At 41.0% G+C, this 141,880-nt stretch overlaps 9 protein-coding genes across 13 annotated transcripts in view; 7 read left to right on the forward strand and 2 right to left on the reverse strand.

Annotated features, from left to right (window-relative positions):
- The window catches only part of LOC132455073 (myosin heavy chain, fast skeletal muscle-like), an 11,526-nt gene extending 9,470 nt beyond the window's left edge, over nt 1-2,056 (forward strand). Inside the window, exons 33-41 of the mRNA XM_060048781.1 lie at nt 1-2; nt 96-404; nt 494-697; nt 796-921; nt 1,002-1,172; nt 1,256-1,360; nt 1,449-1,544; nt 1,628-1,759; nt 1,937-2,056. The exon at nt 1-2 is cut by the window's left edge and continues 123 nt beyond it. Coding sequence (XP_059904764.1) covers nt 1-2; nt 96-404; nt 494-697; nt 796-921; nt 1,002-1,172; nt 1,256-1,360; nt 1,449-1,544; nt 1,628-1,759; nt 1,937-1,957 — 1,166 coding nt within the window. The 3' untranslated portion in view covers nt 1,958-2,056. The remainder of the gene's footprint in view (nt 3-95; nt 405-493; nt 698-795; nt 922-1,001; nt 1,173-1,255; nt 1,361-1,448; nt 1,545-1,627; nt 1,760-1,936) is intronic.
- A 12,738-nt stretch (nt 2,057-14,794) lies between these two features.
- On the forward strand, nt 14,795-26,320 carry LOC132455071 (myosin heavy chain, fast skeletal muscle-like). The gene is made up of 41 exons (XM_060048780.1): nt 14,795-14,917; nt 15,828-15,866; nt 15,953-16,171; nt 16,269-16,412; nt 16,503-16,659; nt 16,752-16,779; nt 16,915-17,026; nt 17,477-17,569; nt 17,652-17,715; nt 17,833-17,931; nt 18,070-18,173; nt 18,441-18,579; nt 18,702-18,820; nt 18,907-19,056; nt 19,147-19,317; nt 19,410-19,710; nt 19,854-19,924; nt 20,057-20,144; nt 20,250-20,367; nt 20,487-20,610; nt 20,703-20,839; nt 20,929-21,184; nt 21,277-21,519; nt 21,604-21,780; nt 21,875-22,020; nt 22,110-22,200; nt 22,289-22,678; nt 22,779-22,905; nt 23,080-23,198; nt 23,310-23,506; nt 23,592-23,775; nt 23,875-24,040; nt 24,142-24,266; nt 24,360-24,668; nt 24,758-24,961; nt 25,060-25,185; nt 25,266-25,436; nt 25,520-25,624; nt 25,713-25,808; nt 25,892-26,023; nt 26,201-26,320. Exons 3-41 carry the CDS (start codon nt 15,965-15,967, stop codon nt 26,219-26,221), a joined length of 5,811 nt encoding a protein of 1,936 aa, XP_059904763.1. The 5' UTR covers nt 14,795-14,917; nt 15,828-15,866; nt 15,953-15,964; the 3' UTR covers nt 26,222-26,320.
- Nucleotides 26,321-39,069: 12,749 nt separating this feature from the next.
- Nucleotides 39,070-51,642, forward strand: LOC132455081 (myosin heavy chain, fast skeletal muscle-like). Its single transcript, XM_060048797.1, has 41 exons — nt 39,070-39,196; nt 40,107-40,145; nt 40,232-40,450; nt 40,548-40,691; nt 40,782-40,938; nt 41,031-41,058; nt 41,203-41,314; nt 41,765-41,857; nt 41,940-42,003; nt 42,121-42,219; nt 42,358-42,461; nt 42,729-42,867; nt 42,990-43,108; nt 43,195-43,344; nt 43,435-43,605; nt 43,698-43,998; nt 44,142-44,212; nt 44,345-44,432; nt 44,538-44,655; nt 44,775-44,898; nt 44,991-45,127; nt 45,217-45,472; nt 45,565-45,807; nt 45,892-46,068; nt 46,163-46,308; nt 46,398-46,488; nt 46,577-46,966; nt 47,067-47,193; nt 47,368-47,486; nt 47,598-47,794; nt 47,880-48,063; nt 48,163-48,328; nt 48,430-48,554; nt 48,648-48,956; nt 49,046-49,249; nt 49,348-49,473; nt 49,554-49,724; nt 49,808-49,912; nt 50,009-50,104; nt 50,189-50,320; nt 51,523-51,642. The coding sequence occupies exons 3-41, from the start codon at nt 40,244-40,246 to the stop codon at nt 51,541-51,543; spliced, it is 5,811 nt and encodes a 1,936-aa protein (XP_059904780.1). The 5' UTR covers nt 39,070-39,196; nt 40,107-40,145; nt 40,232-40,243; the 3' UTR covers nt 51,544-51,642.
- On the forward strand, nt 39,103-70,895 carry LOC132455075 (myosin heavy chain, fast skeletal muscle-like). The gene is made up of 41 exons (XM_060048784.1): nt 39,103-39,196; nt 40,107-40,145; nt 60,602-60,820; nt 60,918-61,061; nt 61,152-61,308; nt 61,401-61,428; nt 61,573-61,684; nt 62,133-62,225; nt 62,309-62,372; nt 62,490-62,588; nt 62,727-62,830; nt 63,098-63,236; nt 63,359-63,477; nt 63,564-63,713; nt 63,804-63,974; nt 64,067-64,367; nt 64,511-64,581; nt 64,714-64,801; nt 64,907-65,024; nt 65,144-65,267; nt 65,360-65,496; nt 65,586-65,841; nt 65,927-66,169; nt 66,265-66,441; nt 66,523-66,668; nt 66,759-66,849; nt 66,938-67,327; nt 67,425-67,551; nt 67,706-67,824; nt 67,936-68,132; nt 68,218-68,401; nt 68,501-68,666; nt 68,769-68,893; nt 69,000-69,308; nt 69,409-69,612; nt 69,718-69,843; nt 69,922-70,092; nt 70,179-70,283; nt 70,377-70,472; nt 70,557-70,688; nt 70,788-70,895. The coding sequence occupies exons 3-41, from the start codon at nt 60,614-60,616 to the stop codon at nt 70,806-70,808; spliced, it is 5,811 nt and encodes a 1,936-aa protein (XP_059904767.1). The 5' UTR covers nt 39,103-39,196; nt 40,107-40,145; nt 60,602-60,613; the 3' UTR covers nt 70,809-70,895.
- A 20,816-nt stretch (nt 70,896-91,711) lies between these two features.
- LOC132455066 (myosin heavy chain, fast skeletal muscle-like) lies at nt 91,712-103,767 on the forward strand. Its single transcript, XM_060048775.1, has 40 exons — nt 91,712-91,853; nt 91,966-92,184; nt 92,269-92,412; nt 92,503-92,659; nt 92,751-92,778; nt 92,899-93,010; nt 93,137-93,229; nt 93,313-93,376; nt 93,459-93,557; nt 93,733-93,836; nt 94,211-94,349; nt 94,535-94,653; nt 94,740-94,889; nt 94,986-95,156; nt 96,125-96,428; nt 96,523-96,596; nt 96,684-96,771; nt 96,875-96,992; nt 97,110-97,233; nt 97,313-97,449; nt 97,536-97,791; nt 97,887-98,129; nt 98,226-98,402; nt 98,487-98,632; nt 98,723-98,813; nt 98,901-99,290; nt 99,384-99,510; nt 99,682-99,800; nt 99,928-100,124; nt 100,210-100,393; nt 100,493-100,658; nt 101,477-101,601; nt 101,695-102,003; nt 102,095-102,298; nt 102,400-102,525; nt 102,604-102,774; nt 102,855-102,959; nt 103,056-103,151; nt 103,232-103,363; nt 103,477-103,767. The coding sequence occupies exons 2-40, from the start codon at nt 91,978-91,980 to the stop codon at nt 103,495-103,497; spliced, it is 5,817 nt and encodes a 1,938-aa protein (XP_059904758.1). The 5' UTR covers nt 91,712-91,853; nt 91,966-91,977; the 3' UTR covers nt 103,498-103,767.
- Nucleotides 103,768-106,977: 3,210 nt separating this feature from the next.
- On the forward strand, nt 106,978-117,938 carry LOC132455067 (myosin heavy chain, fast skeletal muscle-like). Its single transcript, XM_060048776.1, has 41 exons — nt 106,978-107,035; nt 107,621-107,658; nt 107,759-107,977; nt 108,062-108,205; nt 108,291-108,447; nt 108,540-108,567; nt 108,688-108,799; nt 108,926-109,018; nt 109,102-109,165; nt 109,248-109,346; nt 109,527-109,630; nt 110,002-110,140; nt 110,299-110,417; nt 110,504-110,653; nt 110,750-110,920; nt 111,009-111,312; nt 111,407-111,480; nt 111,570-111,657; nt 111,761-111,878; nt 111,996-112,119; nt 112,198-112,334; nt 112,421-112,676; nt 112,772-113,014; nt 113,111-113,287; nt 113,373-113,518; nt 113,603-113,693; nt 113,781-114,170; nt 114,276-114,402; nt 114,574-114,692; nt 114,820-115,016; nt 115,102-115,285; nt 115,385-115,550; nt 115,653-115,777; nt 115,872-116,180; nt 116,273-116,476; nt 116,576-116,701; nt 116,779-116,949; nt 117,031-117,135; nt 117,232-117,327; nt 117,411-117,542; nt 117,638-117,938. The coding sequence occupies exons 3-41, from the start codon at nt 107,771-107,773 to the stop codon at nt 117,656-117,658; spliced, it is 5,817 nt and encodes a 1,938-aa protein (XP_059904759.1). The 5' UTR covers nt 106,978-107,035; nt 107,621-107,658; nt 107,759-107,770; the 3' UTR covers nt 117,659-117,938.
- Nucleotides 117,939-122,340: 4,402 nt separating this feature from the next.
- On the forward strand, nt 122,341-133,067 carry LOC132455083 (myosin heavy chain, fast skeletal muscle-like). Its single transcript, XM_060048799.1, has 40 exons — nt 122,341-122,449; nt 122,829-123,043; nt 123,120-123,263; nt 123,371-123,527; nt 123,642-123,669; nt 123,758-123,869; nt 123,948-124,040; nt 124,140-124,203; nt 124,286-124,384; nt 124,590-124,693; nt 124,791-124,929; nt 125,045-125,163; nt 125,361-125,510; nt 125,586-125,756; nt 125,844-126,147; nt 126,356-126,420; nt 126,506-126,593; nt 126,679-126,796; nt 126,885-127,008; nt 127,103-127,243; nt 127,337-127,588; nt 127,694-127,936; nt 128,028-128,204; nt 128,284-128,429; nt 128,543-128,633; nt 128,718-129,107; nt 129,193-129,319; nt 129,638-129,756; nt 129,863-130,059; nt 130,151-130,334; nt 130,431-130,596; nt 130,681-130,805; nt 130,922-131,230; nt 131,342-131,545; nt 131,688-131,813; nt 132,037-132,207; nt 132,289-132,393; nt 132,471-132,566; nt 132,653-132,784; nt 132,876-133,067. Exons 1-40 carry the CDS (start codon nt 122,356-122,358, stop codon nt 132,894-132,896), a joined length of 5,910 nt encoding a protein of 1,969 aa, XP_059904782.1. The 5' UTR covers nt 122,341-122,355; the 3' UTR covers nt 132,897-133,067.
- Nucleotides 133,068-137,628: 4,561 nt separating this feature from the next.
- On the reverse strand, nt 137,629-140,246 carry LOC132456027 (heat shock protein beta-1-like). 3 transcript variants are annotated; one of them, XM_060050178.1, is made up of 5 exons: nt 140,193-140,246; nt 139,527-139,652; nt 138,798-139,234; nt 138,548-138,611; nt 137,629-138,395 (listed from the first exon to the last, which is right to left on the reverse strand). In XM_060050178.1, exons 3-5 carry the CDS (start codon nt 139,164-139,166, stop codon nt 138,307-138,309), a joined length of 522 nt encoding a protein of 173 aa, XP_059906161.1. In that variant the 5' UTR covers nt 139,167-139,234; nt 139,527-139,652; nt 140,193-140,246; the 3' UTR covers nt 137,629-138,306. The 3 variants fall into 3 exon arrangements, with proteins under 3 accessions (XP_059906161.1, XP_059906159.1, XP_059906160.1); XM_060050176.1 differs by having other exon boundaries at nt 138,791-139,234; nt 140,193-140,231; XM_060050177.1 differs by lacking the exons at nt 139,527-139,652; nt 140,193-140,246 and having other exon boundaries at nt 138,791-139,502.
- LOC132456026 (sushi domain-containing protein 2-like) overlaps nt 139,977-141,880 on the reverse strand; it is an 11,559-nt gene continuing 9,655 nt past the window's right edge. For 2 of the 3 annotated variants that reach the window (XM_060050173.1, XM_060050174.1), the window contains 3 exons: nt 141,516-141,695; nt 141,120-141,213; nt 140,482-140,922 (listed from right to left, as the gene is read on the reverse strand). In XM_060050173.1, coding sequence (XP_059906156.1) covers nt 140,883-140,922; nt 141,120-141,213; nt 141,516-141,695 — 314 coding nt within the window. In that variant the 3' untranslated portion in view covers nt 140,482-140,882. Of the gene's footprint in view, nt 140,247-140,481; nt 140,923-141,119; nt 141,214-141,515; nt 141,696-141,880 lie in introns of those variants that run through there. The other variant, XR_009525371.1, reaches the window with a different exon arrangement.

Raw genomic sequence — 141,880 nt, forward strand, 5'->3', positions numbered from 1 at the left:
AGGTGACTACAAAAAAAAAGAAAGAATCTAGTGAAATTGTATTTATTATGAAATAGAATATGTAATGAATATGCCAACATTGGTTTATAATTTAGGGTACTCTGGAGCATGAAGAGTCCAAGATTCTGCGTGTCCAGCTGGAGCTCAACCAGATTAAGGGTGAGGTTGACAGGAAGCTGGCTGAGAAGGATGAGGAGATGGAGCAGATCAAGAGGAACAGCCTGAGGATCACTGACTCCATGCAGAGCACGCTGGACTCTGAGGTCAGGAGCAGGAATGATGCCCTGAGAATCAAGAAGAAGATGGAGGGAGATCTGAATGAGATGGAGATCCAGCTGAGCCATGCCAACCGCCAGGCTGCTGAGGCTCAGAAGCAGCTGAGGAATGTTCAAGGACAACTGAAGGTATGAACTAAACTACTGTACAGGGCATAATATCTGGACATTTGTTTCCTGTTGTGACATCTTCCATGGTGTTTTCATTTTCATTTTAGGATGCCCAATTGCATCTTGATGATGCTGTCAGAGGAGGTGAAGACCTGAAGGAGCAGGCGGCCATGGTGGACCGTAGGAACGGTCTAATGGTGGCTGAAATTGAGGAGCTGAGGGCAGCTCTGGAACAGACAGAGAGAGGCCGCAAAGTGGCTGAGCAAGAGCTGATTGATGCCAGTGAGCGAGTTGGACTTTTGCACTCTCAGGTAAACAAACAAACATATTCTTCCAAGAAATGCTCCCAAGTTCCCTAAAATATTTAGCAAGATTACATGCGTGTCATAAACACTGACATTCATTTTAGAATACAAGTCTTCTGAACACAAAGAAGAAGCTGGAGACTGACCTGGTCCAAGTCCAGGGCGAGGTGGACGACACCGTCCAGGAATCCAGGAATGCTGAAGAGAAGGCCAAGAAGGCCATCACTGATGTAGGTTTTGTATTATTTTCTTATTTCATTGAATTGGACATTGCTTGAACTTCTGATTAATATGTTATATTTTATATTAGGCTGCCATGATGGCTGAGGAGCTAAAGAAGGAGCAGGATACAAGCTCTCACCTGGAGAGGATGAAGAAGAACCTGGAAGTCACAGTGAAAGACCTGCAGCACCGCCTGGATGAGGCTGAGAACCTGGCCATGAAGGGTGGCAAGAAGCAGCTCCAGAAACTGGAGTCCAGAGTAAGATACGGGCACACATGGACGTATTTACAGTTACAGCATAATAAGAGTATATTTATTGAAAATATATTTGATTTCTTAAGGTGCGTGAGCTGGAAACAGAGGTTGAGGGAGAACAGAGACGTGGAGTAGATGCTGTTAAGGGTGTCCGCAAATATGAGAGGAGAGTGAAGGAACTCACCTACCAGGTATGCCAGCTACATTGAAATTAATATATAAATCAAAGAATATCAGAAAAGACTACAGTCTGAGACAGAACCATTTTCATTACTTTAGACTGAAGAGGATAAGAAGAATGGTGCCAGACTCCAGGATCTTGTTGATAAGCTGCAGCTGAAGGTGAAGGCTTACAAGAGGCAGGCTGAGGAAGCGGTAAGTAGAAACAATGTAACAAAATCAGGTTGTTGCATCAATTTTGTACTTCTTATTTAAACAAAACATGAATGTTCCTACAGGAGGAGCAGGCCAACTCTTACCTGTCCAAGTGCAGGAAGGTTCAAAATGAGCTGGAGGAGGCTGAGGAACGTGCTGACATCGCTGAGACTCAGGTCAATAAGCTGAGGTCTAAGAGCCGTGATGGTGGCAAGGTAAGATCATCACTGTATAATGGTCTGTTCAAAAGCTGGGAGATTTACCACTTTGCAACTTGTCCAGGTGTACAAGGCATCTCAAACACACTATAAGCCCATTGACTCAGAAAGAAATTAAATGCAAACAAAAATGTTGGTTGGTTTAATCATTATCTTTTTTTTTACCTTCCCCAGGGAAAGGAGGCAGCTGAATAAGATGTAATGCTTCATTGTACATTTATAAATGCATGTCATAAAATATGACTTCTTGTTTATAGTAAATTATGAGCTGCAATAAAATATTATTACAAAGCATCTTTTTTGTGGGCCGTTTCACTAATTACTTCATTATTTTGACTTACAATTGGCCATTCACCACCATTTCACCAACTTTTTAACTTTAAACTGTCGATAATAATGAATATGAAAACAAAATTGTACAGATAAGCACAATTTTGGAATGGGCACTATGAAATATATTATAACAGAAAATGATCACTGAAATATGATATGTATATTCATCAGTTGTTTAATGAGTCAAAGTTGTGCCATGCAAAAGGTTTACTGTACATTTAAGAGTTGAAGTAACAATTCATACTGGCGAACAAACAACCCCAAAACAATTCCTGAAACTCAATAACCTTACTTTTGTCTTTCTGATTCACACTGGCACAAAAAAAATCCACCCATGTTAAATGGGGCGGGGATCCTTTAATGTGAGAAGAACAGGTCCCGTATCCATAAAGTATCTGCCTTATTATGTTATCCATTAATCAGTTTGACACTTGACGGTACAATCATTCACCATTACCGTATTGGTCCGAATATAAGACGACCCTGATTATAAGACGACCCCCGTTTTTCAACACAAACATCTAGAAAAAAAGATTTGCAGACCACATTTGCAGAACAAAGAACAAGAGCAACATTGTGAATATTTTTAAATAACAGAGAAAATACAGGCCACATATTTAACTAAACTTAACTAAAATTCGCCAGATTTCTCCTCCGATGTCTCTCTATCCCTCACACACGTCCTCTGCCCCGCTGTGTTCGCTCTCGCTGTCATCGCTCCCCAGCTGCTCCGCTTCCAGCGGCTCCTCCCAAAGCGCGTTTTCTCTGACGTATTCAAAAACTCTCCGGTCAACCTCACTGAAACGACCACGGTAGGATTTGCGCTGACTGTTGGCATCTTTGAGACGTTGTTTTGGTGCTCGCCATCCTCTTACGTTACACTCCGTGACCCCGAACTTCTTGGCAGTTGTTACTTGACTCTGCCTTATTGACGACCATTATTTAAAAATTGGCATCATAGCTCCTCCGCTGTTGTTGATTGACCTGACCCACTTTTGAGCCACCTGTCTCTAAATGCCTGTCTTTAAACACCGGTAACGGTCTGGTTGTTAAGGACGCTGGACTACTTCTTCCCGGAACCAATTCCTGGCGCCACCTGCGGCCGCGAATGTGTATTGACATTTAAATGGAGAGGCGAAGAAGAGAAACTGCGCTCTGAATACTAGACCCCGAATATAAGACGACCCGACTTCTTCGGACCTATTTCGAGGGGGAAAAAGGCCGTCTTATATTCGGACCAATACGGGTAATTGATATTAGTTCACTCTGAAGTAAGCATTCACCCAGGGCTAATTAAAAGTTAACTAATTGCTCGTAACCATTCGCTAATGGTGTTCATGATGAATAAGGAATTTACGTAGTGTTTTTCATTGTTGTGAACAATCAAAAGTAGATTTTGCGTACAGTACGTCATTTAACAGGTCAATGTTTTCAATGGCGATCTTCCAAACAAACTGCGACTCGGATTGAGGCACCAATTGTCCTACAAATGTTGTACAACTCGCTGTATTTCTCTACCTCAACTATCGACCGCACCTCGTCAATGATCGCATTGACCATCCAACCATCTCTTTTCCATACCATCCAACCATCTCTTTTCGATACCATCCAACCATCTATTTTCCATACCATCCAACCATCTCTTTTCCATACCAACCAACCATCTCTTTTCCATACCAACCAACCATCTCTTCAACCATACAACTCTTCAACCATCCAAATCAACCAACTCTTCAGCCACAAATGCTTATAATTAAATGATCAATCAGTAGTACCAATAACCACCACTTGACAGGCCACAAACTTCAACGCAATCAAAATAATAATTTAGAGGCCTATACTGACCATAATATCCAATAACAGTAACTAATAACCTGTTATCAGCTATAATGCCTCGACTCAGAACGGTGAGTAGCGTGATATATCCCCAAAAAGCACAGGAGGGATAACTATCAGAGCTGCCCCGTATCAAACTGGAAGTAGAAGTCCCTATCTAGCTACCAACTAGTCTTTGGTGTGCCCTCATGCAATTTGATTGCTAGCAACCCCAGCGTGTTCGAGACACCCAAAAACAAAAAAACAAACACAGCGATAAGCGCTCTACTCCTACACGGGGGTTCACTTAGCTCGTATCTAACCCACTCGCTTCAGTGACGTAAACAAAACAATCCCATGACACTCACTGACCAGCCTAGGATCATAACCGTAACCAGGTCACCAGAAAGGAAGGAAAACTGCCACCAATCCTTCCCACAAGGTCTCCCTTGCTGCAATCCGCAAGCCAAACAAATCCATTAGTTAAATCAGTAGTAATGCAAACAATCAACAGGCCAACTCAATAACCCATATTCAAACAAACAAAAGATCAAAACTACCAATTAACCAAATATACAACCAAGCAAAACAATTAACCAATTACTCAAACACTGAGAGTCTCCCAACAATATCGGTCTCAAACTGTCTATACAGGCTATGGTAAGATATGAAAAAAAAAACATACCAAATCCTATCCCGGACGAGCCCCCAATGTGTTATGACCGCATGGCTCAAGCATGACATAACAAATGGGGAGACACGCAGTGAACATGTTTCTGTATATTTATTCAAAATATAAGCCCCAACAAGGAAATTAAGTGTCAGTGTAGATGGCAGCTTAACTATGTGTTGTGTGTTATGGACTGGTGTAGTGAGAATGTGCAACATAACCAAAATAAAGAAGAAGAGGGTTTGGCAACAGCAGCTGCTGTCACCCAGGCAGCGAGAGAGCGAAAGGCTGGATGTCTTCCTCCTTGTATAGGCCAATCAGGCCAATCAAGCCAATCAGGTGCACCTGCTGCAAAAAGGGAAGAGCCAAACGGCCCAAGTGGGAAAACAGCGCCTCCCTCACCACAGGTCTGCCATGCTGAGAGTTACCAGGGGGACGTAACACCCACTCCACAGTATACCCCGAGGCAAATCAACTATAACGCCAGACGGTCGATGTAAAAGTCTGTGTTGATAGAATAATGTTCGAAATAAAACCAACCTTGCATTGCATTGCATTTTGAGGGACTTGCTGTGTCTCAGCAGCAGTGTTATATTCCTGGTAGCAGGCTACGGCAGCGGCAGACTGATACTTAGGTTAAAGTCTGTTGCTGCTGAGAAAGCAGTCCGTCAAAATCCGATGATTCATGCGATGCGAGGTTAGTTTTATTTCTAACATTATTCTATCAACACAGACAATTTCATCTATAGTCTGGCGTTATAATTGATTTACCTCGGGTGTACTGTGGAGTGGGTAAGACTGTTTTATTTGCAGGCTAGTATAGCCCGTTGCCGTGCGCTGCCTAGCACAAGCGAACTCTGCACCTAGAAGGACTGAATGAAATGTGTTCAACTGTCTCCAATGATGAAGAACAAGGCATGTCATAAAATATGACTTCTTGTTCATTGTAAATCATGAGCTGCAATAAAATATTATTAAAAAGCAGTTTTTTTGTTGGTAGTTTCACTAATTACTATATTATTTTGAGTAACAATGGGCCGTTCAGCACCATTTAACCAACTTTTGAATTTGAATCGAATCAGTCAACATTAATGAAACCCGTATGAAGGAACTCGTACAGAATTGTACAAATATGCACAACTCTGGAATGGGTACTACAAAATATATTAAAACAGAAAATGATCACTTAAATATTATATGTACATTCATTAGTTCTTAAATTAGTCAAATTTGTGCCGTGTACAAGGTTTACATTTAAGAGCTGAGGTAACAATTCGGTAACCTTTCCTTTTACAGTCCTCTAATTACTAGGTATTGACCTGGTTATTATATTGCAAATTATAGATAATATTGTGTAATTACCATTGGTAATGAGAAGATAAATACAGAGGAAATACAGCTGAAGTACTAAGAAAAACCTCCAATATTACCCATCAATTGAACTAAGTACCATGTAGTTGTAACTGTTTTAGATGGGTAATAACTCAGATATAATTGTGTACTTCCTAGGAAAGTAGTTCTTAGAGGAAGTAAACTGGGTGAATTGTTTTACTTGGTAACGTTGCAGAACATATATGGTACAAGTTGCAGTTAACTGCATGGACAATGGAATGGAATTTGTCAAAAACACACGTGTGTGCATAGATCGTTCAATCATTGGACAAGACGGTCGGGGGCGGGGTAACGCGGGGGGCTGCATAAAAAAAAGTAAACAAAGAAAACAAGCTATGGAGATTATGGAGATTCAGCGTGTTGCCCTCGTTGTGCTTATACTGATTGGTTTCATACAGTTACAAACATTTACAGTACTTTTGGAGCATCAGAGGCGCAACGTAGATTTTTATGATGTTATGCTATCCTCGGACCGCTCGAGCGCCTTCTCCCCCATCCATGTACTGAATGTAATAAATGCATCAGAATTTTGTGTTCTCCAACATAGGCTACTTTATATGTTGCCGTCTGCCCAAATATCCAAAACACATTTTGTCTTCTCTTCGCTCCATGTTGAGCCACGACTCATTTTTAACGGGTCTAATAACGTGACGTTGATCTTTGAATTTACCGCAAATCAAACAATATAAATAAGCAGCAATGGGAGCCTGTTGCGTCCAAAAAGGTATATTATTTTTTGAACTGGGTCGGACCGAGCTCGGCCGTTTTCACATCTCAAGCGAACCGCTAGAGGGTTTGTTTGGAAGCGAACCGAGACCACCTCTCCGGCTGGGTCTCCGACCGGTTGTTTGGGCTTCACACAAGCCAAAAAGGTCCGCACCAGCGATTTTTTCTGTTTGGTTCGAACCAAACAAGGCAGGTGTGAATACGCCCTAAGACACATTTATCAATTAAATTCAAATTGGTTCCAAATGGGCCTTGTAGAATGTTGGCGTATTTTGGTGTATCTCTGTGTTCACATTTCTTAGTTTAGGAACAGGCAAGTGCCTCTCCTACTGATACAAGTTGTTATTTCCGCCATTCCGCCATTTGTGATGTCCCAACAAGTACGAACTAACCCGGTCATCTGGGACATAGCCAGGGCAATAAACCTTATCAAGGGAGACACTGCATCTGTTATTTTGTTAGTCACGCTTTCTTTCCTATAATACTCACAAAAAAAATTTGGTTCGAGAAGAGGGATCAACAGACAAGGAGCACATATGGAGACTGCTACTCACTACCTAAACTAAGACTTTTCAACCTACGTCTGTACCAGTGCTGTATCACATCCTCAAATAAACCATCTGTTCGGCCTTCTGATCAAACCTGTCAAGTTGCCCTGATCTCCACTTCAAAAATTACTACTATGACGAAAAACTACTCAGCGCAGAGTCTATACGAACAGTTTAGAAATATGCTGAGAAACTTATTTCTAGGACACGTCGGCAAGCAAAATATTTGATTTAATATTAGAGCATGATCATGGGAAAGTACATGCAGCAAGGGAAACGTTGGCATTATGGGTATTGAATACACAGGTAACAAAGGTGAGTGGGAGTGACCATTGTGGAGAGTTTCTGAACTGGCGGGGAGGCCAAGTTAAAATACAATACAATCAATTGGCTTGGGCTCACGATCAGACTTCAATGAACAGACTTCAACTACAATGGCAATGCATATCAGAATCAGAATCTCTTTATTGTCATTGCACAAAGTGCAACGAAATTGGGGTAGAGGCTCTCAAAATAAGTGCTTTTTAAAAGAAAAACTAAATGAGAAAAAGGGTTATTTTTGAAAAATATATATAGAATGTTAAAGAACTCAAACAAATATATATATTTTAAAATGTCAGCCAATTTTAAAGGTCGGATTCGTATGATAATGCAATAATTCATAATCCTGCATTATTTAGAGAGATAACAGCTCTGGGGTGGAAACTGTTTTCAATCACCTAGAGCCGCAAGATTTGGCCAGTCTCACCCATACACTCGGAATTACATTTTACTGATGCATGTAATAAGTTTGCTTGTAAACATTAGACAAGCCATGAGCAAAAAAGATGATGCAACTAGACCGTTAACAAATACTTAAAAGGCTGATCAAATCACCCCTGTAATCAGATTCCAACACTGCCTTCCTATGCACTTCAGAATTTACCTCAAATTATGTCTGCCTTTAATCAATTATAAGCACTTGGTCAAAGTACATTTCTGAACTGCTCACTGATGAACAACCCCCTGGACAGCTTAGGTCATCAGAGCCTGGCCTTCTAGAACAAGAACACAGAATTGTGCAATACAACATTGTTTAAGTGAACACACCGATTTGTTCAGTGAATGGGGATGATGGCAGGGAACGAAAGCAATGTGTGCTTCTATCTGTTTTTACATGCCAGCCAGATGCATCCCGGACCACATTGGGTCTCCGGGATTGCAGCTCCCTGGACATGGCTTACCTGGGTTGTACAAGAGCTGAGCTCCTTTAGCATTCCAGTGTGTACCTCACACACTGGATTAGACACGCTGGCCATCCAGGGGCCCGTTTCAGAAAGCAGGTTTAGTGAAAACTCTGAGTTAGTTAACCCTGAGATGAGGGAAACTCTGTTTTTTCAGTTTCACAAAGCCAGTTCAGCTTTACTCTGAGTTAGTTACCCTGGCAACATACTCTGTGAACCTAACCTGCTCGCTGGCAGGTTTTCTTCAACTAACCCCGAGTTTCTCCTGCTCTTAAGTTGAAGCCTGCAGACTGAAGGCAGTGGCAGACATGGCGTGTCCTTTTATTGAAGAGCCAGTTGATGTCGAGGCGCAGATACTTGAATGTTTTATCATTCCCTGATGAGTAGCTACCTGTTTGAGCGTTTCCGTTTCTCTGCATCATCAATAATTTATATAAACAATATTCTCAGCCCTCACATCGCTCACATGACACATCGTGGACACGCTCTCAGTTCCGAGCAAATTCTTTGTATTGCACTTCGTTTTTGTTTAACGTCGGTGATGCAGAGCATGTGTCCAAGGCAACTGTCTGTCGGGCTGTCCGAAATGTGACACTTGCACTGAAACGGCTACTATGCACGTTTGTAGTGTTCCCAAGTCACAGACCCACCAGACTTCTCAAAGAAGAGTTCCACAGAATTGCAGGTATCAGTCTAAGCAGTAATTAATTTATGTCATAAAGCTTTGAGACTTGAAGCACTAATCAGTCAATTGATATATTTGAGGGTTTCCAGGTGTGATTGGCTGCATAGATGGCACTCACATTCCTATCATAGCTCCTTCAATAAATGAAGGAGATTATATCCTGACCCCCCTGCTGATGCACGAGATGGAAGAGCTGTTAGAGACATGATATGCTTCAATCATTTCTAATTGACTCTGCCTTTTTTCTGTTGGCTATAATGGAGGTCAAATTTTAAGATAACCAGAAAACACAAATTTGGAGACTTGTATGTATAAAAGGCATTTAGGTGTTGCTTTCATATAGACAATATTAAATACTGGCAGTGTTGGGATTTTTCTTTGTTTAGCAGATTTCCCTAATTACTTAAATATATCTATCACATGTTGAATGCAACCACTAAATGCTGTTTAATGAGGGCAGGCTAAACAACATCACAATTGCTTGTACTTAAATTATACCTTATCTGTTTGAACTACATTTTTATATTTCATTTTTAGTTGCAGCCAAGTCCGTTTGGGACCTGTTGGGTTGCACCTGTGCGCACAAACACACATATGGAATATAATTGTTGAATAAGTGGAACATTCAAGAGAAAACATTTTCTTTTTCTCAAATACTCTGACTCAGTTGTTGATGTAATTAGTCAGCTATTTTTTTCCAAGCGAGCTCCCGCTTTTTGGCTGCTGCCATAGTATTGCTTTTTAGTAAAAAAGATATGCTCGCTTTCTGCATAGGCAGTCATTAAGATTTGCAACTCCGCTGGGGAGAAGTAGGAGGATCGAAGCTTGTTAGTACTTGTTGCCATGGTGAATCATGTTATCTGTGTTCCATTGATGAGGGCTTTTTATATCCTCATGCACGAGCTTCACTCAGAGTTACATTGACTCAGAGTTGATTGAACTAAGCGTTATCACCTGTTCTGAAACGGAAAATTCAGAGTTTTACAGCTCAGAGTTGGTCAACCTAGAGTTAAGGTTTTAACTTAGAGTTTGTTGAACCTCCTTTCTGAAACGGGCCCCCGGTCAGCAGCTAATCACTTTCCCCCATAGTGATGTAGGGTGCGTTCTGAAGAACATGAAGTGAGAGCAAGATCTTCCTCTTTGCATGGCCTATGCATTCACCTCCTATTTGTTGGTGTGAAGCACACACAACACACAACGAAGAGCATGGACTGGTGGAACTGGCACTGCACAGCTGAAGAGTCATTTAAAAACTGCTCGGATATGTTGGCCATGACATATGGCCAGAGGTGTCAAAAGTATTCACATTCATTACTCAAGTAGAAGTATAGATACTAGTGTTTAAAGATACTTCTGTAGAAGTTGAAGTATCAACTCAAGCATTTTACTTAAGTAAAAGTATAAAAGTACTGGTTTCAAAACTACTTAAAGTATTCAAGTAAAAGTAATGCAACGGGGACAAAATGCCATTAAGGACAAAAGCTTAGGCCGTGCCACAGGGGCATATAGAATTACCATCAGCTTTTATGCCAAGTATGCTCACACATACAAGGAATTCGGTCTCTGCATTTATCCCATCCGTGAATTAGTGACACACACACACAGCATTCCTCTATAGCACACTGCCCCACTTCCCCCAATTTTTTTTTTCTAAAGGCCATCTAATGACTATAAAACCATTTCAAACAATTCTTCCCGGCACGGCCAGGGATGTAGAAGGGTTGGCTGGTCTTCTTGGCTACCAACCTCCTCACTGGTGCTTGGTTGGGACATTTCGCTCATCTACGTCTGCTATTTCGTAGCTGGAATGTGGCGCGATTTAAGTCATGTCAGAGAATGTAGACGGGCTCTGTTCCTGCGCAGGTGCCATGGATCGCGTGTAAACCAATAGGGTGTCAGAATGGTATATGTTTCTATTCTCATCCAACCAATCAAATTCACTCTATCCGATGGCGGGAATAATCTGGATAGGTTTTTTTGTTTGTATTTTTTTGAACGCCGGCAGAATAAAAACAAGCTGAAATTAAATAGGAGTAACAAGGCCATTTTTTAAAAATAAGGGGTAGAAAATACAGTTAGTGCGTGAAAATGTAAGAAGTAGAAGTAAAAAGTAGGCTGAAAGATAATTACTCCAGTAAAGTATAGATACCCAAAATTTCTACTTAAGTAAGGTAACAAAGTATTTGTACTTTGTTACTTGACACCTCTGCATATGGCCAAGTGGACCAATGTGTACAATCACCTGGGCTTGAAAGCTTTTAATTCATTCCCCTCATGGTTACAGAGTAAAGTGAAGAACCCAGCCTTGATGTGAAGGGAAGAGGGACTGTCACAACTTTGTGGTTATGCTTCTCATTGGACTTTATCACTGTGATGGACACGATAAAGAGGCAATTACATCAAAAACCACAGCCACAGGTCGATGGAGCAATGCCAGGGACATTGAAGACCTCCTTTAAATCCCTGTAGTACGCTCGATTGCAGTCTGAAGATTTATAGATAATTCAAGAAAATGGTCAACTCATTTTCAAAAGGTTAAGGTGTATCATAATTTCTGTGCGGGGGCTGGCTCTTGCTAACCTATATTAGACTTGCAACAGTATGTGTTTGGAATATCTAAAGATATCACACATATACTTTACTGTGTTGTTGTGAATACCAAATATAAAACAGTTAATCTAAAAAATCAACAAATAATAAAGCTTGGAATTCAATTTTAACACTTTGACGAGAGGCAACCTGAAGAAAATATTTTAAAATGTAATAGTACACCTTAAGAAATATATCTGGTTCCAACAGCAAGATACATAGCATGGTGTCATAAAACGTACTTGATCCCTAGGCATCCCATGAGGGTTGCCAGTTATGGAGGTTAAGATGTCAGCCTGTTCTATTTATAAAACTCTCCATTCATGTATCTTTCTCCATTCATGTACCTTTAGATGAGGTCTAATATACTATACAGATCTCACCGTGTTACAACCACTGCAATATGCAGTGGACTATACTAATGTAGACTTTATAAAGCCTTCATTTGGCAAAACATTTGTTGCATATCTTTTTAATATTTGTTCCCTGAGGGCAGAGTATTGTGTTGTCCAAGAGGCAAGGGGCCTCTAACATGGGATCATTTAATGTCTGATTGACTGTGGACGAGTCCTACGAGTGGTGAGATCAGTTTCCAGACATGTTTATGATCTCGCTACAGCTGCTTAATTTGTTTAGATCAAATTGTGTTTTCAATGAGTCTGAATGTTCTGAGCCATGAGACTAAATCAAAACCCAATTTAATACAAACAAAGTGGGGCGAAAGATTGTCGAATTTATTTAATATTGATAATACATGAATATATTAATAATACCAATAACAATAATTAGACAACACTAGTGTATCCAAAGTCTATCTAAGATGTTACCAAATTTTGATGTAGTCTTTTCCAGACTTTATAGCTAAATTAAATTGGAAATTGTTCTTGCTAAAAATATTGATGATGAGGACTTCTCACAGATGTGAATATTCACAATGGGACTGCACTGTTGTAATAAAATGTTTGTAGGAAATGTGTCCTATGATTTCATAGGACGCATTAAATTGAAACTAAATCGTATGCATATGCATTTGTGAACTGAGTATTTATAATTTTGTTGTTTATTACCTAAATAAAAATGTAAATTATTGACTGAGTTCAACAAGCTGAGAGTTAAGATCTGTGATGGTGGCAAGTTAAGTTTCCAAAACCATTACAATTCTAATAAAAGAAAAAGCTAATGGTTTCAACAAACACCTTTATTTTTTTTCATTCCCCAGGTTAAGGTCCCTGCTGAAGATTCACAAAGTTGTATTTGTCAAATACAGTGTATGTAGTGAAATGTAATGTGTAGTGAAATGTAATGTAGTATGCAGTGAAATGTGATGTGATGGTGATCCCTTATGATCCTGCAAGCTCTGGTCCTACATCTCCTGGTCTACAGGAGGTATAACACAATATCAATTTGAATAAGATGGATATTTTGCCATAGAACATATTAACATACATCAATGTCATAAACAATATATATGTCAATGTTTGTTTTTTTCAGTTTGTCATTTATTTCAAATTTTTAATTATCTTATTTGAATAAAGATGGACTAACCAATTCAAGCTACAAAATACTGTTCCTAAGTGATTAATCTTGTTACCATCCTTTGAAATAACTGGTTGCTGCATGTATATGTATGCATTTAAATTTGCATTTATACACTATAATATACTGTGTAAGTAATGGTACGTAGCCAATTTATAATTTACACTTCACACTTAATAATTCATATTGTTTATACTGTCTGTTTTAATAAAGTTATCTACTCTCTCCCTGTCTGAGCCTGTCTATCATGTCAGGGGCGTTGCGCTCTGCTTTCTATGACATGGAGAAACTAAGGAAATATATTGACTATCAATTAGGCTCAACCGTGCAACATTTATATCAGGGTTCTCCCCAAACCATTTAGCCTAAAGTTGCACTGTGCCACCATACCCCTTCCAGCGCCACTGTGCTACATCCTTTTTTTCCATTTAATTTCTGAGACGGTTTAATTGGTTAAAAAAGGAATATGAATTGAGTCTCTTTAGGATCAGCTCTTGGTCTGAGTCGGACTCGTTTGACGCGGTGCGACACAGCGCACAGTGGCTCGTCTGGTGTGTTACGTCTGCTTTGAGTTCTTTAGTAGAAAGAGAATGCACATCAGATTATCCCAGTTAAATACAATGGCTGTTGGCATTGTATTTAACTGTGGCACGTGAAACAGATGTTCCTGTTAAGAAAGACACCTTTGAATGGGCTAGCCTTCTTCAAATTATCATTGAACTAAAAAGGTGTTTTTTACATTGTGCAAAGGTAATTGTTAATTTATTTGTTTTTGTTTGTTCTACATATACATTTTCACAATAGTAAAGAGTATATCATAGGGATTAGAGAATGCTATTTAAGTGCCACAGGAAAAGCAGGCCTTCTTTGGAGGCTAATGATAGTGGTGGGCCTCCTGTCAACACATGTTTGGAAAGTACAAGCAGTTACTCCATGTTAAAAAGCCACACAAAGCTCTTTATGACATGCAGAATCCTGTTTCTTACATTCTGCCACTAGGTCAATCACTTCCTAAGGTTTACACATAAATACCAGTTACATAATTTTATGAAACTTGCATAACTAAACATAACCACAGTTAGTTAATTGCCAGTCTAGTCTATCGACAAGACTGTAACACAAAGTGATGAGTATTCGAAAATGAAATATATATGCAGCACTACACCCATGTTAATATTGTGTTTCATAAATAGTCTGGTTGGTAGTAAGCACTAGGCATGCCTTAAGTTCTTAAGTTCTAATACTATGCATTTGTTTACATTATTGTATTATTCATACATTTTGAGCTCAAAGTGTAATGTGAATTAAAGATTGTTAAATATTAATTTGTCGAAAACTATCAGTGACATTCTGGATTTGCTTTATCCTCAAAGGTAAAAAATCTGTACACATAAAACTGTGCTGTGCTGTGTGCTATAATTTAAGACAGAATAAGCAATGCATTAGAATTCATACTCATGTACACATGTAAATAGTAAGTACGTCGGTAATAAACCCCATGTGAAATATAAACCAAAGCTATAAGAGGGTTTACCCCTCATGCCCATATTGAGTGTTGGCTTACCCTGCGGGCTAGTATATAAGAGGACCCAGAGGGATGAACAGCTCTCAGGGCAGTTGAGGAAGTAACAGCTAGTGGTAAGTCAGAATGTAGATAAAACTCTCATGCATTAAAACTTGAATGCTCTGTTTGACATTCACTTAATATTTTTGTGTAATTTAGAGATTATTATAATTATGAAAAAAGTATCTTATCACCAATTGAGCAAAAACTCAATAGATGAGGTTGTTTGATAGATCCATTAATTGTATTTGTTTATTTAGTCTGTAAATGTAAAGCTATATGGCATGGCGTACAAGTAAAGGTCCTTTTATATTGAATGTGATTGGTCGTCACGTCTTTTATCACAGCAATAAATAATAACAAATCATTGAGCTGAATGGGACTATACCGTCTCCTATCCCGGAAAAGGGCTTTAAATGTACGAGCACCAGGATCACATTTTCATTCTACGAATCAGATTACCCGATCAGAGTCTGGTAACTTTTTTCATGGTCACCATGGACAATGTACATGTTGTGGGATATGTTATAGGTAGCAGGTTTTAAATTTTTTTCTTATTGGATCCAAAGTGGTAAACTGCATTCATAGACACATAATTATAGCTATCGGTTTTATGTATTGATCATTTATCTCCATAGCAGTCTGCGCTACAAGCAAATGTTTCCTTGCACTACGGCATGTGACTATAGGTTGCTTTCGATAAAATTATTCTTATTTCAATGGGATTATACAGTTATTTAAACATACTCATGAATGTTATAGTCCATTTCCGTTCGAAGAGTTGCCACTAAATCCTACACACTGGACCTTTAAACAAATAAAACCGATTGACCACATGCATTGAATGACCAATGCATGTCATGCAGTGTGATTGTAATTTAAGAAATACGAACCAGCATTTACAATACACTGCACCTTCTGATGATGCTACAAATTTCCTCTGTCATATGAAATTGTGCAAATAACATGTCTTTCGATTTAAAGGCTGACACTTGAAGATTTCTCATTGGTAAGAAGAACAAGGTAAGAGTTATTTGACCAAAGCCATACCGATCTGTATAAAAACCATTTGAGCATATGAGATACATCAAAACATTTTATTTTCACAGTAAGCGGCCACCATGAGTACGGACGCGGAGATGGCCATATATGGCAAGGCTGCGATTTACCTCCGTAAGCCAGAAAAGGAGAGGCTTGAGGCCCAGAGCACGCCCTTTGATGCCAAGAGTGCTGCATATGTGGCTGATGCTAAGGAGCTGTACGTCAAGTGTACCATCATTAAGAAGGAGGCTGGCAAAACCACAGTGAAAGTGTTGGCTACGGAAGAGGTATGCTGCTTGTGATTTATTGCTATGCAGAAAATAGTTTGAAACGTTTAAAGGTAAAAAATGAAACGAAACAAAAGATGGGGTGCCTTTTTTTTAGGAGAGAACAGTCAAGGATGATGATGTCACACCCATGAACCCTCCCAAGTACGACAAAATTGAGGACATGGCCATGATGACCCATCTCAATGAAGCCTCTGTGTTGTATAACCTCAAAGAGCGTTATGCAGCATGGATGATCTACGTAAGATATTTTACCAACTAAATGAAGTAAAATAATATCCAATGATATCCCAGATCATATTAATGATCATGTCTGAACGATTTCCTTCAGACCTACTCTGGGCTGTTCTGTGCCACTGTAAACCCGTACAAGTGGCTCCCAGTGTACGATCAGGAGGTTGTCAATGCCTACAGAGGCAAGAAGCGTATGGAGGCACCACCCCATATCTTCTCTGTCTCTGACAATGCCATCCAGAACATGCTCACTGGTATGTACAAGAAAGTCGGGCAAAAATAAATGTTATGATGTATGGTCAACATTTTTGGATAAATGTAATACTTTGAATGTTTTTTTTTGCAGATCGGCAGAATCAGTCTGTCTTGATCACGTAAGTTTAAACCTGATGGTGTTGAGTTGGATGATTCAACATTACGTTGAATCAAGTAAAATATGACCTCACAAAAATTTCATGAAGAATCAGACAATGGAAAAAAACTCTAAATTACCTCATTTTCATACCCAGTGGAGAATCCGGTGCTGGAAAGACTGTGAACACCAAACGTGTCATCCAGTACTTTGCTACCATCGCAGTGGCTTCTGACAAGAAGAAGGACCAAGCCCCTGGAAAGATTCAGGTATGCTTTAAAAAAAAAATATATATATATATATATATATATATATATTAGGGATGGGCGTGAGGAATCGATTACTCGAGTACAGCTCGTTACAAATGAACTCGGTTGGTGGACAGGCAAACTCGAGTTTGCATAAACACACACAAAGTTTTCTGAAGCAAATGTATACATTTTCTGTGCGGCGCCATTAACGCATGCCGTGGGCACAAAGCAAATGAAATGTATCAAATTCCTGTGTGGCGCGTGCCGTGCCGTGTGCAGGCACGCCAGAATTCAAAAAGTTAAGAGATGGCGGTAAAAGCAAAGCGCAATAAGCGTAATCGATTCCTCACGCCCATCCCTAATATATATACATATATACATTTAAAAAAAAAACATGACAGACATGACACACACAAAGGATGTAGGATGACCTGAGAACTGAGGATCAATACTGGAACTTCATCATAGGGGTCACTGGAGGACCAGATTATTGCAGCCAATCCCCTGCTGGAGGCCTACGGTAATGCCAAGACTGTGAGAAATGACAACTCATCTCGTTTCGTAAGTACAAACTTAGTATGTCAAACAAATTAAATGACATACTTGATCTTTGAAAAAAACCTGAAATGAGGCTTTTCTACAGGGTAAATTCATCAGAATCCATTTCGGTGCAACTGGTAAACTGGCCAGTGCTGACATTGAGACGTGTAAGTATCTTGTATCCAAATAACAACAAATTAACTCTCATTATTGGGGGTCTCATAATGGGTTTTGATCTCTTAATGTGAATCAAAACATAATAATAATATTTTAAAACCATGAAGATCTGCTGGAGAAATCCCGAGTGACATTCCAGCTTCCCGATGAGAGAGGCTATCACATCTTCTTTCAGATGATGACCAACCACAAACCTGAGATTATTGGTAAGATTAGTAGTGAGAAATAAATGTTGCAGTAAGATGTATTGTTATATAGGGTTGCCTTTAACTTATCATTCAGGATTCTGAAGTAGAAAAATAACAATTAGAATCATTAAAGTGACCATTTTCTATTTTCTGCAGAAATGTGCCTCATCACCACCAACCCCTACGACTTCCCCATGTGCAGTCAGGGTCATATCACTGTGGCCAGCATTAATGACAAAGAGGAGCTGGATGCTACTGATGTGAGTCAATGTTTACAACTACCTTAGGTAGGTATTTTAATCTGCAAGGACTAACCGGGACCAGAAAACTATGAGGACTTTAACTCAATGTTACAGCCTGCGGAATCTACTCAGAATGGTTTCAGCCCGATCTCAGTGCGCTCTGCTCTGTCCGCGTACAGCAGAATCAGGAAATCTCTGTACAGTACAAACCAAGGTAGAGTTAATAGAGACTCTTTGAATACTCTTTGAATTTAATTTCATATTATATACTTTATTTTCCTACAGGATGCTATTGATATTTTGGGTTTCAATGGTGAGGAGAAGAATGCCATCTACAAGTTCACGGGTGCTGTGCTTCACCACGGTAACTTGAAGTTCAAGCAGAAGCAGCGTGAGGAGCAGGCTGAGCCTGACGGCACTGAGGGTGAGTTAAAAATGTTTTAAAACAACCACTGAACATTTCCAAAGTCCAGGTTTGCTGTCATTAAATGTATTCACTATCTGTACGAATTTGTCATCATTCTTTCTTTCATATGAAAAATGCAGAGGCCGACAAAATCTCCTACCTGCTTGGTCTCAACTCTGCTGACATGCTCAAGGGTTTGTGCTACCCCAGAGTGAAGGTCGGAAATGAGTTTGTCACTAAGGGACAGACAGTACCTCAGGTATGGAAATACCAAGGAATACCTTTCAAAAAGTAATTGCAATAGTTGTAATTTGTATGTATATCTAATCTTCCACCACGCTCTAGGTATACAACTCAGTGAGTGCCCTGGGCAAGTCTATCTATGAGAGGATGTTCTTGTGGATGGTCATCCGTATCAACCAGATGCTGGACACCAAGCAATCAAGATCATCCTATATTGGGGTGCTGGATATTGCTGGTTTTGAGATCTTTGATGTAAGATTCAATTTCTTATCACAACAATTTCCCTGGCTAAAAGCAGTGTCTACGCGGATGAACGTTCTCTAAACTAATGTTCTCTATCAGTACAACAGTATGGAGCAGCTGTGCATCAACTTCACCAATGAGAAACTGCAACAGTTCTTCAACCACACCATGTTCGTCCTGGAGCAAGAGGAGTACAAGAAGGAGGGCATTATCTGGGAGTTCATTGACTTCGGTATGGACTTGGCTGCCTGCATTGAGCTTATTGAGAAGGTAAACATGACTTATATAACTAAATATCACAATTCTAAGTCTGATTCAAAACTATCTTATCGTAATGTTTCCTAATATGTTTTTCTGCATAGCCAATGGGCATCTTCTCCATTCTTGAAGAAGAGTGCATGTTCCCCAAAGCCTCAGACACTTCCTTCAAGAACAAGCTGTATGAACAGCATCTTGGCAAAAACAAAGCATTTGAGAAGCCCAAGCCGGGGAAGGGCAAGGTTGAAGCTGACTTCGCCATGGTGCACTATGCTGGTACCGTGGGCTACAGCGTCGCGGGCTGGCTGGACAAGAACAAGGATCCCCTGAATGACTCTGTTATTGGACTGTACCAGAAGTCCTCAAACAAACTGATGCCTGTCCTGTACCCCGCTGTAGTGGAAGGTACATATTCATACCATGTCATCATAGTTAAAAACTGTTGACCCATTATATTGTAATACCCATTTATTTTGAAGCCATTTATTGCCTCTATTTTATAAACAAAAACTGGAACATTTTTACTAATTAACAATAATCTAAAACAGAGGTCGGGGGTGCAAAGAAGGGAGGCAAGAAGAAGGGTGGCTCCATGCAGACTGTGTCATCACAATTCAGGGTAAGGTTAAACAAGCAATTACATGTAGAAATACATGTAATTTGATGCCATATTTCATATGTATTCTCTGAATTTGTTCTTTATCAGTTAATTTGTATATATTTCATATTTTATTCTGTGATGTGTCTTTAGGATAACTTGGGCAAACTGATGACCAACCTGAGGAGCACCCATCCTCACTTTGTGCGTTGTCTCATTCCCAATGAAATTAAACTACCAGGTAATATTTCTTCAAATAATCTCTACATTCGAGGTTGATGTTTTAGTAGGATATAGCAAAATGAATGTCATATTTTAAAAGTAAAAAATCTATAACACTTCACAGGAATGATGGAGAACCACCTGGTTATCCACCAGCTGAGATGTAACGGTGTGCTGGAGGGCATCAGAATCTGCAGAAAGGGCTTTCCCAGCAGAATCATCTATGCTGACTTCAAGCAGAGGTATTACCTAATTGACAGAACAATTCTATTGTCACGATAATACAATTCCTTTGCCTACATATTTAAAACTTGTTTATATACACCTTTCTTTTAAACACTTAACATACTCACTCCTATAGATACAAAGTACTGAATGCCAGTGTCATTCCTGATGGACAGTTCATTGACAACAAGAAGGCTTCTGAGAAGCTGCTTGGATCCATTGATGTGCCTCACGACGAGTACAAATTTGGACACACCAAGGTCTGTTTATTGTTGTCAAAAATTAAATATTTACCGGATACTTCCCTGATACTGAAAGATAGTCTCTGACAAGATGTCTTTCTTACATTAAGGTGTTCTTCAAAGCTGGTCTTCTGGGTACTCTTGAGGAGATGCGAGATGAGAAGCTGGCATCTTTGGTCGGAATGATTCAGGCTCTCTCTCGGGGTTACCTCATGAGGAAGGAGTATGTGAAAATGACAGCTACAAGGTATGTTTCAAAAGATTGATACATAAGAAGTTTTGCTATTTTGTCAAATCAAAAATGTTGCATTAAAATGGACTGCCTTTTCGCCACAGGGAAGCTGTTTACACTATTCAGTACAACATCCGCTCATTCATGAATGTCAAAACCTGGCCATGGATGAAGGTGTACTACAAGATCAAGCCTCTTCTGAAGACTGCTGAAACTGAGAAGGAGCTCTCTGCAATGAAGGAGAACTATGAGAAGATGAAGACAGACCTGGCCACTGCGCTGGCCAAGAAGAAGGAACTTGAGGAAAAGATGGTTTCTCTACTGCAGGAGAAGAATGATCTTGCGCTGCAAGTGGCCTCTGTAAGTAAAAATGTTTATCCGTCTCAACATGTACACACAATGAGATACATGTGATATTTGATATGACTGATATGATGACACATTTTAAACAGGAAGGAGATAATCTGAATGATGCTGAAGAGAGGTGTGAGGGACTCATCAAGAGTAAGATCCAGCTGGAGGCTAAACTCAAGGAGACAACCGAGAGACTAGAGGATGAAGAGGAAATGAATGCTGAGTTGACTGCCAAGAAGAGGAAACTGGAGGATGAATGCTCTGAGCTCAAGAAGGACATTGATGACCTGGAGCTTACCTTGGCCAAAGTGGAGAAGGAGAAACATGCCACTGAGAACAAGGTTTGCAAAGATTCTTTGAAAGGAGATTAAATAAAATACAAATAAGCATGTTCCACGCATTACACATAATTTTGTTTTGTTTAGGTGAAGAACCTTACAGAGGAGATGGCCTCTCAGGATGAGAGCGTTGCTAAGCTATCAAAGGAGAAGAAAGCCCTCCAAGAGGCACATCAGCAGACTCTTGATGACCTACAGGCAGAGGAAGACAAAGTGAACACTCTGACCAAGGCCAAGACCAAGCTTGAACAGCAAGTGGATGATGTGAGGTTCCTTTCTAACCCTCCTTTCTGACATTAGAAAAAACATGGTTATTCTTTTGAAATGCAGTCAAATAAAATATAATTTTTAATTGCAGCTTGAAGGTTCTCTGGAACAAGAGAAAAAACTCCGTATGGACCTTGAGAGAGCCAAGCGAAAGCTTGAGGGTGACCTGAAATTGGCTCAGGAATCAATAATGGATCTGGAAAATGACAAACAGCAGTCTGATGAGAAACTCAAAAAGTAATGTGATCGAACAAAAATCGTGCTTTTGATTAGAAAGATTCACAAGAAGTATGTTAATAAGTTATGTGGTATTGTTTCATCATCAGGAAAGACTTTGAGACCAGTCAGCTTCTAAGCAAGATTGAGGATGAGCAGTCCCTGGGTGCTCAGCTTCAAAAGAAGATCAAGGAGCTTCAGGTAAGACAATATATATGACAATCCCACATGAATGTTTCATAAATATTAGTACATTCTTACAAAGTATTATGTGTTCCTTACTTATTAGGCCCGTATTGAAGAGCTGGAGGAGGAAATTGAGGCTGAGCGTGCTGCTCGTGCCAAGGTTGAGAAGCAGAGAGCTGATCTCTCCAGAGAACTTGAAGAGATCAGTGAGAGGCTTGAGGAGGCTGGTGGAGCCACTTCTGCTCAGATTGAGATGAACAAGAAGCGTGAGGCTGAGTTCCAGAAGCTGCGTCGTGACCTTGAGGAGTCCACCCTGCAGCATGAAGCCACTGCTGCTGCTCTGCGTAAGAAGCAGGCTGACAGTGTAGCAGAGCTGGGAGAGCAGATTGATAACCTCCAGCGTGTCAAGCAGAAGCTTGAGAAGGAGAAGAGCGAGTACAAGATGGAGATTGACGACCTCTCAAGCAACATGGAAGCAGTTGCAAAGGCCAAGGTGAATTATCTTTCAAATTAAATATACCATATTATAATTAATACTATATAATCTGTATAAGAAACCACTTGTGCTAACAAGTAAAACGTTGTATCACCAGGGAAATCTGGAGAAGATGTGCCGTACCCTGGAGGACCAGCTGAGTGAAATCAAGGCCAAGAGTGATGAGAACAGTCGCCAGATAAATGACATCAGTGCTCAGAGAGCAAGGCTGTTGACAGAGAATGGTAAGTATTCACAATTACTTAAAGAAAAACCTGCATATTAGAATAGCCCTAATGATAACCATAAATAACCTTAACACTAACCACCAAGAAATGCAACCCAACCTTATTCATATATTTAGGGGGAAAATGTGGTATTGCTATATTTTATAGCTAACAATTTATGTCATCACCTAGGTGAGTTTGGTCGTCAGCTCGAGGAGAAAGAGGGTCTCGTCTCCCAGCTTACCAGAGGCAAGCAGGCCTTTACTCAGCAGATTGAGGAGCTGAAGAGGCTCAATGAGGAGGAAGTCAAGGTAAACCATCATTTTTATTCATTTAATTTCATGATTTCATTATGTCATTGCAGATTTTACATTTCTGTATATTTAGATGTGTGAATTTATTGAGACAATCACCTTTTGCAGGCCAAGAATGCTCTTGCTCATGGTGTGCAATCAGCTCGCCATGACTGTGACCTTCTGAGGGAGCAGTTTGAGGAGGAGCAGGAGGCCAAGGCTGAGCTGCAGCGTGGAATGTCCAAGGCCAACGGTGAGGTGGCTCAGTGGAGGACAAAGTATGAAACTGATGCTATCCAGCGCACTGAGGAGCTAGAGGAGTCCAAGTGAGTCAAATACTTAATATCTTATCTAAAGTACACGTTCTATTTGATGAATGTCCACAAATTAAACCATGTGATACTTTAACAGGAAAAAGCTTGCCCAGCGCCTTCAGGAGGCTGAGGAACAGATTGAGGCAGTGAACTCAAAATGTGCCTCTCTGGAGAAGACCAAACAGAGACTCCAGGGTGAGGTGGAGGATCTCATGATTGATGTGGAGAGGGCCAACGGACTGGCTGCCAACCTTGACAAGAAGCAGAGGAACTTTGACAAGGTGTTTTGTCATTCATTGAGATGGCCGTTTAAATTGTTTTATCCTTTTATTATTCTTCAAGTGATTAACATGTACCGCTTTATTAACAATATTGTGCAGGTTTTGGCTGACTGGAAGCAGAAATATGAGGAGGGCCAGGCAGAGCTTGAAGGAACTCAGAAAGAGGCTCGTTCTCTCAGCACGGAGCTTTTCAAGATGAAGAACTCCTATGAAGAAGCTCTGGATCAGCTGGAGACCCTGAAGCGTGAGAACAAGAACCTCCAACGTGAGTTAAACTGATCATTTTGGCATCAATGATTCCTATATTACTACATATATAACTTTATTGGAATTCATGCAAACAACAATATTTAACCCTCTCAACAGAGGAGATTTCTGACCTGACTGAACAAATTGGTGAGACTGGAAAGAGCATCCATGAGCTGGAGAAATCCAAGAAGCAAGTGGAGACAGAGAAGAGTGAGATCCAGACAGCCCTAGAGGAAGCTGAGGTGACTACAAAAAAAAAGAAAGAATCTAGTGAAATTGTATTTATTATGAAATAGAATATGTAATGAATATGCCAACATTGGTTTATAATTTAGGGTACTCTGGAGCATGAAGAGTCCAAGATTCTGCGTGTCCAGCTGGAGCTCAACCAGATTAAGGGTGAGGTTGACAGGAAGCTGGCTGAGAAGGATGAGGAGATGGAGCAGATCAAGAGGAACAGCCTGAGGATCACTGACTCCATGCAGAGCACGCTGGACTCTGAGGTCAGGAGCAGGAATGATGCCCTGAGAATCAAGAAGAAGATGGAGGGAGATCTGAATGAGATGGAGATCCAGCTGAGCCATGCCAACCGCCAGGCTGCTGAGGCTCAGAAGCAGCTGAGGAATGTTCAAGGACAACTGAAGGTATGAACTAAACTACTGTACAGGGCATAATATCTGGACATTTGTTTCCTGTTGTGACATCTTCCATGGTGTTTTCATTTTCATTTTAGGATGCCCAATTGCATCTTGATGATGCTGTCAGAGGAGGTGAAGACCTGAAGGAGCAGGCGGCCATGGTGGACCGTAGGAACGGTCTAATGGTGGCTGAAATTGAGGAGCTGAGGGCAGCTCTGGAACAGACAGAGAGAGGCCGCAAAGTGGCTGAGCAAGAGCTGATTGATGCCAGTGAGCGAGTTGGACTTTTGCACTCTCAGGTAAACAAACAAACATATTCTTCCAAGAAATGCTCCCAAGTTCCCTAAAATATTTAGCAAGATTACATGCGTGTCATAAACACTGACATTCATTTTAGAATACAAGTCTTCTGAACACAAAGAAGAAGCTGGAGACTGACCTGGTCCAAGTCCAGGGCGAGGTGGACGACACCGTCCAGGAATCCAGGAATGCTGAAGAGAAGGCCAAGAAGGCCATCACTGATGTAGGTTTTGTATTATTTTCTTATTTCATTGAATTGGACATTGCTTGAACTTCTGATTAATATGTTATATTTTATATTAGGCTGCCATGATGGCTGAGGAGCTAAAGAAGGAGCAGGATACAAGCTCTCACCTGGAGAGGATGAAGAAGAACCTGGAAGTCACAGTGAAAGACCTGCAGCACCGCCTGGATGAGGCTGAGAACCTGGCCATGAAGGGTGGCAAGAAGCAGCTCCAGAAACTGGAGTCCAGAGTAAGATACGGGCACACATGGACGTATTTACAGTTACAGCATAATAAGAGTATATTTATTGAAAATATATTTTATTTCTTAAGGTGCGTGAGCTGGAAACAGAGGTTGAGGGAGAACAGAGACGTGGAGTAGATGCTGTTAAGGGTGTCCGCAAATATGAGAGGAGAGTGAAGGAACTCACCTACCAGGTATGCCAGCTACATTGAAATTAATATATAAATCAAAGAATATCAGAAAAGACTACAGTCTGAGACAGAACCATTTTCATTACTTTAGACTGAAGAGGATAAGAAGAATGGTGCCAGACTCCAGGATCTTGTTGATAAGCTGCAGCTGAAGGTGAAGGCTTACAAGAGGCAGGCTGAGGAAGCGGTAAGTAGAAACAATGTAACAAAATCAGGTTGTTGCATCAATTTTGTACTTCTTATTTAAACAAAACATGAATGTTCCTACAGGAGGAGCAGGCCAACTCTTACCTGTCCAAGTGCAGGAAGGTTCAAAATGAGCTGGAGGAGGCTGAGGAACGTGCTGACATCGCTGAGACTCAGGTCAATAAGCTGAGGTCTAAGAGCCGTGATGGTGGCAAGGTAAGATCATCACTGTATAATGGTCTGTTCAAAAGCTGGGAGATTTACCACTTTGCAACTTGTCCAGGTGTACAAGGCATCTCAAACACACTATAAGCCCATTGACTCAGAAAGAAATTAAATGCAAACAAAAATGTTGGTTGGTTTAATCATTATCTTTTTTTTTACCTTCCCCAGGGAAAGGAGGCAGCTGAATAAGATGTAATGCTTCATTGTACATTTATAAATGCATGTCATAAAATATGACTTCTTGTTTATAGTAAATTATGAGCTGCAATAAAATATTATTACAAAGCATCTTTTTTGTGGGCCGTTTCACTAATTACTTCATTATTTTGACTTACAATTGGCCATTCACCACCATTTCACCAACTTTTTAACTTTAAACTGTCGATAATAATGAATATGAAAACAAAATTGTACAGATAAGCACAATTTTGGAATGGGCACTATGAAATATATTATAACAGAAAATGATCACTGAAATATGATATGTATATTCATCAGTTGTTTAATGAGTCAAAGTTGTGCCATGCAAAAGGTTTACTGTACATTTAAGAGTTGAAGTAACAATTCATACTGGCGAACAAACAACCCCAAAACAATTCCTGAAACTCAATAACCTTACTTTTGTCTTTCTGATTCACACTGGCACAAAAAAAATCCACCCATGTTAAATGGGGCGGGGATCCTTTAATGTGAGAAGAACAGGTCCCGTATCCATAAAGTATCTGCCTTATTATGTTATCCATTAATCAGTTTGACACTTGACGGTACAATCATTCACCATTACCGTATTGGTCCGAATATAAGACGACCCTGATTATAAGACGACCCCCGTTTTTCAACACAAACATCTAGAAAAAAAGATTTGCAGACCACATTTGCAGAACAAAGAACAAGAGCAACATTGTGAATATTTTTAAATAACAGAGAAAATACAGGCCACATATTTAACTAAACTTAACTAAAATTCGCCAGATTTCTCCTCCGATGTCTCTCTATCCCTCACACACGTCCTCTGCCCCGCTGTGTTCGCTCTCGCTGTCATCGCTCCCCAGCTGCTCCGCTTCCAGCGGCTCCTCCCAAAGCGCGTTTTCTCTGACGTATTCAAAAACTCTCCGGTCAACCTCACTGAAACGACCACTTTGAGGACCACGGTAGGATTTGCGCTGACTGTTGGCATCTTTGAGACGTTGTTTTGGTGCTCGCCATCTTCTTACGTTACACTCCGTGACCCCGAACTTCTTGGCAGTTGTTACTTGACTCTGCCTTATTGACGACCATTATTTAAAAATTGGCATCATAGCTCCTCCGCTGTTGTTGATTGACCTGACCCACTTTTGAGCCACCTGTCTCTAAATGCCTGTCTTTAAACACCGGTAACGGTCTGGTTGTTAAGGACGCTGGACTACTTCTTCCCGGAACCAATTCCTGGCGCCACCTGCGGCCGCGAATGTGTATTGACATTTAAATGGAGAGGCGAAGAAGAGAAACTGCGCTCTGAATACTAGACCCCGAATATAAGACGACCCGACTTCTTCGGACCTATTTCGAGGGGGAAAAAGGCCGTCTTATATTCGGACCAATACGGGTAATTGATATTAGTTCACTCTGAAGTAAGCATTCACCCAGGGCTAATTAAAAGTTAACTAATTGCTCGTAACCATTCGCTAATGGTGTTCATGATGAATAAGGAATTTACGTAGTGTTTTTCATTGTTGTGAACAATCAAAAGTAGATTTTGCGTACAGTACGTCATTTAACAGGTCAATGTTTTCAATGGCGATCTTCCAAACAAACTGCGACTCGGATTGAGGCACCAATTGTCCTACAAATGTTGTACAACTCGCTGTATTTCTCTACCTCAACTATCGACCGCACCTCGTCAATGATCGCATTGACCATCCAACCATCTCTTTTCCATACCATCCAACCATCTCTTTTCGATACCATCCAACCATCTATTTTCCATACCATCCAACCATCTCTTTTCCATACCAACCAACCATCTCTTTTCCATACCAACCAACCATCTCTTCAACCATACAACTCTTCAACCATCCAAATCAACCAACTCTTCAGCCACAAATGCTTATAATTAAATGATCAATCAGTAGTACCAATAACCACCACTTGACAGGCCACAAACTTCAACGCAATCAAAATAATAATTTAGAGGCCTATACTGACCATAATATCCAATAACAGTAACTAATAACCTGTTATCAGCTATAATGCCTCGACTCAGAACGGTGAGTAGCGTGATATATCCCCAAAAAGCACAGGAGGGATAACTATCAGAGCTGCCCCGTATCAAACTGGAAGTAGAAGTCCCTATCTAGCTACCAACTAGTCTTTGGTGTGCCCTCATGCAATTTGATTGCTAGCAACCCCAGCGTGTTCGAGACACCCAAAAACAAAAAAACAAACACAGCGATAAGCGCTCTACTCCTACACGGGGGTTCACTTAGCTCGTATCTAACCCACTCGCTTCAGTGACGTAAACAAAACAATCCCATGACACTCACTGACCAGCCTAGGATCATAACCGTAACCAGGTCACCAGAAAGGAAGGAAAACTGCCACCAATCCTTCCCACAAGGTCTCCCTTGCTGCAATCCGCAAGCCAAACAAATCCATTAGTTAAATCAGTAGTAATGCAAACAATCAACAGGCCAACTCAATAACCCATATTCAAACAAACAAAAGATCAAAACTACCAATTAACCAAATATACAACCAAGCAAAACAATTAACCAATTACTCAAACACTGAGAGTCTCCCAACAATATCGGTCTCAAACTGTCTATACAGGCTATGGTAAGATATGAAAAAAAAAACATACCAAATCCTATCCCGGACGAGCCCCCAATGTGTTATGACCGCATGGCTCAAGCATGACATAACAAATGGGGAGACACGCAGTGAACATGTTTCTGTATATTTATTCAAAATATAAGCCCCAACAAGGAAATTAAGTGTCAGTGTAGATGGCAGCTTAACTATGTGTTGTGTGTTATGGACTGGTGTAGTGAGAATGTGCAACATAACCAAAATAAAGAAGAAGAGGGTTTGGCAACAGCAGCTGCTGTCACCCAGGCAGCGAGAGAGCGAAAGGCTGGATGTCTTCCTCCTTGTATAGGCCAATCAGGCCAATCAAGCCAATCAGGTGCACCTGCTGCAAAAAGGGAAGAGCCAAACGGCCCAAGTGGGAAAACAGCGCCTCCCTCACCACAGGTCTGCCATGCTGAGAGTTACCAGGGGGACGTAACACCCACTCCACAGTATACCCCGAGGCAAATCAACTATAACGCCAGACGGTCGATGTAAAAGTCTGTGTTGATAGAATAATGTTCGAAATAAAACCAACCTTGCATTGCATTGCATTTTGAGGGACTTGCTGTGTCTCAGCAGCAGTGTTATATTCCTGGTAGCAGGCTACGGCAGCGGCAGACTGATACTTAGGTTAAAGTCTGTTGCTGCTGAGAAAGCAGTCCGTCAAAATCCGATGATTCATGCGATGCGAGGTTAGTTTTATTTCTAACATTATTCTATCAACACAGACAATTTCATCTATAGTCTGGCGTTATAATTGATTTACCTCGGGTGTACTGTGGAGTGGGTAAGACTGTTTTATTTGCAGGCTAGTATAGCCCGTTGCCGTGCGCTGCCTAGCACAAGCGAACTCTGCACCTAGAAGGACTGAATGAAATGTGTTCAACTGTCTCCAATGATGAAGAACAAGGCATGTCATAAAATATGACTTCTTGTTCATTGTAAATCATGAGCTGCAATAAAATATTATTAAAAAGCAGTTTTTTTGTTGGTAGTTTCACTAATTACTATATTATTTTGAGTAACAATGGGCCGTTCAGCACCATTTAACCAACTTTTGAATTTGAATCGAATCAGTCAACATTAATGAAACCCGTATGAAGGAACTCGTACAGAATTGTACAAATATGCACAACTCTGGAATGGGTACTACAAAATATATTAAAACAGAAAATGATCACTTAAATATTATATGTACATTCATTAGTTCTTAAATTAGTCAAATTTGTGCCGTGTACAAGGTTTACATTTAAGAGCTGAGGTAACAATTCGGTAACCTTTCCTTTTACAGTCCTCTAATTACTAGGTATTGACCTGGTTATTATATTGCAAATTATAGATAATATTGTGTAATTACCATTGGTAATGAGAAGATAAATACAGAGGAAATACAGCTGAAGTACTAAGAAAAACCTCCAATATTACCCATCAATTGAACTAAGTACCATGTAGTTGTAACTGTTTTAGATGGGTAATAACTCAGATATAATTGTGTACTTCCTAGGAAAGTAGTTCTTAGAGGAAGTAAACTGGGTGAATTGTTTTACTTGGTAACGTTGCAGAACATATATGGTACAAGTTGCAGTTAACTGCATGGACAATGGAATGGAATTTGTCAAAAACACACGTGTGTGCATAGATCGTTCAATCATTGGACAAGACGGTCGGGGGCGGGGTAACGCGGGGGGCTGCATAAAAAAAAGTAAACAAAGAAAACAAGCTATGGAGATTATGGAGATTCAGCGTGTTGCCCTCGTTGTGCTTATACTGATTGGTTTCATACAGTTACAAACATTTACAGTACTTTTGGAGCATCAGAGGCGCAACGTAGATTTTTATGATGTTATGCTATCCTCGGACCGCTCGAGCGCCTTCTCCCCCATCCATGTACTGAATGTAATAAATGCATCAGAATTTTGTGTTCTCCAACATAGGCTACTTTATATGTTGCCGTCTGCCCAAATATCCAAAACACATTTTGTCTTCTCTTCGCTCCATGTTGAGCCACGACTCATTTTTAACGGGTCTAATAACGTGACGTTGATCTTTGAATTTACCGCAAATCAAACAATATAAATAAGCAGCAATGGGAGCCTGTTGCGTCCAAAAAGGTATATTATTTTTTGAACTGGGTCGGACCGAGCTCGGCCGTTTTCACATCTCAAGCGAACCGCTAGAGGGTTTGTTTGGAAGCGAACCGAGACCACCTCTCCGGCTGGGTCTCCGACCGGTTGTTTGGGCTTCACACAAGCCAAAAAGGTCCGCACCAGCGATTTTTTCTGTTTGGTTCGAACCAAACAAGGCAGGTGTGAATACGCCCTAAGACACATTTATCAATTAAATTCAAATTGGTTCCAAATGGGCCTTGTAGAATGTTGGCGTATTTTGGTGTATCTCTGTGTTCACATTTCTTAGTTTAGGAACAGGCAAGTGCCTCTCCTACTGATACAAGTTGTTATTTCCGCCATTCCGCCATTTGTGATGTCCCAACAAGTACGAACTAACCCGGTCATCTGGGACATAGCCAGGGCAATAAACCTTATCAAGGGAGACACTGCATCTGCTATTTTGTTAGTCACGCTTTCTTTCCAATAATAATCACAAAAAAAATTTGGTTCGAGAAGAGGGATCAACAGACAAGGAGCACATATGGAGACTGCTACTCACTACCTAAACTAAGACTTTTCAACCTACGTCTGTACCAGTGCTGTATCACATCCTCAAATAAACCATCTGTTCGGCCTTCTGATCAAACCTGTCAAGTTGCCCTGATCTCCACTTCAAAAATTACTACTATGACGAAAAAATACTACTTGGCGCAGAGTCTATACGAACAGTTTAGAAATATGCTGAGAAACTTATTTCTAGGACACGTCGGCAAGCAAAATATTTGATTTAATATTAGAGCATGATCATGGGAAAGTACATGCAGCAAGGGAAACGTTGGCATTATGGGTATTGAATACACAGGTAACAAAGGTGAGTGGGAGTGACCATTGTGGAGAGTTTCTGAACTGGCGGGGAGGCCAAGTTAAAATACAATACAATCAATTGGCTTGGGCTCACGATCAGACTTCAATGAACAGACTTCAACTACAATGGCAATGCATATCAGAATCAGAATCTCTTTATTGTCATTGCACAAAGTGCAACGAAATTGGGGTAGAGGCTCTCAAAATAAGTGCTTTTTAAAAGAAAAACTAAATGAGAAAAAGGGTTATTTTTGAAAAATATATATAGAATGTTAAAGAACTCAAACAAATATATATATTTTAAAATGTCAGCCAATTTTAAAGGTCGGATTCGTATGATAATGCAATAATTCATAATCCTGCATTATTTAGAGAGATAACAGCTCTGGGGTGGAAACTGTTTTCAATCACCTAGAGCCGCAAGATTTGGCCAGTCTCACCCATACACTCGGAATTACTTTTTACTGATGCATGTAATAAGTTTGCTTGTAAACATTAGACAAGCCATGAGCAAAAAAGATGATGCAACTAGACCGTTAACAAATACTTAAAAGGCTGATCAAATCACCCCTGTAATCAGATTCCAACACTGCCTTCCTATGCACTTCAGAATTTACCTCAAATTATGTCTGCCTTTAATCAATTATAAGCACTTGGTCAAAGTACATTTCTGAACTGCTCACTGATGAACAACCCCCTGGACAGCTTAGGTCATCAGAGCCTGGCCTTCTAGAACAAGAACACAGAATTGTGCAATACAACATTGTTTAAGTGAACACACCGATTTGTTCAGTGAATGGGGATGATGGCAGGGAACGAAAGCAATGTGTGCTTCTATCTGTTTTTACATGCCAGCCAGATGCATCCCGGACCACATTGGGTCTCCGGGATTGCAGCTCCCTGGACATGGCTTACCTGGGTTGTACAAGAGCTGAGCTCCTTTAGCATTCCAGTGTGTACCTCACACACTGGATTAGACACGCTGGCCATCCAGGGGCCCGTTTCAGAAAGCAGGTTTAGTGAAAACTCTGAGTTAGTTAACCCTGAGATGAGGGAAACTCTGTTTTTTCAGTTTCACAAAGCCAGTTCAGCTTTACTCTGAGTTAGTTACCCTGGCAACATACTCTGTGAACCTAACCTGCTCGCTGGCAGGTTTTCTTCAACTAACCCCGAGTTTCTCCTGCTCTTAAGTTGAAGCCTGCAGACTGAAGGCAGTGGCAGACATGGCGTGTCCTTTTATTGAAGAGCCAGTTGATGTCGAGGCGCAGATACTTGAATGTTTTATCATTCCCTGATGAGTAGCTACCTGTTTGAGCGTTTCCGTTTCTCTGCATCATCAATAATTTATATAAACAATATTCTCAGCCCTCACATCGCTCACATGACACATCGTGGACACGCTCTCAGTTCCGAGCAAATTCTTTGTATTGCACTTCGTTTTTGTTTAACGTCGGTGATGCAGAGCATGTGTCCAAGGCAACTGTCTGTCGGGCTGTCCGAAATGTGACACTTGCACTGAAACGGCTACTATGCACGTTTGTAGTGTTCCCAAGTCACAGACCCACCAGACTTCTCAAAGAAGAGTTCCACAGAATTGCAGGTATCAGTCTAAGCAGTAATTAATTTATGTCATAAAGCTTTGAGACTTGAAGCACTAATCAGTCAATTGATATATTTGAGGGTTTCCAGGTGTGATTGGCTGCATAGATGGCACTCACATTCCTATCATAGCTCCTTCAATAAATGAAGGAGATTATATCCTGACCCCCCTGCTGATGCACGAGATGGAAGAGCTGTTAGAGACATGATATGCTTCAATCATTTCTAATTGACTCTGCCTTTTTTCTGTTGGCTATAATGGAGGTCAAATTTTAAGATAACCAGAAAACACAAATTTGGAGACTTGTATGTATAAAAGGCATTTAGGTGTTGCTTTCATATAGACAATATTAAATACTGGCAGTGTTGGGATTTTTCTTTGTTTAGCAGATTTCCCTAATTACTTAAATATATCTATCACATGTTGAATGCAACCACTAAATGCTGTTTAATGAGGGCAGGCTAAACAACATCACAATTGCTTGTACTTAAATTATACCTTATCTGTTTGAACTACATTTTTATATTTCATTTTTAGTTGCAGCCAAGTCCGTTTGGGACCTGTTGGGTTGCACCTGTGCGCACAAACACACATATGGAATATAATTGTTGAATAAGTGGAACATTCAAGAGAAAACATTTTCTTTTTCTCAAATACTCTGACTCAGTTGTTGATGTAATTAGTCAGCTATTTTTTTCCAAGCGAGCTCCCGCTTTTTGGCTGCTGCCATAGTATTGCTTTTTAGTAAAAAAGATATGCTCGCTTTCTGCATAGGCAGTCATTAAGATTTGCAACTCCGCTGGGGAGAAGTAGGAGGATCGAAGCTTGTTAGTACTTGTTGCCATGGTGAATCATGTTATCTGTGTTCCATTGATGAGGGCTTTTTATATCCTCATGCACGAGCTTCACTCAGAGTTACATTGACTCAGAGTTGATTGAACTAAGCGTTATCACCTGTTCTGAAACGGAAAATTCAGAGTTTTACAGCTCAGAGTTGGTCAACCTAGAGTTAAGGTTTTAACTTAGAGTTTGTTGAACCTCCTTTCTGAAACGGGCCCCCGGTCAGCAGCTAATCACTTTCCCCCATAGTGATGTAGGGTGCGTTCTGAAGAACATGAAGTGAGAGCAAGATCTTCCTCTTTGCATGGCCTATGCATTCACCTCCTATTTGTTGGTGTGAAGCACACACAACACACAACGAAGAGCATGGACTGGTGGAACTGGCACTGCACAGCTGAAGAGTCATTTAAAAACTGCTCGGATATGTTGGCCATGACATATGGCCAGAGGTGTCAAAAGTATTCACATTCATTACTCAAGTAGAAGTATAGATACTAGTGTTTAAAGATACTTCTGTAGAAGTTGAAGTATCAACTCAAGCATTTTACTTAAGTAAAAGTATAAAAGTACTGGTTTCAAAACTACTTAAAGTATTCAAGTAAAAGTAATGCAACGGGGACAAAATGCCATTAAGGACAAAAGCTTAGGCCGTGCCACAGGGGCATATAGAATTACCATCAGCTTTTATGCCAAGTATGCTCACACATACAAGGAATTCGGTCTCTGCATTTATCCCATCCGTGAATTAGTGACACACACACACAGCATTCCTCTATAGCACACTGCCCCACTTCCCCCAATTTTTTTTTTCTAAAGGCCATCTAATGACTATAAAACCATTTCAAACAATTCTTCCCGGCACGGCCAGGGATGTAGAAGGGTTGGCTGGTCTTCTTGGCTACCAACCTCCTCACTGGTGCTTGGTTGGGACATTTCGCTCATCTACGTCTGCTATTTCGTAGCTGGAATGTGGCGCGATTTAAGTCATGTCAGAGAATGTAGACGGGCTCTGTTCCTGCGCAGGTGCCATGGATCGCGTGTAAACCAATAGGGTGTCAGAATGGTATATGTTTCTATTCTCATCCAACCAATCAAATTCACTCTATCCGATGGCGGGAATAATCTGGATAGGTTTTTTTGTTTGTATTTTTTTGAACGCCGGCAGAATAAAAACAAGCTGAAATTAAATAGGAGTAACAAGGCCATTTTTTAAAAATAAGGGGTAGAAAATACAGTTAGTGCGTGAAAATGTAAGAAGTAGAAGTAAAAAGTAGGCTGAAAGATAATTACTCCAGTAAAGTATAGATACCCAAAATTTCTACTTAAGTAAGGTAACAAAGTATTTGTACTTTGTTACTTGACACCTCTGCATATGGCCAAGTGGACCAATGTGTACAATCACCTGGGCTTGAAAGCTTTTAATTCATTCCCCTCATGGTTACAGAGTAAAGTGAAGAACCCAGCCTTGATGTGAAGGGAAGAGGGACTGTCACAACTTTGTGGTTATGCTTCTCATTGGACTTTATCACTGTGATGGACACGATAAAGAGGCAATTACATCAAAAACCACAGCCACAGGTCGATGGAGCAATGCCAGGGACATTGAAGACCTCCTTTAAATCCCTGTAGTACGCTCGATTGCAGTCTGAAGATTTATAGATAATTCAAGAAAATGGTCAACTCATTTTCAAAAGGTTAAGGTGTATCATAATTTCTGTGCGGGGGCTGGCTCTTGCTAACCTATATTAGACTTGCAACAGTATGTGTTTGGAATATCTAAAGATATCACACATATACTTTACTGTGTTGTTGTGAATACCAAATATAAAACAGTTAATCTAAAAAATCAACAAATAATAAAGCTTGGAATTCAATTTTAACACTTTGACGAGAGGCAACCTGAAGAAAATATTTTAAAATGTAATAGTACACCTTAAGAAATATATCTGGTTCCAACAGCAAGATACATAGCATGGTGTCATAAAACGTACTTGATCCCTAGGCATCCCATGAGGGTTGCCAGTTATGGAGGTTAAGATGTCAGCCTGTTCTATTTATAAAACTCTCCATTCATGTATCTTTCTCCATTCATGTACCTTTAGATGAGGTCTAATATACTATACAGATCTCACCGTGTTACAACCACTGCAATATGCAGTGGACTATACTAATGTAGACTTTATAAAGCCTTCATTTGGCAAAACATTTGTTGCATATCTTTTTAATATTTGTTCCCTGAGGGCAGAGTATTGTGTTGTCCAAGAGGCAAGGGGCCTCTAACATGGGATCATTTAATGTCTGATTGACTGTGGACGAGTCCTACGAGTGGTGAGATCAGTTTCCAGACATGTTTATGATCTCGCTACAGCTGCTTAATTTGTTTAGATCAAATTGTGTTTTCAATGAGTCTGAATGTTCTGAGCCATGAGACTAAATCAAAACCCAATTTAATACAAACAAAGTGGGGCGAAAGATTGTCGAATTTATTTAATATTGATAATACATGAATATATTAATAATACCAATAACAATAATTAGACAACACTAGTGTATCCAAAGTCTATCTAAGATGTTACCAAATTTTGATGTAGTCTTTTCCAGACTTTATAGCTAAATTAAATTGGAAATTGTTCTTGCTAAAAATATTGATGATGAGGACTTCTCACAGATGTGAATATTCACAATGGGACTGCACTGTTGTAATAAAATGTTTGTAGGAAATGTGTCCTATGATTTCATAGGACGCATTAAATTGAAACTAAATCGTATGCATATGCATTTGTGAACTGAGTATTTATAATTTTGTTGTTTATTACCTAAATAAAAATGTAAATTATTGACTGAGTTCAACAAGCTGAGAGTTAAGATCTGTGATGGTGGCAAGTTAAGTTTCCAAAACCATTACAATTCTAATAAAAGAAAAAGCTAATGGTTTCAACAAACACCTTTATTTTTTTTCATTCCCCAGGTTAAGGTCCCTGCTGAAGATTCACAAAGTTGTATTTGTCAAATACAGTGTATGTAGTGAAATGTAATGTGTAGTGAAATGTAATGTAGTATGCAGTGAAATGTGATGTGATGGTGATCCCTTATGATCCTGCAAGCTCTGGTCCTACATCTCCTGGTCTACAGGAGGTATAACACAATATCAATTTGAATAAGATGGATATTTTGCCATAGAACATATTAACATACATCAATGTCATAAACAATATATATGTCAATGTTTGTTTTTTTCAGTTTGTCATTTATTTCAAATTTTTAATTATCTTATTTGAATAAAGATGGACTAACCAATTCAAGCTACAAAATACTGTTCCTAAGTGATTAATCTTGTTACCATCCTTTGAAATAACTGGTTGCTGCATGTATATGTATGCATTTAAATTTGCATTTATACACTATAATATACTGTGTAAGTAATGGTACGTAGCCAATTTATAATTTACACTTCACACTTAATAATTCATATTGTTTATACTGTCTGTTTTAATAAAGTTATCTACTCTCTCCCTGTCTGAGCCTGTCTATCATGTCAGGGGCGTTGCGCTCTGCTTTCTATGACATGGAGAAACTAAGGAAATATATTGACTATCAATTAGGCTCAACCGTGCAACATTTATATCAGGGTTCTCCCCAAACCATTTAGCCTAAAGTTGCACTGTGCCACCATACCCCTTCCAGCGCCACTGTGCTACATCCTTTTTTTCCATTTAATTTCTGAGACGGTTTAATTGGTTAAAAAAGGAATATGAATTGAGTCTCTTTAGGATCAGCTCTTGGTCTGAGTCGGACTCGTTTGACGCGGTGCGACACAGCGCACAGTGGCTCGTCTGGTGTGTTACGTCTGCTTTGAGTTCTTTAGTAGAAAGAGAATGCACATCAGATTATCCCAGTTAAATACAATGGCTGTTGGCATTGTATTTAACTGTGGCACGTGAAACAGATGTTCCTGTTAAGAAAGACACCTTTGAATGGGCTAGCCTTCTTCAAATTATCATTGAACTAAAAAGGTGTTTTTTACATTGTGCAAAGGTAATTGTTAATTTATTTGTTTTTGTTTGTTCTACATATACATTTTCACAATAGTAAAGAGTATATCATAGGGATTAGAGAATGCTATTTAAGTGCCACAGGAAAAGCAGGCCTTCTTTGGAGGCTAATGATAGTGGTGGGCCTCCTGTCAACACATGTTTGGAAAGTACAAGCAGTTACTCCATGTTAAAAAGCCACACAAAGCTCTTTATGACATGCAGAATCCTGTTTCTTACATTCTGCCACTAGGTCAATCACTTCCTAAGGTTTACACATAAATACCAGTTACATAATTTTATGAAACTTGCATAACTAAACATAACCACAGTTAGTTAATTGCCAGTCTAGTCTATCGACAAGACTGTAACACAAAGTGATGAGTATTCGAAAATGAAATATATATGCAGCACTACACCCATGTTAATATTGTGTTTCATAAATAGTCTGGTTGGTAGTAAGCACTAGGCATGCCTTAAGTTCTTAAGTTCTAATACTATGCATTTGTTTACATTATTGTATTATTCATACATTTTGAGCTCAAAGTGTAATGTGAATTAAAGATTGTTAAATATTAATTTGTCGAAAACTATCAGTGACATTCTGGATTTGCTTTATCCTCAAAGGTAAAAAATCTGTACACATAAAACTGTGCTGTGCTGTGTGCTATAATTTAAGACAGAATAAGCAATGCATTAGAATTCATACTCATGTACACATGTAAATAGTAAGTACGTCGGTAATAAACCCCATGTGAAATATAAACCAAAGCTATAAGAGGGTTTACCCCTCATGCCCATATTGAGTGTTGGCTTACCCTGCGGGCTAGTATATAAGAGGACCCAGAGGGATGAACAGCTCTCAGGGCAGTTGAGGAAGTAACAGCTAGTGGTAAGTCAGAATGTAGATAAAACTCTCATGCATTAAAACTTGAATGCTCTGTTTGACATTCACTTAATATTTTTGTGTAATTTAGAGATTATTATAATTATGAAAAAAGTATCTTATCACCAATTGAGCAAAAACTCAATAGATGAGGTTGTTTGATAGATCCATTAATTGTATTTGTTTATTTAGTCTGTAAATGTAAAGCTATATGGCATGGCGTACAAGTAAAGGTCCTTTTATATTGAATGTGATTGGTCGTCACGTCTTTTATCACAGCAATAAATAATAACAAATCATTGAGCTGAATGGGACTATACCGTCTCCTATCCCGGAAAAGGGCTTTAAATGTACGAGCACCAGGATCACATTTTCATTCTACGAATCAGATTACCCGATCAGAGTCGGGTAACTTTTTTCATGGTCACCATGGACAATGTACATGTTGTGGGATATGTTATAGGTAGCAGGTTTTAAATTTTTTTCTTATTGGATCCAAAGTGGTAAACTGCATTCATAGACACATAATTATAGCTATCGGTTTTATGTATTGATCATTTATCTCCATAGCAGTCTGCGCTACAAGCAAATGTTTCCTTGCACTACGGCATGTGACTATAGGTTGCTTTCGATAAAATTATTCTTATTTCAATGGGATTATACAGTTATTTAAACATACTCATGAATGTTATAGTCCATTTCCGTTCGAAGAGTTGCCACTAAATCCTACACACTGGACCTTTAAACAAATAAAACCGATTGACCACATGCATTGAATGACCAATGCATGTCATGCAGTGTGATTGTAATTTAAGAAATACGAACCAGCATTTACAATACACTGCACCTTCTGATGATGCTACAAATTTCCTCTGTCATATGAAATTGTGCAAATAACATGTCTTTCGATTTAAAGGCTGACACTTGAAGATTTCTCATTGGTAAGAAGAACAAGGTAAGAGTTATTTGACCAAAGCCATACCGATCTGTATAAAAACCATTTGAGCATATGAGATACATCAAAACATTTTATTTTCACAGTAAGCGGCCACCATGAGTACGGACGCGGAGATGGCCATATATGGCAAGGCTGCGATTTACCTCCGTAAGCCAGAAAAGGAGAGGCTTGAGGCCCAGAGCACGCCCTTTGATGCCAAGAGTGCTGCATATGTGGCTGATGCTAAGGAGCTGTACGTCAAGTGTACCATCATTAAGAAGGAGGCTGGCAAAACCACAGTGAAAGTGTTGGCTACGGAAGAGGTATGCTGCTTGTGATTTATTGCTATGCAGAAAATAGTTTGAAACGTTTAAAGGTAAAAAATGAAACGAAACAAAAGATGGGGTGCCTTTTTTTTAGGAGAGAACAGTCAAGGATGATGATGTCACACCCATGAACCCTCCCAAGTACGACAAAATTGAGGACATGGCCATGATGACCCATCTCAATGAAGCCTCTGTGTTGTATAACCTCAAAGAGCGTTATGCAGCATGGATGATCTACGTAAGATATTTTACCAACTAAATGAAGTAAAATAATATCCAATGATATCCCAGATCATATTAATGATCATGTCTGAACGATTTCCTTCAGACCTACTCTGGGCTGTTCTGTGCCACTGTAAACCCGTACAAGTGGCTCCCAGTGTACGATCAGGAGGTTGTCAATGCCTACAGAGGCAAGAAGCGTATGGAGGCACCACCCCATATCTTCTCTGTCTCTGACAATGCCATCCAGAACATGCTCACTGGTATGTACAAGAAAGTCGGGCAAAAATAAATGTTATGATGTATGGTCAACATTTTTGGATAAATGTAATACTTTGAATGTTTTTTTTTGCAGATCGGCAGAATCAGTCTGTCTTGATCACGTAAGTTTAAACCTGATGGTGTTGAGTTGGATGATTCAACATTACGTTGAATCATCAACATTAAGTAAAATATGACCTCACAAAAATTTCATGAAGAATCAGACAATGGAAAAAAACTCTAAATTACCTCATTTTCATACCCAGTGGAGAATCCGGTGCTGGAAAGACTGTGAACACCAAACGTGTCATCCAGTACTTTGCTACCATCGCAGTGGCTTCTGACAAGAAGAAGGACCAAGCCCCTGGAAAGATTCAGGTATGCTTTAAAAAAAAAAAATATATATATATATATATATATATATATTAGGGATGGGCGTGAGGAATCGATTACTCGAGTACTGCTCGTTACAAATGAACTCGGTTGGTGGACAGGCAAACTCGAGTTTGCATAAACACACACAAAGTTTTCTGAAGCAAATGTATACATTTTCTGTGCGGCGCCATTAACGCATGCCGTGGGCACAAAGCAAATGAAATGTATCAAATTCCTGTGTGGCGCGTGCCGTGCCGTGTGCAGGCACGCCAGAATTCAAAAAGTTAAGAGATGGCGGTAAAAGCAAAGCGCAATAAGCGTAATCGATTCCTCACGCCCATCCCTAATATATATACATATATACATTTAAAAAAAAAACATGACAGACATGACACACACAAAGGATGTAGGATGACCTGAGAACTGAGGATCAATACTGGAACTTCATCATAGGGGTCACTGGAGGACCAGATTATTGCAGCCAATCCCCTGCTGGAGGCCTACGGTAATGCCAAGACTGTGAGAAATGACAACTCATCTCGTTTCGTAAGTACAAACTTAGTATGTCAAACAAATTAAATGACATACTTGATCTTTGAAAAAAAACTGAAATGAGGCTTTTCTACAGGGTAAATTCATCAGAATCCATTTCGGTGCAACTGGTAAACTGGCCAGTGCTGACATTGAGACGTGTAAGTATCTTGTATCCAAATAACAACAAATTAACTCTCATTATTGGGGGTCTCATAATGGGTTTTGATCTCTTAATGTGAATCAAAACATAATAATAATATTTTAAAACCATGAAGATCTGCTGGAGAAATCCCGAGTGACATTCCAGCTTCCCGATGAGAGAGGCTATCACATCTTCTTTCAGATGATGACCAACCACAAACCTGAGATTATTGGTAAGATTAGTAGTGAGAAATAAATGTTGCAGTAAGATGTATTGTTATATAGGGTTGCCTTTAACTTATCATTCAGGATTCTGAAGTAGAAAAATAACAATTAGAATCATTAAAGTGACCAGTTTCTATTTTCTGCAGAAATGTGCCTCATCACCACCAACCCCTACGACTTCCCCATGTGCAGTCAGGGTCATATCACTGTGGCCAGCATTAATGACAAAGAGGAGCTGGATGCTACTGATGTGAGTCAATGTTTACAACTACCTTAGGTAGGTATTTTAATCTGCAAGGACTAACCGGGACCAGAAAACTATGAGGACTTTAACTCAGTGTTACAGCCTGCGGAATCTACTCAGAATGGTTTCAGCCCGATCTCAGTGCGCTCTGCTCTGTCCGCGTACAGCAGAATCAGGAAATCTCTGTACAGTACAAACCAAGGTAGAGTTAATAGAGACTCTTTGAATACTCTTTGAATTTAATTTCATATTATATACTTTATTTTCCTACAGGATGCTATTGATATTTTGGGTTTCAATGGTGAGGAGAAGAATGCCATCTACAAGTTCACGGGTGCTGTGCTTCACCACGGTAACTTGAAGTTCAAGCAGAAGCAGCGTGAGGAGCAGGCTGAGCCTGACGGCACTGAGGGTGAGTTAAAAATGTTTTAAAACAACCACTGAACATTTCCAAAGTCCAGGTTTGCTGTCATTAAATGTATTCACTATCTGTACGAATTTGTCATCATTCTTTCTTTCATATGAAAAATGCAGAGGCCGACAAAATCTCCTACCTGCTTGGTCTCAACTCTGCTGACATGCTCAAGGGTTTGTGCTACCCCAGAGTGAAGGTCGGAAATGAGTTTGTCACTAAGGGACAGACAGTACCTCAGGTATGGAAATACCAAGGAATACCTTTCAAAAAGTAATTGCAATAGTTGTAATTTGTATGTATATCTAATCTTCCACCACGCTCTAGGTATACAACTCAGTGAGTGCCCTGGGCAAGTCTATCTATGAGAGGATGTTCTTGTGGATGGTCATCCGTATCAACCAGATGCTGGACACCAAGCAATCAAGATCATCCTATATTGGGGTGCTGGATATTGCTGGTTTTGAGATCTTTGATGTAAGATTCAATTTCTTATCACAACAATTTCCCTGGCTAAAAGCAGTGTCTACGTGGATGAACGTTCTCTAAACTAATGTTCTCTATCAGTACAACAGTATGGAGCAGCTGTGCATCAACTTCACCAATGAGAAACTGCAACAGTTCTTCAACCACACCATGTTCGTCCTGGAGCAAGAGGAGTACAAGAAGGAGGGCATTATCTGGGAGTTCATTGACTTCGGTATGGACTTGGCTGCCTGCATTGAGCTTATTGAGAAGGTAAACATGACTTATATAACTAAATATCACAATTCTAAGTCTGATTCAAAACTATCTTATCGTAATGTTTCCTAATATGTTTTTCTGCATAGCCAATGGGCATCTTCTCCATTCTTGAAGAAGAGTGCATGTTCCCCAAAGCCTCAGACACTTCCTTCAAGAACAAGCTGTATGAACAGCATCTTGGCAAAAACAAAGCATTTGAGAAGCCCAAGCCGGGGAAGGGCAAGGTTGAAGCTGACTTCGCCATGGTGCACTATGCTGGTACCGTGGGCTACAGCGTCGCGGGCTGGCTGGACAAGAACAAGGATCCCCTGAATGACTCTGTTATTGGACTGTACCAGAAGTCCTCAAACAAACTGATGCCTGTCCTGTACCCCGCTGTAGTGGAAGGTACATATTCATACCATGTCATCATAGTTAAAAACTGTTGACCCATTATATTGTAATACCCATTTATTTTGAAGCCATTTATTGCCTCTATTTTATAAACAAAAACGGGAACATTTTTACTAATTAACAATAATCTAAAACAGAGGTCGGGGGTGCAAAGAAGGGAGGCAAGAAGAAGGGTGGCTCCATGCAGACTGTGTCATCACAATTCAGGGTAAGGTTAAACAAGCAATTACATGTAGAAATACATGTAATTTGATGCCATATTTCATATGTATTCTCTGAATTTGTTCTTTATCAGTTAATTTGTATATATTTCATATTTTATTCTGTGATGTGTCTTTAGGATAACTTGGGCAAACTGATGACCAACCTGAGGAGCACCCATCCTCACTTTGTGCGTTGTCTCATTCCCAATGAAATTAAACTACCAGGTAATATTTCTTCAAATAATCTCTACATTCGAGGTTGATGTTTTAGTAGGATATAGCAAAATGAATGTCATATTTTAAAAGTAAAAAATCTATAACACTTCACAGGAATGATGGAGAACCACCTGGTTATCCACCAGCTGAGATGTAACGGTGTGCTGGAGGGCATCAGAATCTGCAGAAAGGGCTTTCCCAGCAGAATCATCTATGCTGACTTCAAGCAGAGGTATTACCTAATTGACAGAACAATTCTATTGTCACGATAATACAATTCCTTTGCCTACATATTTAAAACTTGTTTATATACACCTTTCTTTTAAACACTTAACATACTCACTCCTATAGATACAAAGTACTGAATGCCAGTGTCATTCCTGATGGACAGTTCATTGACAACAAGAAGGCTTCTGAGAAGCTGCTTGGATCCATTGATGTGCCTCACGACGAGTACAAATTTGGACACACCAAGGTCTGTTTATTGTTGTCAAAAATTAAATATTTACCGGATACTTCCCTGATACTGAAAGATAGTCTCTGACAAGATGTCTTTCTTACATTAAGGTGTTCTTCAAAGCTGGTCTTCTGGGTACTCTTGAGGAGATGCGAGATGAGAAGCTGGCATCTTTGGTCGGAATGATTCAGGCTCTCTCTCGGGGTTACCTCATGAGGAAGGAGTATGTGAAAATGACAGCTACAAGGTATGTTTCAAAAGATTGATACATAAGAAGTTTTGCTATTTTGTCAAATCAAAAATGTTGCATTAAAATGGACTGCCTTTTCGCCACAGGGAAGCTGTTTACACTATTCAGTACAACATCCGCTCATTCATGAATGTCAAAACCTGGCCATGGATGAAGGTGTACTACAAGATCAAGCCTCTTCTGAAGACTGCTGAAACTGAGAAGGAGCTCTCTGCAATGAAGGAGAACTATGAGAAGATGAAGACAGACCTGGCCACTGCGCTGGCCAAGAAGAAGGAACTTGAGGAAAAGATGGTTTCTCTACTGCAGGAGAAGAATGATCTTGCGCTGCAAGTGGCCTCTGTAAGTAAAAATGTTTATCCGTCTCAACATGTACACACAATGAGATACATGTGATATTTGATATGACTGATATGATGACACATTTTAAACAGGAAGGAGATAATCTGAATGATGCTGAAGAGAGGTGTGAGGGACTCATCAAGAGTAAGATCCAGCTGGAGGCTAAACTCAAGGAGACAACCGAGAGACTAGAGGATGAAGAGGAAATGAATGCTGAGTTGACTGCCAAGAAGAGGAAACTGGAGGATGAATGCTCTGAGCTCAAGAAGGACATTGATGACCTGGAGCTTACCTTGGCCAAAGTGGAGAAGGAGAAACATGCCACTGAGAACAAGGTTTGCAAAGATTCTTTGAAAGGAGATTAAATAAAATACAAATAAGCATGTTCCACGCATTACACATAATTTTGTTTTGTTTAGGTGAAGAACCTTACAGAGGAGATGGCCTCTCAGGATGAGAGCGTTGCTAAGCTATCAAAGGAGAAGAAAGCCCTCCAAGAGGCACATCAGCAGACTCTTGATGACCTACAGGCAGAGGAAGACAAAGTGAACACTCTGACCAAGGCCAAGACCAAGCTTGAACAGCAAGTGGATGACGTGAGGTTCCTTTCTAACCCTCCTTTCTGACATTAGAAAAAACATGGTTATTCTTTTGAAATGCAGTCAAATAAAATATAATTTTTAATTGCAGCTTGAAGGTTCTCTGGAACAAGAGAAAAAACTCCGTATGGACCTTGAGAGAGCCAAGCGAAAGCTTGAGGGTGACCTGAAATTGGCTCAGGAATCAATAATGGATCTGGAAAATGACAAACAGCAGTCTGATGAGAAACTCAAAAAGTAATGTGATTGAACAAAAATCGTGCTTTTGATTAGAAAGATTCACAAGAAGTATGTTAATAAGTTATGTGGTATTGTTTCATCATCAGGAAAGACTTTGAGACCAGTCAGCTTCTAAGCAAGATTGAGGATGAGCAGTCCCTGGGTGCTCAGCTTCAAAAGAAGATCAAGGAGCTTCAGGTAAGACAATATATATGACAATCCCACATGAATGTTTCATAAATATTAGTACATTCTTACAAAGTATTATGTGTTCCTTACTTATTAGGCCCGTATTGAAGAGCTGGAGGAGGAAATTGAGGCTGAGCGTGCTGCTCGTGCCAAGGTTGAGAAGCAGAGAGCTGATCTCTCCAGAGAACTTGAAGAGATCAGTGAGAGGCTTGAGGAGGCTGGTGGAGCCACTTCTGCTCAGATTGAGATGAACAAGAAGCGTGAGGCTGAGTTCCAGAAGCTGCGTCGTGACCTTGAGGAGTCCACCCTGCAGCATGAAGCCACTGCTGCTGCTCTGCGTAAGAAGCAGGCTGACAGTGTAGCAGAGCTGGGAGAGCAGATTGATAACCTCCAGCGTGTCAAGCAGAAGCTTGAGAAGGAGAAGAGCGAGTACAAGATGGAGATTGACGACCTCTCAAGCAACATGGAAGCAGTTGCAAAGGCCAAGGTGAATTATCTTTCAAATTAAATATACCATATTATAATTAATACTATATAATCTGTATAAGAAACCACTTGTGCTAACAAGTAAAACGTTGTATCACCAGGGAAATCTGGAGAAGATGTGCCGTACCCTGGAGGACCAGCTGAGTGAAATCAAGGCCAAGAGTGATGAGAACAGTCGCCAGATAAATGACATCAGTGCTCAGAGAGCAAGGCTGTTGACAGAGAATGGTAAGTATTCACAATTACTTAAAGAAAAACCTGCATATTAGAATAGCCCTAATGATAACCATAAATAACCTTAACACTAACCACCAAGAAATGCAACCCAACCTTATTCATATATTTAGGGGGAAAATGTGGTACTGCTATATTTTATAGCTAACAATTTATGTCATCACCTAGGTGAGTTTGGTCGTCAGCTCGAGGAGAAAGAGGGTCTCGTCTCCCAGCTTACCAGAGGCAAGCAGGCCTTTACTCAGCAGATTGAGGAGCTGAAGAGGCTCAATGAGGAGGAAGTCAAGGTAAACCATCATTTTTATTCATTTAATTTCATGATTTCATTATGTCATTGCAGATTTTACATTTCTGTATATTTAGATGTGTGAATTTATTGAGACAATCACCTTTTGCAGGCCAAGAATGCTCTTGCTCATGGTGTGCAATCAGCTCGCCATGACTGTGACCTTCTGAGGGAGCAGTTTGAGGAGGAGCAGGAGGCCAAGGCTGAGCTGCAGCGTGGAATGTCCAAGGCCAACGGTGAGGTGGCTCAGTGGAGGACAAAGTATGAAACTGATGCTATCCAGCGCACTGAGGAGCTAGAGGAGTCCAAGTGAGTCAAATACTTAATATCTTATCTAAAGTACACGTTCTATTTGATGAATGTCCACAAATTAAACCATGTGATACTTTAACAGGAAAAAGCTTGCCCAGCGCCTTCAGGAGGCTGAGGAACAGATTGAGGCAGTGAACTCAAAATGTGCCTCTCTGGAGAAGACCAAACAGAGACTCCAGGGTGAGGTGGAGGATCTCATGATTGATGTGGAGAGGGCCAACGGACTGGCTGCCAACCTTGACAAGAAGCAGAGGAACTTTGACAAGGTGTTTTGTCATTCATTGAGATGGCCGTTTAAATTGTTTTATCCTTTTATTATTCTTCAAGTGATTAACATGTACCGCTTTATTAACAATATTGTGCAGGTTTTGGCTGACTGGAAGCAGAAATATGAGGAGGGCCAGGCAGAGCTTGAAGGAACTCAGAAAGAGGCTCGTTCTCTCAGCACGGAGCTTTTCAAGATGAAGAACTCCTATGAAGAAGCTCTGGATCAGCTGGAGACCCTGAAGCGTGAGAACAAGAACCTCCAACGTGAGTTAAACTGATCATTTTGGCATCAATGATTCCTATATTACTACATATATAACTTTATTGGAATTCATGCAAACAACAATATTTAACCCTCTCAACAGAGGAGATTTCTGACCTGACTGAACAAATTGGTGAGACTGGAAAGAGCATCCATGAGCTGGAGAAATCCAAGAAGCAAGTGGAGACAGAGAAGAGTGAGATCCAGACAGCCCTAGAGGAAGCTGAGGTGACTACAAAAAAAAAGAAAGAATCTAGTGAAATTGTATTTATTATGAAATAGAATATGTAATGAATATGCCAACATTGGTTTATAATTTAGGGTACTCTGGAGCATGAAGAGTCCAAGATTCTGCGTGTCCAGCTGGAGCTCAACCAGATTAAGGGTGAGGTTGACAGGAAGCTGGCTGAGAAGGATGAGGAGATGGAGCAGATCAAGAGGAACAGCCTGAGGATCACTGACTCCATGCAGAGCACGCTGGACTCTGAGGTCAGGAGCAGGAATGATGCCCTGAGAATCAAGAAGAAGATGGAGGGAGATCTGAATGAGATGGAGATCCAGCTGAGCCATGCCAACCGCCAGGCTGCTGAGGCTCAGAAGCAGCTGAGGAATGTTCAAGGACAACTGAAGGTATGAACTAAACTACTGTACAGGGCATAATATCTGGACATTTGTTTCCTGTTGTGACATCTTCCATGGTGTTTTCATTTTCATTTTAGGATGCCCAATTGCATCTTGATGATGCTGTCAGAGGAGGTGAAGACCTGAAGGAGCAGGCGGCCATGGTGGACCGTAGGAACGGTCTAATGGTGGCTGAAATTGAGGAGCTGAGGGCAGCTCTGGAACAGACAGAGAGAGGCCGCAAAGTGGCTGAGCAAGAGCTGATTGATGCCAGTGAGCGAGTTGGACTTTTGCACTCTCAGGTAAACAAACAAACATATTCTTCCAAGAAATGCTCCCAAGTTCCCTAAAATATTTAGCAAGATTACATGCGTGTCATAAACACTGACATTCATTTTAGAATACAAGTCTTCTGAACACAAAGAAGAAGCTGGAGACTGACCTGGTCCAAGTCCAGGGCGAGGTGGACGACACCGTCCAGGAATCCAGGAATGCTGAAGAGAAGGCCAAGAAGGCCATCACTGATGTAGGTTTTGTATTATTTTCTTATTTCATTGAATTGGACATTGCTTGAACTTCTGATTAATATGTTATATTTTATATTAGGCTGCCATGATGGCTGAGGAGCTAAAGAAGGAGCAGGATACAAGCTCTCACCTGGAGAGGATGAAGAAGAACCTGGAAGTCACAGTGAAAGACCTGCAGCACCGCCTGGATGAGGCTGAGAACCTGGCCATGAAGGGTGGCAAGAAGCAGCTCCAGAAACTGGAGTCCAGAGTAAGATACGGGCACACATGGACGTATTTACAGTTACAGCATAATAAGAGTATATTTATTGAAAATATATTTTATTTCTTAAGGTGCGTGAGCTGGAAACAGAGGTTGAGGGTGAACAGAGACGTGGAGTTGATGCTGTTAAGGGTGTCCGCAAATATGAGAGGAGGGTGAAGGAACTCACCTACCAGGTATGGCAGCTTATATTGAAAAAAATATTTAAATCAATGTATATCAGAAAGGATTACAGTCAAGGGTCTGGGGCATAACCATTTGCATTACTTTAGACTGAAGAAGATAAGAAAAATGGTGCCAGACTCCAGGATCTTGTTGATAAGCTGCAGTTGAAGGTGAAGGCTTACAAGAGGCAGGCTGAGGAAGCGGTAAGTAGAAACGATGTCACAAAATCGAGTTTTTGCATCAATTTTGGTACTTCTTATTTAAACAAAATATGAATCTTCCTACAGGAGGAGCAGGCCAACTCTTACCTGTCCAAGTGCAGGAAGGTTCAACATGAGCTGGAGGAGGCTGAGGAACGTGCTGACATCGCTGAGACTCAAGTCAACAAGCTGAGGTCCAAGAGCCGTGATGGTGGCAAGGTAAGTTCATCACTGCATAATGGTGGGTTCACGATGCATCGTACACCAACCCCACAAGTTGCTATTGTGATGCAAATTCTTGGCTTGTAGCACTTACAGCGCAGTAGGGATGTGTCGGTCGCGACTGATTCGTTACAACGAACGAATCCCGAACGTGAACGACAAGAACTGGTTCCCCAAAACAAGAAGAACTGGTTCTTTGATTCTTTTTTTTTAACATAAACCAAACATATGGTCACGTAAATAAAATATACAAACGAACAGAGCTCCGTCTCCCCGCGACTTCCATTGATTGAGTCTACAACTTTCTCAAAGATTCAGCCAATGAGAGGTAGCAATGGTGTTGGAATGGCACCTGGGTAAACCAATGACAAGGCGGTACCGTCGAATATGCGCGCTTTCTCTGTCTGACGTATCTTGGGTCATACCATTCGACTCATATATCCCCCTACATTTTTTAGAAAATAGACTTGACCTCCATCTGTTTATTGGATAAACGCATTTCCCAATCCCAGGAGTCTTTGCTCCATTCTACGTCAATTTAAGAACAAACAAAGAAATTAAACTGCAGTTCGTATTTTTTATTTATGACCATGCAAGTTCTGTAATGCCTGAACAATGAAGAATTAAATGTAAAGTAAAATAAAATTATAAATGTAAAACCATGAATGAAATATAGAGAGTAAGCAAGTAAGTGGTATAAATATTGGTGGGACGTTCGCCATACTAAATAGCAGGCATCTCCAAACGGCGGACTGCGGTCTTAACGGTCCTATCCGGACCCACGACCAATTAAAAAAAAAATATATATATATATATATATATATATTTTTTTTTTTCTTTTTTTTTTTTTTTTAAGATGTAATCTGACGTAACGAACGAATCAAAACGAACGAATCAAATAAACGAATCGTTATAGTGAACTGAACTGAAAGAACTAGTTCCCGGAAAAGAATCATTTTGCCCATCCCTACAGCGCAGCCATCTTTGTTTGTCGAGTCGTACGATTAACCTCACTGAACTCGTTTGACTCAGAATCCGAGATATTACGACCAAAAGGGGAGTGCCTCGGTTAAATGACGCATGAAATCTGGGTATACGATGCATCCCGAACATACCATATGCCCATTGACTGAGAAAGAAATGTAATGCAAACAAAAATGTTGGTTGGTTTAATTATTTTATTTTTTTCTCTTCCACAGGGAAAGGAGGCAGCTGAATAAGATGTAATGCGTCATTGTACAATTAGAAAGGCATGTCATAAAACATGATTTCTTGTTTATAGTAAATAATGAGCTGCAATAAAATATTACAAAGCATCATTTTTCTCGTGGGTAGTTTGACTAATTACTTCAGTATTTTGAGTAACAATGGGCCATTCATCACCATTTTACCAACTTTTGAATTTGAATCTGATAGTCGATAGTAATGACACTGATGAATACAGAATTGTAAAAGTAAGCACAACTCTGGAATGGGTACTGGGAAATATATTATAACAGAAAATTAACGCTGAATTATTATATGTACATTAATTTGTTTTTTAATGATTCAATGTTGTGCCTTGCAGAAGGTTTAGTGTACATTTAAGAGATGAGATAACAATTGATACTGGGGAACATACAATCAAAAAACAATTTCTGAAACTGAATGGGCTGGTGAACCTTCAACCTGAGAACAACAAGTCCTGTATCCATTAAAGATCTGCCTTATTATGTTACAATCACTCATCATTAAGTAATATTAATAAATAAAAGTTAACTAAGGGATAGAAATCATTTACTAATGGTGTTCATGATGAATAAGGAATGAACGTAGTAGTGTTTTTCAATGTTGTGAACAATCAAAAGTATATTCTACATATAGTACATGCCATTTAACAGGCCATGGTTTTCATTGGCAATCTTCCAATCAAACTAGCCCAAAGCTCCAATTACAGCACTAATTGTCCTCCAAATGTTGTCTTTTCTTAAATGTTCTCCTATAAACAATGAGTGATTCAGTGAATCACTCTTCAGAATGTTTCAATACCCCTCCGCTTCACGTTGGGATAGTGCTTCACCCTGCCAGGGTTTATTAAATGATAATGACCGGCTCGCTGTACATTATACCTTACTAAGTGAATTGGCAGGGGGAGACGGTGATAAAGAACGACCATGTGAGGGAGTCAGACTGCCCCTCTAGTCCATGTTCACAGCATCCAAAATGTTTAAGAAATTTAGAAAATGTATCAAATTTTTAATAATAAATTCAATTCAATTTGGTTCCCAATGGGCCTTGACGCTGGACGCATGTCAACCCAAGATTTGGCCAGTCTCACCCATACCCTCTGAATTACTTTCTACTGATTTGAAGTTGGCTTGTAAACATTTTACAAGCCATCACCAAAAAATACGATGCGATAACATAGAAAAAGAAGGCTGATCACATAACCCTTATACTTAAATTCAAACACTGGCTTCCTATGCACTTCAGAATTTACCTCAAATTATGTTGGCTATAAATCATTAACAAACACTGGGCCAAAAACATATCTCTGAATTGCTCGCTGATGATGAACCCCGTAATCAGCTAAGGTCATCAAATCCTGGCCTTCTAACTGTTCATCTTTTACCTATCATGCTGCACATAGGGCCGGATTAAGTCATTTTGAGGCCTGGGGCTATATACCAGGAGGAGGCCACTATATTGCTCGCCTCCAACGCACATGACACTCACACAAACCCTCGGCACGTGCACTGACGCATAAGCGCTTTCAAGTCCACAGAGCCACTCTATGAATATGACCGCACACTACAGTTTAAAGCCAAGGAACAAATGTATGTGCAATGACATACACTGTAGACTATAATAAACCAATAACGTTGTTAGAAACTGCAAGTTTATTCAGCTTCACCTCACCTCCACAAGGGACACCAAGTGGTGATTCAGGGTAATCGATTGCTCCTCCCACTATAAATAGAGGCCTAGTGAGGCCTTCCCCCCTTTGTTCTCACCACAACTGAGTGCGTGAATGTGTCTATTTCATGTAGGCAAGGCCGTCTAGGCTTCGCCTTGTGGGCTTGTCCTGAAAATTCAAACTATGCACCTATCAGCGTGGGCACCGCCCACATTTCCCACGGTATCGTGTATATAGCACGGTGCATACCGTCGCTCATCCTCCCTTTTCTTTCAGCACTTGTGCTTGTCAGCAGATTAGAGAACTACCTAAAAGAAGATGTCTTCAACGGAACAACGGATCTCCCAAGCCGGTGGCAGCGGCCCAGGAGAGGCCGAAACAGCCCTTTTCAGGGCCACCTGAGAGCGCTCCTGGGGCTAGGTCCTTCGCAGGACTCCTTTGCGCCTCCTGTCCCGCCTCCCTGGCACCGGGTGACGGGCATGTGGCGTGTTTTCGGTGCCTCGGCGCCGACCACGCCGCGGCTGCTATGGCGCCCTCCGTCTCCTGTGTCTCATGCCGGGAGCTGTCTGAAGAAGGGATCCTCTCCAGGCACCTCTACTTCTCCCCTGCGGTGGACCTGGCTGACGCCATTGACCTGTTCAGGGCCAGCCCGGACTACCACGATGGCGTCATCGACGCCGACGACGACGCTGTCTCAATAGACGACGTCTTCGACGACTTGCCGTCCGGTGTTTCCCACTCCCGGGTTTCAACCGCCACCGCCGTGGAACGAGAGAGACCGCGCCGGATGGCCGATCTCTTCGGGGAGATCATGGGTGAGGCGGCGGCCATCAAAGGAATTCCAATGCCGGCCCCGCCTCTCGCCCCCATATCGGACGATATGCAGGGCGAGTGCTTTCACACCCCATCGTCTTCCCGACGGGTTACCCAGTGCCCCTTGTTCCCGCCTGTGCAGCACTTTTTTAGTGCTGCCGGTGGGGACCCTTCTACACTGAAGGCCCCGGTGAAGTCCTACACGGATTTCACCAACGTGGAAGGGTGGGCCGATACTCAGGCGAGGGGGATCCCTCGCCTGGAGCCTCCCCTGGCAGCGCTTCTCTGTCCGGGCGCCGGATGGCGCCCTAACGAAAAGCCGCTGCCCCCCGACCGCCTCCAGAAACAGATTGTCGGCCTAACGGACAGGGTGTTCGTTTGTGCCTCTCAATCTGCGGCGGCGGTCAATAACATCGCCATGCTCTCCTCCGCCATGGTCTCCTTGTCGGCTAACCGGGAGGCATACGGCCCGGAGGAAGCCGCAAGATGGCTGGCGGTTTCCCGCTTTTCCAGCGCCATCCTCCAGCTATGCCAGCCGATAGCCGTTTCGGCCGGCCGGCATATGGCGTGGGCAACTATGATTCAGCGAATCATATGGCTCTCCCACACTGCGGTGCCGGAACGGGAGCGGGCCAGCCTGGTCCAGGGGCCACTAGCGCCGGATGGCCTATTTGGTCCCCGGTTCTCCGAGGTTCTCGCGCACCAGCAGTCTGTCCGTGAGAATCGTTCCCGGTTCGCGGCGATTCTCACGGGCTCCTCCCACCAGCAGGCCAGGAGGAAGCGGGGTCCAGGCCGGGCCCAGCGTTCCAGGGGACCGCCTCTGACTCCAGCCCCGGTGCCGCAGCAGCAGCAGCAGCAGCAGCCGCGGCCGCCGCCACCGCGGACGGGTGGAGCAGCGCCACGGACCGGGAAGTTCCGGAAGCTGGCTCCGACTTTTTCCTTCCCTAATAAAGAAATAATTAAAGACCGTTCGCCTGAACGGCAGTACATTGTACCCAAGGAGCGATATTCCTTAGGCCACCTGCGTCCTACGCTTGTGGCACGTCCCTCCATGTTGCCTCTTTCCCCCCCTCAGCCCGGTGGCTGTAGGGTGGCGGTCGGACGGCGTGTTCACATGGCCTCTGGTTCACCTGCTTCTAAGATGCGGCAATCCTTGGAGCCTCGTGGACGTATCAGAGACTCGTTGCACGAGCCCGTGGATGCGGCCGCTTGTACCGGTCCCCTGGTTCCCCACATTAAAGGTGAGGAGACGGGTCCGCGCGCTGTGGCTACAGCCTGCGGACAGCGCATGCGCATAGGTGCGGCGGCCGGACGGCTCGCTCCCTGTTCAGCGGTCACGAGCGCAACGTCTAGACAGCTCGTTGTTTTTACAGCGGCTGGTTCTGGTACGTCTCCTACGCTCGCTGAGCCTCCTCCCTTTCGTGGGAAGCCCCCCTTGGTTCACACGCAGTGTGGAGGCGGTAGGGGCAGAGGAATACGGGTTATACCTGGACGGTCTTCCTCAGCTGTCGGCTCGCCCTCTCTCCAACCGCTATGCGTGTTGGCAAGAGCGGTGCATTCTGCCATCGTGGTTGGACACCACGTTGAGATGGGGCCATCCCATACAGTTCAAGCGTCGTCCCCCACCCTTTATGGGGTTGGTGGAGACCACGCTACGGGACCCGGCTGCGAGCACGGCTCTGGCAGCAGAGGTGGCACGTCTCTTGGTAAAGGGGGCCATCACTGTCGTTCCCCCCCACGAGTCTCACCTAGGTTTTTATTCCCGCTACTTCCTGGTTTCCAAGAAGTCAGGGGAAATGAGACCTATTCTGGATCTTCACGTGTTCAACAGATTCGTTCCCACGAGGAAGTTCAGAATGCTCACGATCGGAGCATTGTTCCGGTGTGTGAGAGAGGGCGATTGGTTCACATTCCTGGATCTCAAGGATGCTTACTTCCACGTCCCTGTTCGGCAAGCGCACAGGAAGTTTCTCCGCTTTGCCTTTATGGGGATGGCGTACGAGTACCAGTGTCTGCCGTTCGGCTATTCCCTGGCTCCGCGCACCTTCTCGAAGTGTGTGGAGACGGCGTTGGAACCGCTCAGGCGTCAGGGAAAGAGGATTCTCTTCTACCTAGACGATCTGCTTATTCTGAGCAACTCAGAAGAGACCGCGAGAAGGGACACCATGTTGGTGATAAACCATCTCTCCTTCCTGGGTTTTGCCATCAACTGGGAGAAGAGCTCCCCGCTCCCCAGCCTGCAGACAGTCTACTTGGGGCTTTGCCTAGACTCAGCCACCATGACTGCGATGCTTTCGCCTCCTCGGCGAGACGCCATCCTGTCGGCGCTCTCCCGTTTTCACGTTCGCAGAAACGTGACCGCACTGTCCACCATGCGCCTGTTGGGGCTGATGGCAGCTGCCCACCCCGTGGTCCCCCTGGGTCTGCTTTTTATGCGCAGACTCCAGCGGTGGTTTGCTCGCCAACGGTTGGACCCCAGGCGACACAAGCTCAGGGTGCTCCTCGTTCCCCGTTCGGTGTCGCCAGACCTGGAATATTGGAAAGGACCCTCCGCCCTTCTCAAGGGTGTTCCCCTGGGCAGGGTGGCGTCCTACGTAGTGGAATTCACGGACGCCCCCTGCTGGGGCATTTGGATCCCATAGTATACTTGGGGCTGCCTATCTCTTTTAGGTCCAGCCCCTAGTTCATGGCCAATTGACTTTGTGGGGGGTTGAGCTAATGCGTCACATGGTACTGATGGCAAGGGGATTTGGTGCTCACCAAAGAAAGTAGGCAATACTGATTTAGATGGAAGGCTAGGATTTGTTTGGGGAGTAGGTATTAATAGCACATCTGCATTGCCCGGGTAAAGCTGGGTTGAGTGTACTCCCAATTGGGATCCATCCATCATAAACTCAGTAGAGGGCTCATCATCGATATCAATTATTTTAGCTTCAGCCAGTTTAGGTTAATGTTGAATGGTGTGGCTCAGTACTCCGTCTCGAAGGACCATTTAGTAGCGAAGAGTAGGTTCCACTGGAGCCACAAACCAACAGGAAACAAGGATTCATTTACTTGACTTTATTTTGGAAGCAAAGTTGTTTTGTCATGATGATTGCCATGATGAATGCCATGGTTCTACACAGAGAAAGAAAGATGAATTATAATATCTCTCTTGGCAAACATAAATATGGCCTTTAAATCAAATTAAATTCTTCGACATTGCAGTACTTTATAACATAATTTAACATGTAAGGATTAGCCATTAAACCATCACAATCATTTCTTAAACAAACAATAATCCAATGAGTAAAGGGGAACTTACATTGAAGGGAATTCAAAAGACAAACGGCAAACGATAGTCATGGTCAAACATATCATGGACATTCCTCCTATCCAGTACATCTTGTAGCCTTGAGTAGAACTCATCCTTGATTCCATCATCTGCGTTCTCAGTTGGTGCGTAGACATGTATGATCATCAATTTGATGGGCCTTGAAAGGAATCTGGCTTGGATGATCCCCTCGCAAATTGCTGTCCATTGTAAAAGGGCTCAAGCTGCTTCTTTGGACATAAGCATACCTACCCAAGCTCTGTGGATATCATCGTCTAGTAAATAAAAATAAATAAAAGTCTTGTTGTACTTTACCGTGGCCTGTCCAATGCATCTCGCTAATACCCATGATAGCTATTCCTCTCTTACCCATTTCCCTCGCCGCCTGATCGAGATTTCCAGCTCTATAAAACGTGCGCAAATTCCAGTTTCCTATCCTCATGGTGTGTTTCGGGTGCACCAATGACCCTATCAGCCCAGGTGCGTCCTTCTGACTTTGCCGCCTATTCATCATCATGCATCTACTTTGAGGTACGGTCATGGTATTCCCTTCATCTAATGAATTAGTTTTTCTTCTGGTTTCAGCATTAAATCTGTGTTTCCAGGAGAGAGTTGTCAGCCCTCAGCCCAACCCCCAACCAGGAGGACCAGGGGATCTCTCTTCGTCTGGCCCCTACCCTTTGACCTGTCCGACATGGGTGACCCTGCCAGAAGTCTAGAGCTGTGTTCAAAATCGTTCCCCATTCACTCACTCACTATTCCCATATAAGTTCATGATATAGTGCACTATATAGGGAACGAACAAACGAGAATTCGGACACTACGCTGAACATTTCTAAACATCATTTGCGTCAGTAAATGCACCGGGTATTTGTGTGACGCAGACAGATGCGCCCACATCATGTAAACAAACCGGGCACTCACGAGGAAAGCTGGGGGTTGTATTGATGTTGATTGTTACATTTCCTTGATCAGGGTTTTTTTTAAATTAATTTTGAATGTTACATTTTCTATGTTAAATTCCAAATAAATTGTTGACATTTCTCAACGAAAGCCGGAGACTCCATCATTAAATGTACTAGTTTTCGCGGTTATTCAGCTTCTTCACCTCCGGAAAAACACCACGCGTTGCATTGTGTTATACGGGAGTAACATGTACGGAACATCGTATGTACACTCTAATTTTGGGTATTTAGTGCTTGAAATTAACCACTAAGAATTCGAACACCACTACAAAATGGCGAGCACCCTATATAGTGCACTATATCCGTGATAGGGAACAATTTCGAACACAGCTTAGGACTCCAGTCGGCTCTAATTGTCATTGGGACTCGCAAACCGCCTCACCACGATAAGGTGGCGACCCCATTCGCATAGCATGAACAAACTCTCCAGATAATCTTCACTCTGAACCAACTCTTGCCATTTTTAAATCTAGACTGAAAACGTTTACGTTCAGCAGTGCTTTGAAATTCATCTTATTTAAGTTATGATACCAACTTTATTACTTTTTTAAGTATTTGAAGTACCATATATGTTTTTATACTGTTTTTCTGTATTCCTTCTCTATTACCGTGTATTTTCAATGTATCTTGTAAATGTATTGATTGGGTGGAGTCAACGTGTGCTCAAGATATTTGCTTCTACTGAATCAGATATCAATGTGATTTTGAACAGCCAGATCAGACGACCAAACTGAATCCAAAGACAAGATAATGAAATAATTCTGGTGTGATGGTTGTTACACTTTGTTTAGCAATATATACAAAAAATTACAATCGAATTTAGAAATATACTGCCTCTGGTCTGAACATGACTTGTTGTACATTGTCTGTATTGTAGTATTTCTTTAGCTTTTTTGTTACAAGCATTTATTTTATTATATCAAACTGCGATTATTGCAGTTCGATGATTGAAAACATCTGATGGTTTCACAGAAAAGTGAGACGTAAAAACAACATGTTCCCTGTATCGTTGGACATTTAATACACATATTTCAATTGTTTGATGAATAGTATATACAAATGAAGATAAACACAATGGTCATTTCTTCCTCAAATACTTTCCGTCTGAATGACAGAATAGTCAAGAAAATATATAGAACTTGGTTAACACCTTGAAAACTACATAAAACTATTGTTCATACCATAACATTTACATTACCGTTCATGTTTGTTTCTGAACACCAGTTAATATGAGTTATTGTTTTTGTGCAGGATTTTTTACATTTGTATGTACATGTACTCAAAAATCATATTTACATGCTGAAACATTACGCCCAAACGAAGAGATCAGGTTTCCCCATTGAAGCATAGTGCTTTGTAAGCAGTAAGCATCCTGTTATGGTCTTAATAGTGGGAACTTGGTATGTCATATTTATAGATTTTTACTTCTACCATAAGGTATGGATTTTTGCTCAGGACTTTTTTACATTTGTATGTACTTAATGATTAATACAAATGTAAAGTTATTTTCAATAATACAATCTATCATGAATCGACACTTGCATCCTCATTTTTACAGCAAACAAAGGCGGTTGACAAAATTAAACGGTTTGAAATCATAAAAAGAGATCAGGTTTCCCACTGAAGCATAGTGCTTTGTAAGCAGTAAGCATCCTGTCATGGTCTTCATAGTGGAAACTTGCTATCATGTCATATTTATAGATGTGTAAACTGCAATACAATAAAATGTAAAATTGTTACTTGTTCTTCATCTCATTTGTTAATTTGCTAATTGTAAATCAGCCAAAAAGCAGAGTACAAAGCATATGCAAATCATATCTATTAGAGGGTTTGAGCCTCATGCCCATATTGAGTGTGGGCCCACCCAGTGTTCTGCTATATAAGAGGACCCCAACAGGGTTAAACAGCTTGCAGGGCAGTTGACGAAGAAACAACTGGTGGTAAGTCAGAGTGACGCTTAAGCTCTCATTCATTCCAAACTTTGATGGATAGTTGGATTTTCATTTGAAACTGTTCGATTAGAGTGGATGCAAAGCAAGCCAAACTATTATAATCGTGTTTCCTATTAATATTTGTTTATGTGTCATTTTTATTTGTATTGAAGTAAGTGCTTGAGTAGTATCAGTTAAAATGCTTAAACATCATGTCTCTCAATTTCAGGGCATAAATCTTTTTTCTCATTGGAAGAAAAAGAAGGTAAGAGTTATTTCATCTCAGCCATACGATCTTTATGAGTGTGAGGAAAATATCATATGCGATACATTAAAACATTTTCTATCTTTGTCTGACAGTAAGCGGCCACCATGAGTACGGACGCGGAGATGGCCTTATATGGCAAGGCTGCGATTTACCTCCGTAAGCCAGAAAAGGAGAGGCTTGAGGCCCAGAGCGCGCCCTTTGATGCCAAGAGTGCTGCATATGTGGCTGATGCTAAGGAGCTGTACGTCAAGTGTACCATCATTAAGAAGGAGGCTGGCAAAACCACAGTGAAAGTGTTGGATACGGAAGAGGTATGCTGCTTGTGATTTATTGCTATGCAGAAAATAGTTTGAAACGTTTAAAGGTAAAAAATGAAACGAAACAAAAGATGGGGTGCCTTTTTTTTAGGAGAGAACAGTCAAGGATGATGATGTCACACCCATGAACCCTCCCAAGTACGACAAAATTGAGGACATGGCCATGATGACCCATCTCAATGAAGCCTCTGTGTTGTATAACCTCAAAGAGCGTTATGCAGCATGGATGATCTACGTAAGATATTTTACCAACTAAATGAAGTAAAATAATATCCAATGATATCCCAGATCATATTAATGATCATGTCTGAACGATTTCCTTCAGACCTACTCTGGGCTGTTCTGTGCCACTGTAAACCCGTACAAGTGGCTCCCAGTGTACGATCAGGAGGTTGTCAATGCCTACAGAGGCAAGAAGCGTATGGAGGCACCACCCCATATCTTCTCTGTCTCTGACAATGCCATCCAGAACATGCTCACTGGTATGTACAAGAAAGTCGGGCAAAAATAAATGTTATGATGTATGGTCAACATTTTTGGATAAATGTAATACTTTGAATGTTTTTTTTTGCAGATCGGCAGAATCAGTCTGTCTTGATCACGTAAGTTTAAACCTGATGGTGTTGAGTTGGATGATTCAACATTACGTTGAATCATCAACATTAAGTAAAATATGACCTCACAAAAATTTCATGAAGAATCAGACAATGGAAAAAAACTCTAAATTACCTCATTTTCATACCCAGTGGAGAATCCGGTGCTGGAAAGACTGTGAACACCAAACGTGTCATCCAGTACTTTGCTACCATCGCAGTGGCTACTGACAAGAAGAAGGACCAAGCACCTGGAAAGATTCAGGTATGCTTTAAAAAAAAATATCTATATATATATATATATATATATTAGGGATGGGCGTGAGGAATCGATTACTCGAGTACTGCTCGTTACAAATGAACTTGGTTGGTGGACAGGCAAACTCGAGTTTGCATAAACACACACAAAGTTTTCTGAAGCAAATGTATACATTTTCTGTGCGGCGCCACTAACGCATGCCGTGGGCACAAAGCAAATGAAATGTATCAAATTCCTGTGTGGCGCGTGCCGTGCCGTGTGCAGGCACGCCAGAATTCAAAAAGTTAAGAGATGGCGGTAAAAGCAAAGCGCAATAAGCGTAATCGATTCCTCACGCCCATCCCTAATATATATACATATATACATTTAAAAAAAAAAACATGACAGACATGACACACACAAAGGATGTAGGATGACCTGAGAACTGAGGATCAATACTGGAACTTCATCATAGGGGTCACTGGAGGACCAGATTATTGCAGCCAATCCCCTGCTGGAGGCCTACGGTAATGCCAAGACTGTGAGAAATGACAACTCATCTCGTTTCGTAAGTACAAACTTAGTATGTCAAACAAATTAAATGACATACTTGATCTTTGGAAAAAAAACTGAAATGAGGCTTTTCTACAGGGTAAATTCATCAGAATCCATTTCGGTGCAACTGGTAAACTGGCCAGTGCTGACATTGAGACGTGTAAGTATCTTGTATCCAAATAACAACAAATTAACTCTCATTATTGGGGGTCTCATAATGGGTTTTGATCTCTTAATGTGAATCAAAACATAATAATAATATTTTAAAACCATGAAGATCTGCTGGAGAAATCCCGAGTGACATTCCAGCTTCCCGATGAGAGAGGCTATCACATCTTCTATCAGATGATGACCAACCACAAACCTGAGATTGTTGGTAAGATTAGTAGTGAGAAATAAATGTTGCAGTAAGATGTATTGTTATATAGGGTTGCCTTTAACTTATCATTCAGGATTCTGAAGTAGAAAAATAACAATTAGAATCATTAAAGTGACCATTTTCTATTTTCTGCAGAAATGTGCCTCATCACCACCAACCCCTACGACTTCCCCATGTGCAGTCAGGGTCATATCACTGTGGCCAGCATTAATGACAAAGAGGAGCTGGATGCTACTGATGTGAGTCAATGTTTACAACTACCTTAGGTAGGTATTTTAATCGGCAGGGACTAACCGGGACCAGAAAACTATGAGGACTTTAACTCAGTGTTACAGCCTGCGGAATCTACTCAGAATGGTTTCAGCCCGATCTCAGTGCGCTCTGCTCTGTCCATGTACAGCAGAATCAGGAAATCTCTGTACAGTACAAACCAAGGTAGAGTTAATAGAGACTCTTTGAATACTCTTTGAATTTAATTTCATATTATATACTTTATTTTCCTACAGGATGCTATTAATATTTTGGGTTTCAATGGTGAGGAGAAGAATGCCATCTGGAAGTTCACTGGTGCTGTGCTTCACCACGGTAACATGAAGTTCAAGCAGAAGCAGCGTGAGGAGCAGGCTGAGCCTGACGGCACTGAGGGTGAGTTAAAAATGTTTTAAAACAACCACTGAACATTTCCAAAGTCCAGGTTTGCTGTCATTAAATGTATTCACTATCTGTACGAATTTGTCATCATTCTTTCTTTCATATGAAAAATGCAGAGGCCGACAAAATCTCCTACCTGCTTGGTCTCAACTCTGCTGACATGCTCAAGGGTTTGTGCTACCCCAGAGTGAAGGTCGGAAATGAGTTTGTCACTAAGGGACAGACAGTACCTCAGGTATGGAAATACCAAGGAATACCTTTCAAAAAGTAATTGCAATAGTTGTAATTTGTATGTATATCTAATCTTCCACCACGCTCTAGGTATACAACTCAGTGAGTGCCCTGGGCAAGTCTATCTATGAGAGGATGTTCTTGTGGATGGTCATCCGTATCAACCAGATGCTGGACACCAAGCAATCAAGATCATCCTATATTGGGGTGCTGGATATTGCTGGTTTTGAGATCTTTGATGTAAGATTCAATTTCTTATCACAACAATTTCCCTGGCTAAAAGCAGTGTCTACGTGGATGAACGTTCTCTAAACTAATGTTCTCTATCAGTACAACAGTATGGAGCAGCTGTGCATCAACTTCACCAATGAGAAACTGCAACAGTTCTTCAACCACACCATGTTCGTCCTGGAGCAAGAGGAGTACAAGAAGGAGGGCATTATCTGGGAGTTCATTGACTTCGGTATGGACTTGGCTGCCTGCATTGAGCTTATTGAGAAGGTAAACATGACTTATATAACTAAATATCACAATTCTAAGTCTGATTCAAAACTATCTTATCGTAATGTTTCCTAATATGTTTTTCTGCATAGCCAATGGGCATCTTCTCCATTCTTGAAGAAGAGTGCATGTTCCCCAAAGCCTCAGACACTTCCTTCAAGAACAAGCTGTATGAACAGCATCTTGGCAAAAACAAAGCATTTGAGAAGCCCAAGCCGGGGAAGGGCAAGGTTGAAGCTGACTTCGCCATGGTGCACTATGCTGGTACCGTGGGCTACAGCGTCGCGGGCTGGCTGGACAAGAACAAGGATCCCCTGAATGACTCTGTTATTGGACTGTACCAGAAGTCCTCAAACAAACTGATGCCTGTCCTGTACCCCGCTGTAGTGGAAGGTACATATTCATACCATGTCATCATAGTTAAAAACTGTTGACCCATTATATTGTAATACCCATTTATTTTGAAGCCATTTATTGCCTCTATTTTATAAACAAAAACGGGAACATTTTTACTAATTAACAATAATCTAAAACAGAGGTTGGGGGTGCAAAGAAGGGAGGCAAGAAGAAGGGTGGCTCCATGCAGACTGTGTCATCACAATTCAGGGTAAGGTTAAACAAGCAATTACATGTAGAAATACATGTAATTTGATGCCATATTTCATATGTATTCTCTGAATTTGTTCTTTATCAGTTAATTTGTATATATTTCATATTTTATTCTGTGATGTGTCTTTAGGATAACTTGGGCAAACTGATGACCAACCTGAGGAGCACCCATCCTCACTTTGTGCGTTGTCTCATTCCCAATGAAATTAAACTACCAGGTAATATTTCTTCAAATAATCTCTACATTCGAGGTTGATGTTTTAGTAGGATATAGCAAAATGAATGTCATATTTTAAAAGTAAAAAATCTATAACACTTCACAGGAATGATGGAGAACCACCTGGTTATCCACCAGCTGAGATGTAACGGTGTGCTGGAGGGCATCAGAATCTGCAGAAAGGGCTTTCCCAGCAGAATCATCTATGCTGACTTCAAGCAGAGGTATTACCTAATTGACAGAACAATTCTATTGTCACGATAATACAATTCCTTTGCCTACATATTTAAAACTTGTTTATATACACCTTTCTTTTAAACACTTAACATACTCACTCCTATAGATACAAAGTACTGAATGCCAGTGTCATTCCTGATGGACAGTTCATTGACAACAAGAAGGCTTCTGAGAAGCTGCTTGGATCCATTGATGTGCCTCACGATGAGTACAAATTTGGACACACCAAGGTCTGTTTATTGTTGTCAAAAATTAAATATTTACCGGATACTTCCCTGATACTGAAAGATAGTCTCTGACAAGATGTCTTTCTTACATTAAGGTGTTCTTCAAAGCTGGTCTTCTGGGTACTCTTGAGGAGATGCGAGATGAGAAGCTGGCATCTTTGGTCGGAATGATTCAGGCTCTCTCTCGTGGTTACCTCATGAGGAAGGAGTATGTGAAAATGACAGCTACAAGGTATGTTTCAAAAGAATGATGCATAAGAAGTTTTGCTATTTTGTGAAATCAAAAATGTTGCATTAAAATGGACTGCCTTTTCGCCACAGGGAAGCTGTTTACACTATTCAGTACAACATCCGCTCATTCATGAATGTCAAAACCTGGCCATGGATGAAGGTGTACTACAAGATCAAGCCTCTTCTGAAGACTGCTGAAACTGAGAAGGAGCTCTCTGCAATGAAGGAGAACTATGAGAAGATGAAGACAGACCTGTCTACTGCCCTGGCCAAGAAGAAGGATCTGGAGGAGAAGATGGTTTCTCTACTGCAGGAGAAGAATGATCTTGCACTGCAAGTGGCCTCTGTAAGTAAATGTATTTATGTACAAACAATTAGATACATGTGATATGACATGTGATATGACTGATATGACAACACATTTTTAACAGGAAGGAGATAATCTGAATGATGCAGAAGAGAGGTGTGAGGGACTCATCAAGAGTAAGATCCAGCTGGAGGCCAGACTCAAGGAGACAACTGAGAGACTGGAGGATGAAGAGGAAATGAATGCTGAGCTGACTGCCAAGAAGAGAAAACTGGAGGATGAATGCTCTGAGCTCAAGAAGGACATCGATGACCTAGAACTCACGCTGGCCAAAGTTGAAAAGGAGAAACATGCCACTGAAAACAAGGTTTGTCAAGATAGTCAGAGCGTGAAATTGTGTAACAAAAAATAAGCTACCACGTTACCAATTTGCAAGTATGACATGTTATTTAATTTGTTTAGGTGAAGAACCTGACTGAGGAGATGGCCTCTCAAGACGAGAGCGTTGCTAAGCTGTCAAAGGAGAAGAAAGCCCTCCAAGAGGCCCACCAGCAAACTCTTGATGACCTGCAGGCAGAGGAAGACAAAGTCAACACTCTAACCAAGGCTAAGACCAAGCTTGAACAGCAAGTGGATGATGTGAGGTTCTATTTTTCATGACATAAGAAAAACATGTAACATTTTCTGAAATGCAAATTAAAATCTATTCTTTCATTGCAGCTTGAAGGGTCTCTGGAGCAAGAGAAAAAGCTCCGTATGGACCTTGAGCGTGCGAAGCGTAAGCTTGAGGGTGACCTGAAATTGGCTCAGGAATCCATAATGGATCTTGAGAACGACAAACAGCAGTCTGATGAGAAAATCAAAAAGTAATGTGATCAAACAAAATCCTCCTTTTTATTAGAAAGATTCATACGAAGAGTATCTTATTGATTAGTTTTGTATTGTTTCAACATCAGGAAGGACTTTGAGACCAGCCAGCTTCTTAGCAAGATTGAGGATGAACAGTCCCTGGGTGCTCAGCTTCAGAAGAAGATCAAGGAGCTTCAAGTAAGATAAATTCCATGACAATCCCACATGAATGTTCCATAATTATCAGTACATTTTCACAAAGTATTATGTGTTCCTTACTTATTAGGCCCGTATTGAAGAGCTGGAGGAGGAAATTGAGGCTGAGCGTGCTGCTCGTGCCAAGGTTGAGAAGCAGAGAGCTGATATCTCCAGAGAACTTGAAGAGATCAGTGAGAGGCTTGAGGAGGCTGGTGGAGCCACTTCTGCTCAGATTGAGATGAACAAGAAGCGTGAGGCTGAGTTCCAGAAGCTGCGTCGTGACCTCGAGGAGTCCACCCTGCAGCATGAAGCCACTGCTGCTGCTCTGCGTAAGAAGCAGGCTGACAGTGTCGCAGAGCTGGGAGAGCAGATTGACAACCTCCAGCGTGTCAAGCAGAAGCTTGAGAAGGAGAAGAGCGAGTACAAGATGGAGATTGACGACCTCTCAAGCAACATGGAAGCAGTTGCTAAGGCCAAGGTGAAATATCTTTCAAATTAAAAATACCATATTATAATTGATACTATATAATCTGTATAAGAAACCACTTGTGCTAACAAGTCAAACGTATGACCAGGGAAATCTGGAGAAGATGTGCCGTACCCTGGAGGACCAGCTGAGTGAAATCAAGGCCAAAAGTGATGAGAACAGTCGCCAGATAAATGACATCAGTACTCAGAGAGCAAGGCTTTTGACAGAGAATGGTTAGTATACACAATTCCCTCAAAAAGACCCTCTGTATTTAAACACCCTCGTTACCATAACGATAAATAAAACAAACACATACCTCCAAAAAATACAACCTCGTCTTATTCAGTTTTAAAGGGAATAAAAGTGACAATTTATGAATTTTCCTAGGTGAGTTTGGTCGTCAGCTTGAGGAGAAAGAGGGTCTCGTCTCCCAGCTTACCAGAGGCAAGCAGGCCTTTACTCAGCAGATTGAGGAGCTGAAGAGGCTAAATGAGGAGGAAGTCAAGGTAAACCATCATTTTTAATCAATTAATTTCATGGTTCCATTATGTCATTGCAGGTTCTACTTTTTTGTATGTTTCAAGGTGTTAATTTAATGAGTCAATCACCTTTTGCAGGCCAAGAATGCTCTTGCTCATGGTGTGCAATCAGCCCGCCATGACTGTGACCTTCTGAGGGAGCAGTTTGAGGAGGAGCAGGAGGCCAAGGCTGAGCTGCAGCGTGGAATGTCCAAGGCCAACGGTGAGGTGGCTCAGTGGAGGAGCAAGTATGAAACTGATGCTATCCAGCGCACTGAGGAGCTGGAGGAGTCCAAGTGGGTCAAATACTTAATATCTTATCTAAAGTACACATTATATTTGATGAATGTCCACACATTAAACCATGTGATACTTAAACAGGAAAAAGCTTGCCCAGCGCCTTCAGGAGGCTGAGGAACAGATTGAGGCTGTTAACTCAAAGTGTGCCTCTCTGGAGAAGACCAAACAAAGACTCCAGGGTGAGGTGGAGGATCTCATGATTGATGTGGAGAGGGCCAATGGACTGGCTGCCAACCTTGACAAGAAGCAGAGGAACTTTGACAAGGTGTGTTGTCATTCATTGAAATGACTGTTTAAATATTTGTATCCTATGATTCATCTTCAAATGCTAAATATTTATCACTTTATTAACAATGTTGTGCAGGTTTTGGCTGACTGGAAGCAGAAATATGAGGAGGGCCAGGCAGAGCTTGAAGGAACTCAGAAAGAGGCTCGTTCTCTCAGCACAGAGCTTTTCAAGATGAAGAACTCCTATGAAGAAGCCCTGGATCAGCTGGAGACCCTGAAGCGTGAAAACAAGAACCTCCAACGTGAGTAAAACTGTTCATTTTTCGAATTTACGTTTTGAAGATGACTACATAATTTGCTTTAATGGGATGTATAACAATATCAATATGTAAACCTCTAAACAGAGGAGATTTCCGACCTGACTGAACAAATTGGTGAGACTGGAAAGAGCATCCATGAGCTGGAGAAATCAAAGAAGCAGGTGGAGACAGAGAAGTGTGAGATCCAGACAGCCCTAGAGGAAGCTGAGGTGATAAGGATTCACAAAAATTTGAAATCATGCAGCTATCCTTTTTAAATTCAGCATTTGAATTTGTCCTTTCAATTAAACATTCAAACATTGTTTTGTCATTTAGGGTACTCTGGAGCATGAGGAATCCAAGATTCTGCGTGTCCAGCTGGAGCTCAACCAGATTAAGGGTGAGGTTGACAGGAAGCTGGCTGAGAAGGATGAAGAGATGGAGCAGATCAAGAGGAACAGCCTGAGGATCACTGACTCCATGCAGAGCACGCTGGACTCTGAGGTCAGGAGCAGGAATGATGCCCTGAGAATCAAGAAGAAGATGGAGGGAGACCTGAATGAGATGGAGATCCAACTGAGTCATGCCAACCGCCAGGCTGCTGAGGCTCAGAAGCAGCTGAGAAATGTCCAGGGACAGCTGAAGGTAAGAAATATAAGTAAATAGAAATGCATGCACATTTAAAATAGAGTTGCTTTTATATTTTGTTGTGGTCTTTTCACATCTATTTTCACGTGAATATTAGGATGCCCAACTGCATCTTGATGATGCTGTCAGAGGAGGTGAGGACCTAAAGGAGCAGGCTGCCATGGTAGACCGTAGGAACGGTCTCATGGTGGCTGAAATTGAGGAGCTGAGGGCAGCTCTGGAACAGACAGAGAGAGGCCGCAAAGTGGCTGAGCAAGAGCTCATTGATGCCAGTGAGCGCGTTGGACTTCTGCACTCTCAGGTAAACAAATATACGTATTCTTCCAAGAAATGCTCCCAAATTTTCAAAAGAAATTACATAAACTACATTATTATTACTGCTTGCAAAAATTGAAATTTATTTCAGAATACAAGTCTTCTGAATACAAAGAAGAAGATTGAGACTGACTTGGTCCAAGTCCAGGGTGAGGTGGACGACACCGTCCAGGAAGCCAGGAATGCTGAAGAGAAGGCCAAGAAGGCCATCACTGATGTAGGTTTGCCATTATTTGTTACTTTATTGATTTGGACGTGTTTGAACTCTTGATTAATAGGCTATATTTAATATTAGGCTGCCATGATGGCTGAGGAGCTGAAGAAAGAGCAGGATACTAGTTCTCACCTGGAGAGGATGAAGAAGAACCTGGAGGTCACGGTGAAAGACCTGCAGCACCGCCTGGATGAGGCTGAGAACCTGGCCATGAAGGGTGGCAAGAAGCAGCTCCAGAAACTGGAGTCCAGAGTAGGATAATGTCACAAAAGGATGTCCATACAGTTCAAATTCATTAAAAGTAAAGTATATTCATTGAATATATTTGATTTCTTAAGGTGCGTGAGCTGGAAACAGAGGTTGAGGGAGAACAGAGACGTGGAGTTGATGCTGTTAAGGGTGTCCGCAAATATGAGAGGAGAGTAAAGGAACTCACCTACCAGGTATGCCACCTTATATTTAAAATAATATTCAAAACCATCAATATCAAAAAGTTTTATACTTAAGTTTTGAGGCACAACAATTTATCACTTTAGACTGAAGAGGATAAGAAGAATGGTGCTAGACTCCAGGATCTTGTCGATAAGCTGCAGATGAAGGTGAAGGCTTACAAGAGGCAGGCTGAGGAAGCGGTAAGTAGAAAATACATAACAAAATCCTGTTATTGCATAAATTTTTGTACTTTTAATATAAACAAAATATGAATGTTCATACAGGAGGAGCAGGCCAATTCTTACCTGTCAAAGTGCAGGAAGGTTCAACATGAGCTGGAGGAGGCTGAGGAACGAGCTGACATTGCTGAGACTCAGGTCAACAAGCTAAGGACTAAGGGCCGTGATGCTGGCAAGGCAAGTTCACCACTATATAAGCCCATTAACTTAGAAAGCAATTCAATGCAAATAAAATTATGGTTGGTTTGATGATTTACTTTTTTTTCTCTTCCCCAGGGAAAGGAAGCAGCTGAATAAATTGTATTGCATCATTGTACATTTTGAAAGACATGTCATCTATGATCAACCCAAATTGTAAGTTCAATAAAATATTATTACAAAGTCTCTTTTTTTGCTGGTTGTTTCAATGATTAATTTATTAATGTGAATAAAAAACGGACCTTCAACACATTTCGATATTTATGACACACAATATATTATTGTGGTGTGCACACACAGACATAATTCCCTAAACCGTTAGCACCATTATTAACCGTGGCTTCTTTAAGAACAGCCCCAGTTGGAAGATATAAAAGGTGATTGTTGAGACACACAGGTGTTGAGACACAAAGTTCACATTGGTGAACTTTGGGGATGATTCGGGAGCCCTCATCACAGCGGACAAGGCAAAGTACTATTCTAGGCTCATCTACTGGCCACGTTCGGACTGACTGAGGAAAAATGCGCCTGACTGAAGTGCATAATGCTCTGCTTCCAGGCATGGCGTTTCACCTGGAATTTTGCCTTGGCGGAAGTAGCTAAACCCCTGATAGGGGCTGATTTCCTGTGGACATATTGATTATTGGTGGATGGCATCCTCTGCCTTTCAGGCATAAAACGCTGCCAAAGCTTTCCAGCATCTAATTGACTCAGTCAACTCCGTCAATTAGATGGGGGATCTCCAATTACCGTTCATCTTTTTCGATAACATCCTCATTTCCAGCGTCTAAAAAGAAGAGCCCCTGTTCCACCTGCGGACCCTTTTCGCCTGCCTCGACCATCATGGTCGAGGCATCTTCAACCACCATCTTGAACCAAGTGAAATGTCCATTTGGATGGTCTTCAATTGATTTCCCTGGGCATCACATCATTAAGGAAGTAGTGGTGCCTTTACTATCCAAGGTGTCTGCTGTGGTTGACTTCCCTAGGCCACAGTCAGGGCGCGCCAGGATCTTTTGGGGACGACCTTTTACTGTCGTTTGGTCCCCGTCAGGGTGCCGTTGGGAGTTTTTTGAGATGCTTGAGTGTTATCTAGGTCATGTCAATGTGGACCTTGTGGGCCCGCTTCCCCCCTCCTGTGGGTTGATCTACCTTTTTACTGTGGTGGTATCGGATGTAGCAGCAGATGTAGCTCGGGCCTTCATCAGGGTTTGGGTTGCCCGTTTTGGCGTGCCATCTGACATCTTATCCGACCGCGGCCCGCAATTCACCTCCACAATCTGGGGTGAGATAGGCCAGAGCCTCAGGATCAGGCTTCACCGCACCACTACCTAAGACCCTCAGGAAAGGAGCGCTTCCACCGCTTGATGGAGCCCGCCCTGAGAGCCAGCCTAAAGGGCAAGGGCTGGTGCGACCGGCACATGTGGGTCATGCTGGAGATCAGGACCATGCCCAAGAAGGATCTTCAATCCTCTGCCATGGAGTTAGTGTACGGCGACTACATCCCCCAATGCCCTTGTTTTGTAAAGTCTCAACTTTCTGCCCACCTGGACACCGCGGGGGCACTTGTGCCCGTGCCCACTGAACACGGCCTGCCCTGATCCATGGTTACCTCCAGGCTACAGAGTATGTATGTGTCAGGCACGTCACTCCCAGGGGACCCCTGCAGCCACGATGATCCTTTCTGGATGGTCGAGCCGGGGGCTAAGGCTTTAATTGTAGCCATTGCTGGTAGGCTGGACCATATCTCTGTGGACCGTCTTTAGCACGCTCATCAGGACCTGGGGAGGCCTATCGTACTGGCCAAGCCTCAACGACATGGTGCTCTCACACCAAAATTGTACCGGGGGCGAAAATTGTACCGCCTACGTAATCCGCGTTCGGAAATTGTCTGGCAACGGACGATTGCGTCGAAAGTTCCCTGGCAACGGACGATTGCGTCGAACGTTGCCTGGCAACAGACGATTGCGTTGAATGATGACGTAGGAAGGTTCATGAACATTCGCGAACATTCACGCTCATTCATTGAGCGTCACAAGACAAAATAACATTAAACAGACAACACTTATTTGACAAATGACATTTATTAGAGTTGCTAACTTTATATTTGTATTGTATTTAATTGTTTAATCACATTTAGCTAGTAAACTGAGTGTATTAACACAAGCTAGCTAGACTATGATACACTTTAAACACTCTATAATGCTAGCTATATTCAATACAATACAAATATAAACTAAAAACAAGTGTTATCTGTATTATGTTAGGCAACATGAGCACAAATGTTGTCTTTGGCAACATGAGCGTGAATGTTTTTTGAAACCTGCCTGGCAACGGACAATCGCGTCGAACGATGAAGCAATGTTTCGAACTCAGATTATGTGGGCGGTACAATTTTCGCCCCCCATACAATTTTGGTGTGACAGTGCCTTGAACTGCAGAAAGGTACTCTTGCCTTCCTGATTTACACTTGTACAGACATTGGCACAAACCACTCCATCTGTGAAATGTATTGGTGATCCATTAATCATTGCTTCTATACAGTCCTGATTTGCAGGCTAGTTTTGGTGTGTTTCTCTGTGAATAACAAGGTACCTCAAAACAAGTCCTGCATCCAAAAGGATCTGTCTTAAAGGTCCCATGACATGAAAATCTCACTTTGGGAGGTTTTCTAACATAAATATGAGTTCCCCTAGCCTGCCTATGGTCCCCCAGTGGCTAAAACTTGCGTTTGGTGTAAAACTAGCACTAGCTGTTCTGCTCGCCTTTGAAAAAACGGAGGCTCAAGCACGCTGATTTGGAATGTCTGTGCTCATGACGCCATCAGGAATCTCAGCTCCTCCCCTTACTCTGCCTGGCCCGCCCAGAGACGTTGGCCCGCCAATGAGACTCGACCGTGCGAGCGCCACATGTGTGTGTGTGAATACACACACTGTAACGCAAGTGTTTCTTGTCGGTTCTTTGACGTGTCTTGTATTTCCACAACGAGACTGTCGTGGGGGTTATCTGAGCCATGGTTGAGAAGGAATTGGGGGAAAGGAACTTTGGTTTGACTCGCTGAAGTACATGAACTGCGACATGCCGCCGGTTGCCGCGAGGCACCATCGCCCGGCAGCGGGCAGCCGGCAGCGGGCAGCCGGCAGCAGGCAGCGCGCGGTTCAGTCGACTTCAGGTTGATGTGAAAGTGGAAGAACCAGAGACGTCGCAGAACCCGACAAAGTCGTTTGTGATTCATAATATCGTCTGGAGGCGCACACAATATGTTATATGATATAGATATCTATGTATTATATGATATTATTTAGATATAGAGCTCCAGGACTGTAACGCAAGTGTTGTACACTTCCTTGTTATTTGGATAACCGTTCTGCTGTTGGTGTGATGGCGCATCACGTCGGACTCTCGTCTCTGGTATTTCTACAACGAGACTCGTATTGGGGGTTATCTCAGCCAAGGTTGAGAATGAATTGGGGGGAAAGAACTTTGGCTTCGACTCCCTCAAGTCAAGAACATGAACCACGACAAGGAGGAGAAAGGGATCTTTGCCGGGCAGGGCTTATGCACCTCCGCCTCCGGCGGTGGTCCCTCAGCGGGGCTCAAGCGGGAGACATTCGCCGCCAACAATCCCTTTCTCCTCCATGTCGTGGTTCATGTTCTTGAGGGAGTCAAAGCCAAAGTTCCTTCCCCCCAATTCATTCTCAACCATGGCTCAGATAACCCCCACGACAGTCTCGTTGTGGAAATACAAGACACGTCAAAGAACCGACAAGAAACACTTGCGTTACAGTGTGTGTATTCACATTGATGTGGACGTTGAAGAACCAGGAACGTCGGAGAACCCAACGCGGTCGTTTGAGATTCATAATATCGGCTCACACAGCTTTTGGCCGTGATAATATATATTATATGATATAGATATCTGTGTAGGCTATATGATAATATTTAGATATAGAGCTCCAGGACTCCCGTGTGTTCTAGAATATTTACAGAACACGGCTAAAGGCTGTGTGCGCCTCGCCATTGCGATACATCCACTGTAAACAGAGCGCATGGTACCGTCCCTGGCTGCAAGCTGCTCAGGGCCACACCCCCACCCTCCTCCTTGACACGCCCACCGAAACAGCGCATTTGGGGGAAGCTCAATGTGCGACTGGCTCGGAGTGGCTGTAACTCTGCACCACGGCTGAATTTCAGGAACGTCTTTGAATACTGTGTTAGTTGCCCACTAATACCTATATTAAAGAATACATAAAATAGCATGTCATGGGACCTTTAACAATTGATACCCGCATCCGCCCGATCATCGGGTGACCAGACGTTCCGATTTTGTGTTGCGTGTTCCACTTCCCGACAAATGAACCAAAAGCCACATAGAAAGAATAAAGCATCCTGCATATTTCAACAATGTCTGTGTGGGCATATGCAGCAGGGATGATCACACAGTGGAATGCTTATGGAAAACCAGCGGACGAGCGCTGGGCATGAGATGTTACAACTAGACGCTACAACTAACAACAGAAATGAGAGAAGAAATCGTACCAAGAAGATCTGGGCTGAACTGATTCGGTCTGCTTGTCTTGATCAGCGATTGGGCGCAAACACTTCAAATGTATTGGCTGAGAGAAAAGAAGGGCGGAGATTATCAGCATACTAGAGAGACGCCATCTTTTTTTACACGGTTTGATGCTCAAAACTGTGTTTTTGAAGGACTCTTGAAGGACTTCATTACGGCGCAATTACTATGGCGTTTTTTACTTCGTATTGAAGGTGATGCGTGACTGATGAGGTTGTTTTCTGGCAGTGTTGGCTAGCCATAGCAACACCTCTACCCAAGCCCCCCACATTGCATTTACATCAGAATGAAACACAACAAACCGCCAATGTGTGTAGGGTCCAGGAGGGTAAATTGGGGTGCTAGCTCAAGCAGGCAATTTACCTCGGGCAGTGTTAACACGCTGACCGTTGCGCGAAAAAGGCGCGTGCAGCTCCTGCTGCGAGCGTGGTTTCTCCTGCATGAAATGAGTGAAGTCGGACTGGAGGTCTCGCCTAGCCAATGATACTCTGAACAGCCTCATGCAAATCTCAATGCATGACCCTCCTCTTGACGAATAGATCTCACTAAATGAAGTCACTAAATGTTGGAATACTGGCAGAAGGTCACGTTCTGTGACTGGTTGTCATCTTGAAGCTTAACAAATCTAGACTGGAAATAAATATATAATTTTATCAACATAATGTGTTGTGTTTTTATTATATTATCAGTAAGTAACAACACAAAATGTAAAAAATATTCTTGGGAAAATAAATTTTTAACTAAAAAGTTAGTTTTAATCCCTGCTCGCCGCCCCTGCGAGTGCAACTGTGTGGATTGATGGCCAGCTCACGACACTATTTGAACAACACCTGTCTGAGAATTCAGAACGGGCTAATGCCACAACTAAGTCTAATGATGTTTTCATTGCTGCTGATATACGGCCATTCTCCATTGTTGAGAACACAGGTTTTAAACATATGATGAAGGTAAACATACTCTAATCTTAAATCAATGCTGAAATATACTGCACATTACTTGAAACCTGAATATTATTGACTGAATGAACTGAATATAATATGTCTTTAGTATGATTACCTTGTATGACTTGATTCAGTAGGCCTATGATTATGCTGTTAAATTAGTGCCAAATATCTGAATGCAATGAAAATGAAGTGTATTTTTATTATTTTCTAAGGTGATTGAGCCCAGGTATGCAGTTCCTTCTCATCCACACCTCAGCTAGAAAGTCATACCAGCTAGGCATAAAGAAAAAAAATCTGCTGTGGTCCACCACCTGTCCAGTGCATCTTCTGTAGCACTCACAACCGATGGGTGGACACATCCAGAGCTACAGAGAGCTACTTAACTGTGACTGCCCATCACATCACCTCTGAGTGGGACATGGTAAACCGTGTTTTACAAACTCACCCCATTTATGACCGGCACTTAAGGAGGCGGTGTTGGAGTGGGACTTGGAGTGGCCAGGAGTAACAATTCCTGTCACAACAGACAATGCTAAAAATAATGTAAAAGCAGTCAGTGAAGCAGGACTGAGCCCCCACATCGGATGTTTTGCACATACAATTAACTTAGCAGCACAGAAAGCAACAGGACTCAGCCAGGTGTCCAGAGTGCTAGGTAGAGTCAGAAAGGTTGTGTCTTTTTTTCATCGTAGCACAACAGCTGCAGAGAAAACCTGATGGGAAGGTAATCTACTTCCTGTCATGATTTCCTCCACAAACGCCCTTGACCCAAGTTTCAAGACCCTCCCTCATGTGGATGATGCCTGTTGTGACACCATCTACAACAGCCTCATCACAGAGATTGTCACCATGGAAGAACAGGTATTGACTTAATTTTCTTGAGCATAAAATGTCCGAAATGCTTCATTTTAAACACTTGCCTACTAATTATTTAATTCATTTTTCAGTAATTTAAGTTTGCAGAAAGATGAGGTCACAGGGACAACAGCAGTCAGTTCATCCTCAGCAAGAGAACACCCAGATCCAGAGGCAGCTTCAGGACAAGGAGGTGAGAAAAAGGCATGCTGTGCACCAGCTGGTAAGGGAAGAGGTTACCTCGTACAAAGCAGTGGACTGCATTTCACTGGCTTCCAATTAAACACTGAATCAACTTCAAAATCGTACTCATCACCTACGAGGCCCTCAACAGCCTAGCCCCCCCCTACCTTGCCGACCTCCTCCATCACCACGCCCCCTCCCGATTCCTCACGTCCAATTCTGCAAACCTGCTACAAGTTCCACGGACTGAGCGACGGACTTGGGGTGATCGGGCCTTCTCAGTTGCTGCCCCCGACCTTTGGAATTCACTCCCCTCCCACATCAAAGTCTCTCCAACCCTCTCTTCTTTCAAATCTGCCCTCAAAACATACCTTTTCACACTAGCCTTCCCCACCTAACTCCCACCTTATTCTTCATGTTTTTTTTATTCCTAGTCTGTTTTACAAAGTTTTGATAGGGCAATATGTAAAGCGTCTTAGAGTACCATATTAAGCACTATATAAATTTCATTTATTATTATTATTATTATTATTATCATATTAAAGCATCCATTAAGTAGCATGCCATGGGAAATTTAATTAATAATAGTCAATGCAGTAATAAGCATAAACAAGATTTTAATCCAGTTAACTATTGCCTAGTAATAGTTTACTAATGGTGTTCAAGATAATTAAGATGTTAATGTATACATTATTTAATAGGGTGTTGCTTTACTCTCACCTCTCAAAATTAATATCTCGTTATTTTTTTACGTTATCTCGATACACGATATATATCTCAATATATTTTGAATCTCCTCTAGAGCACATCATAAATGCTCGATTCAACCATGTCTGGCATAATGTTACGTCAGTAATAATTCTAGTATTCTGTATAAGTCTGCATGTAGATTACATGAAACAACATATTGTTTAAACTCATTAGTGCTTTCTATTGGAACAATTTAGAACTTGCACATAAGAAAAGGAAAGTCACAGCAAGTAAGATTTACCAACACAGCATTTATTCAAACCGTTAACTATTTATTAACGGTTTGAATAATAATTATTATATACGTATACACTGCCAGACGACGGATCCAGTGCTATTCCTTTTCGAAACCAAATCCTCAGTTTCCATCCTTTTTTCTCTCTCTCGCTGTTCTCACGCACCGGTCGGAGGTACACACACCTACAGCAGCGCGCCATCCAGACTACGTCACACACGCAGAGGCAGTGAATGAAGTATTGATTAGACAGAGATTTATTAGATGGGCCTACCTAATAAACCGTTGGAACACACAAGACCGGAAACCATAGCAACACCGGTAAACAAACCCCGAGAAGCCCAATCCCTATGAGCTCCCCACGCTACGGCCATCCGGAGGCGCACAGAGCTTTTGGCCGTGATATTATGTATACAATTATATTACATTATATTCTATTATATATAGAGCTCCGGGAGTCGCAAACGGCAGCAATCACTTCCCCCGAAGTGATTGTTGCCGAATGGCTCAGTTTATGGCGAAATAATATGGCCTAATTCACACAGGGAATAGCGTTTTCTTCTACAACTTCAGAAAACGTACCAGAAAAATTCCCCCGATACGCGTCTACGTTCACTTTGTATGGGATTTTGTCGCCCCGTCGTGTTTGGTGTGAACGCACAACGAGTATGCGGGCGGCGGCAAAAAGAAACAGATTACGTGCCAATTTGTATTCGATGTTCGCGAAAGGGGCATTTTATACATCCCCTGGAGAACATCTCGCGATACATCGCATATATTCGATATATCGCCCAGCCCTACCCGAAACCACCTTTTCATTTCCGATACCGATACCGATACCATAGCTTAGGCTAGCTGCCGATAGCGATTTCTATCCGATACTTTGTTTTACTCTTGAACAAATAATAATAAAAAAGATTATGGAACCACCTTAAAACATCATGCTTAAGAAAAGATTTGAAGAGAGTACAAAAGTTTAAATGGAGTAAACAATGTAAACATGCATACATTTAAAAAAAATGTGAATGGTTGGAAACATATAGTGAAGAGTTAAACAAATAGCCAAATGGTTAAGGTTTGAATACATTTAAAGGTCCCATGACATGAAAATCTCACTTTGTGAGGTTTTCTAACATAAATATGAGTTCCCCTAGCCTGCCTATGGTCCCCCAGTGGCTAAAACTTGCGTTTGGTGTAAAACGAGCACTAGCTGTTCTGCTCGCCTTTGAAAAAACTGAGGCTCAAGCGAGCTGATTTGGAATGTCTGGGCTCATGACGTCATGAGGAATCTCAGCTCCTCCCCTTACTCTGCCTGGCCCGCCCAGAGACGTTGGCCCGCCAATGAGACTCGACCGTGCGAGCGCCACATGTGTGTGTGTGAATACACACACTGTAACGCAAGTGTTTCTTGTCGGTTCTTTGACGTGTCTTGTATTTCCACAACGAGACTGTCGTGGGGGTTATCTGAGCCATGGTTGAGAAGGAATTGGGGGAAAGGAACTTTGGTTTGACTCGCTGAAGTACATGAACTGCGACATGCCGCCGGTTGCCGCGAGGCACCATCGCCCGGCAGCGGGCAGCCGGCAGCAGGCAGCGCGCGGTTCAGTCGACTTCAGGTTGATGTGAAAGTGGAAGAACCAGAGACGTCGCAGAACCCGACAAAGTCGTTTGTGATTCATAATATCGTCTGGAGGCGCACACAATATGTTATATGATATAGATATCTATGTATTATATGATATTATTTAGATATAGAGCTCCAGGACTGTAACGCAAGTGTTGTACACTTCCTTGTTATTTGGATAACCGTTCTGCTGTTGGTGTGATGGCGCATCACGTCGGACTCTCGTCTCTGGTATTTCTACAACGAGACTCGTATTGGGGGTTATCTCAGCCAAGGTTGAGAATGAATTGGGGGGAAAGAACTTTGGCTTCGACTCCCTCAAGTCAAGAACATGAACCACGACAAGGAGGAGAAAGGGATCTTTGCCGGGCAGGGCTTATGCACCTCCGCCTCCGGCGGTGGTCCCTCAGCGGGGCTCAAGCGGGAGACATTCGCCGCCAACAATCCCTTTCTCCTCCATGTCGTGGTTCATGTTCTTGAGGGAGTCAAAGCCAAAGTTCCTTCCCCCCAATTCATTCTCAACCATGGCTCAGATAACCCCCACGACAGTCTCGTTGTGGAAATACAAGACACGTCAAAGAACCGACAAGAAACACTTGCGTTACAGTGTGTGTATTCACATTGATGTGGACGTTGAAGAACCAGGAACGTCGGAGAACCCAACGCGGTCGTTTGAGATTCATAATATCGGCTCACACAGCTTTTGGCCGTGATAATATATATTATATGATATAGATATCTGTGTAGGCTATATGATAATATTTAGATATAGAGCTCCAGGACTCCCGTGTGTTCTAGAATATTTACAGAACACGGCTAAAGGCTGTGTGCGCCTCGCCATTGCGATACATCCACTGTAAACAGAGCGCATGGTACCGTCCCTGGCTGCAAGCTGCTCAGGGCCACACCCCCACCCTCCTCCTTGACACGCCCACCGAAACAGCGCATTTGGGGGAAGCTCAATGTGCGACTGGCTCGGAGTGGCTGTAACTCTGCACCACGGCTGAATTTCAGGAACGTCTTTGAATACTGTGTTAGTTGCCCACTAATACCTATATTAAAGAATACATAAAATAGCATGTCATGGGACCTTTAAGATAATATATAGAATAGCTGAGCTTTTACAGATGATAGTTTGAAATGGTTGAATCAAGTTTGTGCGCTTGAGCGTATGCAATGCATGCGTGTCTGTCATCACTTGTAGTAACCAGGAAGTGTTATTGACGTTATTCTTTCACATCTAGTTAATTGAGACTAATTCACAAAACAATAAGGCTTGTACGGTTGGACTCCTTGTAGTCTCTTTCATTTGGCATATTGTTTGCGTAGATATCATGATGTGAAAAAGATTGTTTACGTTAGCATTTAGCTTCTACCGGGAGTACATCAGATACATGAGAGGCAGCTAGCCTCTAGCCATATAAATGGGAGTCCTCACACACAAACGCCCGATTTATAATAATCATAGATGTGCATGTGCTTAATTACCGGCTAACAGTTGTTATCACGTGACATGCTGCGCGGATCGGATCATATATCTAACTCCGATATCCGATCCAGCGTAATGGGCCGATATCGGACCGATACCGATGCCGTGGATTTGATCGTCACATCCCGAACACCATTATCTTAGTAAACAGCTGTTAGTTCATCATTTGTCAATGCTTGGTCTGTTACCCAGTCTCACAACAAAATGTTGAATAGCTACGTTGGTCCAAAGCATAAAAAATATTAAGTTTTCTATAGGCCTGCATCACGTGACTGTCAAGGTTCTGTATGGAAAAAATAAATGTAATTTAAATGGGTTTTGATAACATTCTAGTTAGAAATGTGCATTTTACTTTCATTATCTTTATTCATGTTTTGGACACTCGGGTTAAGAGAGGGGCGGAACTGTCAACCGACCACCATCTGCTGGTGAGTTGGATCAGGGAATGGGGGAAATTTCCGGATAGACCTGGTAAGCCCAAACGAGTAGTGCGGGTGAATTGGGAACGTCTGGAGGAGACCCCCGTCCTAGGTATCTTCAACTCACATCTCCGGCTGAGTTTTTCTGGCATTCCTGTGGAGGTTGGGGGCATTGAGCCGGAGTGGGCGTGTTCAAAGCCTCCATTGCTGAAGCTGTGGTGGCTAGCTGTGGCCTCAGGGTCTTAGGCTCCTCAAGGGGCGGTAACCCTCGGACACCGTGGAGGACACCGGTGGTCAGGGAAGCTCTACGATTGAAGAAGGAGGCCTTCCAGGATATGATATCCTGGGGGTCTCCTGACTAGGTTGCAGGGTACCGACAGGCTCGAAGGGCTGCAGCTGCTGCCGTGTCGGAGGCCATGGAGGGTGTGGGAGAAGTTCGGAGAGGCCATGGAGAAGGACTTTCGGTCGGCACCAAAGTGTTTCTGGAAGACTATTCGGCACCTCAGGAGGGGGAAACAGGGAACTGTGTACAGTAAGGATGGGACTTTGTTGACCTCAACTGAGGAGGTTGTCGGACGTTGGAAGGAACACTTTGAGGAACTCCTGAATCCGAATAACACGCCCTCTATGTTGGAGGCAGAGCTCGAGGTTGATGGTGTTTCGTCTTCAATTTCCCTGGTGGAGGTCACTGAGGTAGTCAAACATCTCCGCAGTGGCAAAGCCCCAGGGATTGATGAGATCCGGCCAGAAATGCTAAAGGCTCTGGGTGTTGAGGGGCTGTCATGGTTGACACGCCTATTCAACATTGCGTGGGAGTCGGGTACAGTGCCAAAGGAGTGGCAAACCGGGTGGGTGGTTCCCCTGTTCAAAAAGGGGGACCAGAGAGTGTGTGCCAATTACCGGGGTATCACACTTCTCAGCATCCCTGGTCAAGTCTACTCCAAGGTGCTGGAAAGGAGGGTTCGGCCGATTGTCGAACCTCAGATTGAAGAGGAACAATGCGGTTTTCGCCCCGGACGTCGAACTACGGACCATTTCTTCACTCTCGCAAGGATCCTGGAGGGGGCCTGGGAGTATGCCCATCCGGTCTACATGTGTTTTGTGGATCTGGAGAAGGCGTTTGACCGGGTCCCCCGGGAGAAATTGTGGGAGGTGCTGCGGGAGTATGGGGTAAGGGGGTCTCTCCTCAGGGCCATCCAATCTCTGTACTCCCAAAGCGAGAGCTGTGTTCGCGTCCTCGGCAGCCAGTCAGTTTCGTTCTCAGTGGGTGCTGGTCTCCGCCAGGGCTGCGCCTTGTCACCAATCCTGTTTGTGATATACATGGACAGGATATCGAGGCGTAGTCGTGGTGGGGAGGGGTTGCAGTTCGGTGGTCTGAGGATCTCGTCACTGCTTTTTGCAGATGATGTGGTCCTCATTGGATCATCGGCCTGTGACCTTCAGCACTCACTGGATCGGCTGGCGGCCGAGTGTGAAGCGGCTGGGATGAGGATCAGCACCGCTAAATCTGAGGCCATGACTCTTAGCAGGAAACCGGTGGATTGCTTACTCCGGGTAGGAAATGAGTCCTTAGCCCAAGTGAAGGAGTTCAAGTACCTCGGGGTCTATTTCGCGAGTGAGGGTACTATGGAGCGTGAGATTGGCCGGAGAATCTGAGCAGCGGGGGCGGTATTGCGTTCGCTTTGCCGCACCGTTGTTACGAAAAGAAAGCTGAGCCGCAAGGCAAAGCTCTCGATCTACCGGTCGATCTTCGTTCCTATCCTCACCTATGGTCATGAGGGTTGGGTGATGACCGAAAGGACGAGATCGCGGGTACAAGCGGCCGAGATGAGTTTTCTCAGAAGGGTGGCTGGCGTCTCCCTTAGGGATAGGGCGAGAAGCTCAGCTCCTCCCTGAGTGCCGCTAAGGCAATGACCCCTCATTTGTGAGATGTTATGCTCACTATTTCTGTTGCAATGATCACGGCATATTTGCAGGAATAAGGAATATAAATCCATATAGAGCTGTCAGTTAAACGCGTTATTAATGGCGTTAACGCAAACCAATTTTTACTTTTAATTTTATTTTATTTTTTGGGCTCAAAACAAATAAGCAGTAGCCTGACTGCTATGTTCAAGGCATATCTTTGTATGTTCATCGTTTAATTGCATTATAGGCTTTTTTTTTGTACCGTCCTGTTTTGATCAGTATATGCCAATGTTGTTATCAATCAAAAAACATTTGCACAAGGCAGGCCGATGCACTTCTCCATGTTGTTAAGAGCATTAAAATGAGAAAAAATTATGGGACAAAGAATTCAAGGGATATTCAGCATAGAAAATTAAATTACGATTAATCGCGATTAAATATTTTAATCGCTTGACAGCACTAATATTAATCCATTAGACACTTGGGAAAAGTTATATATTTTTCATGTGTTTTATATGAAAGAGGGCATTAAAGGCATACAATATTATCAATTTGGTGGTTCTAGCCCCTCCGGAAGTGATGTAATCCCTCCCTGAGCGGTCATACCTTCTCAGTGTATCACTAACTGCAGGGCTACGGTCTCCTAATTGATCATTGTAGTATACTTTATTGCCCTCTTATTATATAAAGACCCCCCCACCACTGAGCCATGGCAGAAATGTGTCATATCCATATGGGAAGGGAGATGTGGACAGTATAATCATCATTGCACTCAACAAAATAAATCTCTCTCGCTTCTCTGCTTGGTGTCGCTGACGCTTATAGTTTGCCTCCCTCGCTCTGGTAACGTCACGTACGTGAACAAAAACAACGAAGCTCCGAATACTGATTTAAGCTTTGAATACTAATTTTCCGAGTGGCCTTTAGCTGTAAAAATCCATAGATTAGCGCACCGTTATACAAGCCGCAGAATCGAAAAATGGGAAAAAAGGCGCAGTTTATAATCCGAAAAATTACGGTATATATGATCAACTCAGTTACCAGAGACACACTTAGCTATTTGTAGCTTTCTCCAAACCACGGTTACGGTTACGGTATCTTAGAGTTTCTGAAACAAAAATAAATTCAATATCTATCTCTATCAATGTTTCTAGATACATCAACGTAGAGGGTTAAAAATGCTTGTCACACTTTTGTTTCTAATTTGGTGCTTTGAAGGATTAGAATCGGAGTAGGCAATTCTGTTCAAGAAAAGAACCAAAATATATATTTTTTAATACCCAAATTTTTTAAATAAACAGGTTTAAAAAATGTGGAACAACGAGCAATCTTTGTTCAGGAAGTCATTTACTTTTTTAAAGATTGAATATAACCGCAAGAGGTGATTAACGGGGTCCGAGCAAAATTAAAAATCAAGAACACACTAATGGAAGATATATAAATATAACATCTAATTGTCATATTTAAGGAAAGATGTTCCACTTATAAACCTGAACTGCAGCCTCATTCACATGGTCAAAATGTCTATTGTGTCACGGTCTCTCCCACCAGATCCTAGCTTCCGCTAGTTCACTCTGTGTTAGTCTTGTCTGTCCCTGTTTGTCTCTGTCTCAGTGTTTCATGTGCGGGGGCGTTGCCGCGCAGTTCCAGCTGTTCCAGCCACGCTGATCACCCGCACCCGACAGTCATTTCCAATCAGGACCCAGCATATATACCCCAGCCTTCCAAACATTCTTCGACGGATCGTCAGTTCTACTTACCCGGTTGAGTATCCTCTTGATTCTTCGAGCTCTGTATTCCCGTTTACTCATGTTCCAGTCTCCGTTCCTAATCCGTCTGTCCCCCTGCCAGTCAACTCCACCACGTCCATCCTCCAACCCTGCTCTGCTGCCGGAGTTCCATCTGCACCATGTCGTCGGGTGTGGTTGTCGGCTCGGCTGCTGGCTGACTCCTCCAAACCCGGTTCGGGCCTCCCGGCACATGGACCGCAACCACCTGCACCACTTTTAACCATCCGTGTAGCAATAAACCAGTCAATTGCTATCGTCCTCGTCTGTGTTCATTTGTGCCGTGCGTTTGGGTCCACCCAGTCTTGAGCCGTAAAATAAGCACACAACATCCAGAAAACTCAAAGCCCACATTTCCCAAGTGAATTATGGGCTTTCTTCAAAGCATATACTTGAAAAAAAATTGAAATTGTGGGGAAATTAAACCTTTGTAGTCTAGAACACTAACGGTTTATAAATATGACTTTATGAAGAAAAAATGGTTAACAAAGAAGTTCCCCTTAATGCCATATTGTGTCTTGGCAGTCAGATTCTTGGAAACTAATGAGCCGGAATGTTGATTGCCTGATGAATTTCAGGTGCTGTTCAATGTTGTGTTTCTTAAATGAGTGGCAATGACAGAATGTCATGTTCAGCTTGTTCATAATGCTCTAATCAGGATTCAAACTCTCAACCTAAGGATCACCAGTACAAGGAATTATCCCGTAGAGCCACTGACATTCCTGAACTGCATGAAGCCTCATTCACATGGTGAAAATGTTGCTTGATAAGCACACACCATCAAGAAAACTCCAAGCACATATTTCACAAGAGAATTGAGGGCTTTCTTAAAATAGTCTGAAAACGTGCACTGTTAATGGTATCCACCTAATGATAGCCATATGGTAGTTATACAATAACAAAATGGTCATTTAGGCAATATGGGTTGAGACTGCGAGTGTGGACATTTGGCTTTTCCATGAAATGTGTGGAAAGTAAACATTTTTAGAGCAGAAGACCATTGTGAAAAAGATGCAACTGATTTTAGAGATTAATATGATGAAGGAATTTTGAGTCCAGGTCAATCAAGTAAGGAGAAATAAGGCTAGTTCATATTTTTTTTTAAAATAGCCCAACCTTTGGATGCAATACCATAATTTGGGTTTATCGGTAGTAGGGGGTATTGGTATCCACCTAATAATAGTTGTATGTTTTTTTATACAATAACAAAACGGTAATATAAGAAATATGGGCTAACTGCTCCAACTTTATTTGCCAATATTTCTCAAATGGAACTAAATAAAACAAAATCTGTTTGATGATTTTTGTGAGGCTTCGTCTAAAGATTTTATGCGGCGATATTGGTGAATTTTTGATTATTTTTGTAGCCTGTGAATCTTTTTATCATTTTTCTTTATCAGGGTTTTATAGATGCATCTGATTCTAGAGATTAATATTATTAAAGAATTTTGAATCCAGGTCAATCTGAGAAATATGCCTAATTCATGATTTTTACAATAGTGCCACCTTTGGGTGCAGTACCACAAATTTGGGTTTATGGGTAGTGGGGGTTATTGTTAACCATACCTGAAACCATCGACTTATGGTATAGGCTGCAGTATGACTTTTACAGAATTTGAGGGGAAAAAAAACGTTATACAAACAATAGGGGACCAAACTGTTTCGCTGCTTGGACCCCTAATTATTTAGAACAAAAGAGCCCCTCCCCCAGTGGGATGACCCCTGTTGTGTGAGAGGTCATCCCTCATCCTCAATTAGTATTGACGATTTATATTGTTGAGTGCAATGATGATTCTACTGTCCACATCATCTCCCTTCCCATATGGATATGGCACATTTCTGCCATGGCTCAGTGGTGTTTTTTTTTTTTATATAATAAGAGGGCAATAAAGTATACTATAATGATCAATTAGGAGACCGTAGCCCTGCAGTAAGTGATACACTGAGAAGGTATGACCGCTCAGGGAGGGATTACATCACTTCCGGATGGGCTAGAACCAAATATTGTATGCCTTTAATGCCCTCTTTCATATAAAACGCATAAAAATATATTACTTTTCCCAAGTGTCTAATGGATTAATATGTATTTATATTCCTTATTCCTGCAAATATGCCGTGATCATTGCAACAGAAATAGTGAGCATAACATCTCACAAATTAGGGGTCATTACCTTAGCGGCACTCAGGGAGGCACTGTTCAGTCTGGCGCACCTAAGCATATGTATTTTTCCTAGGTAATGCCAAAATTCCACATTTAAGGCAGCTCAGGTGCCACACGTAACATTGTTATGCCAACAACTGCGCTATGGTTTGGAGTAAAATCAGGTAATTGTTTTATATTTAAATTAGTAAAAAATAATAATAACTATGAGAATTAATGAAGTTACAAAAAAGTTTGAAAGAGTTTTTGGTTAGATGCCTTGATAGAGGTTTACCAGCTTAAGATATATTGTGTTCCTCTGCATAAAAAAATATCAGTTAAAACCCTACCCTACTCATAAATAGGTAGCAAACAAGTGGCTTAAATCTTTACGTCATTACGTTGCCGTTGGGAAAATCTGACCGTTTTTAGTAAAACCGTATATCTATATCTTCAGCCTTTTACTTTATTGATTGGTTTAATCCTTGAAAAATCTTAAAAGTGGCATTAATTTGTTATGATTATCTTGTTCAACAAAATGTATGTATAAAATGAACCTTTGAAATTGACTTTTATGTTAAGCAATGGTGAACATAACAAAAACATGTCGGTTTACTGGAGGTCGGCGGTCAGCAATGCACCTTGTCTTGGGAAAGCGAAAGAATTAACTACACTTAACTACACAACGCAAAGACAATGATTCAGACCACAAGCAGGACTTTCCCCTGTAGCAGCATCAATATCTACCACCTCAGCAATGATAGAAAATGTATTCAAACAATTGACTGGTGAGACCTGAAATGATATTCATAATAACTAACAAACTAAAAATCCTATGTCACTGGAGGATAATAAGGAAAATAAAGACAAATTCCTAGCTAGGAATTTTATCAAAAAGGATTTTAATGCCGAAACTATCTTAACATTGCATTTCTCCACTCAAAAAAAAATGAGTCAGCAATGTTTTGTTTTTAGCGATAGCAGCGTCCATATCAACAACCAGAGCAACAACGGAAAATGTATTTCCAAAAGATTCTGGCGAGACCTAGAAGAGTACTTGTTAAAAACTGAAGAACTAAAGAACAAATAGAATCATTGAACAAAGATTACGAGAAAATAATCGCTCAAAATGTCATCAACATCCATTTTAATGACGAAAATTTAGATAAATAAAGCATTTTTCACTGAGAATAAAATAAATGTCTGCCTTCTGATTTGTTTTTACAGAACCTTGACATTCAAGTGAAGTGGACACAGGCTGATAAAAAATAATGAGCCAAAAATATGTGGGCATCTCACCATATCCCTCTCAGTCATGACCTTTTCAGGGTGATTCAAGACCCCTGAGCTTCACATTGGTTTCTTGCTTCACCCTGTCTGGGTCTATTTTGCGATGACCAGCTGTATGATATCCCTTAATTTGTGAATAAGCAGGGAAAGACAGGGACAAAAAAAATATCATGTGAGGAAATCAGACTGCCCCTGCATGTCTATGTGAACATCGCCAACAAATTTCCCTTATAACTTGATGACTTAATGATAAGCAATTAAATTCAAATTGGTGAGTCCGCTTGCGGAAAGTGTCTACTGCAGCTTTATCACTTCTGTAATTCTCCCAAATGTACAGATGGCTAGTCCAACGATTGTGAATCAGAAATTATTTTCAGCCAAGAAAATAGACTTATAAACAACAGTCATTCCCCTGTTCCCTATAAGTTGCTGGCATTTGGGATCTAAATGGAGGATAACAGCCGAATAATGGAATTTTGAGATGTAAAGAAGGCCGATTAAGAACTGAAAACTCTTTTAATTTGAACTTGAAATAATTGCTGGCATTACATTCATTTTATAAGTGTAATTTTATAAGAGTGATCAAATGGGTTAATACATATAAGAAGAGGGAAGAAAGAAAAAGGTGTCAATTAGTTTCAATTTATTATGGTATACATTTTGGGCTGCCATAAATCCATCATCATGGTATATGTGTTTTTATGTTTTGTTTTGTTCCTTCCTTATTTCAAAATACCATGATATAAAACCTATATACAAATATATAAAGATATAAACAAAATGTTCATATTGGAAACAAATACTATCAGAATAACATAATAGTCTATCAAATATATAGAACTACAAAAACTATCATTCATAGCATCACATATTCATTATTTTCCATAGCGTTTGTTTATATGCCTACATGTTATAATCATAAGTTCAAACAATCAAATGTTTTTATTTTGTTTATGTTCAGAATTTTTTAGATTTCCATGTACTTATTCATTACTAAAAAGGTATAATATTAAAACCTATCATGAATCTTGACTTACTTCAAATTGACAAGATACGCAGTGATGGGTCTGAAATCTCAAAAGTCCTATTTCCATACTGCAACATTACACCCAGAGACAGAGATCAGGTTACCCTATGAAGCACAAAGGCTAGTGTGTTGTAGGCAGTAAGCATCCCTGTGTTGTCTTATTAATAGAAACCTGTTATTATGTCTTATATTTAACTTTGACTTTGAATGACATTCTTACTGTTCATGTAGCTTTAAGAAAGGGGGAATATATAAATAAGCCACTTCAAAGAGTTATGTGAATAACTACATACAATACAAATTAAATAAGTAAATCGACATGTTGTATCTTGTGAAGTTAATAAATTGCATGGATGAAACTGTTTACAGAGCTACATTTTGCAAACCCTAGGTTACAGAAAAATCTATAAATACAAAGATAAACACAATGGTCATATCAGAAACAAAAACATTGTCAGAATAGTTGAGAAAATATGTAGGACTTGGGTTACATCTTGAAAACTTTATAAAACTATTAACATAACATGTTCATTATTGTCCATGTTACTTTATGATCACTAGTCATAAAAAAGATTTTGATTTGCAAGTACTTATTCAATAATTAAAAGGCATAATTATTTTCAATATAAAAATGTATATAATGAATCTACCCTTACTTCACAAAGGTTGCAACAATCCAAGGCAGTTGACAAGATTGACAAGATATGCAGTGATGGGTTTGGAATCTCAAAAGTCCTATTTACATACTGAAACGCTACACCCAAAGACAGAGATCAGGTTCCCCATTGAAGTACAAAGTCCAGTGTGTTGTAAAAAGGAAGCATCCCTGTATTGTCTTAATAATAGAAACCTGTTAGCATGTCTTATTTTTAGTGGGTGACATTCTTTTAATGGTCCAGTATCTTTTAAGAAAGGTGAAATATATAGACAATTTCAAAGAGAAATAAGAATTAATACAAAATACAATACAAATGAAATCCGTAGCTCAACATTTTGTTGTATCTTGTGCACTAAATAAACTGCATACATCAAACTGTTTACAGAACTATATTTGTATATTGATTACACTGATCTTACATCAAACTATCACTATAAATGTATAAATTGTTCTTCATTGCATGAGTTAATATGCTATCTGCAAAAACAACCCAATGGTTTGTAGCGAATAAAAGCAATTGTAAACTAAATCTATAAGAGGGTTTTCCTTTCATGCCCATATTTAGCGTGTGCTTAACCTGTGGTCTGCTATATAAGAGGACCCAGACCCAGGGATGAACAGCTTGCGGGGCAGTTGAGGAAGAAACTACTTGTGGTAAGTCTTAGTGATGCTAAAGCTCTTTCCTTCAAAACTTTAATGCTTAGTTAGAATCTGAATGAAATTTAGAGATGTTATTGGATGACTAATGCATGCATCCAGTGTTTTAGTACTGTGAACCTGAAGTAACAACGTAATCACTGTTCTTAATAAAGAAAGTGGTACAACATTTTGACATCAAGTGATTTGTTCAATGTGATCATTGCCGTGTACCTGTATGTATACAATGTATTTTAGCGTGTTTTTGACAATTCACAAGGAATTAGCACTGTTGTAGAAGCACTTAAGGCCAGAGGGTAATGCAGAGTTACGTAACCTGTTCAAATATTGGATGCATAGTTGAATCTCATTTGAAATTGTTTATAGCTTAGAGATTCTTTCAGCAAAAAAATTATGTTGGATGACACATGCATGTCAGCACTATGAAAGACTATGAAATCTGCAAGTACAATCAAATACACTATTCCTTGTCAAAATCTGTACAACATTTCTGCGTCATGTCAATTTGTATTGAAGTAAGTGCTACAATAGAATCTATTAAACAAATATCATGTCTTTCAATTTCAGGGCTGAATTTGAAGACTTCTCATTGGAAGAAGAACAAGGTAAGAGTAACATTATATCTGCCATACCAATCTCAATGAGAACAATGAGGACAATAGCATATTTTCATACTATAAAGCATTTTATAATACATTTTCTGTCTTTGTCTAACAGTAAGCTGCGACCATGAGTACGGACGCAGAGATGGCCTATTACGGCAAGGCTGCGATTTACCTCCGTAAGCCAGAAAAGGAGAGGCTTGAGTCCCAAAGTAAGCCATTTGATGCCAAGAGTGCTGCATATGTGACTGATACCAAGGAGCTGTACATGAAGTGTACCATCATTAAGAAGGAGGGTGGCAAAGTCACTGTTAAAGTGTTGGAGACAGAGGAGGTAGGCTCAGTTCATTTATTGCCATGTAGAAAACTGTTTGACACATGTTTCAAAGTTCACCATTTTATTGTTTGCCTGTTTTAGGAGAGAACAGTCAAAGAGGATGATGTTACACCCATGAACCCTCCCAAGTACGACAAAATTGAGGACATGGCCATGATGACCCATCTCAATGAAGCCTCTGTGTTGTATAACCTCAAAGAGCGTTATGCAGCATGGATGATCTACGTACGATTTTCCACGTACTAAATACATTTAAATATTACTTAACAATATCACAAATCATATTAATGATCATCTCTGAACGATTTCCTTCAGACCTACTCTGGGCTGTTCTGTGCCACTGTAAACCCCTACAAGTGGCTCCCAGTGTACGATCAGGAGGTTGTCAATGCGTACAGAGGCAAGAAGCGTATGGAGGCTCCCCCCCACATCTTCTCTGTGTCTGACAATGCCATCCAGAACATGCTTACTGGTATGTATATCAAATGATGTAGACGTAAGTGAAATCATTTTGGGTTGAATTGTTTGAATAAATGTAATCCTTTCATTAATTTATTTTGCAGATAGACAGAATCAGTCGGTCTTGATCACGTAAGTTTATATCCGTTCTTGATGTTCAGTTAAATTATTTAACCTCAGAAGTAAAAATGGAATTTCCCAAATATCTTACAAAGAATCTGAAATTGTTAAATACATTCTTTTCATACCCAGTGGAGAATCCGGTGCTGGAAAGACGGTGAACACCAAGCGTGTCATCCAGTACTTTGCTACTATCGCAGTGAGTAGTGACAAGAAGAAGGACCAAGGTGCTGGAAAAATTCAGGTATGTTTTAAAAAATATAAAATCAGCACAATATATTCAAAAATATATTAATATAAGACTTGAAACACACATGAGATGAAGGGATGCCCTGAGAACTGAGGAGGAATACTGGAACTTTCATCATAGGGCTCATTGGAGGACCAAATTATTGCAGCCAATCCCCTGCTGGAGGCCTACGGTAATGCCAAGACTGTGAGAAATGACAACTCATCCCGTTTCGTAAGTACAAACTTAGCATGACAAATATACTCAATTATATACTTGATCTTTGACAAAAACTGAAATAAGACTTTTATAAACAGGGTAAATTCATCAGAATCCATTTCGGTGCAACTGGTAAACTGTCCAGTGCTGACATTGAGACTTGTAAGTATCTAGTACCCAAACACCAATGAATAAACTTTCAATATTGGTGGAATAGGTTTTGATTCATGAATGGGCCTTATAGATCTGCTGGAGAAGTCCCGAGTGACATTCCAGCTTCCTGCCGAGAGAGGCTACCACATCTTCTATCAGATGATGACCAACCACAAACCTGAGATCGTTGGTAAGATGGTGTTGCAGAGAGAAATAAGTCATTTCAAGATGTATTGTTATAAAGGGTTCCCTTTAACTTATTTAAATCTGTATTTGAAGTACCAAATTTAATTAAAGATTGTTTTTTCCAAGTACAAATTTAAGTCTTTCAAATATCCATACTTTTATCCATTTATTTTCTCCAGAAATGACCCTCATCACCACCAACCCCTACGACTTCCCCATGTGCAGTCAGGGTCAGATCACTGTGGCCAGCATTGATGACAAAGAGGAGCTGGATGCTACTGATGTGAGTCAGTGTTTACAACTACCTTAGGTAGCCTTTTTAACAGGCAGGGACTGACTGGGATGAACTGCTTGGGACTTAAGACTGCTTGGGACTTAAGGCTGATCAAAAAACTAAGAGGGCTTAAAGTCATTCTTACAGCTTGCTGTCTCTACTCAGAATACTGCAGGCCGAGCTCAGTGCACTCTGCTCTGTCAGTGTACGGCAGCAGTCGAATATTAATATGCGCCGCATACTTCTAACCGAGGGCTTATCGTACTGAAGATTCAAGGCTAATTCCCATTGAAATTTTCTCAACTCTCCGTCTCTATTTAAAGTCTGTCCTTTATATAAACGTCTGAGATAATTGTTTAATTACGTACTTTGTTCACCTACAGGCTGCTATTGATATTTTGGGATTCACTAATGAGGAGAAGATGGGCATCTACAAGTTTACTGGTGCTGTGCTTCACCACGGTAACATGAAGTTCAAGCAGAAGCAGCGTGAGGAGCAGGCTGAGCCTGATGGCAATGAGGGTGAGATGAAAATGTATTAAAACAACCAACAGACATTTTCAAATTATAGGTTTGCTGTAAATAGATGTATTTACAAAATGTACAGAAAATTCCCTGTGTAGAAATTCCCTAATTTGTTCTTTCATATAAACAATTTAGAGGCTGACAAAATTGTCCTAATTTCTTCTTTCATATAAACAATTTAGAGGCTGACAAAATCTCCTACCTGCTTGGTCTCAACTCTGCTGACATGCTCAAGGGTTTGTGCTACCCCAGAGTGAAGGTCGGAAATGAGTTTGTCACTAAGGGACAGACAGTACCTCAGGTATGGAAATACCATGGAATAATTATCTAGAAGTAAATCCAATAGTAGTCATTTGTAATTATATCTAATCTTCCACCCTGCTCTAGGTGTACAACTCAGTGAGTGCCCTGGGCAAGTCTATCTATGAGAGGATGTTCTTGTGGATGGTCATCCGTATCAACCAGATGCTGGATACCAAACAGCCAAGATCATCCTACATTGGTGTGCTGGACATAGCTGGTTTTGAGATCTTTGATGTAAGATTGCATTTCTTATAATAATAGTTTTGCTGACTTAAAGGCAAAGCAGTGTCACAGTTGATGAACATTCGCTAAGCTAATGTTCTCTATCAGTATAACAGTATGGAGCAGCTGTGCATCAACTTCACCAATGAGAAACTGCAACAGTTCTTCAACCACCACATGTTCGTCCTTGAGCAAGAGGAGTACAAGAAGGAGGGCATCATCTGGGAGTTCATTGACTTCGGCATGGACTTGGCTGCCTGCATTGAGCTTATTGAGAAGGTAAACTTGACTTGTATGACAAAATATCGATTTTCTGTTATTCAAAAGTATCTTTTCATAATGTCTAGGGATGGGCGTGAGGAATCGATTACTCAAGTACTCCTCGTTACAAATGAACTCGGTTGGTGGACAGGCAAACTCGAGTTTGCATATACACACACAAACAAAGTTTTCTGAAGCAAATGTATACATTTTCTGTCGGCGCCACTAACGCATGTCGTGGGCACAAAGAAAATTAAATGCATCCATTTCCATGGCACGTTCCGTGCCGTGTGCAGGCACGCCAGAATTCAAAAAGTTAAGAGATGGCGGTTAAAGCAAAACGCAGCGAAGAATTGAAATACTTTAAAGAAATAGGAGATCAAAAGGTGAAATGTAAAATATGCCAAGCGAAATCGAGCTACCAGAAAGTACTATGCGGCAACATATGCTCCTGAAACATAACGGTGAGTTCGGGAAAGCAGACCCGCAGCAACCAAGTGTGTCGGCTATTTTCACCGCCGCAAGACGCAGCTGTAATCCCGGGCGTGTAGAGAAGATCACAACGCTGATCCATCTAGTCCATTTGCTGCCGTTTTATTTGCAGCTTTAAATTATTTGCAATGGTTAGGCTACTTGTTTCGTTTTTGTTTTTCTTAAACTGTTACAGGCCTTGGTTCGACGTGATTTAAATTGTGAGACGCATATTTATTTTTGTAAGGAAAATGTGTTTAAAAAAATAAAAATAATTAATGAATACTCTGATAACTCTGACTGTTTTGATGGAGAATAAGCATTACATGTTTGGTTGGTAATATTGCCGTTCATCATCAGGCCTATTCCTGCTGCAGATGCGTTGCATTCTAAAAATAGATTTGATTTAACAAGTACTCGATTGATCCTCGAGGAATTCCTTCGATCACTCGAGTTTGGAATTTACTACTCGTGCCCATCCCTAATAATGTCCCATAATATTTCTTTCTAAACAGCCAATGGGAATCTTCTCCATCCTTGAAGAGGAGTGCATGTTCCCCAAAGCCTCAGACACTTCCTTCAAGAACAAGCTGTATGAACAGCATCTTGGCAAAAACAAAGCATTTGAGAAGCCCAAGCCGGGGAAGGGAAAGGTTGACGCTGATTTCGCCATGGTGCATTATGCTGGTACCGTGGCCTACAACGTCGCGGGCTGGCTGGACAAGAACAAGGATCCCCTGAACGATTCTGTCATTCAGCTCTACCAGAAATCCTCAAACAAACTGCTGCCTGTCCTGTACCCACCTGTTTCTGCTGAAGGTACAATATCAATTTGAGGTCTCAAGTATTAAGACTTTGTAAATATTACTTTACTATTTAGTTACTCTAATTTCATGTTCACATGATATTTTAGAGGCTGGCGGTGGCGCCAAAAAAGGTGGCAAAAAGAAGGGTGGTTCCATGCAGACTGTGTCTTCACAGTTCAGGGTAAGCATTTGGGGAAAACTGAAGTTCATAAGTGAAATATATTTATTTGTAGTTGCTTTAAATTAAATATATATCTAACGTTAACAGGAGAATTTGGGTAAGCTGATGACCAATTTGAGGAGCACACATCCTCACTTTGTGCGTTGTCTCATTCCAAATGAGTCAAAAGTCCCAGGTAATATTATTTCAAATACTCTCTACATTGGGATTGTTTTGGAATATGATATAGTCAAATGATTGTCATCTTTTGAAAGACAGAAATCTGTAACATTTCACAGGAATGATGGAGAACTTCCTGGTTATCCACCAGCTGAGGTGTAACGGTGTACTGGAGGGCATCAGAATCTGCAGAAAGGGCTTCCCCAGCAGAATCCTCTATGCTGACTTCAAGCAGAGGTTTGTCCTCATTGACGGCACGATTATATCGTCAATTTTTTTAAATTAAAACCTCAGATATATCTAACTTTTATACATTAACTTTTATTTTAAACCCTTCACATTGCACTCCTACAGATACAAAGTACTGAATGCCAGTGTCATTCCTGAGGGACAGTTTATTGACAACAAGAAGGCTTCTGAGAAACTGCTTGGGTCCATTGATGTGCCTCATGATGAGTACAAATTCGGACACACCAAGGTCTGTTTATTGTTGTCAAAAAGTATATATGTACTTGATTGAAAGTTACTCTCTGACTAGTTATTTTTCTTATCTTAAGGTGTTCTTCAAAGCTGGTCTTCTGGGTACTCTTGAGGAGTTGCGAGATGAGAAGCTGGCGTCTTTGGTCGGAATGATCCAGGCTCTGTGTCGTGGTTTCCTCATGAGGAAGGAGTATGTGAAGATGGTTGAGACAAGGTATGTTTTGATTCATAAGAAGATACTGTATGCCTATTTTGTCATTCAATAACTGTGCATTAAATGTACTGCACTTTTTGCCACAGGGAAGCTGTTTACACTATTCAGTACAACATCCGCTCATTCATGAATGTCAAACACTGGCCATGGATGAAGGTTTACTACAAGATCAAGCCTCTTCTGAAGACTGCTGAAACTGAGAAGGAGCTTTCTCAGATGAAGGAGAACTATGACAAGATGAAAACAGACCTGGCTACTGCCCTGGCCAAGAAGAAGGAACTTGAGGAGAAGATGGTTTCCCTCCTGCAGGAGAAAAATGATCTTTCGCTGCAAGTGGCCTCTGTAAGTAAACATTTGTTTCTGTGAACAAGTACACAAATTGAGATACATGTGATATGACATGTGATATGACTGATATGACGACACATTGTAAACAGGAAGGGGACAATCTGAATGATGCGGAAGAGAGGTGTGAGGGACTCATCAAGAGTAAGATCCAGCTGGAGGCCAGACTCAAGGAGACAACTGAAAGGCTGGAGGATGAGGAGGAAATGAATGCTGAGCTGACTGCCAAGAAGAGAAAACTGGAGGATGAGTGCTCTGAGCTCAAGAAGGACATTGATGACCTGGAACTCACCTTGGCCAAAGTGGAGAAGGAGAAGCATGCCACTGAGAACAAGGTTTGTCAAGATTGTCAGCACGTGAACAAAATAATAACCACAGAAGCTACCACATTACAAATTAGCAAGTATAACATGTTATTTTGTTTTGTTTAGGTGAAGAACCTAACTGAGGAGATGGCCTCTCAAGACGAGAGTGTTGCTAAGCTGTCAAAGGAAAAGAAAGCCCTCCAAGAGGCACATCAGCAGACTCTTGATGACCTGCAGGCAGAGGAAGACAAAGTCAACACTTTGACCAAGGCCAAGACCAAGCTTGAACAGCAAGTGGATGATGTGAGGTTACATTTTTTATGACATTAGAAAAAACATATAGAAAATCTGAAATGCAATTTAATAATATGTATTCTTTAATTGCAGCTTGAAGGTTCTCTGGAGCAAGAGAAAAAGCTCCGTATGGACCTTGAGCGCGCCAAGCGTAAGCTTGAGGGTGACCTGAAATTGGCTCAGGAATCCATAATGGATCTTGAGAACGACAAACAGCAGTCTGATGAGAAACTCAAAAAGTAATGTGATTGAACAAAATTCTGCTTATTTTTAGAAAGATTCATACAAGGATTATATTATTAAGTTGTGTTGTATTGTTTCATCATCAGAAAAGACTTTGAGACCAGTCAACTTCTTAGCAAGATTGAGGATGAGCAGTCCCTCGGTGCTCAGCTTCAGAAGAAAATCAAGGAGCTACAAGTAAGCAATTTATATGACAATCCCACATCAATGTTCCTTAAATAATATTACATTCGTACAAAATTTGATGCATTCCTTACTCATTAGGCACGTATTGAAGAGCTGGAGGAAGAGATTGAGGCTGAGCGTGCTGCTCGTGCCAAGGTTGAGAAGCAGAGAGCTGATCTCTCCAGAGAACTTGAAGAGATCAGTGAGAGGCTTGAGGAGGCTGGTGGAGCCACTTCTGCTCAGATTGAGATGAACAAGAAGCGGGAGGCTGAGTTCCAGAAGCTGCGTCGTGACCTTGAGGAGTCCACCCTGCAGCATGAAGCCACTGCTGCTGCTCTGCGTAAGAAGCAGGCTGACAGTGTAGCAGAGCTGGGAGAGCAGATTGACAACCTCCAGCGTGTCAAGCAGAAGCTTGAGAAGGAGAAGAGCGAGTACAAGATGGAGATTGATGACCTCTCCAGCAACATGGAAGCAGTTGCTAAGGCCAAGGTGAAATATTTTTCAAATAGTTATAATTAATACTGTATAATCTACCACTATACACAACCACTAGTGCCAAAAACTAAAACGTTGTATAACCAGGGAAATCTGGAGAAGATGTGCCGTACCCTGGAGGACCAGCTGAGTGAAATCAAGGCCAAGAGTGATGAGAACAGTCGCCAGATAAATGACATCAGTGCTCAGAGAGCAAGGCTTTTGACAGAGAATGGTTAGTGTTCACAATTAACTAAAAACAATGCTGCATATTTGAATAACCCTAACAATCACCCAATATAACCTTAACACTAATCTCAAACAAATGCAGACTAACCTGATTCATGTATATGGAATAATGTGGTATTGCTATATTTTATAGATAACAATTTATTTCGTCTCCTAGGTGAATTTGGTCGTCAGCTTGAGGAGAAAGAGGGTCTTGTATCCCAGCTCACCAGAGGCAAGCAGGCATTTACTCAACAGATTGAGGAGCTGAAGAGGCAAAATGAGGAGGAAGTCAAGGTATGAAATCATTCAAATAATTCAAATATTTTTTTAATTTTTTTCCATGGATCCATTATGTCATTGCAGGTTCTACTTTTTTGTATATTTAACTGAGTTAATTAAATGAGTCAATTACCTTTTGCAGGCCAAGAATGCTCTTGCTCATGGTGTGCAATCAGCCCGCCATGACTGTGATCTTCTGAGGGAGCAGTTTGAGGAGGAGCAGGAGGCCAAGGCTGAGCTGCAGCGTGGAATGTCCAAGGCCAACGGTGAGGTGGCTCAGTGGAGGACAAAGTATGAAACTGATGCTATCCAGCGCACTGAGGAGCTAGAGGAGTCCAAGTAGGTCAAATACTTAATATATTATCTAAAGTACACATTCTATTTGATGAATGTCCACAAATTAAACCATGTGATACTTTAACAGGAAAAAGCTTGCCCAGCGCCTTCAGGAGGCTGAGGAACAGATTGAGGCTGTGAACTCAAAGTGTGCCTCACTGGAGAAGACCAAACAGAGACTCCAGGGTGAGGTGGAGGATCTCATGATTGATGTGGAGAGGGCCAACGGACTGGCAGCCAACCTAGACAAGAAGCAGAGGAACTTTGACAAGGTGTGTTGTCATTCATTGAGATGGCCGTTTAAATTGTATTATCCTTTGATTATTCTTCAAGTGATTAACATGTACTACTTTATTAATAATATTGTGCAGGTTTTGGCTGACTGGAAGCAGAAATATGAGGAGGGCCAGGCAGAGCTCGAAGGAACACAGAAAGAGGCTCGTTCTCTCAGCACTGAGCTTTTCAAGATGAAGAACTCCTATGAAGAAGCTCTGGATCAGCTGGAGACCTTGAAGCGTGAAAACAAGAACCTCCAACGTGAGTTAAACTGTTCATATTGGCATCAACGTTTTCTAAGGGCGTATTCACACAAATGTCCTTACTTTGATCTCACCAAAACGCAATGTTTATATTTTGGTGCGGTTCTTTTTCACATTGCAATTTTGGAGAGTCCGAGAATTTGTCTGTGTGCATAGATCGTTCAATCATTGGACAAGACGGTCGGGGGGCGAGTTAACGCATAAAGAAAAAGTAAACAAAGAAAACAGAGCAAACAAACTGGAGATTATGGAGATTCAGCATGCTGCCCCTACAGTTACAAACATTTGCAGTACTTTTTGAGCATCAGAGGCGTTTGGCACAACATCGATTTTTCGATGTAAGTGTTCTCCAACATATTTTTTATGTTGGTGTCTGCCCAAATATCCAAAATAAATGTCATCTCTTCGCTCCATTTTGAGCCACGACTCATTTTTAACGGGTCTGATAACGTGATGCCGATTTGATAACGTGACATTGATCGCTGAATTTACCGCGCTAATCAAACAATATAAATAAACAAGCAGCAATGGGAGCCTGTTGCGTCCAAAAAGGCATATTTTTTTAGAACTGGGTCGGACCGAGCGTGATCGCTTTCACATCTCAAGCGAACTGAACCAGGGTTAGTTTGGAAGCGAACCGAGACCACCTCTCCGGATGGGTCTCGGACCGGCTGTTGGTCCGCACCAGAGTTCGATGGTTTGTCTTCACACCAGACCTTTTTTTCAAACAAGACAGGTTAAATATATGCAGTAAGATTACTACATATATAGATTGAAAGGAATGATAACAATATGTATCTTTAACCCTCTCCACAGAGGAGATTTCTGACCTGACTGAACAAATTGGTGAGACTGGAAAGAGCATCCATGAGCTGGAGAAGTCCAAGAAGCAGATGGAGACTGAGAAGTGTGAGATCCAGACAGCTCTTGAGGAAGCTGAGGTGAAGATCATTTAATAATACAGCTATACATTTTTATTGAGAAGTAGAATATGTCCTTTCAATTAAATATTCTAACATTGTTTTATAATTAAGGGTACTCTGGAGCATGAGGAATCCAAGATTCTGCGTGTCCAGCTGGAGCTCAACCAGATTAAGGGTGAGGTTGACAGGAAGCTGGCTGAGAAGGATGAGGAGATGGAGCAGATCAAGAGGAACAGCCTGAGGATCACTGACTCCATGCAGAGCACGCTGGACTCTGAAGTCCGGAGCAGGAATGATGCCCTGAGAATCAAGAAGAAGATGGAAGGGGACCTGAATGAGATGGAGATACAGCTGAGTCATGCCAATCGCCAGGCTGCTGAGGCACAGAAGCAGCTGAGGAATGTTCAGGGACAACTGAAGGTAAAATAAAAAATTATTCAGCAAACATAAAATATAGCTGCTTTTATATCATGTTGTGACCTCTTCTGGTGGGTTTTCATGTTCATTTTAGGATGCCCAACTGCATCTTGATGATGCTATCAGAGGAGGTGAAGACCTGAAGGAGCAGGCTGCCATGGTGGACCGTAGGAACGGTCTCATGGTGGCTGAAATAGAGGAGCTGAGAGCAGCTCTGGAACAGACAGAGAGAGGCCGCAAAGTAGCTGAGCAAGAGCTGATTGATGCAAGCGAGCGTGTTGGACTTCTGCACTCTCAGGTAAAACAACAAGAACATTCTATTCTTCCAAGAAATGTTTCCCAAAATTAGCAAGATTATTGCAGGTCATAACTGCTTGCAAACATTGATATTCATTTTAGAATACAAGTCTTCTGAACACAAAGAAGAAGCTGGAGACTGACCTAGTGCAAGTCCAGGGTGAGGTGGACGACACCGTCCAGGAGGCCAGGAATGCTGAAGAGAAGGCCAAGAAGGCCATCACTGATGTAGGTTTGCTATTATTTGTTAATTTGTTGAATTTGACATTCATGTTACTCTTATAAATACATTGTATTTTTTATTAGGCTGCCATGATGGCTGAGGAACTGAAGAAAGAGCAGGATACTAGTTCTCACCTGGAGAGGATGAAGAAAAACCTGGAGGTCACAGTGAAAGACCTGCAGCACCGCCTGGATGAGGCAGAGAACCTGGCCATGAAGGGTGGCAAGAAGCAGCTCCAGAAACTGGAGTCCAGGGTAAGATAATGTCCCTTATGGGTGTACAGTAAACGATGCATAATAAAATTATATTAATTTGATACATTTGATTACCTAAGGTGCGTGAATTGGAAACAGAGGTTGAAGGTGAACAGAGACGTGGAGTAGATGCTGTTAAGGGTGTCCGCAAATATGAGAGGAGGGTGAAGGAACTCACCTACCAGGTATGCCAGCTTATATTGAAAATAATATTTAAATCAATGAATATCAGAAAAGATTACAGTCAAGAATCTGGGGCATAAACATTTACATCACTTCAGACTGAGGAGGATAAGAAGAATGGTGCCAGACTCCAAGATCTTGTTGATAAGCTGCAGCTGAAGGTGAAGGCTTACAAGAGGCAGGCTGAGGAAGCGGTAAGTAGAAATGACATAACAAAATAAAGTTATTGCATAAATTTTGCACTTATTTAAACAAAATCGTTATGTTCCTACAGGAGGAGCAGGCCAACTCTTACCTGTCCAAGTGCAGGAAGGTTCAACATGAGCTGGAGGAGGCTGAGGAACGTGCTGACATCGCTGAGACTCAGGTCAACAAGCTGAGGTCCAAGACCCGTGATGGCGGCAAGGTGAGTTCATCACTGTATAAGCCCATTCACTTAAAATGAAATGAAATGCAAAAAATATATACGGTTGGTTTCATGATTAATTTACTTTTTTTCTGTTTTTCCGTTTACCCCAGGGAAAGGAGGCAGCTGAATAAGTCGTTTGGAATCATTGTACATTTAGTAAGACATGTCATAAAATATGACTTGTTTATTGTGAATTGTAAGCGGAAATAAAATATTATTTCAAAGCCTCTTTTTTTGTTGGTAGATTCAATGATTAATTTATCATATTGAATAACAATGGGCCATTCATCAACATTTCACCAACTCAGTTGAGATGAATGACACTCGTATGAAAAAAGAACTGTACAGATAAGCATGACTCTGAAATGGGTGCTATGAAATAAACGTTCACTTAAATATTATATGTAGAGTCATTAATTGTGTATTTGGAATCATGCATACATGATTCAAAATGTGTGCCATGTAGAAGGTTTACTCTACATTTTAGAGATAAGATGAGATAATAATTCATACTGGGAAACCATGAACCAAAAAACTATTTCTTAAACTAAACATTGATGCCCTTGTCTTCTTTAATTACATTGGCCCAAACAAATGCACTTATGTTTAATCTAATGGGAAGTATGTTAAATGGCTTGGGGATCCTAGGGCAGTGCGATATGGAAAAATCTTCTGCCACGATATGGGATATTTCATATATTGATAACGATATATATCACAAAATAGTACATTTTCTGTCAATGAGGTTATCAACTAAATACAAATTAACTTTCCCTTTACCTTTCTCTTTTGTCCATTTATTTGGAAGTGATGTTGAGAAGAACTTTCATCATATCAAAAACTAAATAATTAAAGTAAAAAACACTGTTTCATGTTTCAGAAATCTCCAATAGTGCACACATAAACATATGTTTATGAAAATCTGAAGTACCCAAGCCAGTAAACCGAATATGTATATTATCAATATAAAATATAAAAACACTTTCAAGTTTCAGAAATCTCTGACACATGTCCAATATACAAGTACTTGGTGCAACTCGGCTCGTCCACTGGTCCATTGCTATTTTGTAAGTAAACCCACTGTGTCAGCTGGAATTCGAACACTAGTGGAATTGCGATTAAAAAATGAATGCGTTCTAGGAAGGAGGGAGGCGTGTTGCGACCCATGGCAACTTAGTGATAAAATTTTTCTATCGTCGTTGTGTATGAGCATTATAATGAGTGATGTTGAGGACCTGTCCTGGTCACACAACACCGACATTATTGTGAAGGCAGCGAGACAACGGCTCTTCTTCCTCCGCAGACTGAGGAGGTTCGGTATGGACTCCAGGGTATCCTGGAGTCCATACGGTATGGACTCCAGGATACCCTCTGCAAATTTTACAGATGCACCATCAAGAGTATCCTGACTGGCTGCATCACCACCTGGTATGGGAATTGCAATGACCACGACCCCAAAGCTTTGCAGAGGGTTGTGAAAACTGCACAACACATCACCAGGTCTGATCTGCCATCTATACAGGACCTCTACACTCGGAGATGCTGGAGAAAATCACAGACTTTTCTCAGGGACCAGAGCCACCCTAGCCAGAAGCTGTTCACTCTGCTACCGTCAGGCAGACGTTATCGGAACAAACCACCAGGCTCAAGAACAGCTTCTTTCCGAGCACCACAAGTCTTTTGAACTGTTAACCCTAAGATCCTGCCCCTGCATCCTCCATCCTGTTATATTGTATGTGCTGTACATACATATATGTGTGTGTATATATATATATATATATATATATATATATATATATGTGTGTGTGTGTGTATGTGTGTGTATATGTAAACATGTGTGCATATGTATATGTATATACTGTACATATTCTAGCTTTAATTAAACTATTTTGTTCATTGTTACTCTTTTTACTCTTATCTTATTCTATTCTTTTTTTTTTTATGATATTGTTAAGGAGAACTTGGGACATAACAATTTCATTGCCAGCTATGACTGCTTTGCCTGTAAAGTTGTGCATTTGACAATAAATGAACTTAACTTGACTTGAAAGGCGCCACACACCGTTTATATATATATATATTATACTAAATTAAACCCCCACACGGAAATGAACATCAGAATATGGCGCTACTCAAACGGAGCCCCACACATCCACATACACCGTATCTTTATACTAAGAAGCCCAACCCTCTCTCGGACACGATCATTCAAATCAACGACCAGAACAAGCTTCACATATCCGTAAAGTTAATTAACGAAAATAACAACAGAGAGTAATATACATGGTCATGTCAAACAAGCCTAGGAGGCTGTGCGATTAATAGATTAATTATCCATTAATCGTTGCTTCAATACAGTCCTGATTTGCAGTTCCCTTGTGTAATGTGTAGGAGGCCAGGGATTTTGGTGTGTTTCTCTGTGAAGAACATGAACACGATTAATGAACATGAATTTAACTGTTAGTTAATGCATATATCTATATTAACAAATGTTATTTCATGGTTAATTATTGTACCCTTAATGTAAAATGGTAACTTTTGATACATTTATTTGATTGCAAGGCTTTGTCAAATTTAGCCTTCTGTTATTTCTGTATAGCAGAAATAACTCTGCTTTGAATAATAGACCATTGCTATGGAAACCATTTTCAACCATTGAATCTAACAGACTATTATTTTCAGCCGAAGCAATGGAAAGAAAAGGTATCAATAAAAATATATTTTTTATATTTGTAAAAAATGAGTCAGCTTTAAATCCTTTACGAATACTGGATCCAAATACATCTCTCACAAACTTGCTGATAATGAACCACCTTGACGATTACGTCCTCAGGGACTGGCTTGATTGGTTGAAGTCAACGTGTGCTCTAGATGTTTGATTATATTTCATCAAATATATCAATGTACTTTTGACCAGACACATCAGACAACCAAATAGTCTAAATGAAATAAACATAATTTATATGAAAATTCAAGCGTGGTGGTTTCTACACTGTTATTTGTAAATATACTGCCTGTCTTCTAAATTTGACTCAGTTTACTTTACTTTTCTGTGAGTCTTTTGGATGAGATAGAAATAGTGATGGGTTTGAAATCTCAAAAATCATATTTACATACTGCAACACTACACCCATAGAAAGAGTCAGGTTTCCCCATTGAAACACAAAGTCCAGTGTGTTGTAAGCAGCAAGCATCCAGTTATGGTCTTAATAATAGAAAATCGTTTTATTGTCTTATTTATATATTTTGTCATTCTTGGTGTTCAAGTATCTTTAAGATAGGGGACATTTATAAATAGGAGTCAAAGAGAAATTTTAAGAAGCATAAAATACAAATTAAATGTATAGATCATCATGGGTGTCTTGCGCAGTAAATCAACTGCATACATCGAATATTTTATAGGGATAAATGTTTAGATAGATTACGCTGATCTTACAACACACTAAAACTGTTATTATATTAATTGTTCTTCATTGCATGTGTTCATTTGCTATTTGCAAATCCACCCAATAGTTTGTACAGAACACATAGCAAAAGAAAACCAAATCTATAAGAGGGTTTGCGTCTCATGCCCATATTTAGCGTGTACTTAACCTGTGGTCTGCTATATAAGAGGACCCTAACAGGGATGAACAGCTTGCAGGGCAGTTGAGGAAGAAACAACTGGTGGTAAGTCAGAGTCACGCGAAAGCTCTCTTTCATTCAAAACTTTGATGCTATGTTTGATTTTCACTTGAAACGTTTAATTTATAGGTATCAGAGATGTGATAAACCTGCAGTTACAATATTATACACTGTTCTTAATCATGAAGGTGGAACAACATTCTGACGTGATTGATGTGATTGATGTGATTGACGTGATTGACGTGTTCAAAAAAGTTATGTGTCGTGTTACCATAGCCATATCACTAAATTCACACTATGTTTTTTGGCTACGGCCTGATTTGACAATTCACAAAGAACTAGGCTAGAGGGTAATGCAGAGTGATATAACAGATCTAAATGATTCAAATATTCTATGCATAGTTGGACTCTCACTCGATACTGATGTTAAGTTTAGAGATTGTTTTAAGCAAAAATATTACGTTGCATGACACATGCATGACATCCTTCTGATTGGATTTTTAGGACTATGAATCTGCGTTTACAAATAAATATACTATTCCTCGTTGAATGTTGGTAAACTTTCCTAAAGTACTTTCCGAAGTAGATTACTCACTTGACTGTTGACAATGTTTTGACTTCCAATTTCAGGGCTGAACTTGAAGATTTCTCATCGGAAGAAGCACAAGGTAAGAGTTATTTCATGTCGGCCATACCGATCTCTATGAGAACAATGTGAGGACAAAACATATGAGATATATCAAAATATTTCCTGTCTTTTTCTGACAGTAAGCTGCCACCATGAGTACGGACGCAGAGATGGCCTATTACGGCAAGGCTGCGATTTACCTCCGTAAACCAGAGAAGGAGAGGCTTGAGTCCCAGAGCAGGCCCTTTGATGCCAAGAGTGCTGCATATGTGGCTGATGTCAAGGAGCTGTACATGAAGTGTACAATCATTAAGAAGGAGGGTGGCAAAGTCACTGTTAAACTGTTGGAAACAGAGGAGGTAGGCTCAGTTCATTTATTGCCCTTTAGAAAACAGTTTGACACATGTTTCAAAGATAACCATTTTCTTTTTTTCCTGTTTTAGGAGAGGACAGTGAAGGAGGCTGATGTTACACCCATGAATCCTCCCAAGTATGACAAAATTGAGGACATGGCCATGATGACCCATCTCAATGAAGCCTCTGTGTTGTATAACCTCAAAGAGCGTTATGCAGCTTGGATGATTTACGTAAGATATTTCTCAGACTACATGAAGTTAAATATTACTTAACAATATCACATATTAATGATAATCTCCAAATGATTTCCTTCAGACCTACTCTGGTCTGTTCTGTGCCACTGTAAACCCCTACAAGTGGCTCCCAGTGTACGATCAGGAGGTTGTCAATGCCTACAGAGGCAAGAAGCGTATGGAGGCTCCACCCCACATCTTCTCTGTCTCTGACAACGCCATCCAGAACATGCTTACTGGTATGTATAAGCAAATGATGTAGACGTAAATGAATTCATTTTTTTTTTAATTGTTTAAATAAATGTAATCCTTTCATTAATTTATTTTGCAGATAGACAGAATCAGTCGGTCTTGATCACGTAAGTTTATATCCGTTCTTGATGTTCAGTTAAATTATTTAACCTCAGAAGTAAAAATCGAATTTCCCAAATATCTTACAAAGAATCTGAAATTGTTAAATACATTATTTTCATACCCAGTGGAGAATCCGGTGCTGGAAAGACGGTGAACACCAAGCGTGTCATCCAGTACTTTGCTACTATCGCAGTGAGTAGTGACAAGAAGAAGGACCAAGGCGCTGGAAAAATTCAGGTATGTTTTAAAAAACATAAAATCAGCACAATATATTCAAAAATATATTAATATAAGACTTGAAACACACAAGAGATGAAGGGATGCCCTGAGAACTGAGGAGGAATACTGGAACTTTCATCATAGGGCTCATTGGAGGACCAAATTATTGCAGCCAATCCCCTGCTGGAGGCCTACGGTAATGCCAAGACTGTGAGAAATGACAACTCATCCCGTTTCGTAAGTACAAACTTAACATGACAAATATACTCAATTATATACTTGATCTTTGACAAAAACTGAAATAAGACTTTTATAAACAGGGTAAATTCATCAGAATCCATTTCGGTGCAACTGGTAAACTGTCCAGTGCTGACATTGAGACTTGTAAGTATCTAGTACCCAAACACCAATGAATAAACTGTCAATATTGGTGGAATAGGTTTTGATTCATGAATGGGCCTTATAGATCTGCTGGAGAAGTCCCGAGTGACATTCCAGCTTCCTGCCGAGAGAGGCTACCACATCTTCTATCAGATGATGACCAACCACAAACCTGAGATCGTTGGTAAGATGGTGTAGCAGAGAGAAATAAGTCATTTCAAGATGTATTGTTATAAAGGGTTCCCTTTAACTTATTTAAATCTGTATTTGAAGTACCAAATTTAGTTAAAGGTTGTAATGGTTGTTCCAAGTACAAATTTAAGTCTTTCAAATATCCATACTTTTATCCATTTATTTTCTCCAGAAATGACCCTCATCACCACCAACCCCTACGACTTCCCCATGTGCAGTCAGGGTCAGATCACTGTGGCCAGCATTGATGACAAAGAGGAGCTGGATGCTACTGATGTGAGTCACTGTTTACAACTACCTTAGGTAGCCTTTTTAACAGGCAGGGACTGACTGGGACGAAATAATGGCTTGGGACTTAAGGCTGATCAAAAAACTAGGAGGGCTTAAAGTCATTGTTACAGCTTGCTGTCTCTACTCAGAATACTGCAGGCCGAGCTCAGTGCGCTCTGCTCTGTCAGTGTACGGCAGCAGTCGAATATTAATATGCGCTGCATACTTCTTACCGAGGCCGGGGGGGTTAGGGCTTATCGTACTGAAGTTTCAAGGCTAATTCCCATTGAAATTTTCTCAACTCTCCGTGTTTAAAGTCGGTCCTTTATATAAACGTCTGAGATAATTGTTTAATTACGTACTTTGTTCACCTACAGGCTGCTATTGATATTTTGGGATTCACTAATGAGGAGAAGATGGGCATCTACAAGTTTACTGGTGCTGTGCTTCACCACGGTAACATGAAGTTCAAGCAGAAGCAGCGTGAGGAGCAGGCTGAGCCTGATGGCAATGAGGGTGAGATGAAAATGTATTAAAACAACCAACGGACATTTTCAAATTCTAGGTTTGCTGTAAATAGATGTAGTTACAAAATTTACAGAAAATTCCCTGTGTAGAAATTCCCTAATTCTTTCAAAATTGTCCTAATTTCTTCTTTCATATAAACAATTTAGAGGCTGACAAAATCTCCTACCTGCTTGGTCTCAACTCTGCTGACATGCTCAAGGGTTTGTGCTACCCCAGAGTGAAGGTCGGAAATGAGTTTGTCACTAAGGGACAGACAGTACCTCAGGTATGGAAATACCATGGAATAATTATCAAGAAGTAAATCCAATAGTAGTCATTTGTAATTATATCTAATCTTCCACCCTGCTCTAGGTGTACAACTCAGTGAGTGCCCTGGGCAAGTCTATCTATGAGAGGATGTTCTTGTGGATGGTCATCCGTATCAACCAGATGCTGGATACCAAACAGCCAAGATCATCCTACATTGGTGTGCTGGACATCGCTGGTTTTGAGATCTTTGATGTAAGATTGCATTTCTTATAATAATAGTTTTGCTGACTTAAAGGCAAAGCAGTGTCACAGTTGATGAACATTCGCTAAACTAATGTTCTCTATCAGTATAACAGTATGGAGCAGCTGTGCATCAACTTCACCAATGAGAAACTGCAACAGTTCTTCAACCACCACATGTTCGTCCTTGAGCAAGAGGAGTACAAGAAGGAGGGCATCATCTGGGAGTTCATTGACTTCGGCATGGACTTGGCTGCCTGCATTGAGCTTATTGAGAAGGTAAACTTGACTTGTATGACAAAATATAAATTTTCTGTGATTCAAAAGTATCTTTTCACAATGTCCCATAATATTTCTTTCTAAACAGCCAATGGGAATCTTCTCCATCCTTGAAGAGGAGTGCATGTTCCCCAAAGCCTCAGACACTTCCTTCAAGAACAAGCTGTATGAACAGCATCTTGGCAAAAACAAAGCATTTGAGAAGCCCAAGCCGGGGAAGGGAAAGGTTGACGCTGATTTCGCCATGGTGCATTATGCTGGTACCGTGGCCTACAACGTCGCGGGCTGGCTGGACAAGAACAAGGATCCCCTGAACGATTCTGTCATTCAGCTCTACCAGAAATCCTCAAACAAACTGCTGCCTGTCCTGTATCCAGCTGTTTCTGCTGAAGGTACAATATCAATTTGAGGTCTCAAGTATTAAGACTTTGTAAATATTACTTTACTATTTAGTTACTCTAATTTCATGTTCACATGATATTTTAGAGGCTGGCGGTGGCGCCAAAAAAGGTGGCAAAAAGAAGGGTGGTTCCATGCAGACTGTGTCTTCACAGTTCAGGGTAAGCATTTGGGGAAAACTGAAGTTCATAAGTGAAATATATTTATTTGTAGTTGCTTTAAATTAAATATATGTATCTCACGTTAACAGGAGAATTTGGGTAAGCTGATGACCAATTTGAGGAGCACACATCCTCACTTTGTGCGTTGTCTCATTCCAAATGAGTCAAAAGTCCCAGGTAATATTATTTCAAATACTCTCTACATTGGGATTGTTTTGGAGTATGATATAGTCAAATGATTGTCATCTTTTGAAAGACAGAAATCTGTAACATTTCACAGGAATGATGGAGAACTTCCTGGTTATCCACCAGCTGAGGTGTAACGGTGTACTGGAGGGCATCAGAATCTGCAGAAAGGGCTTCCCCAGCAGAATCCTCTATGCTGACTTCAAGCAGAGGTTTGTCCTCATTGACTGCACGATTATATTGTCACAATTTTTTAATTAAAACCTCAGATATATATAACTTTTATACATTAACTTTTATTTTAAACCCTTCACATTGCACTCCTACAGATACAAAGTACTGAATGCCAGTGTCATTCCTGAGGGACAGTTCATTGACAACAAGAAGGCTTCTGAGAAACTGCTTGGATCCATTGATGTGCCTCATGATGAGTACAAATTTGGACACACCAAGGTATGTTTAATGGTGTCAAAAGTATGTTTGTACATGATTGGAAGTTACAATCTGACTCTATGTTTTTCTTACCTTAAGGTGTTCTTCAAAGCTGGTCTTCTGGGTACTCTTGAGGAGTTGCGAGATGAGAAGCTGGCGTCTTTGGTCGGAATGATCCAGGCTCTCTGTCGTGCTTTCCTCATGAGGAAGGAGTATGTGAAGATGCTTGAGACAAGGTATGTTTTGATTCAAAAGAAGATACTGTATGCCTATTTTGTCATTCAATAACTGTGCATTAAATGTACTGCACTTTTTGCCACAGGGAAGCTGTTTACACTATTCAGTACAACATCCGCTCATTCATGAATGTCAAACACTGGCCATGGATGAAGGTTTACTACAAGATCAAGCCTCTTCTGAAGACTGCTGAAACTGAGAAGGAGCTTTCTCAGATGAAGGAGAACTATGACAAGATGAAAACAGACCTGGCTACTGCCCTGGCCAAGAAGAAGGAACTTGAGGAGAAGATGGTTTCCCTCCTGCAGGAGAAAAATGACCTTTCGCTGCAAGTGGCCTCTGTAAGTAAACATTTGTTTGTGTGAACAAGTACACAAATTGAGATACATGTGAAATGACATGTGATATGACTGGTATGACGACACATTGTAAACAGGAAGGGGACAATCTGAATGATGCGGAAGAGAGGTGTGAGGGACTCATCAAGAGTAAGATCCAGCTGGAGGCCAGACTCAAAGAGACAACTGAAAGGCTGGAGGATGAGGAGGAAATGAATGCTGAGCTGACTGCCAAGAAGAGGAAACTGGAGGATGAGTGCTCTGAGCTCAAGAAGGACATTGATGACCTGGAACTCACCTTGGCCAAAGTGGAGAAGGAGAAGCATGCCACTGAGAACAAGGTTTGTCAAGATTGTCAGCACGTGAACAAAATAATAACCACAGAAGCTACCACATTACAAATTAGCAAGTATAACATGTTATTTTGTTTTGTTTAGGTGAAGAACCTAACTGAGGAGATGGCCTCTCAAGACGAGAGTGTTGCTAAGCTGTCAAAGGAAAAGAAAGCCCTCCAAGAGGCACATCAGCAGACTCTTGATGACCTACAGGCAGAGGAAGACAAAGTCAATTCTCTAACCAAGGCTAAGACCAAGCTTGAACAGCAAGTGGATGATGTGAGGTTACATTTTTTATGACATTAGAAAAAACATATAAAAAAATCTGAAATGCAATTTAATAATATGTATTCTTTAATTGCAGCTTGAAGGGTCTCTGGAGCAAGAGAAAAAGCTCCGTATGGACCTTGAGCGCGCCAAGCGTAAGCTTGAGGGTGACCTGAAATTGGCTCAGGAATCCATAATGGATCTTGAGAACGACAAACAGCAGTCTGATGAGAAACTCAAAAAGTAATGTGATTAAACAAAATTCTGCTTATTTTTAGAAAGATTCATACAATATTATTAAGTTGTGTTGTATTGTTTCATCATCAGAAAAGACTTTGAGACCAGTCAACTTCTTAGCAAGATTGAGGATGAGCAGTCCCTCGGTGCTCAGCTTCAGAAGAAAATCAAGGAGCTACAAGTAAGCAATTTATATGACAATCCCACATCAATGTTACTTAAATAATATTACATTCGTACAAAATTGTATGCATTCCTTACTCATTAGGCACGTATTGAAGAGCTGGAGGAAGAGATTGAGGCTGAGCGTGCTGCTCGTGCCAAGGTTGAGAAGCAGAGAGCTGATCTCTCCAGAGAACTTGAGGAGATCAGTGAGAGGCTTGAGGAGGCTGGTGGAGCCACTTCTGCTCAGATTGAGATGAACAAGAAGCGTGAGGCTGAGTTCCAGAAGCTGCGTCGTGACCTTGAGGAGTCCACCCTGCAGCATGAAGCCACTGCTGCTGCTCTGCGTAAGAAGCAGGCTGACAGTGTAGCAGAGCTGGGAGAGCAGATTGACAACCTCCAGCGTGTCAAGCAGAAGCTTGAGAAAGAGAAGAGCGAGTACAAGATGGAGATTGACGACCTCTCCAGCAACATGGAAGCAGTTGCTAAGGCCAAGGTGAAATATTTTTCAAATAAAAAACGAAATAGTTACAATTAATACTGCATAATCTACCACTATAAGCAACCACTAGTGCCAAAAACTAAAACGTTGTATAACCAGGGAAATCTGGAGAAGATGTGCCGTACCCTGGAGGACCAGCTGAGTGAAATCAAGGCCAAGAGTGATGAGAACAGTCGCCAGATAAATGACATCAGTGCTCAGAGAGCAAGGCTTTTGACAGAGAATGGTTAGTGTTCACAATTAACTAAAAACAATGCTGCATATTTGAATAACCCTAACAATCACCCAATATAACCGTAACACTAATCTCAAACAAATGCAGACTAACCTGATTCATGTATATGGAATAATGTGGTATTGCTATATTTTATAGATAACAATTTATTTCGTATCCTAGGTGAATTTGGTCGTCAGCTTGAGGAGAAAGAGGGTCTTGTATCCCAGCTCACCAGAGGCAAGCAGGCATTTACTCAACAGATTGAGGAGCTGAAGAGGCAAAATGAGGAGGAAGTCAAGGTATGAAATCATTCAAATAATTCAAATAATTGTTTAATTTTTTTCCATGGATCCATTATGTCATTGCAGGTTCTACTTTTTTGTATATTTAACTGAGTTAATTAAATGAGTCAATTACCTTTTGCAGGCCAAGAATGCTCTTGCTCATGGTGTGCAATCAGCCCGCCATGACTGTGACCTTCTGAGGGAGCAGTTTGAGGAGGAGCAGGAGGCCAAGGCTGAGCTGCAGCGTGGAATGTCCAAGGCCAACGGTGAGGTGGCTCAGTGGAGGAGCAAGTATGAAACTGATGCTATCCAGCGCACTGAGGAGCTGGAGGAGTCCAAGTAGGTCAAATACTTAATATCTTATCTAAAGTACACATTCTATTTTATGAATGTCCACAAATTAAACCATGTGGTACTCTAACAGGAAAAAGCTTGCCCAGCGCCTTCAGGAGGCTGAGGAACAGATTGAGGCTGTGAACTCAAAGTGTGCCTCACTGGAGAAGACCAAACAGAGACTCCAGGGTGAGGTGGAGGATCTCATGATTGATGTGGAGAGGGCCAACGGACTGGCAGCCAACCTTGACAAGAAGCAGAGGAACTTTGACAAGGTGTGTTGTCATTCATTGAGATGGCCTTTTAAATTGTATTATCCTTTGATTATTCTTCAAGTGATTAACATGTACCACTTTATTAATAATATTGTGCAGGTTTTGGCTGACTGGAAGCAGAAATATGAGGAGGGCCAGGCAGAGCTCGAAGGAACACAGAAAGAGGCTCGTTCTCTCAGCACTGAGCTTTTCAAGATGAAGAACTCCTATGAAGAAGCTCTGGATCAGCTGGAGACACTGAAGCGGGAAAACAAGAATCTGCAACGTGAGTCTCATTGTTAATTTTGGCTTGAAAATTTTCTACGTTTACTACACATATAGCTTGAAAGGAATTGGTAACAATATGTATGTTTAACCCTCTCCACAGAGGAGATTTCTGACCTAACTGAACAAATTGGTGAGAATGGAAAGAGCATCCATGAGCTTGAGAAGTCCAAGAAGCAGACGGAGACTGAGAAGTGTGAGATCCAGACAGCTCTTGAGGAAGCTGAGGTGATGATAATTTAATAATACAGCTATAATTTTTTCTTCGAGAAATAGAATATCTCCTTTAAATTAAATATACTAACATTGTTTTACAATTAAGGGTACTCTGGAGCATGAGGAATCCAAAATTCTGCGTGTTCAACTGGAGCTCAATCAGATTAAGGGTGAGGTTGACAGGAAGCTGGCTGAGAAGGATGAAGAGATGGAGCAGATCAAGAGGAACAGCCTGAGGATCACTGACTCCATGCAGAGCACGCTGGACTCTGAGGTCAGGAGCAGGAATGATGCCCTGAGAATCAAGAAGAAGATGGAGGGAGACCTGAATGAGATGGAGATCCAGCTTAGTCATGCCAACCGCCAGGCAGCTGAGGCCCAGAAGCAGTTGAGGAATGTTCAGGGACAACTGAAGGTATAACAAAAAAAAATATCAGCAAATATAAAATATAGTTGCTTTTATATCCTGTTGTGACCTCCTCTGTTGGGTTTTCATGTGAATATTAGGATGCCCAATTGCATCTTGATGATGCTGTCAGGGCAGGGGAAGACCTGAAGGAGCAGGCCGCCATGGTGGACCGTAGGAACGGTCTCATGATGGCTGAAATTGAGGAGCTGAGGGCAGCTCTGGAACAGACAGAGAGAGGCCGCAAAGTGGCTGAGCAAGAGCTGATTGATGCTAGCGAGCGTGTTGGACTGCTGCACTCTCAGGTAAGAAAACAACAAGAATCTTCCAAGAAAGGTGTCCCAAAATATTTAGCAAGATTATTGTACATCATAATTGCTTGCAAACATTGACATTTATTTCAGAATACAAGCCTCTTGAACACAAAGAAGAAGCTTGAGACTGACCTGGTCCAAGTCCAGGGTGAGGTGGACGACACCGTCCAGGAAGCCAGGAATGCTGAAGAGAAGGCCAAGAAGGCCATCACTGATGTAGGTTTGCTTTATTTGTTAATTCATGGATTTTACATTGATGGAATTCTATATTAAAACATTTTATTTTTGATTAGGCTGCCATGATGGCTGAGGAGTTGAAGAAAGAGCAAGATACTAGCTCTCACCTGGAGAGGATGAAGAAGAACCTGGAGGTCACAGTGAAAGACCTGCAGCACCGCCTGGATGAGGCTGAGAACCTGGCCATGAAGGGTGGCAAGAAGCAGCTCCAGAAACTGGAGTCCAGAGTGAGATAACGTCACACATGGATGCCTATATAGTTACAGTATAATAAGAGTACATTTATTGAATATATTTTATTTCTTAAGGTGCGTGAGCTGGAAACAGAGGTTGAGGGTGAACAGAGACGTGGGGCAGATGCTGTTAAGGGTGTCCGCAAATACGAGAGGAGAGTGAAGGAACTCACCTACCAGGTTTACCATGCTTACATTGAAAATAATATTCAAATTAATGAATATCAGAAAATATTATGGTTGAATTTCAAGGCATTACCATTTTCATCACTTTAGACTGAGGAGGATAAGAAGAATGGTGCCAGACTCCAGGATCTTGTCGATAAGCTACAGCTGAAGGTGAAGGCTTACAAGAGGCAGTCGGAGGAAGCGGTAAGTTGAAACTACACATCAGGTTATTGCATCAATTATAAGTACATCCTATTCAAACTAACACAATACAAATGTTCCTACAGGAGGAGCAGGCCAACTCTTACCTGTCCAAGTGCAGGAAGGTTCAACATGAGCTGGAGGAGGCTGAGGAACGTGCTGACATCGCTGAGACTCAGGTCAACAAGCTGAGGGTCAAGGGCCGGGATGCTGGCAAGGTAAACTGTCCAACCATGTTAACTTCATATTTAATCACAAATACAATAGAACAAATACAGATGGTAACAGCATTGCTATTTTTTTTTCTCAACAGGGAAAGGAAGCTGCTGAATAAGTTCAGTTTTGAATCGTTATTCATTTTGAAAAAACTAAAACATGGGCACATATCCCGGGGGGAGAACTTTCGAAAAACATGACATTTCCCCCCCCCCCAATAAGAATTATTGACAAATAAATTATGAAGTTGAAAATATATATTTAATATATATTATAAATATAGATTTAATATATATTTAATATGTATTTTAATATTCCATGTTTGTGGTTCCCCCTAAGTTGTAATGAGATCTGTGCCCTTATAACCAATTATCTTCAATAAAAGCTTTGAAGAATAATGATTTGTTTTTGTTTTACTCCTTTTGCTTCACTACATTTTTCAACAATGAACCAAAATGATCAAATAATTCCTCTAATTAAAATTACTATTTTATAAACAGATATAGTGATATCTAAAAGCAAATTTAACTGTTTGCTTTCTAAAATGGCCTGACCCCTCATATAGTCTGACGGTGACCCCTCATTGTCGCCTAGAAGGCTTATTAGTGGCGGGTCTCTTGGCCGACAAAGTATACAATCAATCAAAATATTTATCAAAACCTATTTCAGACTGATGATGCGGAAGCAGGCATGAAGGAGTGAAGACATAAAATAAGGTCCCTTCAGAAATGTGATGCATAAAGTATTGTGGCGACCAAAGGTGCAGACGCTCATTCAGATGCGCAAGGGATTCTGGGGGGTTCATTTATCCTGGAGGTTTGATCCCTTTCGGGGACAGCGTGGTTGCTGGGTGGAATGGGGTTAATGGGTTGGGGTAGTTAGTTAGTTGTGTGTTGTTGAGTGTTAACATGTTGTGTGCATCGTTGCCGCCACCGTCACCGAGAATGACGTTTATTGGTTGCGCTATTTTCCACGTTTTGAGACGAATAAAGGCAGTCCGTAGTCGTGCGGTGTATGGGACGCGGACTGCATAATTGGTTGAACCTGGGCTCCCGTCTCATCCTTCACGTGCTGCTCGCCACAGTATTCTGTGCCCCCTTAGATGTAGGCTAATGGTGGCATGTCACACCTGGGCCGTCCACAAGCAATACATTTTTCTTAATAGACATAACCTTGTACACTCACACAAAAAAGTATAGTGGAAATCCATAGAAACAAGATAAGTTACAACCTTATCAAAACATTAAATACATAGAAAATCGTTAATGCGAGATGAACCAGAAATCCATCACTCATTCAGCTGATAGTAGCCTACTTTTCTACACTCAGTAATCACACGCTCATTATGTTAATTCGATCACTCGTCAATTGCGTTTCGATTGACTTGTTTTGTTTTTATAGTTCAACCGCTCACATTTTGCTCACCAGTATTTTTCGAGGCTTTGTTCTCTCATTCAAATCATCGTTTTTCTTGGCTTTCTTCCCGCTGCTTTTTGTATTTGTATGCAATCACATAAACCGGATCCGACCCCTTGAAGGAGTAGTCTTCCATTCTGGTAAAATAGCTCTCTGAAGGATTACATCTACTACCGGCTAACTTGTCATTAAGTCAGTTAACATTACCGAATGTGTCCATCAATGTGGGGACATACTTCCTCGGTTGCGATTTTTATGTAGACTACTCACTATGCTAATGATAGTTATACCTTTGCTAATGAATGATCTTGATAGCCACATGAATCCGGTGAAACTGCTGTCACTGACGATTACCGCACTGCGCATGGGCAACAATCATTTTCCCGCGCTAATCAAGCTAGGATTATCCGATCATTAGGACAAGGAGATGACAATCAGATGTTCAGTGGACCCAGGCAATGAGATCTTTGTATTGAATAAGTCCAAAATGGTGGTGGTGTTATTGGCCAATAAATTGAGTGTGTTTGCCAACTGTATCTTGGCTATCAGTATTCTTCAATCCTTAAGAGTCATGACAAGGCACAAATTAATCTGTAATATCACAGCATTTTTTGATAGGACAAAAGCAAGGGGGTGGGGGGGGGGTTGTTACACCAGGTGCAACAAATACACCACTTCCATCATTAGGGTTAAATTCGCTACATATAACTATATCAACATAATGAATAAAGCATAAGGGTGATAATTTGTTCTAAAGTGATACCACTGAAAAATATTGCATAATTGATTTATTTTGATCATTGATTTCAAGACAAACCATCTCCGAGAAAGTTTTAGTTATTTTTAGAGTTTTAGATTAAGATTACCTGTGAGTCCCGGAATAACCGTCTAGAAGCGCCAACCACAACGTCTTCATTAACCAACCATAAAAAAGCACAAGTGAAGTCAAGTTATATTCTAGTCTCATTGCAGTTGAAACAATCGCAGCCCACTATGTCAATGACAGGCATTTAATTAAGCATAGTCGTCTTCAGGAGTCCTCTATATCACAAGGCTCAGAGGAACACATTGCCTCATCAGATTAGCTGTCAATGGTTACCCTTCTCACCCTTCTCATGTGCGTGACTTGCAGCCGCAGGGTTTTCAACAGACACACATTTGGTTGCTGGCCTTGGGGGCCAAGCCCCATTGGAAATTACTTTGGACTTAACCTTTTGTTTGATAATATTAGTAGCTGTTTTCATTAAGGCTTTCAAATTATTCAGTTTAGCCAGTGTTGAACGCAGTTGTCAGAGTTCTATTTGATAATATTCTCGTAATCCTTGATGAAGACCACACTTCAAATTAAATAAATAATGTATAGCTCTTTTGTAGCTACTTAACCATTATCTTTGATTCAGTCAAACATTAAATGTTGCTGGATTGGTTGCTGTTGATTATGCATTTGTGGCTAATCAATACATTTGAGTTGTTTTTGTTACTTGAGGTTGCGGAGGGATGTTGGCCTTTCTTCATTGAGCGTATTTGAGGGCTAAGCAATCTGAAAGAGCACTTCAATATGTATATTTTCGTGAGAATAAAAAAGTAGGTGGCTGTTGAGAGGGTTATTCAAGTGTTGTCTATGCAACAATGAAATATTATATATTAAACTGTTAATTTTTCAATAAATAATAATTTGATAAAACAAACAATGCTTACAATAATGTTTGTTCACAAAAGTACTTTGTTAACTTTCTGTTTGAGTTTGTATAATGTGGCACACATAAAACCCATTGCCCTGCAAGAAATACAGCCTGTCAAGCACGGCATAGCAAAGTGTGATGCAAATGAATAGCTGGGGACACAAAATATCAAAAGCCCCCCCAGCCAAGCTATCTAACACCACGCTCACTGGTGTGGCATTGACATTGTTGTTTGCTATATCAGGCTATAACGTCCGATGGCCCTTTGGCGGAGTGGCCAATGTATTGCACTTCCAGTACTTTTTAGATTTAGATTTAGATTTAGAATACTCTCAAAACTGCCTATGATGCGCCCTTATTGAAATGGCCACATCTGCACTCCTCCCCCAAGATTTCATCACTCGAAAAACCCATTTTTCCATTTATCTGGCAGGATTTGGACTGTTGTGTGTATGGAACATATGTCAGGAAGTTGTGGTCCCTTTGAAATTGGAACGAGTCGTATTTGTTTAGGCTATTTTGATAGATTGCTGTTGAGGGTATATTTATTTATTGTTTTCAAACATTAATAATACTATTGCAATTTGAATGTCAATCCACCGTTTGAAGGGCGTAGCCTCGGCATATTCAACCTTCACTGATCAACAGGCATGTCAGTTTGAAGGGCATTGCTTGGGTCTATAGAATTTTCACTGACCAACCGACATGTCAGTTTGAAGGGCATTGCTGGGGTCTAGAGAATCTTCACTGACCAACAGACATGTTACTGTGAAGGGCATTGTTTCGGTCTAGAGATCTTAACTGACAAATAGACATGTCAGTGTGAAGGGCATTGCTTGGCTCTAGAGAATCTTCACTGACCAACAGACATGCCATTGCATGTTCCGGCAGTTATTGTTTCTTCCTTGTTTTTCTGAACCAATATTAAACACAGGTAAATATAGTAATATTTTGGATAATTTGTTCAGTTACGCACAGGCTTTGGATTTTGAGAAAATTAACAAAGTGTAGTGTGTGGGGGAAATAAGAGGGAAATACTTTATAAGATTCAGAGAGTAGTTGCTAAACATTAGCTAACCAACAGCCATTTTGAATATACTCTGTATTCAATCATGATTCATTGCTGCAGTGTGATTCACAACGTTCTGCAAAACTGTTAATCTAGTATCATTGACTTGATTAATACAAATTTGTGTGTGTGTGTGTGTGTGTGTGTGTGTGTGTGTGTGTGTGTGTGTGTGTGTGTGTGTGTGTGTGTGTGTGTGTGTGTGTGTGTGTGTGTGTGTGTGTGTGTGTGTGATATAAGCCCCTCTGAAAGGTCATGGTCACAAGTTTCTGGTTGAAGATGGCTTGGTATGATGTCATAAAACTCCAAAGTATTTCAAACCGTCTGCCTATTCCGGCAATGACAATGTACATGCCACAGACGTTTTTATTTATAGATTATTTTTAACCTTGCCCTTCTGTTAAACCGTCCTCCGCTGTTGCCACGGTTATGGTTAAAGAATAGGGAAACTATTGTCGTCTTTGTGTTTATTTTTTACAATATCCCAAAGAAGACAATTGGTCTTGGCTTCATGAAAATGTAAATATTGGATGACACACAGTACTAAAAAGCACTTTTTTATTATCCATACATAAAAAAAATAGAGGTTGGCATGTACCTGGAGAAGTTCCAATGAACTGTCAAATGTAAATCAGAATAGATTTCAATGGCATGGCCATATTCAGCGTATGCCATGCACACAATCCTCTATATAAGAAGGCCCAGGAAGGGATTGAGACATTTGAAGAAGAAGTTACAACTGGTGGTAAGTCTCACTGATCATTCATCCATCACCCTTAGAAAAGCTCATGGTATAGAGTGGCTTTCTTTTTCTTTGTCTTTTCAAAGTGTTGGTGTTGTAATTTAACATGAGGTTAGCCATATCCAACACTTACTATCGAGATGGATGCATTAGTCATAGGTTCAGATTTATTCCTAATTTTTTCTGGGTTTATGTTCAGATTATGCTGGTTATTTCCATGGCATTGTGGGTGAAAAAAAGCATGACATTTTATTTAATCTAAACTATCTTTGGTTGAGTGGAAGAAAGGGGTAAGGGATATTTAACACAAAACATTCTCATCGTCTACAATTAATTTTAAAACAGGTGATGAAAAATCTGTATATGTTTTGCATGAAATAAGCCTCCATCATGAGTACGGACGCAGAGATGGCCGTTTACGGCCAGGCTGCCATTTACCTCCGGAAGCCAGAGAAGGAGAGGCTTGAGGCCCAGAGCAAGCCCTTCGATGCCAAGAGTGCTGCATATGTGACTGATGTGAAGGAACTTTACCTCAAGTGTACAATCCTGAAGAAGGAGGGTGGCAAAGTCACCGTCAAAGTTCATGATACAGAGGAGGTAGGCTGCAGTTCATTGATTCAAGGGCAGCGATAGTAACAGGGGAGCAAATTCTAAAAATTGGTTTCCCTTTCAGGAAAAGACAGTCAAAGATGATGATGTCACACCCATGAATCCTCCCAAGTACGACAAGATTGAGGACATGGCCATGATGACCCATCTCAATGAAGCCTCTGTGTTGTATAACCTCAAAGAGCGTTATGCAGCATGGATGATCTACGTAAGATGTGTTTTGAGTAAAGGACATAGTAAGGTACAATATATTTCGGATCCCATCTTAAATATTAGTAAATTAGTCAATTTCATTATAACTGTTTTCTATTTCAGACCTACTCTGGCCTGTTCTGCGCCACTGTAAACCCCTACAAGTGGCTCCCAGTGTACGACCAGCATGTTGTTTGTGCATACAGAGGCAAAAAGCGTATGGAGGCTCCACCTCACATCTTCTCTGTCTCTGACAATGCTTATCAGTTCATGCTCACTGGTATGTAGGCCTACAAGCCAAGTTGATATATACTTTATCAGTGTTCAGCAAAGAGATTTGCTACTCATGTTAAACTATTTTAACATAAGTATTTCTTTCATATTTCCTTTCTAGATAGGGAAAACCAGTCTGTCTTGATCACGTACGTTTTATAATGGTTACAGTCATGATATAATATGAAATATAAAAAAATTATGTGCAACCACTTAATGTATTGTTGCTATCTATAGTGGAGAATCCGGTGCTGGAAAGACAGTGAACACCAAGCGTGTCATCCAGTACTTTGCGACCATCTCAGTGGGTGGGGACAAGAAGAAGGACATAGGGGCTGGAAAGATACAGGTATGTTTAAAAATAAAATAATTAGAGATAATGAAATCCTTATTATTGATATTAAGCACTTTGTAATGTTTATCATAGGGGTCACTGGAGGACCAGATCATTGCAGCCAATCCCCTGCTGGAGGCCTACGGTAATGCCAAGACTGTGAGAAATGACAACTCCTCTCGTTTTGTAAGTAAAGACTTCTTGATAATTTCATCATCATACCATACCAACCACAATGAAATACTGGATCTTTAAACAAGTTATGAATAATGCTTTCCCAAACAGGGTAAATTCATCCGAATCCATTTTGGGACCTCTGGTAAACTGTCCAGTGCTGACATTGAGACTTGTAAGTATCTAGTAACCAAATACCAATGAATAAATTCTCATTATTGGTAGCATAGGTTTTGATTCATGAATGGACCTTATAGATCTGCTGGAGAAGTCCAGAGTGACATTCCAGCTTCCTGCTGAGAGAGGCTATCACATCTTCTACCAGATGATGACCAACCACAAACCTGAGATCATTGGTGAGCTTGTGTAATAGTTAGACATAGGAAAAAAAAATAGTCCTACTGAAGTTCAGCTATTTAAGGGGAAAGTTTGAACACATGCAAGTGCGAAGCAAGGATTTCAATCTTTGATTCAAAAGGTATCTGTTAGCTTGCAAAAAACAGGTGAGAAATTAATTTGAATAAAATAAGGGCAGGAAATGACATTTGTTTAATCCCTCAGAAATGACCCTCATCACCACCAACCCCTACGACTTCCCCACGTGCAGCATGGGTCAGATCACTGTGGCCAGCATTGATGACAAAGAGGAGCTGGATGCTACTGATGTCAGTGAATGTAGTCTTTTTATTACATTTTCTAGGAGGACATACTGTATATGAAAGTGATAACATGTCATAAGCATCATACTTATTTTCCATACAGACTGCTATTGATATTTTGGGCTTCACTAATGAGGACAAGGTGGGCATCTATAAGCTTACTGGTGCTGTGCTTCACCACGGTAACATGAAGTTCAAGCAGAAGCAGCGTGAGGAGCAGGCTGAGCCAGAAGGCACAGAGGGTTAGTTGAAAGTGCTATGTTTCAAGAGGTTTATTAATAATCCCTTATTAACAGGTTTTTCGCATGTTCTGAAGGATCTCATGAATGTACAGCATGTTTTCATATGAACTCTCAGATGCTGACAAAGTCGCCTATCTGCTGGGTCTGAATTCTGCTGACATGCTGAAAGGTTTGTGCTACCCAAGAGTGAAGGTCGGAAATGAATATGTCACCAAGGGACAGACTGTACCTCAGGTAAGCAAATGATTAAGGAATAATTAACAGTAATTTAGTATTTCAGGTTCAAAACCTTGAATAATTTGTCAAGAGGGAATTATAATCTTTCCTCAATAAAAAGTTGACCCTGTATTTCGTATAATAGTAATGGTAAATTAATTACGAAATTTTCCATTTTGGGATAAATAAAGTTTTTCTAATCTAAATGACTATAGGTGCTGAACTCAGTGAGTGCCCTGGCCAAGTCTATCTATGAGAGGATGTTCCTTTGGATGGTCATCCGTATCAACACGATGCTGGACACCAAGCAAGCAAGATCATCCTATATTGGTGTGCTGGACATTGCTGGATTTGAGATCTTTGATGTAAGTAATTGAAAAATGTAGGACAGAGCCATGTTGTAGTGGCTGAACGTTGTCTAAACTCACATTCCATATTAGTACAACAGCATGGAGCAGCTCTGCATCAACTTCACCAATGAGAAACTGCAACAGTTCTTCAACCACCACATGTTTGTCTTGGAGCAAGAGGAGTACAAGAAGGAGGGGATTATCTGGGAGTTCATTGACTTCGGCATGGACTTGGCTGCCTGCATTGAGCTTATTGAGAAGGTGACTTGATAACTATATCTTCATTCTTTGTTTGTTTGCCTGAAAAGTTACTTTTACTTATGTTTCATCAATCCTTTTTCTCTTAAGCCAATGGGCATCTTCTCCATCCTTGAAGAGGAGTGCATGTTCCCCAAGGCCTCAGACGTTACCTTCAAGGCAAAGCTGTATGACCAGCATCTTGGCAAGACCAAGGCATTTGAGAAGCCCAAGCCTGCAAAGGGCAAGGCTGAGGCCCACTTCTCCCTGGTGCACTATGCTGGTACTGTGGACTACAACATCACTGGCTGGCTGGACAAGAACAAGGATCCTCTGAATGACTCTGTTGTTCAACTATACCAGAAATCTGGAGTGAAACTGCTGCCTGTCCTGTACCCACCTGTAGCTTCCGAAGGTAAAATTCCTATATTAGGTCTTACATCCGCACAATAGGAAACAGGACCGTTTATTCATATTTCAATGCAACTCATAATATAATATCTATGACATAGACATTTAAACTTGTTTGTCCTCAACTATTAAACCATGCCTGTTACCATTTGTAAGATGCATGTTGAAATGGGTGTTTTCATTCAATGTGTTGATCAATATTTAATTCATAGATAGTACCAAGAAAGGAGGAAAGAAGAAGGGTGGTTCAATGCAGACTGTGTCTTCACAGTTCAGGGTGAGAATTTTGGACAACCTTAAAATCTTTGGACAAAAGATTTCCCCGGTAACATTTCATTTAAATGTATATTTAACATCTATAGGAGAACTTGGGCAAACTGATGACAAACTTGAGGAGCACCCACCCTCACTTTGTGCGTTGCCTGATTCCCAATGAGTCAAAGACTCCAGGTAGAATCCAATTCAGTTCTCCGTATGTTTTTTTTCAGGTTTTATGATAATCTGTTTTAATAATCAGAGTGGTAACTTCTCAAAGGTCTGATGGAGAACTTCCTGGTTATCCACCAGCTGAGGTGTAATGGTGTACTTGAGGGAATCAGAATCTGCAGAAAGGGCTTCCCCAGCAGAATCCTCTATGCTGACTTCAAGCAGAGGTATGTGCTCATTTAACAATGAACCACTTGAAATAAACCTTAAGGAATACATCTGAATAATACAATCAACCTCAACCCACTTTGACAGGTACAAAGTACTGAATGCCAGTGTAATCCCTGAGGGCCAGTTCATTGACAACAAGAAAGCTTCAGAGAAACTGCTTGGGTCAATTGATGTCAATCATGAAGAGTACAAATTTGGACACACCAAGGTATGTGTTCTTCCTTATGAATAATACTAATAGTTGTGGTATGTCCTTGATTATTATGAGATGATAATAATGAATTTCCAAAACCAATTCAAAGGTGTTCTTCAAAGCCGGTCTTCTGGGTACTCTTGAGGAGATGCGAGATGAGAAGCTTGCAACTCTGGTTGGAATGATTCAGGCTCTCTGCCGTGGTTTCCAAATGAGGAAGGAGTTCAAGAAGATGATGGAAAGAAGGCATGTTTGGAATATTTCTAACACATATTTATGTTTTAAAGTTTGGTACGATACTGAAAAGCAATATTTAATATAATGGTTCTTTTTTTACAGAGAGGCTGTTTATACAATTCAGTACAACATCCGCTCATTCATGAATGTCAAAACCTGGCCATGGATGAAAGTGTACTACAAGATCAAGCCTCTTCTGAAGAGTGCTGAAACTGAAAAGGAGCTCTCTGCGATGAAGGAGAACTATGAGAAGATGAAGAAAGACCTAGCTACTGCCCTGGCCAAGAAGAAGGAACTGGAGGAGAAAATGGTTTCTCTCCTGCAGGAGAAGAATGATCTTTCGCTGCAAGTGGCCTCTGTAAGTAAATGAAACAATGATTTACTTTTTTGATAACATGTACACACAGTGAGATACATGTAATACAACATGAGATATGACTGATATGGGGATGAATATTGACAGGAAGGAGAGAATCTGAATGATGCTGAAGAGAGGTGTGAGGGACTCATCAAGAGTAAGATCCAGCTGGAGGCCAGACTCAAGGAGACAACTGAGAGACTGGAAGATGAAGAGGAAATGAATGCTGAGCTGACTGCCAAGAAGAGGAAACTGGAAGATGAATGCTCTGAGCTAAAGAAGGACATAGATGACCTGGAACTCACCTTGGCCAAAGTGGAGAAAGAGAAACATGCCACTGAGAACAAGGTTTGTAAAGTTGCAATGTCAGAAGAATGAACAAAAAAGACAAATAATAAAGTAACAAAAAACACCTGTCCTATTCTTCTGTTTTGTTTAGGTGAAGAACCTGACTGAGGAGATGGCCTCTCAGGATGAGAGTGTTGCTAAGTTGTCAAAGGAGAAGAAAGCCCTCCAAGAGGCACATCAGCAGACTCTTGATGACCTGCAGGCAGAGGAAGACAAAGTCAACACTCTGACCAAGGCCAAGACCAAGCTTGAACAGCAAGTGGATGATGTGAGATTACATACAATGTGCAATTTGGGAACATATTAATACGAATAAATTATAATACTTACATGTTACAAAATTGCAGCTTGAAGGTTCTCTGGAGCAAGAGAAGAAGCTCCGTATGGACCTTGAGAGAGCCAAGCGAAAGCTTGAGGGTGATCTGAAATTGGCTCAGGAATCCATAATGGATCTTGAGAACGACAAACAGCAGTCTGATGAGAAACTCAAAAAGTAATGTGATGACGAATTTGATAATAGCATGATCATCATTATGATTTACACATTTTAAAGATTAGTACAGGTATTAGGTTAAGTTAATTGATTGTATGCGATTCCATCTTCAGGAAGGACTTTGAAACCAGTCAGCTTCTTAGCAAGATTGAAGATGAGCAGTCCCTCGCTATTCAGCTTCAGAAGAAGATCAAGGAGCTTCAGGTAATATCATGTTTACGGTCACTTGACAAACAATATCCCTACTTGGTATATATATGTTTAAATAATGGTATTACTCCCTTTAAGGCCCGTATTGAGGAGCTGGAAGAAGAGATTGAGGCTGAGCGTGCTGCTCGTGCCAAGGTTGAGAAGCAGAGAGCTGATCTCTCCAGAGAACTTGAAGAGATCAGTGAGAGGCTTGAGGAGGCTGGTGGAGCCACTTCTGCTCAGATTGAGATGAACAAGAAGCGTGAGGCTGAGTTCCAGAAGCTGCGTCGTGACCTTGAGGAGTCCACCCTGCAGCATGAAGCCACTGCTGCTGCTCTGCGTAAGAAGCAGGCTGACAGTGTAGCAGAGCTGGGAGAGCAGATTGACAACCTCCAGCGTGTCAAGCAGAAGCTTGAGAAGGAGAAGAGCGAGTACAAGATGGAGATTGACGACCTCTCCAGCAACATGGAAACAGTTGCTAAAGCCAAGGTGAAATATTTTTTTAATATCTATATAGTGTGAACCTAATTAGAAGGAAAGCACTTTTGCTAACTTTTCAAAAATTAAACACCAGGGGAATTTGGAGAAGATGTGCCGTACCCTGGAGGACCAGCTGAGTGAAATCAAGGCTAAGAGTGATGAGAACAGTCGCCAGATAAATGACATCGGTGCTCAGAGAGCAAGGCTGTTGACAGAAAATGGCAAGTATGGATTTACTTTGGTTTGTCAATGGAGATCTGAAGTAAATAACTTCTCTGGACTATTTGTGAACTAAAAAAAATTGATTGAAGATATTATTTAAAGGGATTTTTCCTAATTTTAAATGGCACCGCCCTCATTTTTTAACGAGTGTAAATTTGATTTATGATTTTCAGGTCAAATGGACTCTTTATATTATTGTTGAATGTGCAATAACAAAATTCACATAGCTTGGGGGCCAAAGAAACACAGAATGGCACTCGAACATAAGTCATAGTTACTAACATTTTGATATAATTCATACATTTTTCTTAAACTAGGTGAATTTGGTCGTCAACTTGAGGAGAAAGAAGCTCTTGTCTCCCAGCTGACCAGAGGCAAGCAGGCCTATACTCAGCAGATCGAGGAGCTGAAGAGGCAAATTGAGGAAGAAGTTAAGGTATACAATCATACAAAAAACATTTAGATGATAGTTACATTATTTCATTGCAAGTTAGGACTTTCAGTTTAATTAAATTTGAGAATTCTGTCATTACCTTTTGTAGGCAAAGAATGCTCTTGCTCATGGTGTGCAATCAGCCCGCCATGACTGTGATCTTCTGAGGGAGCAGTTTGAGGAGGAGCAGGAGGCCAAGGCTGAGCTACAGCGTGGAATGTCCAAGGCCAACGGTGAGGTGGCTCAGTGGAGGAGCAAGTATGAAACTGATGCTATCCAGCGCACTGAGGAGCTTGAGGAGTCCAAGTGAGTCAAACATTTAATATTTTCATTTTCATTTAAGAGCACAAACTATTTGATGAATGCGCACAAATTAAGCCATGTTATTCTTTGACAGGAAAAAGCTTGCCCAGCGCCTTCAAGAGGCTGAGGAACAGATTGAGGCCGTGAACTCCAAGTGTGCCTCTCTGGAGAAGACCAAACAGAGACTCCAGGGTGAGGTGGAGGACCTCATGGTTGATGTGGAGAGGGCCAATGGACTGGCTGCCAACCTTGACAAGAAGCAGAGGAACTTTGATAAGGTGTGTGGCTGTGGATATTTTGGAGTTTCGGGAATGCTGACATTTGCATTGATCCATGACAAACCCAGAGACATTTTTCACACCGACAATGGACAGGTTCTGGCGGAGTGGAAGCAGAAATATGAGGAGGGCCAGGCAGAGCTTGAAGGAACTCAGAAAGAGGCTCGTTCTCTCAGCACTGAGCTTTTCAAGATGAAGAACTCCTATGAAGAAGCTCTGGATCAGCTGGAGACCCTGAAGCGTGAAAACAAGAATCTCCAACGTGAGTTAAATAATTTTACTTTAATAAAGCCCCATTAGAATGAATGAAATGAAATGATGTATATTAACATGAAAATCACTGCAGAGGAGATTTCTGACCTGAGTGAACAAATTGGTGAGACTGGAAAGAGCATCCATGAGCTGGAGAAGTCCAAGAAGCAGGTGGAGACAGAGAAGACTGAGATCCAGACAGCCCTTGAGGAAGCTGAGGTGAAAATAATACAATGAACATATTTTAATGCTCCTATATAATTTTTTCATTGGATTTTTACTGGATTAAAATATGTCCTTGCAAGTACTTAGTCTATCATTGCTTCAATACCTAGGGAACTCTGGAGCATGAAGAGTCAAAAATTCTGCGTGTCCAACTGGAGCTCAACCAGATTAAGGGTGAGGTTGACAGGAAGCTGGCTGAGAAGGATGACGAGATGGAGCAGATCAAGAGGAACAGCCTGAGGATCACTGACTCCATGCAGAGCACACTGGACTCTGAGGTCAGGAGCAGGAATGATGCCCTGAGAATCAAGAAGAAGATGGAAGGAGATCTGAATGAGATGGAGATCCAGCTGAGCCATGCCAACCGCCAAGCTGCTGAGGCCCAGAAGCAGCTGAGAAATGTTCAGGGACAACTGAAGGTACATCTCAACACTGCTGTATTGTACGGCCAAACCGCAGTCTTACTCTATTGGCAAATTGTGTTGAATTACAACCACATTGTGAGTTACGTATTTATTTTATGATATTAGGATGCCCAACTACATCTTGATGATGCTGTCAGAGGAGGTGAGGACCTGAAGGAGCAGGCTGCCATGGTAGACCGTAGGAACGGTCTCATGGTGGCTGAAATTGAAGAGCTAAGGGCAGCTCTGGAGCAGACAGAGAGAGGCCGCAAAGTGGCTGAGCAAGAGCTGATTGATGCCAGTGAGCGCGTTGGACTGCTGCACTCTCAGGTAAATAAACAAGAACACTTCTCCAATAATAATTCAATAAACTCTACGTGATATATATATATATATATATATATATATATATATACACACATGCCATTATGACAACTAAAGAAACTGATTGTTTATTTGTAAATTAATTTAGAATACAAGCCTCCTGAACACAAAGAAGAAGTTGGAGACAGATCTGGTCCAAGTCCAGGGTGAGGTGGACGACACCGTTCAGGAAGCCAGGAATGCTGAAGAGAAGGCCAAGAAGGCCATCACTGATGTAAGTTTGCTTTAATTGGATCTTTCTTGTCATGGAATTCTTGATAGGTTTCATAAATATTTTATATATTTTTCAGATTTATTAATAGCGAAGAAACCCTTCCCTCTTAATGTTCCTCTCTCTAAAAGTTATCTGAATTAGGTACATTCTTATTTTATTGTCTGCATATTGGAAAGTTTGACTCATTGGTGAAAATGAAACAAGAAATCCTGGGGTTTTCTAGGCTGCCATGATGGCTGAGGAGCTGAAGAAAGAGCAGGATACTAGCTCTCACCTGGAGAGGATGAAGAAGAACCTTGAGGTCACCGTGAAAGACCTGCAGCATCGCCTGGATGAGGCTGAGAACCTGGCCATGAAGGGTGGCAAGAAGCAGCTCCAGAAACTGGAGTCCAGAGTAAGATACTGTCACACATGGATGTCTATATAGTTACAGTATAATAAAAGTATATTTACTGAATAGATTTGATTTCTTAAGGTGCGTGAGCTGGAAACAGAGGTTGAGGGAGAACAGAGACGTGGAGTAGATGCTGTTAAGGGTGTCCGCAAATATGAGAGGAGGGTGAAGGAACTCACCTACCAGGTAGGTGTTAAAAAATCTTTGAATATTCAAAAATAGTATATTCTAATTGTAATGCATAATCGTTTTCTTTACTTTAGACTGAGGAGGATAAGAAGAATGGTGCCAGACTCCAGGATCTTGTAGACAAGCTGCAGCTGAAGGTGAAGGCTTACAAGAGGCAGGCTGAGGAAGCGGTAAGTCCATTAAATAAACAAACGAAAAAATATAACTGATTTTCTGTATATCACAAAACACTATGCACAACACAATGTTTCAACAGGAAGAGCAGGCCAACTCTTACCTGTCCAAGTGCAGGAAGGTTCAACATGAGCTGGAGGAGGCTGAGGAACGTGCTGACATCGCTGAGACTCAGGTCAACAAGCTGAGGTCTAAGAGCCGTGATGGTGGCAAGGTAGATTCAAATATTCCACGGGAACTCAGAAATAACTCCAATATAACAAGACACACTATGGTATAATATCCATATTTTCTTCTTCCTACAGGGAAAGGACCCTGCTGAATAAGTATTGCATTGCATCAAATCTAAATAAGCCATAAAATGATGTTATTTTGAGCTGCAATAATTCGAAATCTGCAGCTAAAGTTTGTTTGCAACATTTTGCAAGGCATCACATCAGAAATAGTCATAAAATGATGTAATTTTGAGCTGCAATAAATTGAAAACTAAAACAAAAGATTGTTTGGAATGTTTTTTTATCTATACCTGTGAGAACAACTGCCTGGTTTGCATGGATCAGGATGACAATATCTTCATAATGTGTTTTGTCTCACATTCGCAACAAAATACAATATTTAAGGTCTGTGTTTGCAATGACATCTACTATATGAATACATATACTACATACAACGCATGTTCAGATGACAGATATGTCTACCTGTAGGCCTATATCATTTATACATGTATAAAATAATATAATATATAATACTAAGCTATATAATACTAGGTACATTTTAAATAGCTAGTAATCTAGCTGGCACAGATTAGACTTTCTTGCTAGCACACTATAGTTGCTATTTGATACGGTAGAAATAACATGCCAACTGCCCCCTGGTAAAATTGTAAAACATTGGGCACACACATAGAGGCTACAACATCAATGTGCACCTCATTCACCATTTTCTTCATTTTTTTGGCTACCAACTCACTTGAACCTGGCTAAAAATATGATTGTCATAAATCAACAATAGTCTAATTGTGCAAGGTTTCTTGTTGTATGCAGATGTGCATTGGTGAGTGTAAAGTCAAGAAGTCGAGACCATTTAGAACAAATTTAAACTGGAACTATTAAACTTTGATCCGTAAACTGAGCTGAGCTGATGGCTGTTCTTATTTTAAGTTCATAATAGGATCGTCATCCAGGATCTATGGTTATACTGTGTACATTTAGCAGATTGGTGTCCAAGAGGTGGCTAATTGACTAGTTGTGAGCACATTTTTTAAAATGTTCCTTTACTTAGGATATATGTTTCAGCTCAAGTTCAAGTCCTTTATTGTCAGATCAACAGAACATAGTCAGACATAATATTCTAGGGAGATAGAAAATGCTAGATATTTTATATATTCACAAAGATAAATATACAAAAAAGCAATTTGAATATTACAGGGTAATAATGAAGCAAAATACAGTTATGTGCAGATCTTGTTACGTGCAAAAGTCAAAGTTTTAATTTAGGCTCATCAGGTTATGAAGATAGACATGAATGCATGAATGAAATAACAGACCTTTGAGAAGTCCAGTGGCTCTGATTGCTGTAGGATTGAATACATATGTATGAACAGATAGTGATCAATGATTCATAACTGTGCTGCTGTATTTCTAGAGAGAGATAATAATAAACATATTGAATGAGTCTATTCTTATATTTATTGGAAATAAGCTTATTAGAGTTGATTTGACAACTTATCCATAGGCATCACTTTTTAAAATAATATTTCCTTCAACCTTATTTACCTTATTTCCAAACAGTCAACAAACATGACAAAAGTGTTGCCTTCAGCTATGGCAACACTTGAAGAGAGTTATGATGTACAGTTGTTATCGTAAACAAAAGCATATTATCCACTGTGTAACATTAAAGTAGATTTATAGCATACATGGAAGGTAACAAATAATGTAAAAACATAATCCATAATATGTAATATAAACCACTCAGAATGGTGCCTGGTGGAAGTTGACCGTTTTGGTATGGTGCCATAAAACTTCCAAGCATACCAAACTATTTCCTATTCTAGCAATGCGAAGGTAATCCCCATTGCCTTTCTTTATTTATAGATGTCTTCTATCGTGGCCACTCCCTTGTTCTTTAAAAGTACTGTTGTTTTCACATTTGAAGTTACATGTCAAAATAAGATAATTAATCAATATGAGTAGCAATACTAAATTGGGATTTGTTAATCCATATCCAATCTTTTGGCATCAACGTTATTGTTTGATGGCTATTTATTCAGAATAAAACTTGCATATAGATCATACAAGATAGTAAAATAGTGAGCTAGGTTATTAAGTAGCTTCTAGGTGACCATTTCACCTGACGAACCATTTTTTTGTATATACTGTGTAAAATCCCATTACTCAATCTATGAATGCCATTCTGATGTCACCATCTAACTAATGTTGAAGAGTTGTTGTGGAACATACAAAGAATATGAAAATAAATAAATTGGACATATTGACACACACACATTTTTCAACTTAAGCCCTAATGCATTACTTTTTCAGATGTATTTATACGAATACTATATGCTGCTTTATGTCATATTGGAATCATATAAGTTATCACCGACTTAACTTGTATGATCCTTTAAAAAATGGAAACTACCAAACAACAATAGAGATATTGGAATTTGGAGGAAATTCAAGAAATACAATATTGTCTTCGTCAGCATTAACAATGTGAGATAACATAGGAAATCTGGAATACAAACGCCATGCTCTTCCTGGACCCTGTTTCTCCCCTACTGCTCCAAGGAAGGGGTCTGTCACTATTAGAGGGGGATGGAGATCCCCCACCAACGGTGACAGACCGAAAATAGGGTATATTTGCTATAAAGGTCTTATCAAAGTCACCTTCTGTAAACTGATTAAGTAATTATACATGGAAGGGCATACATTTAAGTGAAATTAATGTATTTATTTGTAATGAATCTTGTTCTTTACTTTCATCTACTTTCATTGCCAAATAACTAGCCAGCTACTGCTCCCAAGAACTGTGCATGTGCTTGTATGTGTGCCAGTGTGTATGTGTGCTTCAATTCAAACATATTCTAGCTTCTGCAACTTGAAATCAGGAGATCATGATACCAGATTTGAAAAATCATTACTTGACTTGTGATGAGATATAGGTTAATAAAATCCCACAGGTTTTTTTTCAATCTCAAGAGACTCCAATCTGGTGCATCTCAAAAAGAGACTCCAATGTGTTCGGACTGACGTGCGCTCCGAGACCAGCCCTGAACATGAGTATCTGGCCCACTCGGTCCAAGTTTCAGGAAGTTTGTCTCTGCTGACAGATGGCATTTACTGGCCGCTTAATGGCCTAGTCTTCTATCCCAGTGATCACACAATGTGCTCTGGGGACTTTAATCCAAGCCCTTAATGGCATACCATACACATCACCATGTCCGTGTGGCATTCTGCAACCTTCCGGAGCCCCTGGGACAGATCGGGTGTGAGCCGACAGCCATAAAGACACTGGTGCTGTCACTGCCAACATCCATAAAAGCACCACGTCAGTTCTGCCACTGAGACCCAGCAGGGGCTATGGTAGATGGTGGGATGTCTTGATGCATTTTTCTCTCTCTCTTTCTATCTTACTATCTTCTAACTACCATTATCCATCTTTCTATCTATCTATCTATTGATCGTCATCTACAAATGGTTAATTAAGAATATCATCACTGTTTTATCTTTCTATCTTACTGTCTTTCAGTCAATCTCCCTAACCATTGATTGATCAATCTATTGGTGCATCTATTTATTGATTGATCACCTACTATTGAGCTTTCTATCTGCTGATTGATCTATCAATCTATCAATTATAAATCTATTGATCTATCTACAAATCTGTCTGTCTGTTTACCTGTACATTTCTCAAACATGCTCCTTTTCAATATATGCATTCATAATTATTCATTAAATAACATCTCTCATCAGTTACAACTGCACTACTGCTCATGGAAAAGTATTGCATCTTGTTCTTAGAGGGCCGAGAAGTGTCCCTGGCTCTGGAAGATATCGGAGAATGGTCCACCAGAAGCTTAAATACTCTGGCAAAGGTTTTTATGACCTTGTCAAATCAACGTGTAAGTTATATTCTGAATGAAAATTGACCTCTTCTAGTCTGAAGCATTGCATAACTAAGATACCAAGACGTCAATCATGCTTGTTTATTTAAGTAACCGGACACCTGCCAACCCTACTGCCATCCAGAGAGCCAGTCAAGAGACGCGCTATTCCTGTCCGCCCGGTGAACAGTCTCCTTCAGGACATGGTAAGGACTATCAGTTCCATGCAGCTTACTAACAGTGCAAGGCGTCGTGTCGTTGCGCCTTTAATTATGAAACCCTACTGCATACATTTCTGATAAATATGACAAAATATTTTGTAGTATTCAATATCTAGCCATAGTATGATAGCTTCTATTTAGGCGTGCTCGGTTTTAAGTTTCTGAAGCAAAGCAGTTAAATAACTAACACCCCCCCCCCCGCCCCCCCCCCGATGAATGATAATAGCCCTGGGCTGGCAGAAGATCCTGGGTATACACACCGTCTGGGGTATTGTGCGGACTCATATCAATGTAAGGGGCAGCATGAACAACCTGATGTGATAGAAGGCGACAACGAGTGTATCAAGTAACAATGGAACACGGCCACCACCGGGTGGTGGCCGTATTCCATTGTTACTTGATACACTCGTTGTGGAGAGGGGTTGTGGAGGGGGACAATGTCCTCGTCCCCATGCGTCTCCTGTTTGGTCTGGGCCTGGGTCCAGGGGCCTTTTGGGGCCAATGGGAATCAAGCCAGGCAGCCTGGGCAGCCCTTCACACCGTGGCATTAGATAACATGGGCACGTTATGTATTTCATATTTTATTAGCTGAGAACACTCAGTGCTAAAGAGTTGGAGTGTGTTAGTCCTTTTTTTTCTCGGCTCAGAGTAAACAACACCCAGTTAAGTCATGGGATGATATGTTTCCTCATCGGAACAGGGTACTGCCAAACAGATATCTTAGCCATATGAATTAATTATTATTTAATTGCATAATACCTTCTTTCAGTCAAGTCAAAAACAATACAAATCTCAAAATATTATGTTGTACAGGAGGCCTAACATTAAGACTATGTGCATCAGTCACTCGTGCGTGTTTTATATATACAATCGCGTTGACAAATCTCTTCTAATTTAATAAGATTAGGACGCAACATCCAGAAGAGTCATTCTTGGGTCAAACTGGTTCCATTGCTAGGCCTAACCTAAAGCTGTATCATAAACAATTGTTTATGGTTAGAAATCTTTGATGGTTAGCTTGTATAGGACGTATTTTCAAACACACATTCGTAGTTTTGTAAGAAACAATATGTCTTAATGTTGTAATTTTAATGAAAGAGAAAAAGTGCATTACAATGCCATTGTGAAATAAAGCATTAGGCCTACAGCCCAAATAACTACTGGTGCTAGTATGAAATAAACATTAGAGTGTGGAAATACAAGAGCAAGTTATTATAATTAAGTAGGAGTTAATTTTGACTCAAAAGTTCTAGTAAAAATGCAACACTAAGTGGTGTATTGTCGGACGGCTATGTGAGTTGGGTTTTGTGTTTGGCTTTCCGCGCTTGGTTTATAGCTACATATTCTGGCTACAACTTTCACTGGTCTGTATGGGAATGACTATCTCCGTGGTTGGGTGACTGGTCGCTATCCCGGGCACCGGAGCCTCCACAGACAGCACTCCGTCTCCAGAGAGAAGGGAACTGATGTGTTGCAAATCCACCCCCAGTGGTAGCCTTGAGGAATTACATCCAAAAGAAGATCAACAACCATCGACTTGACAGGCAGTTTGACATCATGCATCATACACGTCAAGAGGCAGTACTTTCAAACTGTTGATTTTAATATTTCTTTTAATGCAATAGTTTGTTGCATTAATTAAACTCACTTATATTTCCGGGTGAAATTCCTTGAAACGGATCCATGCTGATCCTGTCTTTCTTCATGTTTTCCTGATCATAATATATGATAATCAATAAACAACTCAACATTAGGGTCATCAATATTGGATTATATACAATTATTAATATTTTCTATAGTCTTGATGCATTGAAATTAACAGCATGAAATTAGCTCACACTGATGTCAATTTATGTTTGTGTTTAAGTACAAAGGAAGGGATTTCCAGTACCTGATACCTCTAAGTATCCCATCTTGGTTGTGATGGCGATCTCCTCAGGAGAGAAATGATTGACATCCAGGCTGATCCTCCAGCATTCCTGACCTGACTGGATCTCAGACACCCCCCCTGACAGCTGTCTCTGCAGTGGAGGCTGGCCGTTGAACGGGGCCAGCATGGGGGACTGCGTGTACCCGGGCCAGGAGAAAGTGGAGAGCCTCCTCTTGGCCCAGTCGATCCATGTCAGGTCGTTGGGCTCGAGCAGCGGCGGCAGGCCAAAGTCCTGATTGAAGATGCGGTGTGGCTGCGTCCAGTTTGGGAAAGGCTCCCAGCCCAAATCACGGCGAAATATGGGACGGGATAACACCTTGTTCTGTGGCTCCCCCATGTTCAGGGAACAACCGTGAGGACGGACGATAGCACCACACACGACCTGCTCGATGTCCCAGCACCACCCTGATCAACAGAATGTCCTCGCGTAGATTAACGCCCTCACACTATAAAATCAGGCAGCTATATTTCTTTCCCAAGCAGTCCTTTGAAACTACCACATAATGAATGGAGAGGTTTCTGGCCAGCTTTGTGCACTGTAGATGATAACCACTCTTTATATAACCAATCTACTCTAACACGTAGAATTGAAGCAGAAAACCTCACCTATGGCATAAGGTATTATGTCATGGGCTCGCACATTACTCCTCCATTGACCACATAGAATGGGATAATGCTAATTATTTATATTTATTACCCTAGGGTGTGCATGGCAAATTGTTGCTGAATGACTCAGGAACCGCATTCAGTGCATGTCCTCTGCAGTACGGTCACATACTGCCGGTCTTTGTTGTTTTGCCATAGCAATTCTGGTCTTGGTGCTCTGTGAAGGAGCAGAGTATGCACCCAGTTTAACGGCCTCACAACAGAGAAAAGAACAGAGCCCCTTTCTATGTACAATACTAATCCTGAATCGCTGAACGAGGTTGACACCCAACATGTGCTAGGCATCTTGCGGAAGAGGTCGGGGTACTCGGGTCAAACACACAACAGCACCCCTGGGTGACATCGTGGACGAGTGAAAGAATTGAGGCGGGATAGCTGACGCAGTTGAAAGGTTGTGTGGAATTTGGCAAAAACATCTCAGTGCATCTGAGTCATTCTGATAGAGGTAGAGAGAGATCTTATACAATGCTGTCATCATTCCTTGTTGCAGCGATAAGGCAATGAATGTTTAAATGTGAACCTGACGCAATCCATAGACAGATTACACTTTGTTGCATAGAAACTAAAATTGATGACAATGCAAAGTATTAACATTGGGTAGTGTAATACAAATAATAAATCTGTTTTCTTATGTGTATAATTGAAGGCCATATGTCAATCAGAATGTGGTTCGGTCAGTCCTCTGAAAGCTGTATACCTGCTTCACAGTATTAATCTTCATTTTAACAGCTGGGCATGGCACCTCTTATATCTGGAAGATCAAGATGGCTGAGTAAGATAAACATCGTAATGCAAAGGTCGTCAAAGTGCTTTGAGCTGAGCTCGTGCCTTCAGAAAACCACATGGAAAATGGTTCAGTGAGTTCAGACATGGGACTCACAATTGGGCATTACTCCAACACATACTCCACACTTTCTGAACAGTGTGTGTGTTCACTTGATTTCTCTAATTTCACATAAAGCTGGTCAGAAAAAATGCAAAACATAAGCATTCAATATATTTGTGTTTAATTTGTATAAATTCAAGCCTTAAAGAATGAATTAACCATTTGTAGACATTTTTAAACTTTTACAATTAATCTCAAATCTTAGATCAGACCAAGCAAACCACAGTGATACTTCTCCAGAAACTCAAAAGCTCCAATAGCTACGGAGATAGTTCTTTGCTATGCTTATACCAAGAAATATAGAAATATATGCTGATATTAAATAAATAAGCATAAATCAGTGAGTGTAAATGATAGTAAATCTAGATGTGGAGGATATTTAATCCAATATCCAGATGCCTTACGATCACTTCGGTTCTCCACCAGCTTGTCAAATGTAACTTTAAACGGTGCATAGTTTTCATCTTCAACGTGTGAGATAAAAACATGTTCTCATCTTGTTTAGAAGCCCTCACTCACAACCATGTCCAGATCTGCCGTACTGAATGAGCCAACAAAAAACAGAAACACATGAGGAACCATACATTTTAAGTGTTGTATATATTTTTATAATATTATTGACTAACTGTTTTAATATATATCTTTCTTTTTTTTTTTACTTACGAAACACATAGACACTCAGTATTGCTGTATTTATATAAACATACGTGTATTTTATGAGCATAAAGTTGACCATACCTTTTTCCTCTGTATTTCAGTATGAGTGTTGTCACTATTAGGATCAGTGCAATTCCTCCTATGACTGATCCAACCACAATTCCAGTGATGTTATCTGAAATAAGGAAAATAATTGTAACCATTTTCCTGTCTGGTACCATCGATAGCATCTTGTGTACGAGTTTGTTTCTTTCCTAAATCAAAGTCATTCAGTCATACTTTCACTGATCAGCTAGTATTGATTTAAGACTCTCATGTGACCCTTTGGTTGTACATAGAACCTGATGGAAAACCTCGAGAGTTTGGGCAGGCTGGCCGGGTCGCACTTGACCTGTGATTGGGCGGTTTGGTCCGCTCTACGACACGTGTCAGATTACTTTTTTAGAATATATCATTCTGAACGTGGTATATCGGTACCTGGAACCACGCAGGTAGTGGTTTCCCCCGACCAGAGTCCGTTCTCCTGGCAGGTTCGCTGTGCGGAGCCCCTCATACCGTAGCCCTCGTCACATGACAGGTTCACCGTGGCTCCCACCAGGTAGCGGGTCCCTAACTTCTTCCCGTTGGCTGGCGGGGACAGATGGCCACAGGAAACCACTAGAAAACAACACGAGACGATTGGTTCCTCTGGTAAGCCAGCCAACGTGGACTAGAAACATTCAGTCATAATTTGTTTATAAGCTCTTAGTTAATGATGAACTTAATATTTACAAAACAAAGATATATTTGTAGATGATAAATAAGTGCCTACCAGCATATCCAGAGTACTGTACCCACTGGTA

This window comes from Gadus macrocephalus, chromosome 4, assembly GCF_031168955.1.
Source record: "Gadus macrocephalus chromosome 4, ASM3116895v1".
In the NCBI taxonomy this organism is placed as follows: Eukaryota; Metazoa; Chordata; class Actinopteri; order Gadiformes; family Gadidae; genus Gadus; species Gadus macrocephalus.

Coding starts and splice junctions, on each gene's coding strand:
- LOC132455071 (XM_060048780.1), top strand. CDS start 15,965: ATGAGTACGGACGCGGAGATGGCCATATATGGCAAGGCTGCGATTTAC. Junction 16,172..16,268: donor AAGTGTTGGCTACGGAAGAG/GTATGCTGCTTG, acceptor CCTTTTTTTTAG/GAGAGAACAGTCAAGGATGA. Junction 25,625..25,712: donor TGAAGGAACTCACCTACCAG/GTATGCCAGCTA, acceptor TCATTACTTTAG/ACTGAAGAGGATAAGAAGAA.
- LOC132455075 (XM_060048784.1), top strand. CDS start 60,614: ATGAGTACGGACGCGGAGATGGCCTTATATGGCAAGGCTGCGATTTAC. Junction 68,667..68,768: donor TGAAAACAAGAACCTCCAAC/GTGAGTAAAACT, acceptor ACCTCTAAACAG/AGGAGATTTCCGACCTGACT. Junction 69,309..69,408: donor ATGTCCAGGGACAGCTGAAG/GTAAGAAATATA, acceptor CGTGAATATTAG/GATGCCCAACTGCATCTTGA.
- LOC132455083 (XM_060048799.1), top strand. CDS start 122,356: ATGGCCATATTCAGCGTATGCCATGCACACAATCCTCTATATAAGAAG. Junction 129,757..129,862: donor AAATTGAGGAAGAAGTTAAG/GTATACAATCAT, acceptor TACCTTTTGTAG/GCAAAGAATGCTCTTGCTCA. Junction 130,335..130,430: donor AGCAGAGGAACTTTGATAAG/GTGTGTGGCTGT, acceptor GACAATGGACAG/GTTCTGGCGGAGTGGAAGCA.
- LOC132455067 (XM_060048776.1), top strand. CDS start 107,771: ATGAGTACGGACGCAGAGATGGCCTATTACGGCAAGGCTGCGATTTAC. Junction 115,286..115,384: donor AGCAGAGGAACTTTGACAAG/GTGTGTTGTCAT, acceptor AATATTGTGCAG/GTTTTGGCTGACTGGAAGCA. Junction 116,950..117,030: donor TCCAGAAACTGGAGTCCAGA/GTGAGATAACGT, acceptor TTATTTCTTAAG/GTGCGTGAGCTGGAAACAGA.
- LOC132455066 (XM_060048775.1), top strand. CDS start 91,978: ATGAGTACGGACGCAGAGATGGCCTATTACGGCAAGGCTGCGATTTAC. Junction 94,350..94,534: donor TGAGCCTGATGGCAATGAGG/GTGAGATGAAAA, acceptor TAAACAATTTAG/AGGCTGACAAAATCTCCTAC. Junction 97,792..97,886: donor TTTCGCTGCAAGTGGCCTCT/GTAAGTAAACAT, acceptor CATTGTAAACAG/GAAGGGGACAATCTGAATGA.
- LOC132456027 (XM_060050176.1), bottom strand. CDS start 139,166: ATGGGGGAGCCACAGAACAAGGTGTTATCCCGTCCCATATTTCGCCGT. Junction 138,612..138,790: donor GGGATACTTAGAGGTATCAG/GTACTGGAAATC, acceptor TATTATGATCAG/GAAAACATGAAGAAAGACAG. Junction 138,396..138,547: donor AATTTCACCCGGAAATATAA/GTGAGTTTAATT, acceptor TAATTCCTCAAG/GCTACCACTGGGGGTGGATT.
- LOC132455081 (XM_060048797.1), top strand. CDS start 40,244: ATGAGTACGGACGCGGAGATGGCCATATATGGCAAGGCTGCGATTTAC. Junction 41,858..41,939: donor ATGACAACTCATCTCGTTTC/GTAAGTACAAAC, acceptor GCTTTTCTACAG/GGTAAATTCATCAGAATCCA. Junction 43,999..44,141: donor GTACCCCGCTGTAGTGGAAG/GTACATATTCAT, acceptor AATCTAAAACAG/AGGTCGGGGGTGCAAAGAAG.